Source organism: Cebidichthys violaceus, unplaced genomic scaffold (assembly GCF_023349555.1).
Source record: "Cebidichthys violaceus isolate CVI_PGR_0920_01 unplaced genomic scaffold, fCebVio1.0.p SCAF_43, whole genome shotgun sequence".
NCBI lineage: Eukaryota > Metazoa > Chordata > Actinopteri > Perciformes > Stichaeidae > Cebidichthys > Cebidichthys violaceus.
The window spans coordinates 1,815,391-1,959,569 of record NW_027176628.1 but is presented as its reverse complement, the minus strand read 5'-3'; the positions used below and the strand labels follow the sequence as shown (position 1 = coordinate 1,959,569).

Sequence of the window (144,179 nt, the reverse complement as noted above, 5' to 3'; positions counted from 1 at the left end):
AAAAGCATTTAATATAATAATAACATTTAATATAATAAAAACATTTAATTTAATAATAACATTTAATATAATAAAAACATTTAATATAATAAAAACATTTAATATAATACAAGCATTTAATATAATAATAACATTTAATATAATAAAACCATTTAATATAATAAAAACATTTACAATAATAAAAACATTTAACATCATACCACATCACTGCGACTCTGTTGTCCCACTAACATATTAATAACTCTATAATCAGTAATAACAGTAATAAGGTCTGGGGACAGGGACGAGCTCAGGAGAGTCCAGCGTGACCTGAAGGTGAAGATCAGGGAGTGCAAGGACACCTACAGGAGGAAGCTGGAGGCCAAACTCCAGCAGAACAATGTGAGGGAGGTGTGGACCGGGATGAAGCTGATTACTGGCTTCAAGGTTGGAGGGAGACAACCAGGGGGCTCCCTGGAGAGGGCCAACGAGCTAAACTCTTTCTTCAATAGATTTAGCTCACAGTCCTCATCTGTCTCCTCCACACACCTCACCTCACAAACACCTCGGCTGCCTCCTCCCCTCCCCCCTCTGTCCCCCCTGGTGAGCGGCACGGACAATGAGCCCTCTACTTCAAAGGGCTCTTCCACCACCGACACCATGACCACCCTCCCCCCCCTCTCTGTGACGACTGGCCAGGTTAGAAGACAGCTGGAGAGACTCCACCAAGGAAAGGCTGAGGGACCTGATGGCATCAGCCTCAGGGTCCTGAAGACCTGCGCCATCCAGTTGTCTGATGTCCTGCAACACCTCTACAACCTGAGCCTGAAGCAGGAGGAAGTCCCGGTGCTGTGGAAGACGTCGTGCCTGGTTCCTGTTCCTAAGAAGACGACACCATCTGGCCTCAATGACTACCGACCAGTTGCCCTCACATCCCATGTGATGAAGGTGCTGGAGAGGCTGTTCTTGGCCCACCTCCGACCGTAGGTGAAATCATCACTGGACCCTCTGCAATTTGCATACCAGCCTCATGTGTTAGTGGGCGACGCCATCATCTACCTGCTGCAACGAGCTCAGTCACACCTGGATGGAACCAGTGGCTCTGTGACTCTTTGACTTCTCCAGTGCATTCAACACCATCCAACCAGTGCTGCTGAGTGAGAAGCTGCGGGAGGTGGGGGTTAACAAGTCCACCGTCTCCTGGATCACTGACTACCTCACAATCAGACCACAGTTTGTCCGACTGGGCCGTGTACTGTCTGATACGGTGGTCAGTGGTACTGGAGCTCCACAGGGAACTGTTCTGTCTCCCTTCCTGTTCACCTGATACACCACTGACTTCCAGTACAACTCAGGGACATGTCATCTGCAGAAGTTCTCTGATGACTCTGCAGTGGTCGGGTGTATAAGGGACGGACGGGAGGAGGAGTACAGGGCAGTAGTGGAGGACTTTGTGGAGTGGGCCGGTAGAAATCACCTGCTTCTGAACGTGGCCAAGACCAGAGAGATGGTGGTCGACTTCGGGAGGAGGACGACGGCTCCACAGCCACTGAGAGTTCTGGGAGAGGACGTGGACATGGTGGAGGAGGACAAGGTCCTGGGTGTCTCCATCGACAGCAGACTGAGCTGGAAGGCCAACATCAACGCTGTGTACAAGAAGGGGATGAGTCGACTCTTTTTCTTGTGTGCAGCAAGATGTTGGAGATGTTCTACTGTTGTGGCCAGTGCACTGTACTTCTCCGTAGTCTGCTGGGGGAGCAGCATTGGAGCCGGAGACACCAACAGACTTAACAAACTGGTTAAGAAGGCCGGCTCCATCATCGGCTGTAAACAAGACTATCTGGAACAGGTGGTGCAGAGGAGGACACTGAAGAAACTATTATCCATATTGGATTACCCGGACCACCCTCTCCACCACCTACTGCAGGGACAGTGGAGCACTTTCTCCAACAGACTGATCCAGCTCCGCTGTCACAAGGACAGGTACAGGAGAACGTTCCTGCCTACCGCAATCAGACTGTATAACAAATCACCTCGGGCCAAATCATTCACTGTCTTTTAAACCTCTGCACTACTTATTTATTTAGTTGATTAATATTATTCTGTTATTCTATTCACTGTGTATATAGTGTGCATTTTTTATATAACATCTTTACTCTATTATAATTGTATATATTGTGTATTGTGACATGTGTATTTTTCTTTTTTTTTAATATATATAATATTAAGATTTTTATACCTGTAACCTATTGCTGCTCTGGAACCTATTGCTGCTTGTAACGAAATAATTTCCCCTCGTGGGATCAATAAAGTTACTATCTATCTATCTAACAGATATATATATATATATATATTCATACTAACGATAGTTGTTGTAATAAGTGACAGTGAACAGCAGGAGGCGCTGCTCCTCCACCATAGAGACACTGCATTTATGAATGATTAATAACTACAGCTTGTCTTTCAAAACATCTGAATATATTATGAAGTAATATCCTCCTCTGTGTCTGAGACAAACTTCAAATATATACACATACAGTATATATATATATATATATATATATATATATATATATATATATATATATATATACTATACAGATACAAACAGCTAACATGTTCAGTTGTGAGTCAACACATTTATATTAAAACATCAAATCTCTCTCTCTCTCCCTCTGTCTCTCTCTCTATCTGTCTCTGTCTCTCTGTCTCTCCATCTCTCCCTCTCTCTCTCTCTCTCTCTCTCTCTCTCTCTCTCTGTCTCTGTCTCGTCTCTCTCTGTTTCTGTCTCTCTCTCTGTCTCCCTGTCTGTCTCTCAGGTGGGAGCAGTTTGATAAGAACTACCTGAGTAAGCTGCTCTTGAGGAAGTCAGTGTACAGGAAGAGTGAACTGTGGGAGGCGTATCAGAAGATCAACATCAGGGACGCCATCAGTGTCATAGACCAGGTGAGACCACGTCCTCAGGGTCAGGGAATCCACATCCTCAGGGTCAGGTGAGGCCAGATCCTCAGGGTCAGGTGAAACCAAGTCTTCAGGGTCAGGTGAGACCACGTCCTCAGGGTCAGGTGAAACCAGGTCCTCAGGGTCAGGTGAAACAACGTTCTCAGGGTCAGGTGTAAACCAGGTCCTCAGGGTCAGGTGAAACCAGGTCCTCAGGGTCATTGAATTACAGCAGGTATTTATCTATAGGGCTTCTGGGTAATGTAGTCTAAATGACAGGAAGAGAAATCACCTGTGACCTGTGTGTCTGTTTCTGTGTGTGTGTGTGTGTGTGTGTGTGTGTGTGTGTGTGTGTGTGTGTGTGTGTGTGTGTGTGTGTGTGTGTAGGGTGGGAACGTCCTGACCTCAGCCAGACTGTCTCTGCCCTCAATGGCCAGCAGAGCCTCGTTCCCCGAAGTCACCAACGTCACCAACTACCTGTGAGTCTCATGACTGACTGTCTCCATGGCGCGTTGTTGAACTGTTGGTGACCTGTTGTTGACCTGTTGTTGACCTGTTGTTTGTGTTGTTGACTTGTTGACTTGTTGTTGACCTGTTGTTGACTTGTTGACTTGTTGTTGACCTGTTGTTTACGTGTTGACTTGCTGTTGACCTGTTGTTTGTGTTGTTGACTTGTTGACTTGCTGTTGACCTGTTGTTTGTGTTGTTGACTTGTTGACTTGTTGTTGACCTGTTGTGTTGTTGTTGGCATGTTGTCAACGTGTTTGCATGTTTGCACGTGTTGACTTGTTGTTGACCTGTTGTTGTTGTTGTGTTCCAGGCGTGAGAACGGCAGCGGTGTGTGTCTGGACCTCCAGGTGATCGATAACGTCCCCGGAGCCAAAGTGGAGGAAGAAACCGAGACGCATCACTTCCTCACAGGAAACCTGTACAAACCCAGGAGACGGGTAACACACACACACACACACACACACACACACACACACACGCACTAATACTCACAACAGTGACCTCATTCTTTAAGTAAAGATGTTATCGGAGTCTTTAAAGACATTTGATGGGTTCTATGGAGTTCCAAGGGTCCATGAGGACAGTCTTTGGGTCCTTGAATATGTTGTAGAGTCTTTAAAGAGGTCCAGGCTTCCTTCAAAAGAGTCCAGGGTTCCTTACAGAGAGTCTTTGATTACTTGAAGAGAGTCCAGGGTTCCTTGAAGATGTTTCAGGGGTCATTAAAGAGGTGTCAGGGTTTTTAAAAAGGGAACCTTCAGGAGGCTGTAACAAAGGAGGAGAGGCGTCTCTAATGGAAACATGAACATCAAGTACTGAATCCTTCAAAAACACGTTTTACTTTCTAATTGTGAAGTTTTCAAAGTTTAAACTGGTGATTTGAGGCTAAAAACGTATACACAATAAACATTGAACTGTGTTCTGACTGTTGTTGTTGTTGTGTGTTGTTGTTGTTGTGTGTGTCATGTGTGTTGTTGTTGTTGTTGTGTGTGTCCAGTATCAGTCCCACTACAGCAGACACTTCATGCCTCTGGGGGAGAAGGAGCGTCAGGACCGAGAGGTGTTCCAGAGGAACATGAAGAGCCGCATGGAGACGTTCAAGTCCACCCGACACAAACGACACAAGAAGGACCGGAGCCTCAAGAAGGTAAGAAACATACACTGGTTGTACTTCTAGTAGTAGTAGTAGTAATAGTAGTGGTAGTAGTAGTAGTAGTAGTAGTGGTAGTAGCAGCAGTAGTAGTAGCAGCAGTAGTAGCATTAGTGTTAGTAGTAGTAGTAGTAGTGGTAGTAGCAGTAGTAGTAGCATTAGTGTTAGTAGCAGTAGTAATAGTAATAGTAATAGTAGTAGTAGTAGTAGTAGTAGTAGTAGTAGTAGTAGTAGTAGTGGTAATAGTAGTGGTAGTAATAGTGGTAGCAGTAGTAGTAGTAGTAGTAGTAGTAACAGTAGCAGTAGTAATTATCGTAGTAGTAGTAGTGGTAGTAGTAGTAGTGTTAGCAGTAGTGGTAGTAGTAGTAGTAGTAGTAGCATTAGTGTTAGTAGCAGTAGTAATAGTAGTAGTAATAGTGGTAGCAGTAGTAGTAGTAGTAGTAAAAGTAGCAGTAGTAATAATCGTAGTGGTAGTAGTAGTAGTGTTAGTAGCAGTAGTAATAGTAGTAGTAGTAGTGTTAGTAGCAGTAGTAATAGTAATAGTAGTAGTAGTGGTAGTAGTAGTAGTGGTAGTAGTAGTGGTAGTAATAGTGGTAGCAGTAGTAGTAGTAGTAGTAGCATTAGTGTTAGTAGCAGTAGTAATAGTAGTAGTAGTGGTAGTAGCAGTAGTAATAGTAGTAGTAGTAGTAGTGGTAGTAGTAGTAATGGTAGTAGTAGTGGTAGTAATAGTGGTAGCAGTAGTAGTAGTAGTAGTAGTAACAGTAGCAGTAGTAATAATCGTAGTAGTAGTGGTAGTAGTAGTAGTGTTAGCAGTAGTGGTAGTAGTACTGACAGTAGTAGTGGTAGCAGTAGTAGCAGTAGTAGTAGTAGTAGTAGTAGCAGTAGTAATAATAGTAGTAGTAGTAGTAGTGATAGTAGTAGTGGTAGCAGTAATAGTAGTAGTAGTAGTAATAGTAGTAGTAGTAGTAGTAATAGTAGCAGTAGTAATAATAGTAGTAGTAGTAGTAGTGTTAGCAGTAGTAGTAGTAGTGGCAGTAGCAGTAGTAGTAGTAGTAATAGTAGTGGTAGTGGTAATAGTAGTAGTAGTGGTAGTAGTAGTAGTGGTTGTGGTGGTAGTAGTAGTGGTAGTAGTAGTGATAGTAGTAGTAGTAGCAGTAGTAGTAGTAGTAGTAACAGTAGCAGTAGTAATAATAGTAGTAGTAGTGGTAGTAGTAGTAGTGGTAGTAGTAGTAGTGTTAGCAGTAGTAGTAGTAGTGGCAATAGCAGTAGTGCAGTAGTAGTGTTAGCAGTAGTAGTAGTAGTGGTAGTAGCAGTAGTAGTAGTAGTAGTAATGGTAGTGGTAATAGTAGTAGTAGTGGTAGTAGTAGTAGTGGTTGTGGTGGTAGTAGTAGTGGTAGTAGTAGTGATAGTAGTAGTGGTAGCAGTAGTAGTAGTAGTAGTAACAGTAGCAGTAGTAATAATAGTAGTAGTAGTGGTAGTAGTAGTAGTGTTAGCAGTAGTAGTAGTAGTGGCAGTAGCAGTAGTGCAGTAGTAGTGGTAGTGGTAGTAGTATAGTAGTGGTAGCAGTAATGTTTGTTGTTTGTTGTGAGAGACCTTTAGTCCACAATCACTGGATCATGAATAACTCCTTTGATAAGTTTGTTTATGTTTAATAAATGCGTCTCTTAGATATTCATTTTTTAATAATTAACCAGTTGAAGTTGTTCCGTCACACAGAGTTCAGCCTCTGTGGACCAGTTCTCCCAGTACACTGCTGGTTCTACTGGTTCATTAGCAGCTGGTTCTACTGGTTCATTAGCAGCTGGTTCTACTAGTTCATTAGCAGCTGGTTCTTCTGGGTCATTAGCAGCTGGTTCTACTGGTTCATTAGCAGCTGGTTCTTCTGGGTCATTAGCAGCTGGTTCTGATTGGAGGAGCTGCTTCTTGTTTAATGCTTCATTCAGGTTCACTCTCGTGTTCATTGTTTCCTCTGCAGCGGCGAGGATCTGACTCCAGAGAGGATGGCAGCGACAAACCCAGACGCAACGTCAGCTGGCAGGACAAGAGTAAATAAAGACTCACCAACAGTTACATCTAAATACTTCTGTCACAATAAGAGACCATCTAAATACTTCTATCACAATTAGAAATGAACAAAAAGATCTTCAGCTGGTGATAAATAATACGACAGCTGAGGTCGTCTGTTCTGAATATGTTATATGAATAAAGTTTGAGCTCAGTATTCAATGTTTTTTTATTGATCAGGGCGAAAAACAACAAGAGTAAATCTGATTTATTATTTGAGTATATGCAACAATTTAGAAGTGTAGTTTTGGTTTGTAAACATAAAAATTATTTAAAATATATTTCATAAAAATGACCTTAAATCTTAAAATGGGGATGGATGAATAAAAAGACTAACTGAAGAAGGTATTTAAATAGAAAATGTTACAAAAGAAACCTCCATGTAAAGTGTGTGTGTGTGTGTGTGTGTGTGTGTGTGTGTGTGTGTGTGTGTGTGTGTGTGTGTGTGTGTGTGTGTGTGTGTGTGTGTGTGTGTGTGTGTGTGTGTGTTCAGACCCGGTGGTGGTTCCTGTGGAGTTTGAGGAGGAGAAAGCTGAACATTCAGATCCTGAAAAGGAGGAAGATGTTGGGATCACCTTCATAGCTCGTAAGGTGGACACTCCCAAACAAAGACCCAGATCAGGTGAGAACACACACATGCTACTACTGCTACTACTGCTATTACTGCTACTATTACTGCTACTACTGCTACTAACACTAATATTACTACTATTACTGCTACTACTACTACTACTACTGCTACAACTACTACTACTACTACGACTACTGCTAATACTACTAATATTACTACTACACACCAGTCAGTGACAGATCAGGTCTGAAGTCCTGTGATCATGATGATCAGGTCTAACTGTCCGGTGTGACCTCCATCAGTCCCAGTAGCTCTGGATGACAGCGGTCAGAGTTCACCACTGGCGGTGGACCCCCCCCCACACCTCCCATGGAAGGTGACCAGCATAGGCTCTCCTCCTCCATGTGTGTCCATGGAGGCCACTAAGATCATCCCAGTGGACCTCCAGCAGGCCTGGAACCAGAGCATCTCGTCCCTGGAGAGCATCTCCTCCCCCCCGGCCCACTCCGAGCCGGTCCACCCCCGAGTCATCGCCTTGTCCAGACTGGGGGGGTCCCGTCCGGCCTCCTACACGCCACCGGGCAGCACCTCCTCCATCGCCATCGGAGCTCAGGTGGTGCAGGGCTCCTTCTGTTTCCCGGAGAAAAAGAAGGAAGAGGCGGAAGAGGAGGAAGAGGAGGAAGAGGAGGGAGGAAGAGCGCTGCAGGAGATGCAGCCTCTCATGTCGTCTCCGAGGACAACCGGCGCCCTACTGGCTCCGCCCCCACCGCCGCTGCTGCCACAAGGCTCCGCCCCCCTTGGCTCGGGGAGGAGGAGGAACCCTTGTGTCTACCTGAGGAGTCTGGTGACGGCACCTCCTTCTCCTGGTAGTGAGACGCACAGCAGAGGACCCACCCAGCTGTGACCAGCCACACACACACACACACAGTAGATATATATATATACACACACACACACACACACACACACCTAAACACACACATATATACATACACACACACAGAGACGGCTCACCGTCCAATAGGAAATAATAGTAAATAGCTTACTATTATTATTATTATTATTGTAAATATTAATACTCTATAATCGATCATCATGCTTCTAATTGGTGGGTCTCATTTAAACATTTTACAAACAGGAAGTTGTTGTTGTTTGTGATTCCAGCTGATGAATATATATAAATATATATATAAATATACATAAATATGTATGGTGTAACAGCTGCTCATATCAAATATAAAAATGTATTTGGTAAAACTGCAAATATATCAGATGTAGTTTATTTTGAAGGACCAAAGTGTGTAAAAAGGAGCATAGAGAACATTTCTCCATGTGTGTGTGTGTGTGTGTGTTGTGTAGCTGTGTGTCTCCGTCCCATCAGACCGTCCACCAGCAGATTTTGTTTCTGTCTCTTGTTCTGCCAAAGAATGTGTTTGACTTCATGTCAGCAGCCTTTTACTGTCTGATACACAAACAACACAACAACGCAAACAACAACGCAAGCAACACAAACAACAACAACAACAACACAAACAACACCAACAACGCAAACAACAACCACGCCAACAACACCAACAAAAACAACAACGCCAACAACACACAAACAACACCAACAACAATGCAAACAACAACCATGCCAACAACACCAACAAAACCAACAACACAAAAACAACAATCCAAACAACACAAACAACACAAAAACACCAACAACACAAACACCACCAACAACAAAAAAATGCCAACAACACCAATACTACTAATGCTGCGTTCAGGTCATGTGGGAAGGAGGAGACCAACAGGAGAGATTCACATGTAATCAGACATCAGTGTAGAGTTCTGCAGGTTGACGTGTTTCTGTAGTCCAACAGGAAGTCGTGATCACTGGTTCCCTCCACAAACAGCCAATTAGATTATTCTATTGTATTCTGAATTATTAAAGAAAACAAACATTTCTGATTCTTCCAGGTTTAGTTCATCAAGATAGTCCTCACTAATAAACTCCACTTTTATGATGTTTGAAGTATAAAGTAAAAAGCTAACGTTACTCTATAAAGGAACTCCACCACGGTCACATGACTTCATGTTAGTCTGTAAAGGAACTCCACCACGGTCACATGACTTCACATTAGTCTATAAAGGAACTCCACCACGGTCACATGACTTCACGTTAGTCTGTAAAGGAACTCCACCACGGTCACATGACTTCACGTTAGTCTATAAAGGAACTCCACCACGGTCACGTGACTTCATGTTAGTCTGTAAAGGAACTCCACCACGGTCACGTGACTTCACGTTAGTCTGTAAAGGAACTCCACCACGGTCACATGACTTCACGTTAGTCTATAAAGGAACTCCACCACGGTCACGTGACTTCACGTTAGTCTGTAAAGGAACTCCACCACGGTCACGTGACTTCACGTTAGTCTGTAAAGGAACTCCACCACGGTCACGTGACTTCACGTTAGTCTGTAAAGGAACTCCACCACGGTCACGTGACTTCACGTTAGTCTATAAAGGAACTCCACCATGGTCACGTGACTTCACGTTAGTCTATAAAGGAACTCCACCACGGTCACGTGACTTCACGTTAGTCTATAAAGGAACTCCACCACGGTCACGTGACTTCACGTTAGTCTATAAAGGAACCCCACCACGGTCACGTGACTTCACGTTAGGCTATAAAGGAACTCCACCACGGTCACGTGACTTCACGTTAGTCTATAAAGGAACTCCACCACGGTCACATGACTTCACGTTAGTCTGTAAACTGCTGAGTCATGTCTGGTTTTAGTACTTATTCCTGCAAAGCTCTGTTACTGAATATTTTACATGTCTTACAGTCTGATTCTTTGATTTTCTGTTGTTTTGATACCAAAAACTTACCAAAAACAGAAAGAGACAAAAGTAAATTCTACCTCGTTAACATTTCAGTGTCAATAAAAACACGTGAGATTCACAGTCAGGGCTTCTAGGTCATAACTACAACGTGGATGATGAGTGTGAGAACTTCCCACGTGCTTGAACGCATCATAAAGCATCACCGACACATGAAGTAGTCCCAGTGTAACGAAGACAGAGAATGTGATGGTGTTTTAGCAGCAATAAGATATGTGTAATTCAAGATGTATATGGATGTGTATATATATATATATATATATATATATATATATATATACAGTATGTGTGTGTGTGTGTGTGTGTGTGTGTCTTGGTGTTCTTTAAACTGTGTCTCATGTCTCTGAACTCCTGCTGAACTTAGACTCTGGTTTCCTCCTGAAGAAGTAGATGTTAGTAATAACAGAAACGTGTTGCTGCTTGTATACCGAGGCCTTTCCTCTTGTCAGGAGAGCTGACACCAGACCAGTTTGTGAGGTGGGGTTACTGGTCTGGTTCCACCACAAAGACCAGAACCAGTTCCATCCAGCTGGTCAGTGTCACTATTTTAATCTCCATTCATCTGAATCAAAGACACAGGAATGTCTGTGATTCAAAAGAAACTAACCTGTCTGTGTGTCAAATGTAGAGAACTCTACGGTCAATAAAGGTGAGCTGTGTTTCTCAATGAGTCTGAGTCTTTCCTGAAGTTTAACAGGAAGTCTTTTACTTTGGTAAACTGGGAAATTACTATTTCAAACAACTAAATCATTTCAAGTGAAATGTACTTTGTGTATTCCAAACAACTAACTAATGTCAACTAAGAACACTTTACTTTAACGTAGTAACTGATGGTATAGAGACCAAACTCACGTATACAATATTAATTAAATACTTTAAAACGTGTTGCATTGATCCTCCATCATGTTCACAGTGGAACCGATCAGAACATTATCAGATCCGATCAGTAGAAAAATGTACAGAGGTGGAAAGTAACCAAGTACATTTACTCAATACAATTTTGAATTTACTTTCTAATCTACTACATGTCAGATTAAATATGGTTCTTTTTACTCAACTACATTTATCTGACAGCTTTAGTTACTTTACAGGTTCAGATTCATAATTTAAATAAATATAAATTATGATTATTAGATGATACTTGACTGCTACTAGGCAGTTTATAAAGTAAAAAATAAGCCCCACAGCTACACAGTTAACTGCTGCATCAAAGTGATGAACACATGAATGCATCAATAATACAATAATCAAATATGGATATTATTCTGCATAATGAGAGCTTTCATTTGCTTCTTTAAGTACATGTTGATAGTACTAGTTTGAACTGAAACAGAGTATTTCTACACTGTAGTATTACTACCTTTACTTCAACAGAATATGTGAACACTTGTTTCACTGATGCTCTTTTCACAGATTGTTAAACTAAACAAAGGAAAAGAAAACTGGACTAAAACTGACTGAAGGTTCTTCTGAGTTTCGTGTTTACAGTGTGATGAAATCTCTTCAACACATCTGTGAGTTTAAACCTTCTAATTTAACTGAAAGTCTGAGGTTTGTTAGCTTAACAACATGTACCTCTGAGATGTACTACAGTAAAAAGTACAATAAGTACCTCTGAGATGTAGTACAGTAAAAAGTACAATAAGTACCTCTGAGATGTAGTACAGTAAAAAGTACAATAAGTACCTCGAGATGTAGTACAGTAAAAAGTACAATAAGTACCTCTGAGATGTAGTACAGTAAAAAGTACAATAAGTACCTCGAGATGTAGTACAGTAAAAAGTACAATAAGTACCTCTGAGATGTAGTACAGTAAAAAGTACAATAAGTACCTCTGAGATGTAGTACAGTAAAAAGTACAATAAGTACCTCGAGATGTAGTACAGTAAAAAGTACAATAAGTACCTCGAGATGTAGTACAGTAAAAAGTACAATAAGTACCTCTGAGATGTAGTACAGTAAAAAGTACAATAAGTACCTCTGAGATGTAGTAGAATACAACCATACGGTAGCAGTACATGGAATTACTCAGAGATGACAGTACTTAGTAAATGTATTTAAGTTACATTCCAAACACTGTCTGAAGAGGAAGATAAGATAATCCTTTATTAGTCCTACAGCAGGGAAATGTACAGGGTTACAGCAGCATAGTGGAGTATATATATATATATATATATATATATATATATATATATATATATATATATATATATATATATATATATATATATATATATATATATATGGAGGATAATAGGGTGATAGCTTAGCCATCATCCTCCTGTCTCCCACCACCTCCACCGTCTCCAGTGGACGTCCAGCACACTGCTGTCTTCTTGATCAGTCTGTTCTGTGGAGATGCTGCCCCAGCAGACCACTCCATAGAAGATGGCTGATGAGTCTGATGAGTCAAAGAAGGTCCTCAGGAGAGCTCCCTGCACTCCTGAGGACCTGAGTCTCCTCAGCAGAGAGTCTGCTCTGACCCTTCTATAAAGTGCTTGTGTGTGATCAGTCCAGTTTATTGTTCAAGTGAACACCGGTACTTATAAGATCTCACCATCTCAATGTCCGTTCCCTGGATGTTCACTGGGACCGGAGGAGGTGAAGTCCACCACCAGCTCCTTGGTTTTACCAGAGTTGATCTGGAGGCGGTTCCGCTGGCACCACCCTATGAAGTCCTGGTTCAGTTCTCTGTATTCCCCGTCATCACCGGCGGACATGAGGCCGACGACTGCAGAGTCGTCAGAGAGCTTTTGCAGGTGGCAGAGTCGTGTTTGAAGTCCGAGGTGTAGATGTCACAGTTCAGCTCCACTCCCTCCTCACCTGTTCACTCACCTGCCTCTGATCACCAATCAAGCCCCTATACAGACTCCTGCCTCCCACACACTCATTGCCATTGTTTTACTTTCTTTCTTTGTTGTTGTTTTTTATTTTTGTATTGAATTGTTTGTTTTGTTTTGTTTTGGGGTAAACAGTGTAAGTCTGTTGTCTGGTCCACACTCCGGAGGTAATGCACCAATAAGATGGATGCCAACTGCCGTAAAACCAAAAGAAGAAGACACTCATTGACAGATTGTTCTTTGCTTTTCAATGCCAGACTCTGCAGCGCTTTATCCCGAACTGGTTTCCTGTTGTCGACCTTTCCTGCTCCTGATCTACCGTCTCGCCTGACTCCCGGTAAACTCCCCAGCCTTCTGTTCCTGACCTGGATTTATTCTGCTGCTGTTTCTGATGTCTCATTCTGTACCTGTTGAGTTTACAATAAAAGCCAACGGTTCCTGGAATCTTGTGTGCTGTAAATGGGTTCATATACAATCCGTTACAGTAGAGACCAGTGGTGGCCGTCAGGGCCAGCTAAGCCTTCTCTGCTGGCCTGAACAGAATCACAAAGTTATGGCTATTTTATCATTTTTCATAAATATACTACAAGTATTATTTTTTTCCAGTTATCTTATTTTCTCATTGCACAGCTCCTGTCTTCCTCTGTTGCTCTGCTTCCAGTGCAGCTTGTTTTAAGTAGAGCTCTTATCCAATCAGACTCAGCCTCTATGTCTCTATGTAAGGAGAGAGGCCCGAGGTCCTCTAGGTAGACTTTACAGATTAAAGTACATGAGGACGATATTGTTGATTGTCATCGTGTTCAACCAATCAGATCTTTAGTTTGACATGTTGGGCGTGTTCTTTGATGTGTCAGTATTCTAGGTAGTCTACAAGTACATCAGCATTAAGGTGTCGTGTGATTGGTCAGTGGGCCAGCATCACTGTTGTGAAGCTGAAGCAGCTAGCAGACGTTAGTAGTAGTAGTAGTAGTAGTAGTAGTAGTAGTAGTTGAGCTCGAGCCACCAGGGACGGAACACCGCAGGGGAGGCCGTGGTTAAATCATGTTATTATTTAAATTTAAATTTAATTAAGAAATATAAAATGAGAGGTTGTCAGTGCGGGATAGGAATTTGTGTATTTTTCTTAATTTATTTATTTTCTTTTTATAATAATAACAGTAATTATACTAATAGTGATAATAATTATAATATCTAATAACAGCAACATCACAACAGTAATACAACATTGTCAGAGATAAACAAAACAAAAAAATAGTTTAAAAAATAATTTAAAAAACCATCTTCTAGAGGACCAGAATAGATATGTCCCACCACGCAATGTGGCTCAACTGTAGGAGGACAGCACTGAAGGCCCAGGTATCAAACACATGGCCCAACACCACCGAGTCTCTTTCCATAAAGGTTCATGTGTGAATGAAGCTGTGAGGTCCATGTAAAAGTCTCCTCTGTCTGAATGACTACATGTCATCACTTTAACAAACACATGAAGACAGCAACGGTCCATATCTCTGTGCTTTAAATGGAGCAGAACCTCTGATGGACTTGATCTCTACCAGGTCTACAACATGAACCCTTCCTGCTGCTTCATTCACAGCTCTGGAGGTGAATCCATGTCCTCTTCTACAGCCAGTAACAGTGTTGAGTGTTGATGTTGTCAGTGAGGAGGAGCTTCATGTTCTCAGGTTTGTTCCAGTGTGAAGATGCTGTGGGTTAAACTTTAACACGTATCATATAAAGTCCTATAAACATGATGCAGCTGATCTTTGAACTGAGTGCTGCAGCTTCACACTGGTTTATTAAAGTGTTGGAGTGTGACAGCAGCCTGAAGACACTGAGGACTGATGAAGAAGAAGAAGAAGAAGAGGATTTCATCATCGTCACACTCGCTTCGACACAATACTCTTGTTCCACACAGACCCAGTCCAGAGTGTTGAAGTCCATGAGGAGAAACTGAGTAAGTGGAACTTGAATTGATGACAAGCGAGCTGCTCTTTGTTGGTTCGTGTGTTGACCTCCTGTCTTTGATCATGAGTCCACAGCACAGCGTTGATCTGACAACAGATCCTTGAAGCTACAGCTGGCTGTCTTTAAAGTCGACATGCAGAAACACATCTGATTTCCTGATGAGACACAAATCAAACGAGACTGAAGACTAACGATGAACCCGTCTGTTTGTCTTCATCAGGTGGCTGCAGCTGATCAGCAACATGAAAAGGTATCACACTCAACACTTCTCATGACATTTGATCCTGTTTTACCTTCAACATCTTCATTCTTACTAACGTGATGTTGTCTGCTCTTTCTCTTCAACATTGACTCATAATAAACCTATAAATCTATAAAACACATGCAGTCGTTAGACTGAGTTCTGATGCTGGACTAAAGTCTGGACTTTGATACTTCAGGTGTTTTATGAAGCTCATATTTCATGTTGATTGAGGCCTCTGTTGGTCAAAGTGCTCTCATAGATCAAAGGACCGTTTATACTGTTAATTAATAACAGGAACAACACAAAAACATAACTAGCTTCACAGGTTAAAAGCAGATTTAAATAGGTGAGTTTTAAGTGATTGAGAATGTCTGAGGTGCTGGAGGAGAGAGTTCCAGGGTGGGGGGGGTCAGCAATGGAGGAGACCCTGTCCCCCCAGGTCTAATGCTTGGACAGAGTGGGGGGGGGCAACGGAGGCTGGCGTCGGTGGATGTGAGGTTGCGGGTGGGAGCGTGTCGATGCAGGAGGTCTAAAGGTATGGAGGGGTTCAGGGTTGTGAAGGGCTGTTTTTGTGATGAGGACAACCTTGAACTGCATTATTTGTTGTAAACCAGTGGAGGTCTTGAAGGACTGGGGGATTACCTCTGCCTCTACTCTTAAGCCCTCGGATGCTGTTGATGATTCTGCTCTTAGGTTTATTACTGGTGGTGTTTATAGCATTCATCTACGCTTCCTGTATGAAAGGTTGGTAGGACTTCCCAGCAGAGAGAAGTAATAAACGTCAGTATTAGTTTGTCTCTCGTTGGTAAACCAGCTTACATCACGATGAATCTGGATCAGAACTTCGGATCTAATCAAACACGCTCCAATGCTTAAGGTCCCATGAACAACTTCTGCTCTTGTAAAGTCAGCTTTCCAGTCAGTGCTCCCATGTCATGGAAAGACCTCCAACACACCTTGAGGATCGGAACTCTTCCAACCTGGTCAGAGCCACGATCATGGGCCACTGTGGGTCAGTGTGTTCTGGTTCTAGCTGATTTTATTGTCCTTAAATCCTCAATGATCACTCTAAGGGACTAGTTACAGAGATCTGTTTCTCTGCTCTTATCACTAGAACATTGACTCATAATAAACCTATAAATCTTTAAAACAGATTCAGTGGTTAGACTTTGATACTTCAGGTGTTTTATGAAGCTCATATTTCATGTTGATTGAGGCCTCTGTTGGTCAAAGTGCTCTCATAGATCAAAGGTCCATTTATACTGTTAATAAATAACTTCATGAACTCAATGACAATGTGTTATTATGATGAACTGATCAGTCTATGAAGGAAGAACCAATGTGCGCAGAGAAGTCTAGAGACTAGTTCTAGAGGGCTAGAGACTAGTTCTAGAGGTCTAGGGACTAGTTCTAGAGATCTGGAGACTAGTTCTAGAGGTCTACAGACTAGTTCTAGAGGTCTAGGGACTAGTTCTAGAGATCTGGAGACTAGTTCTAGAGGTCTAGGGACTAGTTCTAGAGATCTGGAGACTAGTTCTAGAGGTCTAGGGATTAGTTCTAGAGGTCTAGGGACTATTTCTAGAGGTCTAGGTTCATGTTGTTCTCCAGAGCTAATGATACCGGGAGTAAAAAAACGTTCACTGTCTGAAGCAGCAGACTGAACATTTTAAATAAAGTTGTTGATTCAAATGCTGACTGGAGCTCTTTAGACAAACTGTGAGATGATCTCAGGTTCAACACGACACACGTCACGCTGTATCCACGACAACGACTGAAGTCCTCGCGTTCACCCTGTGGACCCAGCGGTGTGACGCTGTTATTAACAGAGAGCACTTGAACACACCACAGAGTGACAGGAGGAGGGCTCAGGGCTCAGGTCCAGAGGGTGGAGCTTTATGTTTCTACCTCAGCTGCTGAGCTCCCCCTGGTGGTCAGTGAGGTTTACACTCAGTCAACAGACTTCATGTTCAGCTGGATTCATTCACACTCATTACTTTGTTCACCTTGTTTTACAGATGAACGGCTTCAATCATTCACTCACACTTCAGACCTTGTTCAAGCAAACATTCATTCTTTCATCTCTTCAATGTGATGACTTCATCTTTCTACAATCAGCTGTTTCTCTTCTTTGAATCACTGTAAACTGAATATTTTTGGGTTTTGAACTGTTTCAAGACGACATCTTGAGCTCTGAGGAATCATCATGGATCATTGTAGTTCTTGTTGTACTTGTACATTAAAGTGTTGATCTACAGTAATATTGTTTGTTGTAGATGTGCATCTCTGTGTCTGGCATCAGCTTCTTGGTGCAGTGTGAACCTTGTTGATTAAACGTCATCGGTTCAAATCCCAGCGGTGCTAGAAGATGCTACGTGTCACATAATGACAGCTTCTTTATTCATAACCTTCACATTCACAGCACTCACACACGTTCTTATGAGGACATATATTTATCATAAAGCGTTGATGTATTGATCCTTCTCTTGTTGAGAGCTGATAGTTTTTACAACAGCTGCTGAGACTGAAGACTAAAAAGTGAATTAGCTTCCCTGCTGGTCTTCCTCTGTGTGCCAAGATCCATCAGAGACCAGAGTCCCTTGGACCTGAACCTGAACCCAGCTGTGTGTCCCCTGAGACTAACCAGTCACACCAACATGGCGTCGATTTTAAAGGAGGAGAAGTGTCTTCTGCAGAGTAAGTATACATTACATTTAACATGTAGCTGACAGCTTCCCAGTAGAACTGGTCTTCTACTGCTGATATTAAAGTACTCTGTGAAGAAGAGTGGACCGGTGATGATACTGCTATTTGTCCTGCTTTCTGAAAAGTAACGATTAGTAGTAAAACCAGAACTACGTCAGTGATCGGTCACTTCCTGGATGAAACAGGAAGTGGTTTATTACCTAATGTGTGTCCAGACTACAACCAGGACAGTGTGTTTGAGTTCAGACAACCAATGAGGGACAGAGTTCATTACAGTCCAGTGATTCACAATCAGAGCAGTCAAACTGAACCAGAACTTCAGGTACATGTCATGAGAACATGAAAGTACATCCTTCTCAAGTAAACAAGTGAAAGTGTGTTAGAGAGCTACGTTTTAATGTGTTAAAGACATGAGATGTACGTCAGCTGTGTGGAGGTGTCGTGTGACAGATGGCTCTCAGATGGTGGTGGAAGATGTTCAGTGACTCTGCTGTCCTGACTTCAGGTCTTCATTCCACCACTGTGGGACCAGAACAGAACAGTGTGAGGATGGAGATGAGACCACAGGGTCCTCTGAGGGACAGGACGGACAAACGTCCAGAGGTAGAGGAGGAATGTAGGGTTTGACCATGGCTCCTCAGTAGGAAGGACCAGTTCCCTTCACTTCCCTGTAGACCAGCACCAGAGTCTGGAGCTGATGTGAGCTGAGGCTGGGAGGCGGTTTAGAGAAGCCGTGTAGGAGAACATGGATGTTAGTTTATCAGACAGGAGAGGACCAAACCACATACATGAGTGATGTGACAGGTCAACAGTCTTAAGTCTTCAGACATCTGACCAACAACACACTGGTTCAAAAAAAGCTGCAGGAAATACAACAAGTATCCCATGTTGAATGAACACAAGCAAGACGTGTTCCAAAGACATACTTTAATTGAAATTAAATAACTTTTACCGTCCAATGAAAGCAGAGATATGAAGATTGTATGTTCAGTAAATGTCAGTGTTTCTATCAGTTCACAGCAGCAGAGAGAAAAGTCTCCTGAACCCAGCTGTGTGTCCATAAAGAGTGATCGCTCTAATGATCGTTGGATTAACTTCAAAGATGGACGCCGTTCTTATGACCCAGAGTAAGTAATTAAAACCTTATGAAACAATGAGCTAGCTGTTCTGATCCTCAGTTATGATACAGAACTGGTCGTGCATCAAGTACAGTGTTTTCATTGTAATCAATCACGACAAAACACAATATGAGGGTCAGAGTGTGAAAAAGTTGTATTAGACAAAGTCAACGAGACAGTACATTGACTATCAGTCCAGTACAACCAGTCATGTTGACTGTGTCTTCATGTTGACCTTGTCTTTATGTTGACCTTGTCTTCATGTTGACCTTGTCTTCACGTTGAGTGTGTCTTCATGTTGACCATGTCTTCACGTTGACTGTGTCTTCATGTTGACCTTGTCTTCATATTGACCATGTCTTCACGTTGACCTTGTCTTCATGTTGACCTTGTCTTCATGTTGACCTTGTCTTCACGTTGAGTGTGTCTTCATGTTGACCTTGTCTTCACGTTGACTGTGTCTTCATGTTGACCTTGTCTTCACATTGACCTTGTCTTCACGTTGACCTTGTCTTCACGTTGACCTTGTCTTCATGTTGACCTTGTCTTCACGTTGACCTTGTCCGTTCCATTTGTCTTCAAGTTGCTCCTGAAGAGAGATGTGTTGTTCAGTGTAAGCTCTGTGGTGTCATGATATCACAGTGTGTGATTGTGGAGAGTGCTTTGGCTTCCTGCATCACTGTGTTGCTGACAGAGTTGAGTGCAGAGTATTGGAGCTTCCTCTGATGAGCTCATATCAGACTCCACTTGTTGAACTTAACAAACCAGTTTGTTTTGAGGTGTGTGTGTGTGTGTGTGTGTGTGTGTGTGTGTGTGTGTGTGTGTGTGTGTGTGTGTGTGTGTGTGTGTCTGTGTGTGTGAACACGACCTCTGTACAGTAGGTTTATTAAATCACTGACAAGTTTTGTCTCAGTGCAGAATGTATCTGGTGTTTCTATCAGGAGGAAGCTGGAAGGACCTGAACCTGAACCCAGCTGTGTGTCCATGAAGAGTGACTGGTCTATGAGTCGTCCTATTATGTTCAAAGATGGACGAGACTCTGTTGATCAAAGGTGAGGATTTCAAACTGATGATGAAGATGTGTTTCTATCAGACTCTGTTGTCAGATCTCCAGGTTTTAAACATTTACTGACTCAGATGAAGTTCTCTGAGCACCAACACTCTTCTTCATTGAAACACACTCACACTGGGAGCTGCCCAGTACAACCAGTCTGACACTGAGACGCTCCACTGGAGCAGCTGGAGGTTCTGGATGCCTTGCTCCAGGGCACTTCAGCAGTGTACAGTGAGGGAGGGAGAGCTCCATGGAGGGCTTGGTGAGACCTGTTGGGACTAAAGCAAACTGACTGGTGAAGAAGACAGTGAGCTGAAAGACTGAGCTGTTGATTCTCAGTGGGATCAGCAGGACTAGTAAACCTTCACCACTACAGGGACTCACCTGATCCACATCCAGATATCACTTCATGGACCTTTACCTTGTGTTGGTCTCTGAGTGGACAGACACAATGTGAGCTGGTTCTTCATGATTCCTCCACAGAGAGGACCAGGAGAGCTCAGAGATTCCCAGAGGTCAGTCTGCCCAGCAGCATCAAAAACACCTGGACTCCATATTTATGGTCTGTACATGTACAACTACTGTTACATCTACTACATGTACATCTATTCTGTTCACAATCATCTCCATGCTGCACTTTGTAGACCATTTTGGTTCCATGGTTTTAGTTTGTGTAATTCATAGAATGTTTTGTTCCAGCTGCTGGAGGAGAACATCGTCACTTTTCTGAAGAACGAGCTGAAGAAGATCCAGAAGGTTGTGAGTTCAGATTACCCAGAATGCTTAGAGAGACAGAGGGAGGATGAGGAGGTGCTGGACGGTGAGGATGAAGAGCAGAGGAGGAGCAGCAGAGAGGCATTTGTGAAGATCACACTGAACTTCCTGAGGAGAATGAAGGAGGAGGAGCTGGCTGACCGTCTGCAGAGCAGTAAGAGGATTTCTCTAAAGATTTAACATGCTGGATAAATGTGACGTTTACTAAAGTCTCAAGAGATGGACCAACATATATTCATAGACTCATTCTTTGAGGACATGACATGTTGAAATCTATTCCTTGACTAACTGATCTTCTTTGTTGTGTGTTCATTCAGGACTTCTTGCTGAAGTTTGTCAGCGTGACCTCAAATCTAACCTGAAGAAGAAGTTCCAGTGTGTGTTTGAGGGGATCGCTAAAGCAGGAAACCCAACCCTTCTGAATCAGATCTACACGGAGCTCTACATCACAGAGGGAGGGACTGCAGAGGTCAATGATGAACATGAAGTCAGACACATTGAAGCAGCATCCAGGAAACCACACAGACCAGAAACAACCATCAGACAAGAAGACATCTTTAAATCCTCACCTGGAAGAGAGGAACCAATCAGAACAGTGATGACAAAGGGAGTGGCTGGCATTGGGAAAACAGTCTTAACACAGAAGTTCACTCTGGACTGGGCTGAAGACATAGCCAACCAGGACATACAGTTCACATTTCCATTCACTTTCAGAGAGCTGAATGTGCTGAAAGAGAAGAAGTACAGCTTGGTGGAACTTGTTCATCACTTCTTCAGTGAAACCAAAGAAGCAGGAATCTGCAGGTTTGAAGAGTTCCTGGTTCTGTTCATCTTTGACGGTCTGGATGAGTGTCGACTTCCTCTGGACTTCCACAACAATGAGGTCCTGACTGATGTTACAGAGTCCACCTCAGTGGATGTGCTGCTGACAAACCTCTTCAGGGGGAAACTGCTTCCCTCTGCTCGCCTCTGGATAACCACACGACCTGCAGCAGCCAATCAGATTCCTCCTGAGTGTGTTGACATGGTGACAGAGGTCAGAGGGTTCACTGACCCACAGAAGGAGGAGTACTTCAGGAAGAGATTCAGAGATAAGAAGCAGGCCAGCAGGATCATCTCCCACATCAAGACCTCACAAAGCCTCCACATCATGTGCCACATCCCAGTCTTCTGCTGGATCACTGCTACAGTTCTGGAGGATGTGATGAAGACCAGAGAGGGAGGAGAGCTGCCCAAGACCCTGACTGAGATGTACATCCACTTCCTGGTGGTTCAGTTCAAACTGAAGAAGGTCAAGTATGATGGAGGAGCTGAGACAGATCCACACTGGAGTCCAGAGAGCAGGAAGATGACTGAGTCTCTGGGAAAACTGGCTTTTGATCAGTTGCAGAAAGGCAACCTGATCTTCTATGAATCCGACCTGACAGAGTGTGGCATCGATATCAGAGCAGCCTCAGTGTACTCAGGAGTGTTCACACAGATCTTTAGAGAGGAGAGAGGACTGTACCAGGACAAGGTGTTCTGCTTTGTCCATCTGAGTGTTCAGGAGTTTCTGGCTGCTCTTCATGTCCATCTGACCTTCATCAAGTCTGGTGTCAATCTGCTGTCAGAAGAACAAACAACCTCCCGGTTGTCTAAAGTCTTTAGAGACAAACCTAAACCAAAACGTCTCTACCAGAGTGCTGTGGACAAGGCCTTACAGAATCCAAATGGACACCTGGACCTGTTCCTCCGCTTCCTCCTGGGTCTTTCACTGGAGACCAATCAGATTCTCCTACAAGGTCTGCTGACACAGACAGGAAGTAGCTCACAGACCAATCAGACAACAGTCCAGTACATCAAGGAGAAGATCAGTGAGGATGTGTCTCCAGAGAAAAGCATCAATCTGTTCCACTGTCTGAATGAACTGAATGATGGTTCTCTAGTGGAGGAGATCCAACAGTCCCTGAGTTCAGGACGTCTCTCCACAGATGAACTGTCTCCTGCTCAGTGGTCAGCTCTGGTCTTTATTTTACTGTCATCAGAAAAAGATCTGGACGTGTTTGACCTGAAGAAATACTCTGCTTCAGAGGAGGCTCTTCTGAGGCTGCTGCCAGTGGTCAAAGCCTCCAACAAAGGTCTGTAAGTATAGAGAGAGTTACATTAATATATCATAACTTAAATACGCTGCTATCTTTTCTACTTATTGTTTATTTTTTCTTCATCATTGTCTCTTCAGACTGAGTGGCTGTAACCTCTCAGAGAGAAGCTGTGAAGCTCTGTCCTCAGTTCTCAGCTCCCAGTCCTCTAGTTTGAGAGAGATGGACCTGAGTAACAACAACCTGCAGGATTCAGGAGTGAAGCTGCTGTCTGCTGGACTGGAGAGTCCACACTGTGAACTGGAAACTCTGAGGTCAGATCAAGTTAGTTTGTCTTCAATGATTTAAATGTGTCTCTAAACTATCAGCTCCGTGCAGTGTAAACAGCCTCTTTCTTTTTGAATCTTCGGATTTTTTTCCTCAGAATTTCAGATTTTATGAACGCTTTTTCACCAGGAAATTAACGAGAACTCTGGAACCAGAGGAACTAATGTCAGAGATTAAACTAGGGTCCAAAAGTAATTATTGTGAATTTCTGTTTCCATCACATCATAAGAACCCTGTAGAACAGACACATTTGAGCCACAGTGGATTAAAAACAATGACAGCATTTAAAACACAGTTTTCATTCACATTAAAACATCACAGAGTCATCCTGTTGTTCCTCTTATTTATGCTTTGTGATGTTATTTTTGAAATAATTAATGAATGAAAAGTAGAAAAGCAGAAGTGGAAAAGAGACTGAAAACTTGAATGTCTGGCTCTACAGTGATGATCTGCTGAGAGTTTGATGGTTGTTTATTTCTGCTTTAGAAGGTAACCGACATGAAATCAGAATATGAAGTTTAATTTCTCTTTATCACTCACTTTGTTCTCTCTCTCTCTCTTTCTCTCTCTCTCTCTCTCTCTCTCTCTCTCTCTCTCTCTTAAACGAGTCAGGAAGACAACAGAAAAGCCTAATTTAGTATTTAACAACAACATTAAATATCCACCCCTCATCCTGATAATGTAATTTTTCTTCTTGTTGATTGTTGTCTCTTCAGACTGAGTGTCTGTACCCTCTCAGAGAGAAGCTGTGAAGCTCTGTCCTCAGTTCTCAGCTCCCAGTCCTCTAGTTTGAGAGAGATGGACCTGAGTAACAACAACCTGCAGGATTCAGGAGTGAAGCTGCTGTCTGCTGGACTGGAGAGTCCACACTGTGAACTGGAAACTCTGAGGTCAGATCAAGTTAGTTTGTCTTCAATGATTTAAATGTGTCTCTAAACTATCAGCTCCATGCAGTGTAAACAGCCTCTTTCTTTCTGAATCTTTGGATTTTTTTCCTCAGAATTTCAGATTTTATGAACCCTTTTTCACCAGGAAATTAACGAGAACTCTGGAACCAGAGGAACTAATCTCAGAGATTAAACTAGGGTCCAAAAGTAATTATTGTGAATTTCTGTTTCCATCACATTATAAGAACCCTGTAGAACAGACACATTTGAGCCACAGTGGATTAAAAACAATGACAGCGTTTGAAACACAGTTTTCATTCACATTAAAACATCACAGAGTAATCCTGTTGTTCCTCTTATTTATGCTTTGTGAAGTTATGTTTGAAATAATTAATGAATGAAAAGTAGAAAAGCAGAAGTGGAAAAGAGACTGAAAACTTGAATGTCTGGCTCTGCAGTGATGATCTGCTGAGAGTTTGATGGTTGTTTATTTCTGCTTTAGAAGGTAACCGACATGAAATCAGAATATGAAGTTTAATTTCTCTTTATCACTCACTATGTCCTCTCTCTCTCTCTCTCTCTCTCTCTCTCTCTCTCTCTCTCTCTCTCTCTCTTTTAAACGAGTCAGGAAGACAACAGAAAAGCCTAATTTAGTATTTTACACCAAACAACAACATTAAATATCCATCCCTCATCCTGATGATGTAATTTTTCTTCTTGTTGATTGTTGTCTCTTCAGACTGAGTGACTGTAACCTCTCAGAGAGAAGCTGTGAAGCTCTGTCCTCAGTTCTCAGCTCCCAGTCCTCTTGTCTGAGAGAGATGGACCTGAGTAACAACAACCTGCAGGATTCAGGAGTGAAGCTGCTCTCTGCTGGACTGGAGAGTCCACACTGTGAACTGGAAACTCTCAGGTCAGGATTCATCAATATGTTCCACTGATGACCACATTTATCCTTATTTACATTAATGGATAATCTCTTAACCTGCATACAATTGTGTCTTTGCTTGAATGGTTTTAAATCAATTGTGTTTATTTTGTTTCCATTATTTAAAAAAATAATTTAAATATGTTTAATAGTCTTTTCTTTTTTCTCTCACTCTGCTGTTATATCAGTTATCAGTAATGTTATCAGTGTTTGGCTGTGACTAGAAAACAATCAGTAACAATGTTAATGTAACCCCACAGTAGCAGACAGTATCTCAGTGCTGCTGTAACCTTCCAGCCCTCACAGTTCCCTCAGATTAATTGACATAGATAGATAGTAACTTTATTGACCCCGCGAGGGGAAATTATTTTGTTGCAAGCAGCAATAGGTTACAGTAAATATAATATAAAAAATGCATATGTCAATACACAATATATACAATTATAACAACAGAGTAAAGATATTAGATAAAGAATGCACACTATATACACAATGAAATAGAATAACAGAATAATATTAAATCAACTAAACAAACAGTAGTGCAAAGATTTAACCAACAATAACCGACATGTGTGTTGTTTTGTGTGTTTGCAGCCTGTCAGGCTGTCTGATCACAGAGGAAGGCTGTGCTTCTCTGGCCTCAGCTCTGAGCTCCAACCCCTCCCATCTGAGAGAGCTGGACCTGAGCTACAATCATCCAGGAGACTCAGGAGTGAAGCTGCTGTCTGCTGGACGGGATGATCCACACTGGAGACTGGAAACTCTCAGGTATGAAGAGGCCTGCTGCAGCCACAGACAATCAGTCTGATAGAGGAGGTAGAGCTGGAGACGTTTTCTCTGTCACACTGTCAGCCTGGTTAATATGACCCTGACACACCAAGCTGACCTCAAACTACCAGAGACTCATCAAACTGTTTGTGCCCCACATCAGACCATCAATACAGACAGAAGTAATCAGGGAACAGTAGCCAGGATGAGCCACAACAGGGAGGGAAGGTGATGAAACTTGTTTCAACATTAGAAAATAGGACAGTGGTGTATCCTGACACGTTGGGTTGACATGCGTCCACGTCATCACTCTGCAGGTTTGTGGGCTCATATCAAACAATAGTTGATGTTTTGATGCTCGTCATCTGCCACCAGTGTGTGTTGCCCTTTAGTCCAGACATTATTGTGAAAAGACAAACAGACAAAGAAACAATCTGTTTCAAACGTCTTGATAAATCATCACAATAGGAATGTTTTTCTGTTTTAATTAAAGGAGTTCAGCTTTACCTGGTTGTGGTTTGTTTTGCACTGAGAGACAGTTCCCTGGCTGATAAGAGTCGACTTGTTGAAACTACAGGTGACAGTCGGCCACAGACGCTCAGTGAAGAACCAACAGCTGATTGTGGACATGGTGTGTCAGAGCCCAAAGAGGTTTATTTAGGACTGGACCGAAGTTCTAGGGGTACACAGTATGAAGGTATATTTATTACGCAAACAAAAGAAATCTCACACTGCAATCAAAAATCAAGTTTGTAAGTGAAAATATAAAAACTGAGAATAAATTATTTGTTAGTTTTGCTTATGAAACTAGAATGTTTGGCTGCAAATCAAAAACCTACATTTTCAAAACGAAAACCTATGAGTTGAGTTTGGATGTAGTGGGCGGGGCATACGCTGCTGAATGAACCAGGAGTTTCTATTGGTGGGTTCGACTTTGATCCCGGTATCTGCTTCCACTGTAAACACTGCATATGTCCCAATCCAGCGGCTGCATCCTTTGGTGGACCCAGTCCTCATGGTCCACGTCGGCCGCGTCCTTTGAGGACCACAAAGGCTGGACCGAGCGGCCTCTGAAATGAGACGGCCTATGCTACAGAGGACTTCCTGTTTGCGTCACTAGCTAACTTTATGCTGCCTATATGTTGATGAAACAATATAGGCTCCCGTGCCTATATGCCTGCTCAGAAGGATTATCCTGTATATACAGATATATATATTTATATTGTAAAGGTTTTAGTTTTAATCAGTTTTTCAATCATATATTCAATAATTAATTCATAGTTCTTTTTCATAATATAGTTTTTCTAAATTAATAATCAGTTAATAATTCAATCAGTTGCTATGTTAAATAACAAATTTTCAATAATTTATAGTTCTTGTAAATAAAATAATGTATTTATCAATAACTTTTTTATTTCATTCACATATATATATATATATATATATATATATTCATAAATGTATATATATATATATATATATATATTTATTTCTCAATTAATCTTTCTAGTAGAGAACAGAGTCTGGATACTTGCAATTCTTTAGGCAGAAGACAGTTAACAAAAACAACAGAAACAAATGTCAGCAAACGTGTTTATTAACTTGCAGTAACATATATGGACATACTTTACTTTTTTCTATAAATTGTCCCTTTTTTTGCTTGCAGGATTATTTTCTCCAAAATTGTCACATTGAGAAAACATTGAGAAATCAATAATGTTAACACAAGGATGCAAACTTAGAGGATTGACACATTTTACACAGCAGAATATACACAAATACACATAGAAATCATTTACATGGATGTCTTATTGTGGGATTAAATAAATAAAAGAAAAAGGTGACATCACAACTGTCATCTGTGTGACAACAACAATAACACATCAGAAGTGTATTGTCCTCTCCACTGTTTGTCCTATTAGTAAAGGCTTTGTATTGGATGAGAGCTAATGTACTTGTAACCTTAAGTACAGGATGGTCAAATGGAGATATTACAAATGGACTAATGTCTTCATTCAAAGCTACGGCTGCTGAATGTTTGTCCAGGTGAAGAGGCCGTCGTTCTCCCCTTCAGCTTGATGAACTGAGCCGTTTGCTCCTGGCTCCCTGTAACAAAACAAAATGTATAGTTAATTTTATTTCACAAAACAAAAGGAGCAAAATACTCAAGTTCAGTTTATCCGTGTAATTAATCTCAAAGTTTGTAACGTTACCAGATTTATAGTGATATTTCAGGTTCACAACCGGTCGACCTGAGCTCCTGTTGGTCCGTTTATGGACATAAAATGAAGCATAAATCATCTGTAAAATCGTCATAATCTCAGTAAGATATTAGTGAACCTCTGAAGTTTGAAAGTGAAGGCATTAAAAGTTACTTTCCAAGGTCAACTACGGTCGGATGCAGGCAGACGAGCTGCCGCTAACGTTAGTTAGCTTGTCAGCAAACGTTAGCTCGTTTGTCAACTACAAATGTCACGTAACTTAACCGATCATTTTAACAAACGTGTGATGTTATAAGCTCCAGGTAAGGGAGTAACGTACGCCTGAGGCATGACTATGTTAGCTCAGGTTAGCTACGCATGTATGACACAATTTAACTAAATCCTGAGCTTTGTGAGAAAGTGAGGCTTCATGTGAACACAGCAGTCCTCCATGTCGTTCTTTAACGACACGAACAACATGAGAACAAAGTGAAGTGCTGCTACATTTAAAATCATTGTGACCAAACAGCAATATAATGTCAACTTACCTCCATGTCGCTCATCACAGTGACCTCCCGTCAGTGTTTACAGTGATCCAAGTGAACCAATAGAAACTCCTGGCTCATTCAGCAGCATATGCCCCGCCCACTACGTCCAAACTCAACCATCCCCCCCGACCTCCTCCATCAGAGGGTTTGTGGCGCTGTAGTGATTTCAGGATCTTTCTCCTTTACTTCTGAGAGACAACAGTCATTATCACACAAACACAAGACAAAAACAAAACATCAACAATCAATACTTCTATATTGACAACGGATCAGCTGACTCTGTGTGATGGTGAAGAGTCGTGTGGTGCTGATGAACCCACAGAGAAGCGTCTCCATCTCTGCAGCTCTACAGAGCTTTTGAGCCTCTTTTAGCTCCTAGTTTTGGTTCTGCAGCACATTTCCTGTTTGGTTCAGTCTCAGTGTTTCCAGCAGCAGCTGTTTTCATCCAACAAGCTGTGATGAAGCCTCTGTTCACTACCTGCTCAGCAGCAAACAGCAGACAGACTCAGTCAGAGACTAGCTGGTGAACATAGTGGAGCATTCAGCAGCTAAAGAGACAGATGTTTCCCTCAGGAGGTGGTGGAGACCAAAAACAGAGCTGAAAAAGACACAAACACAAAGACTCCTGATGAGTCATCATGCTTAGCTTAATTAATTATTTATTTATTTTGCAACATTTAAACGATAAAATAAAAATAAACAAACATAACAGAGATAAATAATATCACAGTGCAGGAAGAGGCAGAAAGCCAACTGGGCTTATTTGAGGTCTCCGCATATTTAATATTAAAGTATCACAATATTACAGAGAACATAAAATGAATATGCATAAGACATGACCAAGTACAATATTATTGACAAGATATTTTTACAAGATATGAAATATGAAAACATATCAATACATTACAACCAACAAAAGAGAAATAAAATGTAATTGTGTCGAGTGTGTGTGAGTGAGAGTAAGTCTGGACTTGTGTTTGTTCAGGGATGTTGGTTTAGTCCATATGAGTGAATCAACTATAAATATAATATAACAGCTAAAACAAGACAGACGTGAACAATAATACATTAAAACAGCAATTACATTTTATTTGAAGCACTTTATGAAACATTTTATGAAGGAACATTTTTTTGTTAGGTGTGAAAAGTGATTCATAATTTGGTTCCTCTAAATCATATTGAAAATTGACCTCTGCTAGTCAGTAATTTAGGAGGATGAAGATGTGAAGATGACGAGTTGAGTTAGAGTGAACCTGTGAATTGACTTTAAAGTCTTGAAATGATCAGTAATATTCCTTCACTTGAAAGTATCTCATCAATAAAAACACAAGTTTGATAAATATTGATGTCATAAATAGTAAGAATCAGTTTCTGAATAGAGGAGCAGATGAGATGTGAGACTCTGATCGGGTTGCAATCCTAACAAAACCTTTCTGGAGGACCAACATGAGAAGGAAAAGTACTGATCCAAAGTACAGTACAATATGAAAGATAGTGATACATGATACTGTAATAAAGAATAAGGAGACAAGATGTCTACCCCTCCTTATTATTCCTGTAGGTTTATTTTCTACTACCAGTCAATATGTTGTAATGATGAAGTCAGCCTGTGTGTTCAGCACATTGTGGAACCTGTGGCTTGTTTCCCTTCACCTGTATAAAGTGCTGTACTTAGGACTGTTATCAGCTGCCTGTAGTTATTACACAGGATAGGATTAGGCTCTGTTATTGTTATTGTTATTATTAATGTTTGCCTGGCGTGTATAAATTGTGACGGGGGGGAAGTGACGCGAGAGAGACGGACGGAGAGTTTGGAGAAGTAGTATCAGCGGATTGTGCATAAAGTGATCTGTGACTAAGGATGGAGGGAATAGTGATGGAGAGGGTGGGAGTGAGGATATGGATTACAAGAACTGGACTGAAGTACGGAAAGATAGACGAGTCAGGAATCAGAGTAATGTATCTGGTAGTAGTTTGGATATGATATCAGGAAAGTTAGTCCGGTGGCGCCGACTCGCGGGTTGAAGGAGGAAGTCTGTGAAATGTTGATGGCGAAGGTGCTGGGTGACGGCGGCTTGTTGATCAAGTGTTAGGATGAGGAGCAGAGAGAGAAAGCAATGAAGCTGAAAACAGTGTGCAACATGGTGGTTGAGAACGCTAAGAAGACCAGTGATGGGCCCTTTGTGAGAGGAGTTATATTTGGTGTCCCAGTGGAGGAAAAGATGGAGAATATGAGATCAAGCATAAGAGGTGGAAACATGATAGAGATGAAACGTCTGCAAGCAGGAAGAGCAGGAGAGAGGGTTGATAGTTTGTCAGTGCTGCTGGATTTCCAAGAGAGGGCGTTGCCTGATGAAGTCACTGTGGGATATATAAGTTCCTCTGTAAGAGCTTCTGTCCCACCACCTGTGAGGTGTTTCAAATGACTAACATATGGACATATTGCTGCAGGGTGCAAAGGGAAACTAAAGTGTGGAAGATGTGGAGGGGAACATGAGTATGGGGAATGTGAGGACGGGACAGAGCTCAAATGTGCAGATTGCGGAGGTGCACATAGTGTGGCCTATGGTGGGTGTGAAGAGAGGAAGAAGGCAGTGGAAGTGCAGCAGATAAAAGTGAACATGAATATATCATATGAGCAGCAAAGATGGTCCAGAGGGAGAGTAGAGGGGAGAGGGGGGGAGATATATCAAGGAAGGAACCGACTCAACAGTCAAATGAACAACGTGTGACAAAGACGCAAAGGGGAGATGAGAATATATATGAATATATTATATATGGGAATATATTGATAATAAATAAGGAGAGCTTTGCGTATTTCATGGCTGAAGTAGTTAACTGCACATTCCAAGCAAAAGGGAGATCTGAGAAGATTGAAATAATAGTAAAGAGTGCAACAAGATATTTGAATATTCATGGGTGACTGGGACGGCTGTTCAGGAAGAGCTTCAAAAACAGGAACAGTTAAACAAAGAATGGTGTTCACAGGATCAGTCATCATGTTAATTCTCCAGTGGAATGCAAGGAGTCTGTTGGCAAATGGCCAAGAATGTAAAGCTTTTCTTAATGGGTTAGAAGATGAACCAGATATAATGTGTGTTGAAGAGACTTGGCTTCAGTCAAACTTAGATGTTGTGATTCAGGGATATGTGTGCATAAGAAGGGAGAGAGAAGGGGTAATGGGGGAGGAAGTGCTACCTTTGTTAGGCAAGGAATTTCTTATGGAGAGATAGAAAAAGGAAAAGACCTAGAAGATGTAGTTGTTGAAGTGTGGATAGGGGATGAAAGTTTGGTCGTGGTGAATTTCTACAATCAGTGTCAACGATTTGAATTAGAAGCATTGGAGGCAATAAAGGGACTAGACAGAAGAAGGGTCATGTGGTGTGGTGATTTGAATGCCCATAGTACTCCCTGAGGAGGAAAAGACTGATAGGAATGGATTGATAGTAGAGGATGTGATGGACTCCTTGGGACTGGTATGTTTCAATGATGGGAGTTCCACAAGGATTAAGTCAAGTTTAGACCTGACAATAGCATCACGGTCATTGGCAGGTATTTGTGTGTGGGAGTTATGGAAGCATTCTACTGTTGGAAGTGATCGTTACCCCATTTTCTGTAGAGTAGCTAGTGGAAGCAGGGTGGGTTCAGAAGATACAGCAGAAAGGCTCAGTGGGATCAGTTTAGAGAAACTAGTGAATCGAGTTTTAAAGATACAGATGGAGAACAGGATACAGAAATATTTCATGAAAATGTGAGAGATGCAATAATTGGAGCTGCCAATCAGACGATTATAAGAAGAAACAGTACAAAGAGGCGGAAGTTAGTTCCATGGTGGAATGATGAGTGCAGTGAGGTCATAAAGAAACGAAATAAGATGGAGAAAATGGTGGAGTGGTGGCTAACGATGATGAAGCAAAGGCAGAAATGTTAGCTGAAGCACTGGTTGAGCTCCATAGTTCTGGAAATATGTCAGAGGAGGGTTTAAGTGGAAGACACAGAACAAGTGAAGCAAATAAAGAATTGTTGGAAGCAGATAGAGAGACGGACGATGCAATTAATGCTCCTTCACTTTGGAAGACATAAAAAGGGCCATAAGTAAATCAGGTCTAACTGCTCCAGGTAAAGACCAGGTTTCTGATACATCATGTTGAACCATCTGTCTGATGTAGCATTAGAGGTGATTTTGCATTTGTATAACAAAGTTTGGCAGGAAGGAAAATTACCAGGACTTTGGAAACAAGCAGTTATAATACCGACCAGGAAACCAGGACAAGATCCCACCAATCCATCTAACTATAGACCAATAGCTTTGACTTCACACATGTGTAAAATCATGGAGCGAATGATCACAGAAAGACTGACATATTATCTGGAAACAAGGAATCTCAGGTCAAAACATCACAGTGGCTTTAGGAAAGGAAGGGAACAATGGATCCAGTAGCATGTCTAGAAGCAGAGGTGAGGAAGGCACAAGTGAATAAGGAGGTAGTGGTAGCAGTATTTTTTAATGTAGAAGAAGCGTATGATTTACTGTGGAAAGAGGGACTTTTAATCAAAATGAAAAGATTAGGAATATCAGGTAAAATGTTCAGATGGGTTCAAGATGTTTAGTTTGGTCGCTCTACAGAAGTGAGAGCGGGAAGGTGTTTGTCGGCCATTTGGTGGACAATGGAACACCACCAGGAAGTGTGATTAGTCCTTCATTGTTTTCAATCATGATTGAGATGTGTATGAAAATGTTGGACAACATATAGGAAGATCTTTATTTGCAGATGATGGGGCGCTCTGGAAAAGAGGTAGGAATGCAGGAAACAATCTAAAGAGTGGAACAGTGGTCATTGGAATGGGGAAGAAAGAAATACCCTTTTCTTTACAAGAAAGAACATTGGAACAGAGGTCAAGATGTATTTATATGGTAAAGAGCTGAAAAGGACTCGTACACATTTTTAGGAATGTGGTTTGATGCTCGGCTCACCTGGAATGTACATATTGATAAAATGGTAAATAAATGTAAAAAGCTTTTAAATGTAATGAGATGTTTGGTGGGAGCAGAGTGGGGAGCTGACAGGGCTGCTTTGAAAGCTGTATATATGGGTCTGATAAGATCAGCTCTAGACTATGGATGTGTGGCATATAGATCGCCGTCTAAAACCTTGTTGGGGAAACTGGATGTAATACAAGCATGAAGAATATGTAGTGGGGCCTTTAAAACAACATCGGTGCCGGCACTGCAGGTAGAAATGGGGGAGATGTATGAAGGCAAATCACTGTCAAAATCTGAGAACGCAAATGAGATCCACACAAATCAAACAGCCGCGCTCGTATTTTACTTTAACGAGCGCTTTTACATCACTCCACCAGCAAAACTCACTCTCTAGAAACGTTCCTTTACTCTGCGCCCTCGTGAGCCTTTTAGCTGCTCGCTCACAGTGTTTCTGTTTGACAGTAAGTGGGCGGAGCCAGTCTCCGTTGTATCTCTACATCTATTGGTTACAATCCTCGTCTTCGGACAGACCGGATATCACTGTGACACAGACCCTAGGTCTGTTAGAGGTGGTTCTCAATCCTCCACTAAACACTACTCCACTACTCACCATGTTCTACATTTGTCTGACAGGTTTTGTAAAGTGTTCAGACTGATGAAATACAAACGATGTTAATAGCGTTTTGAAATACAATAATTCAAAATGTGTTTCTCTTGTAAATGGAGTCAAGTTGCTCAGATTGATTTAAATTCACTCATCATTCTATTACAGACAATGTGTGTTTGATAGTCAAACAGCTCAAAGAAGCTCTTTGATCTGAATTGATTCAAACATGATGTGATCATATTTCATCATACTGGTGTGTTTACAGAAGAGATATCATGGAGTTGTTTATAATATGAGTAACAATTTGGACCCGCTCAAGGATCTGGATCCAGGGTTAGGAACCACTGTTTCTATATGAACTGTTTGCCCAACTTCAATCACTGACAAGTAATTAGTGGATGAAAAGGTATTCAGATCCTTCACTGCAGTAAACGTACTAATACTGATGAAACAATCCACTACCAGTAAATACCTGCATTCAAAACCTTAGTCAAGTATGTTATTATCAGCAAGATGTACTTTAAGTGCAGAAAGTAAAAGTACCCGTGCAGTAAGATGTACATTATTACTGCATTATTATTATTAGTGCAATCTGAAAATCTCTGAGAATCTGAGTCTGTGTCACAGTGATATCCGGTCTGTATGGCAAAGTATGGCAACAACACTGGAACCAGGAGAGGAGGGGGAGACGCCTACATTCAATTCAGAGTAAAGTGAGCAGTGTAGGATATAGGGGAGGAAACAGGAGAGAAGAAGTTACAACATCAAGATGAAGAACAGGACACAGCAATCTACGCAGCACACTACACATGATAGGGAAACATCCAACCGGTCTCTGTGAGCACTGCCAGGCACCAGAACCTGTGCAACATGTCATCACCTCCTGCAGTAGACACAGCTCACAAAGGAGGGGCATGCTGGGAGAAATGCAAAGACTAGGGCTGAGAGGAAGAGAGCTGAATGAGATCCTGGAGTGGGGATCCAGTAATCAGGGAAGAAGGTGCTTTACTCACTTTATGTGAGCAACGGGACTGATGGGGAAAGTTTAGTAGTTGTGAACATAGGAAGTGATTGAAACCGGAAGATGGCAGTAATGCAACAAAACGGATGCAAGCTGCCGTTAAACACCACAGAAGAAGAAGAAGAAGTATAACCCCGCCCCTTCCGCTAGCAGCGCACGAGGCACACGACGGCAGCGCCAGCTTTGAATCCACACAGAGCGGCGTCCGATGAACAGATAGACAGTAAACATCAGTGATGGGTAGATGAGGCCTCATGAAGCGTTGCGGCACATTACCCAAACTCTATTGATACTGTGTCACTGTGTTGCTCAATACTGACACCTGCTGGATCTTACAAATCATTACAGGCAACCTAGTTGACAGGCTCACCTGACATACTGACTTAATGACCTAGTATATACAAGAATATAATTTAAGTTATTGTATTATTTTATATCTTAATTTAAGTTTAAAACATATTTGATATCTTTAACATGTGAATGTGAGGATGCTGATGTACTTGTCTTTGAGGCAGGGAGGGGATTTATTTTTATATACATTTTTATTCAAAAAAAGAAGTTGTTCCAATGTCTTGGCATTCAGGCGATTACGTTTCTTTGACGCAAGTTCTCCAGCTTTAGAGAACACCCGCTCACATGGCACAGATGAGGCTGGTGTGCACAACAATTGTAGGGACAGCCGGAAGAGGTTTGGGGATGTGTTCTTTTGGTTGTCCCAATATTTCAAAGGATCCTGGGACCTTGAAATGTTGCCCTCTACCAGGTATTTCTGAACCTCAATGATTGCATCGGCTGTGACGTTGGTGGTCTGCCTGCCAACTTCCTCATCCAGGTGCTTCCACAGGTTATCTAAAAAACAAGAAATTTGCATTTTAGTACATGATTTGCAAGCAACTAAATGCACAAATAAGCTGATCAAACTGAAGAACATGCCTGAAGTGGGTGCCGATAGCTGTTGTGAAGAAGGTCCAGGCTGTGGCTCAGTGGATGTGCGCCCAATTACAGCCGCACATTCAGATTTCAGTCTACCGACCGCTTCACTGCATTTGGAGGAACTACGAAACCCGAGTGATTTAAATCTGGGGTCTAGAAGTGTTGATGGGGTCAACACACTTCATGACTCCAGATTGGAAGCGGTGTCTGTGACTCGTCGCCTCAGGTGTTCCTGGGGGTGTATCGCTGCCCGTGTGTGCAAATTTGAAGCGTTACGCTCAAGTGCATGATAGAGCATTTTCATCACGGGGATGACCTTTGACCCTGAAACTCTCTTCTCTTCAGACAACTCCACTGTAGCTCGATGGAAAGGAGCAAGCACAAGAAGTGTTTCTCCTATGATGGTAAACTCATCAGCCGTAAGTGGAGTTCTGTGTGTTTTTAGTGAGGCGAGGGAGACCCACACTGGTTCCTTCTCATCATGTAGCCTTGCCAGCATTTCATATGTGCTGTTCCAGCGTGTTGGCGCCTCATTGAGGAGTTTCAGGCTTGGCCGTCCCATCTGTTGCTGCACTTGAGCAAGCGTCTCTTTGGCCGTGGTGCTCGATCTGAAGTATGTTACAATTTGTGTCCGATTGATGTAAGTGTCGGGATTTGATCACGTGATTTTTTGCGCAATGCAAATTGAATGCCGAATTTGGAGAATTTTAGTGGATGAAATGATGTTCGGTGCTGCATCGGTCACCAGACCCTTTACTTTATGAGTTATGGCCCAGTCATCCATCATGCCCCTTGTGACTCGGGCCAAATTGTCAGCAGTGTGACTTTGTGGAAAGTATTGCACTCTCAACACAGATGTACACAACTGCATATTCTCATGAATGTAGTGACAGGTAAGAGCCAAGTCAGCCTCCATGTTCACAGATGTCCACATGTCAGCTGTTCTACTCACTGCCACAGCTTGCTGTACTTCCATTTTCACTCGTTCTCCTTCCTCCTCATATTTTTTGGCCACCATTTCTTTGACGGTCTGAAAATTAAACCAAAAGCAAATCAATATATTTAAATGAAATATTAAATGAATTGGATACATCAACTACTTCTCTAGACATTTTCGATACAAACCTTTCTGGTTGGCAAAACATCTGATGGCTCAAGGACCTGAAGCAGTTCCCTGAACCCCTCACTCTCAACAATGCTGAGGGGTTGGCAGTCCTTGAGAATGAACTTGAGAACTGCCTGGTCCAACGCATGCTTCCTGGAAGCTTGATGGTCCAAAATGAAGTCCTAAAGAAATAATATGAATGAATGATCAATAAAGTGACCATGAGGAAGTTGTAAAATGTCTGTATACCTGTGTTTATTCTTGGTGTATTTGTGACCTCCTCATTTTCATGCCTCGCTCTGTAATGCCTCAGCATTGACGAGGTGCTTTTATTAATGTAGGACAGTTCTGTCGAACAAATGCGACATTTAACCTGCAGAAAATAAAATGAATCATTTCAACTAAGAGTCACTTTGAAACGGATTTGAATTCTGATGGATCAAGCGGAAACTGAGAGGAACAGGATGAAACAATAAGGAAATCTAAAAAACAACCTTATTTGCCGACATAAGATCGAAACGGTCCCACACGACGGAAGCCTTTCTGTTTCTTTCGGGCTCCATGGCTTGAAGGGAAGAATTGCGCTTCTAAAGATCTGTGATTCTTTTGGCAGAGATGCATCCCGCTGACAGATGCGCTTCCTTAGAAACACAGTTTGGCGCCTCAGTGACACGCGAAACAGCAGCTGTATCGGTCACGTGACTTTCTTAAAGCGATACGCGCACCGACACGGGGTTTCGCTCTATGAGCTCGACGCATGCGCAGACGCATCGGTGTTGCCGGACCCATCGCTAGTAAACATGAACGGATTCATATGTAGTTTTGCTGCAGAACATCTCAAAGTAAGGAGCTGGTTTATGATGTGGTTTATGATTATGAGGCTTTGTTTAGGAAGTAAAACTGCGAGGCTGTGTCGTAGCGGAATGTGAACAACATGGCTGCCGTCTGGTCGCTAGCGATCTCCGGAGCTAACGGCTGTTAGCATTGAATGAGTTTTTCAAAACGTTCTTGTCATAAATGTGTGGAGTGGGACTGCCTAGGGGGCGCTGTGTGGATCGTGGTTCTCGGTATTAGACGTAGCTTTGTCACATGTTGTGTTTGGAGTTTGTACAAACAGCTGAGATGACTTTGTAGCGCAGGAGCTGCAGTTTGAGCAGCTATGACGTCACCCTACTCCTTACTGATGAGTGCACGTTATGAGTGGATGAACGTTTGGATGAATGCGTTGCCCCCACTAGTGGGGGCGCTCGGGCCCAAGAGGAGTATGATTTTATTCCACTGAAAATAATAAAAGTGGATGTTTTATATTGAAAGATGGTTTATTGAATGTGAAGCTTGTAGCATTAAAGCAGCATTAGCTTCCACAACCAGTGGATTGAATAGTGACATACTTTGAACCATTTGTTTGTCATGTCATTGAATCCATATTTGTTCAGCTTCTCCACTGAAATATGATGGTTTACTGTATCAAAGGCTTTGGAAAGGTCTGAAAATACTGCAAGTACATTGATTAGCATCAAGTGCAGAGATGACTTCATCAACAAGGTAGAGACTCAAGTTGACCGATGACAGAAAGCATTGATGTATAACAGCTGCTTGATATCATGTTAGACACGACTATGAATATAATAATATAACCCTGATAATAATCCATCATGAATAAGTGAACGGGATGAGCCGTCGTCATGGGCCCATCACAAGAAGCTCCTCTGAAGTCAAAGAACATGAGATCCTGATGAATCATAAGTGCTCCATGTGAACATGAAGAACAAAGCTCTGTGATGACAGGATGTAATGTCCATGTGTCCGTGCTGCTCTGACCCCCCTCCTCCTTTCAGGGCGGAGCCTGCTGGAGTCCGATGGCTCAGACCAGGAGGTCTGAGAAAGTGTGAGTGTGCTTTGAATTTGATTCATGAGAACAAAGCGTCTTCAAACTGTGACATCACTCATTCACATCTCTGATGTCATCATCAAACAGATGAATAAGTGCAGCTGTATTGTGTCTTGTTCTCTCCATCAGACTCCTGTGAACTCACACTCGACACAAACACAGTGAACAGAAAACTCAAACTGTCTGACAACAACAGGAAGGTGACATATGTGGAGAAGGAGGTTCAGTCATATCCTGATCATCCAGACAGGTTTGATGTCTATCAGCTGCTGTGTAGAACTGGTCTGACTGGTCGCTGTTACTATGAGGTCGAGTGGAGAGGAAACGTTTATATATCAGTGAGTTACAGAGGAATCAGAAGGAAAGGAATCAGTGATGACTGTGAGTTTGGATGGAATGATCAGTCCTGGTGTCTGAGGTGCTGTGGTGGTGGTCGTTACTCTGTCTATCACAATAAGACAAGAACAGACATCATCTCCTCCTCCTCCTCCTCCTCCTCCTCCTCCTCCTCTGGTAGAGTAGCAGTGTATGTGGACTGTCCTGCTGGCTCTCTGTCCTTCTACAGAGTCTCCTCTGACACACTGATCCACCTCCACACCTTCAACACCACATTCACTGAACCTCTTTATCCTGGGTTTGGGTTCTGGTTTGGTTCTGGTTCCTCAGTGTCTCTGTGTTCTCTGTAGGAGCAGAGTCTCCTCCTCTAGAGGAACGTTCTCTCTGACCACATAGTTCCGTGTGTTCAGGATCACACACAGCTGATGTCAGTCAGCAGAATGTGGGAGGAGTTTCTCCTCAGGGTTCTGTTTGTAGTGTTCTCTGTCCAGTCTGGCTAGAGGTTGATGAAACAATCCTCTGAACAGAGTGATGGACTTCAACAAGCTTCCTCTCATTCTTGAAGGTCCTACATCTTCTGTGTCCAAACAGAACATCATGTCTTCCTTGTCCCCGGAGAGAGCAGCTCTCACTACATTACAAGCCTCTCTTCTCTCCACATGAACATAGATGTGTTCTTATCAAGACTATCTCTGAAGTGGAATAAACACGTCTCCTCATGTTCAACTCAAAGTGTCCGTGAGTCTGTTCTTCTTCTACCAACAAGAAGAACACAAACTTCATGACACCTTTAATGTCTTCATGTTGTTCAAAGAGCTTTTTCATTTTCATCCAAACACATTTATTCAAGAGAACTTTAAGTGTTGAGAGGAGATAGAATGTTCAAATAGATACATGTGATATTTGACTTCATCACATCTAAATACGTCTTGAATCAAAGTCCTTTAAATGACCTTTACCAGAGCTTTCAACCTTATCTCATGAGCTTCTTCACTGGAGAGAGTTTGTTTGAAGTAGTTTACATTCAAAGTATTTCAGTAGATGTTGTTGTACATGTGTTGTCTTACACTTCACATGTGAAGAGATGAGTGACTTTTCACATGTGACGTGTTTTAAATGTGACGCTTTAAAAAGAAGAGAAGAAGAAGAAAAAGTAGTTGACAAGAAGAAGAAGAAAGATCAAAGATCAGTGTTCACATTACAGACCAATAGATGATGGACTTCAAACATCTGAAGTGATGGAAGTCATCAATAACAGACTTCATTCACATGTTTTGTTGGAGAAATGTATCATCCCGTTCTCTTAGTTATAACTTGTATGGCTTAAACCTGCATATATTCATTTTAACCCAAATAATAAATGTTATCATATCGAATGTATTTTCATGTCTAACCCTCTTCCCTCAATAACAACACCAAGGCTGAACTCGGTCTTGGTGGATGCATCGTCAGACAGAGGAGGAGGACGTCTGTGAAGGGGGGGGGGAGATAATGTGCATATTATACTTTGTTAAACTGTTCCTTGTTGTTAGAACTCCAAACCATCTGTGGGGAAAGAGCTCTATCCATTCAACTGAATTATTACAAACTGTCTGTTCATTAAATATGATTTAATACTTTAAGAAGTTCGTCATCTGATTTATTTCTCACATTGAGGTTAAAAACGATTTTTTTTCCACCACAAATGGAGACGAGGATGAGATTGGACGAGTAATCGGGACTCTGTTAGACGACAGAAGAGCCAATAATAGTTGATTCCTCCCTGAAGGTGAGAGGCTGTCGTCAGGCAGGGTTCCAGATTGCCGCTCCGATCCTGGAACCGGAAAAAGAATCTCACCAGTGAGAGATTATTCTGTGATGGAACAGACACTTTGAGGGTAAACTTGATTCTCACACCACAGGGTTCTGGACATTGGATGTCCTAGTATAACCTGCAGGTTTTATAGAGTATTTGGTGTATCCTTTCAAGTTCATTGATTGGACCAGATGGATTTATGGAATTCTGTTGACATTTAACTAGAGAGAAGTTGGCGCCATTAAAAGCCGGTATTCTCACACATAAGGGTGCTGAACAGACGTGTCCTAGTGAACTTGTAGTATTTAAAGAAGATCTGGTGTATCCTTACGAGTGAGAAAGGGTCTTCGTTTAAGATACGAGAATCAACAGTAACTAGAGAAAAAGGGTAAGAGTCACAGTAAGTCTGAGCCTGAGCAGCCTGGTGCCAAAGTCTTACCTCCAATAATAAAATACATGTGGGACAAAGATAATCAGACGGCCGAACAATTGGAAGAATGTATAAAATTGGGGTTCCCTGGAAAAGGCAACTTTAGCCTACGACAAAAATGTGATCAACTCAACCCGTGTCTGGAGCAGAGAGGAAAAGGAGAAGCAGAAACAGATGAAGTGATGTCCAAGAGGTAAAGAAAGAAACAGATGTATTTGAATAAGACACATACAACTGATAGAAAAGTAAAATATACTGCTGAACTGTGTTTTTGTTTTGTATTTGTTTTACATGTTCGAGTGGATCCTGATCTGGTCTCCAACGCCGCTGCTGTTTGCTCCCCAGACACAAACAACATTACAGTCAAACCCACCACTCAACACTCCAAGGATGAAGAAGAAGGAGACTCATCAAAACCTACAGGCACCATGTCAACGCTCACAGCTACAAGCCCGTCAATGAACACTGGTGACAATATGAACCTGATGATCTGAACGCGAGACAGAGGACATTACTACAGAGACAGAAGACGTGAAGAAGAAGAAGAAGCCATGACTCATGTGGAGAGGTCAAAGAGCAACTTCACAGAATTCAAGAGAACTATGACCTCCTTTGTGCGTTATCATAAAAGATGTGCGGCATTCACACCAGCCGTAATCAACCTGGAATATGTGATATACCACAGAACTTTGTAAGAAGGCTTTCCTGCCATCTATGAATCTGAAAAACATCACACTAAAGAGAGTTGTGTGATATGGAAGACTGCAACCATATTACAAGATGCTGAACACGCTGAGGAGCAGATCAACGACAGAGAACAAGCAAAGACTTTCATCAGCTCAAACTGGAGGAGGCCCAGCTGACGATGGAATCAGATCATGACAGGAGAGGAGCAAAACTGACTTTGGAAAACAGACACCGGCTGAAAACTTTGTGTGCCATAAAAGTGGACACTTGGACATTGTCTAAGGGACGGCCCACAATCTCCATGGAGACAGGACTGGTGGGAGGGCTCAACATCAGCAGTCAAGAGGGGAGGAGCAGGCGGAGGGGCGGACCTCAGTGATGGACCATTCGACGCACAAACATTACAACACAGAGGGTGAGTCAACTTTAGATTCTAACTATGACAACCTTGTACATCAATACACACATTAGAAACCAGACAAACACCACTCACACCCACATACCATGTGTATTCAAATGAAAATGAAGGTTTTAGAAAGTTACCACCAATTCTGTTAACTGTTAAAGGTACAAATTTTACTTTTGGAGGAGAGCTTGAGATAGAGAAGTTATGTATGATGGACATTTATTGGACAGAAAATACTGCGGCCTCTGCTTCTCTGTCTCCCACACAATCTGAGTTGTTACAGGGTGTGTCCACATGTATCATTGATGGGGTCCAGGAATGGAGGAGGAGGACATGTCTGACTGGCTGGACAGACTGAACTCACTGACTCGAGGCCCACAGAGGATCCTGATACACTGTACAGTATAAAGGGCGACGTATACAAAACAAGATGTACGTCATTACCAACAGTAAAAGAGTCACTCATCTGATGTTTGATAAGAAAACACACCATGGTTTCAAATGTCCCATCTGTCAACATGGCTGAGCTGTCCGAGGTGTCCTCCTCTCTGTGGTCTGACGTAGGACCGGTGAGGGGGGGCGACTCCTCTGGTGGTTCACCCAGAATCTGATCTCTGTTCATGCATGAAGCAATATCCCCTCAAACAAGAGGCTATTGATGGTATTACACCCGTTCTTGAGTCTCTATTGAAGGCTGGTGTAATAGTCCAGTGTGATGATTTACCGGTGAGCACACCAATTTTTCCGGTAAAGAAAATTCGAGACCTGGGGGAACCGACTGAGTGACGATTTGTTTAAGATTTACAATCAGTTAAAGCTTCGGTGCACCGCGAGCGCCTCAAGCTTCTCGTCCACACACCATTGTGTCACTCATCCCTCCAGACACCACACATTTTTCCGTCGTCGATTTGTTCAATGCATTATTTTTTCCTGTACTTGTGCACAAAGACAGTAAATTCTGATTCTCATTTAAAGGAAGAAGCTCTACCTGAACCCGGTGTCCTCAGGGACATTCAGAAAGTCCTGGTGTATTTCACAGTGTCTTGAGAGACAATCTGGCTCATTCATAGTGACCAAATGGTTCTGCCTTGTTACAACATGTTGATGACATCATGATTTGAGCCCCACAGAAGAAGCATGCAGATAGAGTAACTTAAATGTTGTCTGCAAATGGTCACAAGGAAATCTGTCAAAATGAAATTCATTCTGGATAAAGTTTCATATCTGGGACATGTGATCACAGCAGAGGACAAAACCCTCTCTCCCAAGAGAATACAGGCAATTCAAAATGTGCCTAAAACACAACTAAGAAACAGATGATGAGCTTTATATGAATGACGTCATATTAGATCAGTGGATCCTAAACTTCTCACAAAGAGAGGCATTCCTCTCTCCCATGATTCATGGTGAACATCTTTCTGCTCAGAACAAAGTGACCTGGACTGACTCCTCGACTGCTGCTTTAATGACATGAAGAGCTTTACTGTCAGCTCTGACACTTGGACTACTTAAACTACACACCGTTCACACAGTACGTTGACCAAAGAGACGGTTACATGACATCACTTTAGACTCAGGACCATGGGGGGACAGAGACCTGCTGCATATGTCTCTACTAGACTAGACCCTGCAGCAGCTGACCTTCCTCTGTCAAAGTGTCTGCTGCTGTGACACGTGACATTGTTGGTTATAGTGAGCTCACACTCAAGGTTCCTGATGCTGTATCACACACTAGATTAGATGAATACATTAGATGAGCCTAACATTACTGTGAAACAATGTACTATCCTTAATGCTGCTGCTCTTGTTCCTACTGCAGCAGATGGAGAACCAAATAACTGTGTTGATTTCTCCTGAACAGATCTGCACACAGAGACCTCACAGACACGCCCACCCAATGCTGATTTAGAACCGTTAGAGGACGGTTTGTGTCCCGCTCGCCGGACACGTGAGACGGGTTGTTGGGTTTGCTGTAGTCTCATCACATGACACTCTGTGCAGCGGTAAGTTGGCATCACACTTCTCTGCTCAAGCTGCAGAACCTGTGGCTCTTACAGAAGTCTGGAAGCTCGCTGCAACACAACAGTTACCATTGACACTGACTCTGGCTACGCCTTTGGTGTAGAGCACGACTTTACTGCCCTGTGGAAACACAGAGGCTTTCTGACATCATCCGGCAAACCCAGTTCTCACCGCCGTCTGGTGGCCGACCTGCTAGAAGCCAAACCGCTCCCTAAAACTGTCTGTGTTATGTGATGAAATGTGATGCTCACACTAACGCTTCTGATTTTTCAGGTCATTTTGATGTATGATATTCAAGAATTGCAGACATTGGCTATCCCTAAAGAGCAAAAGTATTGGGCCTCATCTGATCCAGTTTACACAGTGATGTATGGATGGACCCAGACAATTGCCAAGTGATCTCTTTTAGCTCACAGCAGAGATAACTTGGAAAAAGGGGGAATATGTCATTTTATTATTCATATTTTATTACGAATATTTATTTAGATTAAATCTACATACTTTTACATTGGAAACTGTCCCATGCAGAGTGTAATCCTTTTCTTCAACTGTCTCATCAAAGTGAATAAGAACACCACTTAGGTCCAGCTCGTATAAATGTTGAAGAACATTTGACCTCTTTTCTACTATATCTTCTCATGAAAACACATGATGACGTGATGAGCTGGCCCTCTATATTAAATAATATCAATATCACTGTGTTCAAATGAGTTGGTAACTGACATTAGGGAATGTAAAAGAACTGCAACAATAAATGTTCATCTGTTATTTATTTAGAAATTACAATACGATGTGTTTTCTCTGAAACAGTTGGCCTAATACGGTACAGCAGGGGTCACCAATAGGTGGACCCTGGACCTGGAACCGATAGATAATTGAGAATTATTACATTTTTGATGGAGCGCTTTTATTTCAACCGGCGCAGCTTTTCCAGCCTTTACGGCACTCGTTCAGTGGCACGGTAAACACAGCGACCAATTGCATGCGTTCTAAGTCACACCATGTGATGCAGCCAATCACATATATTCTGACAAGGTTCACGACTCAAGAGACGAGGAAAGAGAACAAAGAGTAGAAGAACAACGTGAGTCAGAAGTTATTTCACATGACGTTCTTCAAAGAGAGAGAAGTGGTCAGAGAGACCAGAGAGACCAGAGTCCAGAGAGACCAGAGAGTCCAGAGAGACCAGAGACCAGTGAGACCAGTGAGACCAGTGAGACCAGAGAGTCCAGAGAGACCAGAGAGACCAGAGAGTCCAGAGTGTCCAGAGAGTCCAGAGAGACCAGAGAGACCAGAGTCCAGAGAGACCAGAGTCCAGAAACCAGAGAGACCAGAGAGTCCAGAGAGACCAGAGAGACCAGCGAGACCAGAGACCAGAGTCCAGAGTCCAGAGAGACCAGAGTCCAGAGACCAGAGAGACCAGAGAGACCAGAGAGACCAGAGAGTCCAGGGAGACCAGAGACCAGAGAGACCAGAGAGACCAGAGAGACCAGAGACCAGAGTCCAGAGTCCAGAGAGACCAGAGTCCAGAGAGACCAGAGTCTTTAACCAACGATGAACAGACTCTTATAGGTTCATTCTTCCTCCGGACAGTTTAAAACCAGTAGGTTTCATATGTTCAGAGACCATGACTATAATTAAAGCGGTAATGTGAAGCGCCACTACGAGACAAAGCACAACTCTTTTTCATGAACGTACCATCTCACATCTGAACTGAATTAAAGCTGCAGGACGATTCAGTTCAATACATTTTTCTAAAATGAAGTCATTTATTTTAAGGGCCACATTTTTCTAAAGCTTTCTGTCATGTAATGTTTTTGATCCAACTCTTATTTTACTTGAAATGAGAGAACATTTATTTATTATTAGAGTATGTATTATTTATAATTCATCCAGTTCAATTTGAAAGTGGACAATAAATATTGTTGAGATATTATTCAATTTAACTTTCTTTATTTGATTTGACAGTCAGTTGCTACGTACAGACGTTAGTACAACTGTCATAGCGTGAGTCATTATTGTGTGTTGTATTGTAACCCTTTGATTGGACCTAGTTGAACTTTGACATACTATACTTCAGGGTATTTAATTCAGAGAATAACTAAGTAGCATCATGTATCTGTAGACCTCAGGTTTGTTATAGCTTTCTACTTTAGAAATATAATCTCACAAAACAGCTAATGTTTTCTTTTATTTGATGAAGGAATCATTTTAATTGACAGGTGATTCTGGATGTTTGTTACATACTTGAATGGTAGAATTTCTTACAAATTGATTATTGTTTATTATAAACTCACTGACATGTTGTCTCATTATACAGTTTAACAGAGATGGAGGTCTGATGTCTGTGTTTCACCTCATCTCAGGAGATTTATTCTAACATGTTGATGTTAACGTTCTCTAGCTGCTACAACATGGAGATGCTTAGAACTCACAAAAACAGCTGATGTTTTTAACCTTATTGATTAATGATGAGCATATGTAAACATTCTGGGTGATATGTGTTGATGTTTTGATAAATTGTAAATACTGTAATGGCCATAGGAATGGCCAAAGGGGAAATTGTTGTTGAAATGTATCATCCCGTTCTCTTAGTTATAACTTGTATGGCTTAAACCTGCATATATTCATTTTAACCCAAATAATAAATGTTATCATATCGAATGTATTTTCATGTCTAACCCTCTTCCCTCAATAACAACACCAAGGCTGGGAACTCGGTCTTGGTGGATGCATCATCAGACAGAGGAGGAGGACATCTGTGAAGGGGGGGGGGAGATAATGTGCATATTATACTTTGTTAAACTGTTCCTTGTTGTTAGAACTCCGAACCATCTGTGGGGAAAGAGCTCTATCCATTCAGCTGAATTATTACAAACTGTCTGTTCATTAAATATGATTTAATACTTTAAGAAGTTCGTCACCTGATTTATTTCTCACAGGGAGGTTAAAAAGATTTTTTTTTTCACGACATGTGGTCGTTCTGCTCCCTGAATGTAACGTCAAGGTCAGCTATGACCAGGAGAACATATTATTCTAGAGGGCAATGACCAGCGGTGAAGCTGTGAAGCAATAAACTCCACCACCAGTGAAGTAAAGAGAATCTAAGCAAAGCAGATTGACGGAGCGAGCACTTTCAGTAGCATTTGAAAGGTTGATGAAGACCGCTAACTGTGGGATGCTATCGCTAGAATGGTGAAGAGGAATGCACACCTTAAGAAAGTCTAGCGACTGATTTACTCATGAGTGAGACATTAGTGTTCCTGGTGCGTGGCCCTGACAGGACTTTCTGGTGAAAACATCTTACATGATGCAGATATCTGAGAACTACTCACGGAGAAATCCTTAAATAGCCCGCCGATGGACACGAGTTGTGAGAATACACCAGTACGCATGAAGAGAGTTGCCGTTATGCCAGCTGACCATGCTTATAGTGATGAGGTCAGCGATAGCCAGGCATTTGTTTAAATGAGGCCGGCTTGATCTTTAAGGACTTCATGATTGCGCTGCTAAGGAAAACTGAGCATGACCTGAATGATCATTCCTTTTGCATGAAGTATTTAATTTGCTCGATTGAAAATTAAACCATGAAACAACCATAATGATCTCCCCGACAACTGTACTTGTAGTTTCGTAACATGAGAGCCTCAGAATGGGGACGGCTACACTAAGGTACTGATGAGAACCTTGCAAGTTCCATCTAAGTGAGCCTGCAACACTGCAGACGCTGCATATCTAATACTCTTAGAACAGAGGGTGAAATACGTCCTAACTGCGAGTGTCTCCAATATCCCAGCTTAAAATGAGCCATATAGATACCGTAGTAACGGTAGGTTCATTGAGGCCCGCCTCTATTACCGAATTTACGGTAATAGTACTTCCATTGAACAGGGAACGCCAAGAAAACACGCATCGTTACGGGTTTGACACGACCCAAAACTACCGACGACCAGCCGGACCGCATTTATCAGATTGAGAAGACGGTCTGGTTCCAACACGTGGATTCATGTCTTCACCTTGATTGTTGAGCGACTTGAAGTGAACGAATGCGGAGCGCATGAAGCTGCAGCCACGAGGAGCCGGCGCTGAGGGACGGTAGAGAGACGGTCATATTTAAAGACAGACAGCGGCAAGATGATAGGCTAATGATGTCCTCGTGTCCCTGTGCTATTGGCTAGAGACCAGCTGATCTTAGACAGCTGATATCATGATTGACAGCCCCAAACAATAACAACAAGGAAACAATGTGTGCATGCATGAGGAGTGACGGCAGATGTATGGTAAATCAGCTATGGGCTCAGGCATGCATGAGTAGAGTCTTCCTGTCTGAACTTACGCTAGAGCTTCACTTCAAACTGTCACATGACTGTAGTTGTTTTCTTCTCTTGGCTTCATAGCTGAAGATCAGGGGCATGACGAGGACCAAGACGGCCCACAATCCATCACACCCGCAAGGTTTGTGCTGTGGATCGCGGGCCGAGGTCACGTCCCACTTCTTCCACCGGAGAAGAAGGATTCTGCTGTGATGCTCAACTTCAACACGACTGCAGTGCAGACTTTGATCGTCACAGTGTGCGTCACCCTGTTGCATCAGCATGTGCAAAGACTATTGTCCTACCTGTAGGACACACGAGGTCCTAGGTCCACTTCAGAAAGGTTCTGATGGAGGCTTTTCATCTGGGCCCAGAGTTGAACAATGTGTAGACCGTGCTGTTAACTGCCTCTGTTCTTAAAGCTTCAATGTACACTTGATCAACGTCGAGCACAAACTGCTGCTGTTCTAATACTCTGTGTTCTGACAAAAGAAACACATCTCATTGTAATACTTCAACATGAATACATGAGTTCCATAAACACTAAAACAGTGTTGAACGTTCATGAAAGACAATCAAAAGTTACGCTTTGGAATGAAATCTTTCAACGAGACTTTATAGGATTTATTCATTCATTCATTTGACATGTGGCTTCACTGTTGTCAGTCACAACAAATACACATTTAAAACACCTTCTTTGTATACTTGTTGGTGTTAACAAGTACACAGTGGAGGTATTTCATGTTGTTCATGTGAATACAGAAACACAAGCCCTGATCAGCGTTTCAACACTTTAGAATAACATGTGTTCTGTTATCTCTTTCATTCATTTGATGCTGGTGATTAAAAACACTTTGACACATCTGTTATTAAGACATTAAATACAAACTAAACATTACATTTTCTGAGCCCACATTATAATTGGTAGTGTAACCTAAAGTGAAGACCATGCAGTTGTACCTCGATGTTTTTCATGGTAGAAGTTGTGAGGGCTTCCTTTACAGTGTTGAAAAGCTGTTTCATGCTCAATGCTTGTGTCTGAAACAAATCAAGGAAATGGTGTGAGCTTTGCTGTTCTATGAAGTAGAAACACGGGTCAAAAGTATGAATATATAATACTATGTTTGCTTCAAGATAACCTCTGCCAGGTCTGGAGCAGTAACAGGACTCTGGAGGAGTCCGATGGTCCACAGTTGTTGTGGGGACAGATGTTGCTCTGTCCTTAAAGGATGATTGTCCCAACCCACCCTGAAGACATCAAGATCCCTCTGCAGACGTGGAAGAAATGCATGCTGGGCACAGAACAGGTGGATGCTATCAGAAGGATCTAGAACACCTTCATCCTCAAGGCTGTGAAGAATTTCTTGGTGCACGTTTGAAGCAACCATCCAAACATCTCGCCACAGACGCTCTATTCTGGTGAAAACACATCAACTTACCTTCAAGTGTGTACAGTATACTGCAACAGCTGACATGATTCACTCTACTGGATATCATCAGAGAGAGATAGACCTTTGATTGTCCTCACTCTTTGCTGACAGGAAGCGTCCCCTTCACAGCCTCTGATAGTGAACATGCATGGTGCTGTGAGACATGTTCCCCTCCTTGGTCACCTCTTCCTCTAAAGAGAATGTATCACACAGTTAACGACGTTCGTTAAGGTTCTAAATGTAAAAACAGAAGATATCGGCTACAATAACTGAACGTCTTCATTTTGTGACGATTCCAAATCCATAGACTTTGGACAAATACCTCATAGTGTCATCAACTCTTTGTCATAATTGATGAGCAGCACAGATAGAAGGTGAAGTGATGAAGTATTGTATTCTATACATTTCATCACCAACAGGTCTTTAGACAGATACATAGTGATTTGATTCACTTTGATGTATCTTGACCAGTAATGAAGTACAGCATGTGTTTAACTCCTCAACAACTCAGCGTAGTAATTGAATTACTGTCAGTAAAGAATGGCTCCTAGTTCCCTCATGTCTTAGTTGTGCATGAAGCTCTCTGGTGATCTCACTGCTCAAAACGTTCAAACAAGAATACATGTTGAACTGACAGCTGATGCACCAATCAGTGAGGAGTGAGGACCACGGTGAGCCACACCTCTGTGTTGGTCTGACCTTAATGGAGAGACAGACTTCTGCACCGCCTCCAAGAAGAACTCCAGTGCAGCAGATGCTTTATTACTGGTCGCAGCACCAGGTCCATGATCTGGAACAGAGAATATCACTCAGTGGAAATAAATGAAAGCATTTTTTCACACCCGTAAATGTAAATACAAGCTGGTTCACATCAAACATGTTTGCTCCGTGCTATAAGATGGATCCTGACAGAAATATAGATCCTTTAAATGATCTCCAGGGTGGAGGATCCACTGATTGTCTCCATCACTGTGGAAGCATCAGTGTGATTCCTGTAAACATGTAAATACTACAGTGACACTCGTTATGTGTGACGCTGCACGATGGAAGCTCTGGAACTGTTAGGACCACATGAGTAGAAGAAAGGAGGGAACTAGTGTTCAGGGACCACCTCACCCACAAGAAGCTTCATTTAAAACTCCTTTTCTTGGTCCCTGATTCACTGTAAAGACTCATTGATCAGCAGCTCATTTCTATACATCAACGTTCATAAGGTGCTTTGCTTTCACCATTGATGGTTGAATGTGGGCGTGTAGAGGGAGGGGTGTGAGGCTGAACCAGCTGCTCACATTTACAGCTGGAGTTGAGATTTAAAACAGGAAGTAGCTCACTAACAGCAGAACACAAGGTTTTATGAATCACAATATGTTTCATGTGCGTTTCCTCATTTCAACGTAAACAAACATTTAGTGAGGATCCTACACTCTGGTTCATAAATGAGACCTTTGGTCTTCATCGAGCGTCTCCTCACCTGCAGCTCATCCTCTCATTAGTCCCTCAGTATTGTTACAAGTCTACTTTCACTCAGTCCTTGTCACATTCACTTGTATGTTTCTGTCAAACTCTCCAGTGTTTCCTAGTCCGTGTTCTCTGATCTGCCTGTTCTGAAGCTGCTTGTCTGCTTCTTGGACTTTGGATTTTCTACCTGAACCTTTTCACATTTGGTATCCTGAGTGACTGATCTCCTGGTTTGGATCTCGCCCGACCTGATAAGTAAACTGAACTTTCCTTCAATTGTCTCATTGACAGGCTTTTTGATTCAAGTCTGAACCAGTGAAAGTTACACAAAACAACTACAAAGAGACTCAAAATGACTACAAAGAGACTCAAAACAACGACAAAGAGACTCAAAATGATTACAAAGAGATAAAACAACTACAAAGAGACTCAAAACAACTACAAAGAGACTCAAAATGACTACAAAGAGACTCAAAACAACTACAAAGAGACTCAAAATGACTACAAAGAGACTCAAAACAACGACAAGAGACTCAAAATGATTACAAAGAGATAAAACAACTACAAAGAGACTCAAAATGACTACAAAGGGATGAAACAACATAAAGAGACTCAACAACTATACAGTGTGAGTCTTGCTCCTATGAAGGAGAGCTGGTGAGGTGTTTTAGGGGCTGATTGTCTCATAATCCACCATATTGTAAAAAGAAGCTCCTCCTATATTATGTGTAAAGTTAGTTTTGTTCACTCTGACTGATTTCACAGCTGATGGAGAATATGTAGAGACAAATGAAGAATGTGTGAATCTAACGGGGCCAAGTTTGTTGAAATCTTCTGAATGATTTTGTGAGGAAAGACCTCTGCTGCCCTCTAGTGACCAAAGCTGAGGACATTGTTGTGAGTTGTGATTGTTGTGAGTCTAGATTGTGTGAAACCTTACTAACTGACACGTTACCAACGCAGCATGTTTCAGCTGATGACTGGTTTTATAAAGCAGAGAGTCTGTCTCCTTAGAAACACTTTGATATCAGTGTTGGAGCCATAATGTGGTTTTGTTGTTTATTTTGTCTTTGAGGGAAACATGGGGTGGGTTTACACATAGCAGTTCTGACACTGAACACAGGGTGGCGCATTGAGCTAAAGGTGCATATAGGTAAGTGCCTGGTGATGAGAATCAGGTGTGTGTGGACAGGAAGCCAACAGCTTTTGACCGTGTCAATGTGGTGAGTCAGCCAGCGTGTCAGCGTGGCGTCTCCAGGTGTTGTAGTATCCTGTCATGCAGTATCCTGTGTTGTTCTGCTATGGTGTCAATGTTCAAACTGAATTAACGGATCATACGGATCGAAAGAAAGACAGCGCTCTGGACAGTGAAATGTTTGTGGCATGAACAAGTTCTCCCGTTCGCCCCCCAGTGGCTTTATGAATAAAATGGATATTTGTTAAAGCCACTACAATCAGGTTCATTAGTATTATGGAAATGTGTTCCCTTATGAAAACATGAAAACAAAATAGCTTTCTATCTCAAACATTTGTGTTTCATTTTGATTATATTATTTATAAAATGTGAATTTTCCTGAATGGAAATCTTAAGCTTCAAAGTTCACAAAATATCAGTAAATATAAAATTAAATTTAACATTGAAACACAATTTATAACAAATATGTTTCAATAATATGTTCTGCATTTGTGATATATAATATAATATAATATATATTCAGAAAGTGAAAAATACAAGACCTCAAATATCAAAATATATATGAAAGTGAAACATGAAAAAAATAAATGTATTCAATAAAATTCCAGAACTGAATCAAAATTATATTCCACCCAAAAAAACATTCATTTCATTCACTTATTGTTATTTTGAATACATTACTGTATTTTTCAATGTTCACGACCATAACTTGAACTTTCAGGTTCAAATTATTTTTTCAAATGATCAAAAGTTTTGACCTGGATTTAACTCCATAGAGAAGCTGCTGTTAGTTTGAATGTTGAAGTCCAGATGAAGTGTTGCTTTGAATGAAGAAGAGGAGTTCAGGGGTCTGGGGTCTGTCAGGACTGTTACTGTGGTGGAGCACTAGGACCCAGCAGGGACCAGAGCGCTCACCTGGGCCTTTGTTCCTGCACTGAAACACACCTGAGAGACTCTCTGTTTGCTCTCACCTGATGCTTTCAATCCTTTAAGTCCACAAAGCTTCATGTTCATGTCTTCATCTGCTTCTCAACACATTTAGTCCATTTCTGACAGTGTTTGAATGTGTTTGTGTTTCCTTCAGTGTTCACTTGTTCTCTCATTGATCACCAGGTTGTAGTTGACCTTTTACTAACTGATCAAATGGTGAAGTGAACAATCCATCAAATGAAAGCTTCCACATGTTCCCATAGTGAGCTCAATGTTTTCTATGAGGACAGTTACATGTCACTTTACTGTTCTGTGTTTTACTGACTTTGCGACATCTTGGTGAGATGGTACTCCTGGGGTGCGTCCCTCATTACGTCCAGGTTTTCTCGGGCCGCACCCTGGCAGGTCTGGGCGGGACATCGAGGAAGCCAGGGTGGTAGGCACATCACCAAACTCTTCCCTTCACATCAACCTGTTGGAGCTTGTTGCCGTAGAGAAGGTGCTGCACCATTTCACTCCACAACTGAGGGGGAAGCATGTTGAGGTGGGACAACACCACTGTGGAGGTGAACCTCAACAGACAGGAGGTTCTCAGACCCCCTATCCTTCACAGGGCAGTGGTGTCCGTCCTGACGTGGGAAGATCGTCAACTTTTCTGTATTATTCAAAATGAGAGAAAACACCCAGTGTCCCCCTTTGGGCGTAGATGCACTAGCCCTTTCCGACCAGGCCCTCTGGCCTGCTGAATGCCTTCCCCCCCTTTGCACCTGATGATGCAACTTCGACAGGGTTCAAAGCCGCACCTGTCCATCTTACTGGTAGCTCCAGAGAGTCCAGGCACCAGGTTGTTCCTGCGCTTTGCATCACTAGCGGTGGCAGACCCGTGTCCGTTACCTCACCTGCCCACTGCTCTGTGTGAAGCGGAGGTGTTTCATCCTCTCACCACCAATTTTGGGTCAGCACCTCATGGTCTGGAGGTTTAAGGGGGAGACTGAGCAACCTGGGTCTACCGGTCCCTGTTGTCTACACGTATCAAAATGCACATGTCTCCTTTCAATAGAGGGATTACTTGACTTGTTTGTGGTTGTTTGTGGACTGATGCAGATGAAGGGCCTCGCTCCTCCTTCCTGCTCTCTTGAGGACATCTTGTCTTTCCTGCAGGTTGTTGTTGACAGTGGTCGTGTTGTTTCCACCTTGGGGATGTTTGCTGCAGGAATTACAGTTTGTGTTCTACATTTGGTCAAATTTTGCAGTATTTAAGCCAGCATGCTTTCCTGGCTATTCTGACCCACAAGCCTTTGCACAGCAGATATATGAGCGAGAGGGTCAAAGTTCAAGGTGTCATGTGATGAGGAAGCAGAATGTCCCAGTTGAATGCAGACAGCATGCATCAGTATGTAGTTTGTAAGGAAGCTGCAGTATGTCCTAAAAGTAAAAATAAAAAGTAAATGATTCAGAACTCAGCTTCAGTCTCATACGTGGGTAAGTTGTCTCGCCCCAACAGGTTCAACCAGATCCACAAAGTGGAGTGAAGAATACAAACACTCTCAGGTCAGACTCTGTTGTCTTAGTGAAGGTATTCATTCAAGATAAACTCTACACAACATTTGCTGCAAAGGTTTCTGCTTGATCATCTGTTCCCTACTAGTCTACATATACAAGAAGACAAGGAGACAAAGAGGGGCGTCATGGATCCTCTAGACTATCTGGTCTAAACAACACAATCCAGTCTGTTGTCAAAGCAACTCTTTACAAGTTGAAATGATTTCTCCACAGACGCTGAGTTTGATCCTAAAGACTCTTGTTTGAGCTGTGAGAAGCTTTGTGTTCACGATGACATTTGATCCTGTGAACGCAGCTCAGACTGAGACTCAGTCCAACCAGTCAGGCTGCATACTGTGATGGTGACGTGAGGACACGCCCTCTCTCTGATGAAGGGTAAGAAGCTGCATCGCTTCACTTCGTCTGATGCACTGTAAAAAAAGTCAGTGAATTTTACAGTGAAAAACTGTTAAATCACAACAGTAAGAGACCGTAAATTGTAAATAGGTTATATTCAGTTTATCTGACAGTGAAACACCGTAAATATATATATCAGCCGAAACAATAATTTGTGCATGTATTTCTTGTAAAAAATACATTTTGTCACTGTTAAATGCATTAAAAATTGTACTGATAACGGAAATACACCGTTATATGAAAAAAAATCGATACCGTGATTTTTGCATTCATTACTTCTAAAAAATACATTTGGTTACTGTTAAATGTACGGACCACTGTACTACCAATGGAAATATAACGCATTATATATTTAACAGCCAGCCTTGCATGTTTTGCATTTATTAGTCGTAGAAAATTCAGTCTGTCACTGTTAAATGTACTGAACATTGTACTGATAACGGAAATACAACGTAGTACGAACAAAAATCAATACCGTGAATTTTGCATTCATTACTTTTAAAAAATACATTTGGTTACTGTTAAACGTACGGACCATTGCGCTGCCAATGGTGGTAAAACGCATTATAAATTCAACAGCCAGCCGCGTATTTTCTGCATGTATTATTCGTAAAAAATTCAGTTTGTCACTGTTAAATTTACTCAACATTGTACTGATAACGGAAATACAACGTTGTACGAACAAAAATCAATACCGTGAATTTTGTATTAATTACTTTTAAAAAATACATTTGGTTACTGTTAAACATACGGACCATTGCGCTGCCAATGGTGGTAAAACGCATTATAAATTTAACAGCCAGCCCCGTATTTTCTGCATGTATTATTCGTAAAAAATTCAGTTTGTCACTGTTAAATTTACTCAACATTGTACTGATAACGGAAATACAACGTAGTATGAACAAAAATCAATACCGTGAATTTTGCATTCATTACTTTTAAAAAATACATTTGGTTACTGTTAAACGTACGGACCATTGCGCTGCCAATGGTGGTAAAATGCATTATAAATTCAACAGCCAGCCCCCTATTTTTTGCATGTATTATTTGTAAAAAAATCATGGATCAGTGGCCATTGACTGGCAGACCGGGGTGGTGGTTCCCATTTTCCCCTCGCAAGACTACTGGAGGGGTCCTGGGAGTTTGCCCAACCAGTCTACATGTGCTTTGTGGACTTAGAGAAGGCTTTTGACTGGGTCCCTCTGGGGTTTTTGTGGGGGGTGCTGCGGGAGTATGGGGTGCCGGACCCATTGCAACGGGCCATCCGGTCTCTTTACGACTGCAGTAGGAGCTGTGTTCGTATTCTCGGCAATAAGTCAGACACGTTCCCGGTGAGTATTTGCCTCTGCCAGGGCTGCCCTTTGTCACCGGTCCTGTTCTTGACTTTCAGGGACAGGATATCTAGGCGCAGCTGGGGGGTAGAGAACGTCAGGTTTGAGGGTCTCGGGATCGCCTCTCTGCTGTTTGCAGATGATGTGGTCCTGTTGGCCTCCTCGAATCGTGACCTCCAGCACCACTGGGGGAGGTTCGCAGCCGAGTGTGAAGTGGCGGGGATGAGAGTTAGCACCTCCAAATCAGCCATGGTGCTCTGCTGGAAACCGGTGGATTGCTCCCTCCAGGTGAGGACGGAGTGCCTACCGCAAGCGAAGGAGTTCAAGTATCTCAGGGTCTTGTAGGAGACTCCGGGAAAGACCCAGAACACGCCTCGGGATTACATCTCCCAGCTGGCCTGTCTTCGTGGCGACAAAAAACATCCAACCGCCATGAAACAGGAAGTTGTTGTACTTGTTGTTTGTACTATGTCAGAAGTGTTCCAAACTTGACTTGCTTGATGAGTCATGTCTTGAGAACTTCTGCATGCCAGTATTAACTTATAGTCATAGCGCCACCTACTGGCAACCATGGCCGTAAGCAGGATGTTTGGAGAGCAAAAATTGGATAACAATAGTTTCAAATCAATGTGAAGTTTATTCAATAAAATCAACCTGCACACAACCTAATTCATGTTATAGATTAGACCAGATTAGGTTTAATTTCTTTTTTTTTTTTCTCCATATGGAACTATAAATTCTGCCATTTCTCCTCGACTCTTCCAGCTTTGAGTCACTCAGCAGTGACTGTCAGAGCTACCTGCACCACAAACAAACAGTCGGTTTGGACAACTGTATTTACTTTGACAGTCTTTTATGTTACTAACACTGAAGCGCATTCAAAAAACATTTGTTTTTCTGTCGATCGTTACGGGCTTACATTTATGATTGTATTCGGAGCTAAACTCAAAACATTCAAGGCTTAAGACCTGGCAAAATTATCTTGCTACGCCACTGGTACACGCAGGAAATACTGTCTAACTCGTGCACGCAATGTCTGATGATCACAGAAATGCACGGCCGCGTCAACTAGAGTCCTGCTAGTACCATCGACGTGCGTGAAGGTGTGAGGGCCCGATCAATACTGCTTGCATTCATTATTTGTAAAAAAAAAAAATACATTTTGTTAAGGTTAAATGCACTAACCATTGTGCTGTTAATGGAAATACACTATAATATATAAAAGTTAACACTGCAGTTTTTGTAGTTACTATTAGTAAAAAGAAATACATTTTGTCACGGCTAAATGTACGAACCATTGTGCTAATAATGGAAAGCCAACACTGTCATTTTTTTAAAGACATTTTGTCACTGTTTCAACAGTCAACATGAACTAATATTTAACCAACAAACAAAACAAAACAATGAGTGCTAGTTGCAAACTATTTTGCTTATTCAAAGCAGTGGAGAGTAACCTTCCATAAGTTCTCCTTGTTTTGTAGTCCTTTTTTTGCAGAGCATAAGTTGCATCTCACCCCTCACCCCATCCCCCCACCCCTCTTTTGATCTGTGTTGGTTAGTATTTTGTAACATTGTAGGTGCTTGCAGGTGCAGATCTCGACAGTTTCAAGGTAAAGAGAGAGAAAGACAGACAGACAGACAGACAGACAGACAGACAGACAGACAGACAGAGAGAGAGAGAGAGAGAGAGAGAGAGAGAGAGAGAGAGAGAGAGAGAGAGAGAGAGAGAGAGAGAGAGAGAGAGAGAGAGAGACACATAGAGAGAGACAGACAGACGTTGGCGGCAGTGAGCAGACCTACACAGTAATTAAAAAAAAGCAACGGTCGGAGGCTGAACTTTTGAACCCATTTCAGCGCCTTTTCTCCGCGCTCAGCACTGCGCTGCTCTTCTATGGAGATTAACCTGGACTTTATTGATGAACAACGGCCTGACTCCTGGTAACACAACACTTCTTCTGAAGGTAAGCATGCTACATTGGTTTATTACAGTCGCAGAGGGGAGTAAAAGCGTTCTTGAACGGTCAACGTTAAGGTTACGTTAAGTTGTTTAAATGAGGTTATGGCAATCTCTACGGTAAGCAGTTGAGTTAGCTTCACGTCAGCTAGCTAACGTCAAATTTGAATTTGAGGCTTTGTTTTCTGCAGTTTTGTGTCGCCGTTAAGAGTAAGTTAATTTGGTTATCTAATTACTTGAGAGAGTTTACTTTTCGTCGATGTAACGTGGGTTATGTGTTTCTGTGTTGAACATTAGCTAGCTTACTTACCAAAGGTATGCTAAGAACATGTTTAGTTGTAATTTCTGTAGCAAGTCGGTTAAAACATCGAGGGGTTATGTGCTTCATTGCAAACTTCATCGAAATGAATGACGTTGTTTATTTAAGTGCATTGAAGCCGGTTGCTAGCAGACCTTTGTTATATATGGAGCGTTTAAGGCTCATTTCTACCAGAGGCATAACGGTAACGTATCAGCTACAGCTAAGGTTACTGATGGGACGGCTGTTAACGCTACCCCTTATAAATGTGCTATGTCTGTTAACGTTACCGCTCATAAATGTGCTATGTCTATTAACGTTACCGCTCATAAATGTGCTATGTCTGTTAACGTTACCGCTCATAAATGTGCTATGGCGTTAGGTGTCCAGACACAAAGCTAAAGCTAATTATTAAAGTGAGTGGATGGTAAAATGTTTTCAGATCTTCATTTACTGCCCACATGTCACGGAGACACAAAGATTTAGCAGACAGCAGTATTAGTGACATGTACAGAGAATCTGCCGTTCCAAATGAATCACATGACTGTGGCCCTTACATGCATGACTCAGAAAATGTTACAGAGACCAGCACAGATGAAGGTGATATTTCTGAAAACTTAAGTGATTTTTTTTTTTCTTCTGTTTATTATACTTGAAATTGCAGGGACAGTTTCTACTACCTGCTTGGACCAAACTCTCATTGCATTGGTGGCTTCACTGAAAATTTCAGTCACTCCCAATATTTCTGTAGGTACTCCCTAATAACCCGATCTGAATTTCAGGGTGACGATCCAAATCTGTGCGGACCAGAGCACACCATTGACAGCTTCAACTCTGCTGTTGATCGCCTCCAGACCCAAGATAAACCAGATGTGGAAGGGGTAAAGTTCAAGTCAGTATTCAATTCTTTGAAATACTTTAATGTCTGTCTGGGGATGATCTGCAGCAAAGCGCTCAACGGGAATCAAACCTTTGTTGCTGCGATAACAATATGTGGTACGGGCTAAACCAGATGAGGCACTGTTTGTATTTTTGAGTATGAATTTAGCCATTTAATTTTAATTTGCAACCTTTGCATTGAAAAGAGTAAAAGTTGATGCTTGAGATGATTTCATCTTTCACGTAAGAGGATGTATGTCCACCCCTTGTCTTTTTTCTCTTTATTCTTTCTTTCAGGTGTGATTACGACTACCAGCGGTTGTACTTCAGATGGATCTCATCACCCTTTTTGCTGTCTAACCTTATGATCGGATACATACAAGTTTTGTCAAGGATGAACAGTGGTAAGTTGTTGTAAAGTTCAGTGTATGTTCATTACAACAAGAGAAGGCTTTAGGGTCTTCTATTTTTGTAAGCACTGTGTAGCCATTTCCTGTTCAAACAGTGTATGCATGTATTGTTGATGTTAAGCACTGTATAAACCTAGGCATTGCATAATCCAATGTGATTTTAACTTATTGCTAGAATAACCTTTTTTGACATTTATTGACATACCATACGTATTATGGCTATTTCTAATTCATGAATCATATTTGTAGTTTGACCTTTCATGAAATCTTTAACCCATCTCTTTTTTTACCCTTTTGTAAGTTTGTTCTGTTTTACCCTCTTTAATGTTTTGCGTTTTTATAGTTTGATTGTTTTTTGTGTGAAGTATGTAAGAACCATTCTGCAACTGTGTAAGTGCTATATAAAGTTATATTATTAGTGTTGTTACTGTTGTTATTATTATTGTTAGTATTGTTAATGTTTTCTATGTTGTCTTTTTTCTGGCTGTAGAGAGGATCATGCTAGCCCACAGCGAACACCAGATTGACTTGTGAGTCTTCAAGCAGAAATTATGACAACACCTGCCTAAAGTTACAGTTTCCTGAACATCAAACCCTGTTCTGTATGAGACACTGTCCCACCTGTCTTCAGTCAAGTCTGGACCTAATGACCAGTCTTGTCAAGGCTAATTAGAGGTAAGCGGTCAATCAATCATCCTCAGGTGCACGGTCCGAGCCAACCGCTTTAAGCAAACATAGATGAAAACACTGGAATATAGTTTTGTATTAGTACTATTTGTTTTTTAGTGCTCTGAACTGATATCCCCTTACATTACATTTCACATAGCAGTAAAATGGCATTAATTCTAGGGCATATCCTCATGTGTACTATCTTTCCAAAATCCACCCAAAAGGGGTTTGCACCTGTGTCTTTGCACCCAAGTGGGCCCTACAATGCACTCTTATGTTTATTTGATGGTAAATGCTGGGGGTCATTGTTTCCTATTGAACTGGGTGTCCGCCATACAGTTTGATTTTTGTTAATGAGAAGGCAGTTATATTAGCTATTGTACACTGAGTTATTCAAATGCAATACAACTCAACAACAGGATACAGCTTACTGTGTTCTAGTTTCTCAATTTATTTTGTAACAGTAATGTAATTGCTTTTAGAGATATTTAAAAGCTCTTAAAAGTCATTGAATTTAAAAAATAAATACAAAAAATTTAGAATTTATGGAATTAATAAGATGTGCAGATACCCTGGTTGTATCGAACATGATGATTGTCTTTACACTGTGCACAATTAGTAGGCAAGTTGTATTTTTGAGGATTAATTTATTATTGAACAATTACAGTGCTCTCGGTCAATCCAAAATGTTAATAAACCTCAAACCTGAATATTTAAGAAAGTAAAATTGAGGTTTTGGCTTTCTTAGGAAAATATCTGTGTGCACAATTATTGGACAACTATTATTGTGCACAATTATTAGGCAGCTTCTTTTCCTCAGGCAAAATGGGACAAAAAAGAAATTTAACTGACTCTGACAAGTCAAAAATTGGAAGAAAAAAAGGGGATGCAGCACTCTTGAAATTGCTAAGATATTGAGGCTTGATCACAGAACCATCAAAAGTTTTGTTGCAAATAGTCAACAGGGTCGCAAGAAACGTGTTGAGAAAAAATATGCAAATTAACTGCCAAAGATTTGAGAAGAATCAAACGTGAAGCTACCAGGAACCCGTTATCTTCCAGTAGTCATATTCCAGAACTGCACCCTACCTGGAGTGCCCAGAAGTACAAGGTGTTCAGTGCTCAGAGACATGGCCAAGGTAAGGACGGCTGAAACCCGACCACCACTGAACAAGACACATCAAGACTGCGCCAAGAAATATCGGAAGACAGATTTTTCAAAGGTTTTATGGACTGATGAGATGAGAGTGACTCTTGATGGTCCAGATGGATGAACCCGTGGCTGGATCAGTAACGGGCACAGAGCTCCACTTCGACTCAGACGCCAGCAAGGTGGAGGTGGGGTACTGGTATGGGCTAGTATTATTAAAGATGAGCTAGTTGGACCTTTTCAGGTTGAAGATGGACTCAAAATCAACTCCCAAACCTACTGCCAGTTTTTAGAAGACACTTTCTTCAAGCAGTGGTACAAGAAAAGGTCTGCATCTTTCAAGAAGACCATGACTGTTATGCAGGACAATGCTCCTCTGCATGCATCCAAGTACTCCACTGCGTGGCTAGCCAGTAAAGGCCTTAAAGATGAAAGAATAATGACATGGCCCCCTTCCTCACCTGACCTAAACCCTATTGAGAACTTGTGGGCCCTTCTTAAACTGGAGATTTACGGTGAAGGAAAACAGTCCACAGTGTCTGGGAGGCTGTGGTTGATCGTCAACAGATCAAGAAAGTGACAGAATCCACGAATGGAAGGCTTATTACTGTTATTGAAAAGAAGGGGGGGCTATATTGGTCACAGATTTATTTTTTTTTTTTTTAAATATCAATAACGTTTATTTGTAAATTTGTAGTTGTTTGTTTATTATTCTCACTTTAACAGATGGAAATAAACAAGTGAGATGGGAACATTTTTCATTTAGTTGCATAATAATTGTGCACACTAATAGTTGCCCAATAATTGTGCACACATAGATATTCTCCTAAGAAAGCCAAAACCTCACTTTTACTTTCTTAAATATTCAGGTTTGAGGTTTATTAACATTTTGGATTGACCAAGAGCACTGTAGTTCAATAATAAAATGAATGCTCAAAAATACAACTTGCCTAATAATTGTGCACACAGTGTATTGCTTGAAGGCATCTGTATTTAGGCTGCCTGTCGACAGAAATTAAACACATGCTGATGATGCCTTAGTGCTGAAATGTGTAATTGTTTACCATTCCACCTGATAGTTATTATTTTTTATTAACTATAAAGGTGACTTACAAAATTATTTTCCAAAGTGCTGGTTTCTTCTAGGTCATTGGAGCTCAGTTTAACAGCAGAAGGCAGTGAATGTTTCTCTGTAGGCATCATGCTGAAGCACTGCATCAATCTAACTTTGCCTTTGTTTCTGTTTTTGGGTGCAGAGAGGATCATTCCAGTCCACAGTGAATACCTGATGGTCAACATACGAGTCCTCAAGCAGAACTGGTGAAAATACACACTTCAAGTTCCAGCTTCCTGAACTTCATGTCCATGTGAGACTATACCATGTTGAAAGCCCTCTTCAGTCAAGTCTGGACTCAGTGACTCATTACTCTTGATCAACTCAGGGCAAGTGGCTAATCTTTTCATGTGTATTCATGGATATCCTTCATATATGGACACATGCTGTTTCTTCAAGATCTCAACACTGCTTTGTGAGTATATTTTACAAGATATTGTATCAGTTCAACCTGTTTTTCACAGAGAATGTTAGTTTCTTAAGGTTTATCATTGATGGTTTGTACCTTGATTTACAATATGCTTTATTTGATATTTCCTTTGTAATTTACAATAATCAAAAGTTGACTGAAATCTATGCCAACCAATTGTAATACGTTTTACGTCGTACCTTATTTTTGTACCGTGATGTCTTACACAGTGTCACTATTTTTTACGGTAAAGTTCTGGCAACCACAGCTGCCGGTAATTTACCGTTAAGTTGCACTTTTCAATAAAGTGCCGTAATAGATCGTACAGTTGTACTGTGTTTTTTACTGAGAAAAATGGTAATTAGCTTCAAGGTATAGTTGCTGTTTAAAAGTTATTTACCGTAAACATGTTTATAACATGGCTGTTATTTCTAAAGCAAATTACCGTAAACAGGTTTATGATAGCTCTGTTTTTTATAGTAATTTACCGGAAACAAAAAACAGTTCTCAACTGTGAAATCTACGGTTGCAAAAAAAACATACCGTGATGTATTATACATTGTCACTATATTTCTTACGGTGAATTTCTGGCAACCACAGCTGCCGGAAATTTACCGTTAAATTGCTTTTTTCAATAAAGTGCCGTAATGTATCATACAGTTGTACTGTGTTTTTTACTGAGAAAAACTGTAATTAAGTTCACAGTATAGTTGCTGTTTTTAAAGTTATTTACCGCAAAACGCTTTTATAACATGACTGTTATTTCTTAAGCAAATTACCGTAAACAGGTTTATGATATCTCTGTTTTTTATAGTAATTTACCGTAAACAAAAAACAGTTCTCAACTGTGAAATCTACGGTTGCAAAAAAACATACCGTGATGTATTATACATACTCACTTTATTTTTTACGGTGAAGTTCTGGCAACCACAGCTGCCAGTAATTTACCGTTAAGTTGCATATTACCGTAAACAGGTTTATGAAATCTCTGTTTTTTTATAGTAATTTACCGTAAACAAAATACAGTTCTCAACTGTGAAATCTACGGTTGCAAAAAAACATACCGTGATGTATTATACATACTCACTTTATTTTTTACGGTGAAGTTCTGGCAACCACAGCTGCCAGTAATTTACCGTTAAGTTGCATATTACCGTAAACAGGTTTATGAAATCTCTGTTTTTTTATAGTAATTTACCGTAAACAAAATACAGTTCTCAACTGTGAAATCTACGGTTGCAAAAAAACATACCGTGATGTATTATACATTCTCACTTTATTTTTTACGGTGAAGTTCTGGCAACCACAGCTGCCAGTATTTTACCGTATATTACACAGAATTTTTTTTACAGTGTGGAAGTTGAAGTTGAAGTGAAGCACGAAGCTCCTTTTCTACACAGACCTGCTGAGGACAGAAGAGAGCTGCTCACTGATGAAGTTCATGCTACACGTTCAGTAAGTGAGCTGTGATTGGTTGAAATGACGTCATTGATCGTTGCGAACGTGTGATTGTTTAAAGCTGCTTTCAAACACAAACGTCAGCTGGAAAACAAGATGGCCGCCTGTGTGAGCAGGCAGAGAGAAGCTGCTGTTAGTGTGAATGTTGAAGTCCAGATGAAGTGTTGCTTTGAATGAAGAAGAGGAGTTCAGTCTGATCTGGGGTCTGTCAGGACTGTTACTGGGGTGGAGCACTAGGACCCAGCAGGGACCAGAGAGCTCACCTGGGCCTTTGTTCCTGCACTGAAACACACCTGAGAGACTCTCTGTTTGCTCTCACCTGCGTCCCTCATTACGTCCAGGTTTTTGAATAGTAACAAAGTCAAAAATTTAAATATGAAGTATAAAAAAATGCACAATATATACAATAAAATAACAGATTGGAACATATTAAATATAATATGTTTTTATGTTTATTATTATGATCATGAATATTATTCTAAGTATTCTGATTATTATTATGATGTTCATCATTATTATGATCGTTATTATTTGTTTCCTCTGTTGCTCTGCTTCCAGCCCAGCTCGTTTTAAGGAGAGCTTTTATCCAATCAGATTCCTGCTCTCTGTCTCTAGGTAGAAGAGAGGCCCGAGGCCTTCAGGAAACACTCTACAGTTGAACAAAGACAGGAGGATGGACTTTGTCTCTAAATGGTGAACAGCAGCTTTGGTGAGTGAACTGCAGTAGCTTTACCTGCCATACATATTATGTATGTCATTATTTAATATGCTTGTTTCTTTATTATTATTTGTACAACTTGTTTTTATGAATATGGATTCATGTGATAGGAACTATTGTTGCGTCCTATGTTGTGCTGGGACACATTTAGTCGTGGCACAGCAACAAGAAGACGCGTGAAGCGGCAGAAGTCTAAACACTCTTTAGCTTTCAGTGTTGAAGTGTTAAGTTCAGTTGAACTCTGTGTTTCTGTGGAGTTGTCTTCATGATGTGCTTCATGTTGTTCCTCTGATGTGAATCATATCTGAATGCTGATCTTCAGTGTGAGGATGAATTCCTGTTTTAGCGTCTCAGTGTTGCCGGATTGGTTCTGACTCTGTTCATCGTCCGTTAATGACGCAGCATCCCGTCACGTATTCATGGATCTGCACTCTGCACTTAGTGTATTTGTACGTGTTGAGCTTCATTTGTACAGCAAACAAATGCTACCGTAGCTGTGGCGTCATGATGAGGTCATTAGGAGGAGGTTCAGCTGTAGGAGGACAGCACTGAAGGCCCAGGTATCAAACACACGGCCCAACACCACCGAGTCTCTTTCCATAAAGGTTCATGTGTGAATGAAGCTGTGAGGTCCATGTAAAAGTCTCCTCTGTCTGAATGACTACATGTCATCACTTTAACAAACACATGAAGACAGCAACGGTCCATATCTCTGTGCTTTAAATGGAGCAGAACCTCTGATGGACTTGATCTCTACCAGGTCTACAACATGAACCCTTCCTGCTGCTTCATTCACAGCTCTGGAGGTGAATCCATGTCCTCTTCTACAGCCAGTAACAGTGTTGAGTGTTGATGTTGTCAGTGAGGAGGAGCTTCATGTTCTCAGGTTTGTTCCAGTGTGAAGATGCTGTGGGTTAAACTTTAACACGTATCATATAAAGTCCTATAAACATGATGCAGCTGATCTTTGAACTGAGTGCTGCAGCTTCACACTGGTTTATTAAAGTGTTGGAGTGTGACAGCAGCCTGAAGACACTGAGGACTGATGAAGAAGAAGAAGAGGATTTCATCATCGTCACACTCGCATCAACACAAAACTCTTGTTCCACACAGACCCGGTCCAGAGTGTTGAAGTCCATGAGGAGAAACTGAGTAAGTGGAACTTGAATTGATGACAAGCGAGCTGCTCTTTGTTGGTTTGTGTGTTGACCTCCTGTCTTTGATCATGAGTCCACAGCACAGCGCTGATCTGACAACAGATCCTTGAAGCTACAGCTGGCTGTCTTTAAAGTCGACATGCAGAAACACATCTGATTTCCTGATGAGACACAAATCAAACGAGACTGAAGACTAACGATGAACCCGTCTGTCTGTCTTCATCAGGTGGCTGCAGCTGATCAGCAACATGAAAAGGTATCACACTCAACACTTCTCATGATCCTGTTTTACCTTCAACATCTTCATTCTTACTAACGTGATGTTTGCTGTTTCTCTGCTCTTTCTCTTCAACATTGACTCATAATAAACCTATAAATCTATAAAACACATGCAGTCGTTAGACTGAGTTCTGATGCTGGACTAAAGTCTGGACTTTGATACTTCAGGTGTTTTATGAAGCTCATATTTCATGTTGATTGAGGCCTCTGTTGGTCAAAGTGCTCTCATAGATCAAAGGACCGTTTATACTGTTAATTAATAACAGGAACAACACAAAAACATAACTAGCTTCACAGGTTAAAAGCAGATTTAAATAGGTGAGTTTTAAGTGACTGAGAATGTCTGAGGTGCTGGAGGAGAGAGTTCCAGGGTGGGGGGGTTCAGCAATGGAGGAGACCCTGTCCCCCCAGGTCTGATGCTTGGACAGAGTGGGGGGGGGGGATGCAGGAGGTCTAAAGGTATGAAGGGGTTCAGGGTTGTGAAGGGCTGTTTTTGTGATGAGGACAACCTTGAACTGGATTATTTGCTGTATGGGGAACCAGTGGAGGTCTTGAAGGACTGGGGGATTACCTCTGCCTCTACTCTTAAGCCCTCGGATGCTGTTGATGATTCTGCTCTTAGGTTTATTACTGGTGGTGTTTATAGCACTCATCTCCGCTTCCTGTATGAAAGGTTGGTAGGACTTCCCTGCAGAGAGAAGTAATAAACGTTAGTATTAGTTTGTCTCTCGTTGGTAAACCAGCTTACATCACGATGAATCTGGATCAGAACTTCGGATCTAATCTAACACGCTCCAATGCTTAAGGTCCCATGAACAACTTCTGCTCTTGTAAAGTCAGCTTTCCAGTCAGTGCTCCCATGTCATGGAAAGACCTCCAACACACCTTGAGGATCGGTACTCTTCCAACCTGGTCAGAGCCACGATCATGGGCCACTGTGGGTCAGTGTGTTCTGGTTCTAGCTGATTTTATTGTCCTTAAATCCTCAATGATCACTCTAAGGGACTAGTTACAGAGATCTGTTTCTCTGCTCTTATCACTAGAACATTGACTCATAATAAACCTATAAATCTATAAAACAGATTCAGTGGTTAGACTTTGATACTTCAGGTGTTTTATGAAGCTCATATTTCATGTTTATTGAGGCCTCTGTTGGTCAAAGTGCTCTCATAGATCAAAGGTCCATTTATACTGTTAATAAATAACTTCATGAACTCAGTGACAATGTGTTATTATGATGAACTGATCAGTCTATGAAGGAAGAACCAATGTCCGCAGAGAAGTCTAGAGACTAGTTCTAGAGGGCTAGAGACTAGTTCTAGAGGTCTGGGGACTAGTTCTAGAGATCTGGAGACTAGTTCTAGAGGTCTACAGACTAGTTCTAGAGGTCTAGGGACTAGTTCTAGAGATCTGGAGACTAGTTCTAGAGATCTGGAGACTAGTTCTAGAGGTCTAGGGACTAGTTCTAGAGATCTGGAGACTAGTTCTAGAGGTCTAGGGACTATTTCTAGAGGTCTAGGTTCATGTTGTTCTCCAGAGCTAATGATACCGGGAGTAAAAAAACGTTCACTGTCTGAAGCAGCAGACTGAACATTTTAAATAAAGTTGATGATTCAAATGCTGACTGGAGCTCTTTAGACAAACTGTGAGATGATCTCAGGTTCAACACGACACACGTCACGCTGTATCCACGACAACGACTGAAGTCCTCGCGTTCACCCTGTGGACCCAGCGGTGTGACGGTGTTATTAACAGAGAGCACTTGAACACACCACAGAGTGACAGGAGGAGGGCTCAGGGCTCAGGTCCAGAGGGTGGAGCTTTATGTTTCTACCTCAGCTGCTGAGCTCCCCCTGGTGGTCAGTGAGGTTTACACTCAGTCAACAGACTTCATGTTCAGCTGGATTCATTCACACTCATTACTTTGTTCACCTTGTTTTACAGATGAACGGCTTCAATCATTCACTCACACTTCAAACATTGTTCAAGCAATTCATTCATTCATTCATCTCTTCAATGTGATGACTTCATCTTTCTACAATCAGCTGTTTCTCTTCTTTGAATCACTGCAAACTGAATATTTTTGGGTTTTGAACCGTTTCAAGACGACATCTTGAGCTCTGAGGAATCATCATGGATCATTGTAGTTCTTGTTGTACTTGTACATTAAAGTGTTGATCTACAGTAATATCATAGTTGGTTGTAGATGTGCATCTCTGTGTCTGGCATCAGCTTCTTGGTGCAGTGTGAACCTTGTTGATTAAACGTCATCGGTTCAAATCCCAGCGGTGCTAGAAGATGCTACGTGTCACATAATGACAGCTTCTTTATTCATAACCTTCACATTCACAGCACTCACACACGTTCTTATGAGGACATATATTTATCATAAAGCGTTGATGTATTGATCCTTCTCTTGTTGAGAGCTGCTAGTTTTTACAACAGCTGCTGAGACTGAAGACTAAAAAGTGAATTAGCTTCCCTGCTGGTCTTCCTCTGTGTGCCAGGATCCATCAGAGACCAGAGTCCCTTGGACCTGAACCTGAACCCAGCTGTGTGTCCCCTGAGACTAACCAGTCACACCAACATGGCGTCGATTTTAAAGGAGGAGAAGTCTCTTCTGCAGAGTAAGTATACATTACATTTAACATGTAGCTGACAGCTTCCCAGTAGAACTGATCTTCTACTGCTGATATTAAAGTACTCTGTGAAGAAGAGTGGACCGGTGATGATACTGCTATTTGTCCTGCTTTCTGAAAAGTAACGATTAGTAGTAAAACCAGAACTACGTCAGTGATCGTCACTTCCTGGATGAAACAGGAAGTGGTTTATTACCTATTGTGTGTCCAGACTACAACCAGGACTGTGTGTTTGAGTTCAGACAACCAATGAGGGACAGAGTTCATTACAGTCCAGTGATTCACAATCAGAGCAGTCAAACTGAACCAGATCTTCAGGTACATGTCATGAGAACATGAAAGTACATCCTTCTCAAGTAAACAAGTGAAAGTGTGTTAGAGAGCTACGTTTTAATGTGTTAAAGACATGAGATGTACGTCAGCTGTGTGGAGGTGTCGTGTGACAGATGGCTCTCAGATGGTGGTGGAAGATGTTCAGTGACTCTGCTGTCCTGACTTCAGTACTTCATTCCACCACTGTGGGACCAGAACAGAACAGAGTGAGGATGGAGATCAGAGACCACAGGGTCCTCTGAGGGACAGGACGGACAAACGTCCAGAGGTAGAGGAGGAGTGTAGGGTTTGACCATGGCTCCTCAGTAGGAAGGACCAGTTCCCTTCACTTCCCTGTAGACCAGCACCAGAGTCTGGAGCTGATGTGAGCTGAGGCTGGGAGGCGGTTTAGAGAAGCCGTGTAGGAGAACATGGATGTTAGTTTATCAGACAGGAGAGGACCAAACCACATACATGAGTGATGTGACAGGTCAACAGTCTTAAGTCTTCAGACATCTGACCAACAACACACTGGTTCAAAAAAAGCTGCAGGAAATACAACAAGTATCCCATGTTGAATGAACATAAGCAAGACGTGTTCCAAAGACATACTTTAATTGAAATGAAATAACTTTTACCGTCCAATGAAAGCAGAGATATGAAGATTGTATGTTCAGTAAATGTCAGTGTTTCTATCAGTTCACAGCAGCAGAGAGAAAAGTCTCCTGAACCCAGCTGTGTGTCCATGAAGAGTGATCGCTCTAAAGGTGCTCTGATTAACTTCAAAGATGGACGCCGTTCTTATGACCCAGAGTAAGTAATTTAAACCTTATGAAACAATGAGCTAGCTGTTCTGATCCTCAGTTATGATACAGAACTGGTCGTGCATCAAGTACAGTGTTTTCATTATAATCAATCACGACAAAACACAATATGAGTGTGAAAAAGTTGTATTAGACAAAGTCAACGAGACAGTACATTGACTATCAGTCCAGTACAACCAGTCATGTTGAGTGTGTCTTCATGTTGACCTTGTCTTCACGTTGAGTGTGTCTTCATGTTGACCTTGTCTTCACGTTGACTGTGTCTTCATGTTGACCTTGTCTTCACGTTGACCTTGTCTTCATGTTGACCATGTCTTCATGTTGACCTTGTCTTCATGTTGACCTTGTCCGTTCCATTTGTCTTCAAGTTGTCCGTCTGCTCCTGAAGAGAGATGTGTCGTTCAGTGTAAGCTCTGTGGTGTCATGATATCACAGTGTGTGATTGTGGAGAGTGCTTTGGCTTCCTGCATCACTGTGTTGCTGACAGAGTTGAGTGCAGAGTATTGGAGCTTCCTCTGATGAGCTCATATCAGAGTGTGTGTGTGTGTGTGTGTGTGTGTGTGAACACGACCTCTGTACAGTAGGTTTATTAAATCACTGACAAGTTTTGTCTCAGTGCAGAATGTATCTGGTGTTTCTATCAGGAGGAAGCTGGAAGAACCTGAACCTGAACCCAGCTGTGTGTCCATGAAGAGTGACTGGTCTATGGATCGTCCTATAGTCTTCAAAGATGGACGCCACTCTGTTGATCAAAGGTGAGGATTTCAAAGTGATGATGAAGATGATGAAGATGTGTTTCTATCAGACTCTCTGTTGTCAGATCTCCAGGTTTTAAACATTTACTGACTCAGATGAAGTTCTCTGAGCACCAACACTCTTCTTCATTGAAACACACTCACACTGGGAGCTGCCCAGTACAACCAGTCTGACACTGAGACGCTCCACTGGAGCAGCTGGAGGTTCTGGGTGCCTTGCTCCAGGGCACTTCAGCAGTGTACAGTGAGGGAGGGAGAGCTCCATGGAGGGCTTGGTGAGACCTGTTGGGACTAAACCAAAGTGACTGGTGAAGAAGACAGTGAGCTGAAAGACTAAGCTGTTGATTCTCAGCGGGATCAGCAGGACTAGTAAACCTTCACCACTACAGGGACTCACCTGATCCACATCCAGATATCACTTCATGGACCTTTACCTTGTGTTGGTCTCTGAGTGGACAGACACAATGTGAGCTGATTCTTCATGATTCCTCCACAGAGAGGACCAGGAGAGCTCAGAGGTTCCCAGAGGTCAGTCTGCCCAGCAGCATCAAAAACACCTGGACTCCATATTTATGGTCTGTACATGTACAACTACTGTACATCTACTACATGTACATCTATTCTGTTCACAATCATCTCCATGCTGCACTTTGTAGACCAGTTTGGTTCCATGGTTTTAGTTTGTGTAATTCATAGAATGTTTTGTTCCAGCTGCTGGAGGAGAACATTGTCACTTTTCTGAAGAACGAGCTGAAGAAGATCCAGAAGGTTGTGAGTTCAGATTACCCAGAATGCTTAGAGAGTCAGAGGGAGGATGAGGAGGTGCTGGACGGTGAGGATGAAGAGCAGAGGAGGAGCAGCAGAGAGGCATTTCTGAAGATCACACTGCACTTCCTGAGGAGAATGAAGCAGGAGGAGCTGGCTGACCGTCTGCAGAGCAGTAAGAGGATTTCTCTAAAGATTTAACATGCCGGATAAATGTGATGTTTACTAATGTCTCAAGAGATGGACCAACATTTATTCATAGACTCATTCTTTGACGACATGACATGTTGAAATCTATTCATTGACTCATTGATCTTCTTTGTTGTGTGTTCATTCAGGACTTCCTGCTGCAGTTTGTCGGCGTGAACTCAAATCTAACCTGAAGAAGAAGTTCCAGTGTGTGTTTGAGGGGATCGCTAAAGCAGGAAACCCAACCCTTCTGAATCAGATCTACACAGAGCTCTACATCACAGAGGGAGGGACTGCAGAGGTCAATGATGAACATGAGGTCAGACACATTGAAGCAGCATCCAGGAAACCACACAGACCAGAAACAACCATCAGACAAGAAGACATCTTTAAATCCTCACCTGGAAGAGAGGAACCAATCAGAACAGTGATGACAAAGGGAGTGGCTGGCATTGGGAAAACAGTCTTAACACAGAAGTTCACTCTGGACTGGGCTGAAGACAAAGACCACCAGGACATACAGTTCACATTTCCATTCACTTTCAGAGAGCTGAATGTGCTGAAAGAGAAGAAGTACAGCTTGGTGGAACTTGTTCATCACTTCTTCAGTGAAACCAAAGAAGCAGGAATCTGCAGGTTTGAAGAGTTCCTGGTTCTGTTCATCTTTGACGGTCTGGATGAGTATCGACTTCCTCTGGACTTCCACAACAATGAGGTCCTGACTGATGTTACAGAGTCCACCTCAGTGGATGTGCTGCTGACAAACCTCTTCAGGGGGAAACTGCTTCCCTCTGCTCGCCTCTGGATAACCACACGACCTGCAGCAGCCAATCAGATCCCTCCTGAGTGTGTCGGCATGGTGACAGAGGTCAGAGGGTTCACTGACCCACAGAAGGAGGAGTACTTTAGGAAGAGATTCAGAGATAAGAAGCAGGCCAGCAGGATCATCTCCCACATCAAGACCTCACGAAGCCTCCACATCATGTGCCACATCCCAGTCTTCTGCTGGATCACTGCTACAGTTCTGGAGGATGTGATGAAGACCAGAAAGGGAGGAGAGCTGCCCAAGACCCTGACTGAGATGTACATCCACTTCCTGGTGGTTCAGTCCAAACTGAAGAAGGTCAAGTATGAAGGAGGAGCTGAGACAGATCCACACTGGAGTCCAGAGAGCAGGAAGATGACTGAGTCTCTGGGAAAACTGGCTTTTGATCAGCTGCAGAAAGGCAACCTGATCTTCTATGAATCCGACCTGAAGGAGTGTGACATCGATATCAGAGCAGCCTCAGTGTACTCAGGAGTGTTCACACAGATCTTTAGAGAGGAGAGAGGACTGCACCAGGACAAGGTCTTCTGCTTTGTCCATCTGAGTGTTCAGGAGTTTCTGGCTGCTCTTCATGTCCATCTGACCTTCATCAAGTCTGGAGTCAATCTGCTGTCAGAAGAACAAACAACCTCCCGGTTGTCTAAAGTCTTTAGAGACAAACCTAAACCAAAACGTCTCTACCAGAGTGCTGTGGACAAGGCCTTACAGAGTCCAAATGGACACCTGGACCTGTTCCTCCGCTTCCTCCTGGGTCTTTCACTGGAGACCAATCAGACTCTCCTACAAGGTCTGCTGACACAGACAGGAAGTAGCTCACAGACCAGTCAGAGAACAGTCCAGTACATCAAGGAGAAGATCAGTGAGGATGTGTCTCCAGAGAAAAGCATCAATCTGTTCCACTGTCTGAATGAACTGAATGATGGTTCTCTAGAGGAGGAGATCCAACAGTCCCTGAGTTCAGGACGTCTCTCCACAGATAAACTGTCTCCTGCTCAGTGGTCAGCTCTGGTCTTCATCTTACTGTCATCAGAAAAAGATCTGGACGTGTTTGACCTGAAGAAATACTCTGCTTCAGAGGAGGCTCTTCTGAGGCTGCTGCCAGTGGTCAAAGCCTCCAACAAAGCTCTGTAAGTATAGAGAGAGTTTGATGGTTGTTTATTTCTGCTTTAGAACGTAACCGACATGAAATCAGAATATGAAGTTTAATTTCTCTTTATCACTCACTTTGTCCTCTCTCTCTCTCTCTCTCTCTCTCTCTCTCTCTCTTTTTCTCGCTCTCTTATAAACGAGTCAGGAAGACAACAGAAAAGCCTAATTTAGTATTTTACACCAAACAACAACATTAAATATCCACCCCTCATCCTGATAATGTAATTTTTCTTCTTGTTGATTGTTGTCTCTTCAGACTGAGTGTCTGTAACCTCTCAGAGAGAAGCTGTGAAGCTCTGTCCTCAGTTCTCAGCTCCCAGTCCTCTAGTCTGAGAGAGATGGACCTGAGTAACAACAACCTGCAGGATTCAGGAGCGAAGCTGCTGTCTGCTGGACTGGAGAGTCCACACTGTGAACTGGAAACTCTGAGGTCAGATCAAGTTAGTTTGTCTTCAATGATTTAAATGTGTTTCTAAACTACTTTTATGAACCATTTTTTTACCAGGAAATTAACCAGAACTCTGGAACCAGAGGAACTAATTTCAGAGATTAAACTAGGGTCCAAAAGTATTTTTTGTGAATATCTGTTTGTGTTTCCATCACATCATTAAAACCTTGTAGAGCAGACACATTTGAGCCACAGTGGATTAAAAACAATGACAGCGTTTGAAACACAGTTTTCATTCACATTAAAACATCACAGAGTCATCCTGTTGTTCCTCTTATTTATGCTTTGTGATGTTATGTTTGAAATAATTAATAATAAAGAGCAGAAGTGGAAAAGAGACTGAAAACTTGAATGTCTGGCTGTACAGTGACGATCTGCTGAGAGTTTGATGGTTGTTTATTTCTGCTTTCGAACACAACCAACATGAAATCAGAATATAAAGTTTAATTTCTCTCTCTCTCTCTCTCTCTCTCTCTCTCTCTCTTTTAAACGAGTCAGGAAGACAACAGAAAAGCCTAATTTAGTATTTAACAACAACATTAAATATCCACCCCTCATCCTGATAATGTAATTTTTCTTCTTGTTGATTGTTGTCTCTTCAGACTGAGTGTCTGTACCCTCTCAGAGAGAAGCTGTGAAGCTCTGTCCTCAGTTCTCAGCTCCCAGTCCTCTAGTTTGAGAGAGATGGACCTGAGTAACAACAACCTGCAGGATTCAGGAGTGAAGCTGCTGTCTGCTGGACTGGAGAGTCCACACTGTGAACTGGAAACCCTGAGGTCAGATCAAGTTAGTTTGTCTTCAATGATTTAAATGTCTCTAAACTATCAGCTCTATGCAGTGTAAACAGCCTCTTTCTTTCTGAATCTTTGAATTTGTTCATCAGGATTTTAGATTTTATGAACCCTTTTTCACCAGGAAATTAACGAGAACTATGGAACTAGAGGAAATAATCTCAGAGATTAAACTAGAGTCCAAAAGTAATTATTGTGAATTTCTGTTTCCATCACATCATAAGAACCTTGTAGAACAGACACATTTGATCCACAGTGGATTAAAAACAATGACAGCGTTTGAAACACAGTTTTCATTCACATTAAAACATCACAGAGTCATCCTGTTGTTCCTCTTATTTATGCTTCGTGGTGTTATATTTGAAATAATTAATGAATGAAAAAAAGTAGAAAAGCAGAAGTGGAAAAGAGAATGAAAACTTGAATGTCTGTCTTTACAGTGACGATCTGCTGAGAGTTTGATGGTTGTTTATTTCTGCTTTAGAACGTAACCGACATGAAATCAGAATATGAAGTTTAATTTCTCTTTATCACTCACTTTGTCCTCTCTCTCTCTCTCTCTCTCTCTCTCTCTCTCTCTCTCTCTCTCTCTCTCTCTCTCTTTTTCTCGCTCTCTTATAAACGAGTCAGGAAGACAACAAAAAAGCCTAATTTAGTATTTTACACCAAACAACAACATTAAATATCCACCCCTCATCCTGATAATGTAATTTTTCTTCTTGTTGATTGTTGTCTCTTCAGACTGAGTGTCTGTAACCTCTCAGAGAGAAGCTGTGAAGCTCTGTCCTCAGTTCTCAGCTCCCAGTCCTCTAGTCTGAGAGAGATGGACCTGAGTAACAACAACCTGCAGGATTCAGGAGTGAAGCTGCTGTCTGCTGGACTGGAGAGTCCACACTGTGAACTGGAAACTCTGAGGTCAGATCAAGTTAGTTTGTCTTCAATGATTTAAATGTGTTTCTAAACTACTTTTATGAACCATTTTTTTACCAGGAAATTAACCAGAACTCTGGAACCAGAGGAACTAATTTCAGAGATTAAACTAGGGTCCAAAAGTATTTTTTGTGAATATCTGTTTGTGTTTCCATCACATCATTAAAACCTTGTAGAACAGACACATTTGATCCACAGTGGATTAAAAACAATGACAGCGTTTGAAACACAGTTTTCATTCACATTAAAACATCACAGAGTCATCCTGTTGTTCCTCTTATTTATGCTTTGTGATGTTATGTTTGAAATAATTAATGAATGAAGAGCAGAAGTGGAAAAGAGACTGAAAACTTGAATGTCTGTCTCTACAGTGATGATCTGCTGAGAGTTTGATGGTTGTTTATTTCTGCTTTGGAAGGTAACCGACATGAAATCAGAATATGAAGTTTAATTTCTCTTTATCACTCACTTTGTCTTCTCTCTCTCTCTCTCTCTCTCTCTTTTAAACAAGTCAGGAAGACAACAGAAAAGCCTAATTTAGTATTTTACACCAAACAACAACATTAAATATCCACCCCTCATCCTGATGATGTAATTTTTCTTCTTGTTGATTGTTGTCTCTTCAGACTGAGTGACTGTAACCTCTCAGAGAGAAGCTGTGAAGCTCTGTCCTCAGTTCTCAGCTCCCAGTCCTCTTGTCTGAGAGAGATGGACCTGAGTAACAACAACCTGCAGGATTCAGGAGTGAAGCTGCTCTCTGCTGGACTGGAGAGTCCACACTGTGAACTGGAAACTCTCAGGTCAGGATTCATCAATATGTTCCACTGATGACCACATTTATCCTTATTTACATTAATGGATAATCTCTTAACCTGCATACAATTGTGTCTTTGCTTGAATGGTTTTAAATCAATTGTGTTTATTTTGTTTCCATTATTTAAAAAAATAATTTAAACATGTTTAATAGTCTTTTCTTTTTTTCTCACTCTGCTGTTATATCAGTTATCAGTAATGTTATCAGTGTTTGGCTGTGACTAGAAAACAATCAGTAACAATGTTAATGTAACCACACAGTAGCAGACAGTATCTCAGTAGTGCTGTAACCTTCCAGCACTCACAGTTCCCTCAGATTAATTGACATAGATAGATAGATAGATAGATAGATAGATAGATAGATAGATAGATAGATAGATAGATAGTAACTTTATTGATCCCGCAAGAGGAAATTATTTTGTTGCAAGCAGCAATAGGTTACAGTAAATATAATATAAAAAATGCACATGTCAATACACAATATATACAATTATAACAACAGAGTAAAGATATTAGATAAAGAATGCACACTATATACACAATGAAATAGAATAACAGAATAATATTAAATCAACTAAATAAACAGTAGTGCAAAGATTTAACCAACAATAACCGACATGTGTGTTGTTTTGTGTGTTTGCAGCCTGTCAGGCTGTCTGATCACAGAGGAAGGCTGTGCTTCTCTGGCCTCAGCTCTGAGCTCCAACCCCTCCCATCTAAGAGAGCTGGACCTGAGCTACAATCATCCAGGAGACTCAGGAGTGAAGCTGCTGTCTGCTGGACGGGATGATCCACACTGGAGACTGGAAACTCTCAGGTATGAAGAGGCCTGCTGTAGCCACAGACAATCAGTCTGATAGAGGAGGTAGAGCTGGAGACTTGTTCTCTGTCACACTGTCAGCCTGGTTAATATGACCCTGACACACCAAGTTGACCTCAAACTACCAGAGACTCATCAAACTGTTTGTGCCCCACATCAGACCATCAATACAGACAGAAGTAGTCAGGGAACAGTAGCCAGGATGAGCCCAAACAGGGAGGGAAATGATGAAACTTGTTTCAACATTAGAAAATAGGACAGTGGTGTATCCTGACACGTTGGGTTGACATGCGTCCACGTCATCACTCTGCAGGTTTGTGGACTCATATCAAACAATAGTTGATGTTTTGATGCTCGTCATCTGCCACCAGTGTGTGTTGCCCTTTAGTCCAGACATTATTGTGAAAAGACAAACAGACAAACAAACAATCTGTTTAAAGCGTCTTGATGAATCATCACAATAGGAATGTTTTTCTGTTTTAAAGGAGTTCAGCTTTACCTGGTTGTGGTTTGTTTTGCACTGAGAGACAGTTCCCTGGCTGATAAGAATCGACTTGTTGAAACTACAGGTGACAGTCGGCCACAGACGCTCAGTGAAGAACCAACAGCTGATTGTGGACATGGTGTGTCAGAGCCCAAAGAGGTTTATTTAGGACTGGACCGAAGTTCTAGGGGTACACAGTATGAAGGTATATTTATTACGCAAACAAAAGAAATCTCACACTGCAATCAAAAATCAAGTTTGTAAGTGAAAATATAAAAACTGAGAATAAATTATTTGTTAGTTTTGCTTATGAAACTAGAATGTTTGGCTGCAAATCAAAAACCTACGTTTTCAAAACGAAAACCTATGAGTTGAGTTTGGATGTAGTGGGCGGGGCATACGCTGCTGAATGAACCAGGAGTTTCTAGTGGTGGGTTTGACTTGGATCCCGGTATCTGCTTCCACTGTAAACACTGCATATGTCCCAATCCAGCGGCTGCATCTTTCAGTGGACCCAGTCCTCGCGGTCCATGTCGGCCGCGTCCTTTGAGGACCACAAAGGCTGGACCGAGCGGCCTCTGAAATGAGACGGCCTATGCTACAGAGGACTTCCTGTTTGCGTCACTAGCTAACTTTATGCTGCCTATATGTTGATGAAACAATATAGGCTCCCGGGCCTAGAATGCCTGCTCAGAAGGATTATCCTATATATACAGATATATATATTTATATTGTAAAGGTTTTAGTTTTAATCAGTTTTTCAATCATATATTCAATAATTAATTCATAGTTCTTTTTCATAGTTTTTCTAAATTAATAATCAGTTAATAATTCAATCAGTTGCTATGTTAAATAACTAATTTTCAATAATTTGCAGTTCTTGTAAATAAAATAATGTATTTATCAATAACTTTTTTATTTCATTCACATATATATATATATATATATATATATATATATATATATATATATATATATATATATATATATATATATATATATATTCATAAATGTATATATATATTTATTTCTCAATGAATCTTTCTAGTAGAGAACAGAGTCTGGATACTTGCAATCCTTTAGGCAGAAGACAGTTAACAAAAACAACAGAAACAAATGTCAGCAAACGTGTTTATTAACTTGCAGTAACACATATGGACATACTTTCCTTTTTTTCAATAAATTGTCCCTTTTTTTGCTTGCAGGATTATTTTCTCCACAATTGTCACATTGAGAAATCAATAATGTCAACACAACGATGCGAACTTAGAAGATTGACACATTTTACACAGCAGAATATACACAAATACACATAGAAATCATTTACATGGATGTCTTATTGTGGGATTAAATAAATAAAAGAAAAAGGTGACATCACAACTGTCATCTGTGTGACAACAACAACAACACATCAGAAGCGTATTGTCCTCTCCACTGTTTGTCCTATTAGTAAAGGCTTTGTATTGGATGAGAGCTAATGTACTTGTAACCTTAAGTACAGGATGGTCAAATGGAGATATTACAAATGGACTAATGTCTTCATTCAAAGCTACGGCTGCTGAATGTTTGTCCAGGTGAAGAGGTCGTCGTTCTCCCCTTCAGCTTGATGAACTGAGCTGTTTGCTCCTGGCTCCCTGTAACAAAACAAAATGTACAGTTAGTTTTATTTCACAAAACAAAAAGAGCAAAATACTCAAATTCAGTTTATCCGTGTAATTAATCTCAAAGTTTGTAACGTTACTGGATTTAAAGTGATATTTCAGGTTCACAACCGGTCGACCTGAGCTCCTGTTGGTCCGTTTATGGACATCAAATGAAGCATAAATCATCTGTAAAATCGTTATAATCTCAGTAAGATATTAGTGAACCTCTGAAGTTTGAAAGTGAAGGCATTAAAAGTTACTTTCCAAGGTCAACTACGGTCGGATGCAGGCAGACGAGCTGCCGCTAACGTTAGTTAGCTTGTCAGCTAACGTTAGCTTGTTTGTCAGCAAACGTTAGCTCGTTTGTCAACTACAAATGTCACGTAACTTAACTGATCATTTTAACAAACGTGTGATGTTATAAGCTCCTGGTAAGGGAGTAACGTACGCCTGAGGCATGACTATGTTAGATAGATAGATAGATAGATAGATAGATAGATAGATAGATACTAACTTTATTGATTCCGCGAGGGGAAATTATTTTGTTACAGAGCAGCAATAGGTCACAGGTAAAAAAATCTTAATATTATATAAAAAGAAAAATACAAGAAAGATACACATGTCACAATATATACAGTTATAATATAGTAAAGATGTTATATAAAAAATGCACACTATATACACAGTGAATAGAACAGAATAATATTAAATCAACTAAATAAACAGTAGTGCAGAGGTTTAACGATTTGATTTGGCCCGAGGTGATTTATTGTACAGTCTTACAGCAGTAGGCAGGAATGTTCTCCTGTACCTGTCCTTATGACAGCGGAGCTGGATCATTCTGTTGGAGAAAGTGCTCCGCTGTCCCTGCAGTAGGTGGTGGAGAGGGTGGTCCTGGTTATCCAATATGGATGATAGTTTCTTCAGTGTCCTCCTCTCCACCACCTGTTCCAGACAGTCCAGGTTACAGCCGATGATGGAGCCGGCCTTCTTAACCAGTTTGTTAAGTCTGTTGGTGTCTCCGGCTCCAATGCTGCTCCCCCAGCAGACTACGGCGAAGTACAGTGCACTGGCCACAACAGACTGGTAGAACATCTCCAACATCTTGCTGCACACGTTGAAGGATCGAAGTTTCCTCAAGAAAAAGAGTCGACTCATCCCCTTCTTGTACACAGCGTTGATGTTGGCCTTCCAGCTCAGTCTGCTGTCGATGGAGACACCCAGGTACTTGTACTCCATCACCATGTCCACGTCCTCTCCCAGAACTCTCAGTGGCTGTGGAGCCGTCGTCCTCCTCCTGAAGTCGACCACCATCTCTCTGGTCTTGGCCACGTTCAGAAGCAGGTGATTTCTACCGGCCCACTCCACAAAGTCATCCACTACTGCCCTGTACTCCTCCTCCCGTCCGTCCCTTATACACCCGACCACTGCAGAGTCATCAGAGAACTTCTGCAGATGGCATGACCCTGAGTTGTACTGGAAGTCAGTGGTGTACAGGGTGAACAGGAAGGGAGACAGAACAGTTCCCTGTGGGGCTCCAGTATCACTGACCACCGTATCAGACAGCACACGGCCCAGTCGGACAAACTGTGGTCTGCCTGTGAGGTAGTCAGTGATCCAGGAGACAGTGGACGCGTTAACCCCCACCTCCCGCAGCTTCTCACTCAGTAGCACTGGTTGGATGGTGTTAAATGCACTGGAGAAGTCAAAGAAAGTGATTCTCACAGAGCCACCGATTCCATCCAGGTGCGACTGAGCTCGTTGCAGCAGGTAGATGATGGCGTCGTCCACTCCCACATGAGGCTGGTATGCAAATTGCAGAGGGTCCAGTGATGATTTTACCTGCGGTCGGAGGTGGGCCAAGACCAGCCTCTCCAGCACCTTCATCACATGGGATGTGAGGGCAACTGGTCGGTAGTCATTGAGGCCAGATGGTGTCGTCTTCTTAGGAACAGGAACCAGGCACGACGTCTTCCACAGCACCGGGACTTCCTCCTGCTTCAGGCTCAGGTTGTAGAGGTGTTGTAGGACATCAGACAGCTGGATGGCGCAGGTCTTCAGGACCCTGGGGCTGATGCCATCAGGTCCCTCAGCCTTTGCTTGGTGGAGTCTCTCCAGCTGTCTTCTAACCTGGCCAGTCGTCACAGAGAGGGGGGGGAGGGTGGTCATGGTGTCGGTGGTGGAAGAGCCCTTTGAAGTAGAGGGCTCATTGTCCGTGCCGCTCACCAGGGGGGACAGAGGGGGGAGGGGAGGAGGCAGCCGAGGTGTTTGTGAGGTGAGGTGTGTTGAGGAGACAGATGAGGGCTGTGAGCTAAATCTATTGAAGAAAGAGTTTAGCTTGTTGGCCCTCTCCAGGGAGCCCCCTGGTTGTCTCCCTCCAACCTTGAAGCCAGTAATCAGCTTCATCCCGGTCCACACCTCCCTCACATTGTTCTGCTGGAGTTTGGCCTCCAGCTTCCTCCTGTAGGTGTCCTTGCACTCCCTGATCTTCACCTTCAGGTCACGCTGGACTCTCCTGAGCTCGTCCCTGTCCCCAGACCTGAAAGCAGCTTTCTTCTTATTAAGAAGTGCTTTCAGGTCGCTGGTGATCCATGGCTTGTTGTTAGGGAAGCAGTGTACAGTCCGGGATGGAATGATAGTGTGTTCACAGAATTTTATGTATTCTGTGATACAGTCCGTCATGCTGTTGATGTCCACCCCATGTGGTCCACACAGCACATCCCAATCCGTTGACTCAAAGCAGTCCTGCAGGGCGTCCTTAGCCTCCTGAGACCACCTCCTCACAGTCCTAGTGGTCACAGGCTGTCTCTGTACCAGAGGAACATACCTGGGTGTCAACAGGATCAGGTTGTGATCGGACCTGCCAAGCGGGGGGAGGGCAGTGGTACTGTATGCATCAATGGCATTTGCATACAGTAGGTCCAGAGTTTTATTGTTCCGTGTGGGGCAGTCAACATATTGGTGAAAAGTTGGCAGTACTTTATCCAGGGTGGTGTGATTAAAGTCTCCAGTAATTGCCAAAAATGCACCAGGATGTTGACTCATCAGTCCAGATATAGTGGAGTGGATGGTGTCCACTGCTCTCTCAGCGTCAGCTGATGGAGGTATGTACACAGCCACAACAATGGCGGATGAGAACTCCCTCGGCAAATAGTAAGGACGCATTCCCACGGCTAACAGTTCAATATCCGGGCTACAGAAACGTTCCTTCACACACAGGTGGTCGGGATTGCACCACCTCTCGTTCACATACACTGCAATCCCGCCACCTCTTTTCTTACCGCTCTGTATAACGTCTCTGTCCGCCCGAAAAGTCCTGAAGCCGGGCACCGACGCACTGTGGTCGGGGAAATCCGCGTGCAGCCATGTCTCCGTGAAACACATGACGCTACACTCACGGAAGACCCTCCCGGTCTTTACCAGCGCGCCGAGCTCGTCCGTCTTATTTGCTAAAGACCTCACGTTCCCCATTATAATCGCCGGTACCGAGGGTTTGAATATCCTCCTCGAAGCCCTCCGCTTAGCGCCAGACCTACAGCCCCGACGTTTTCTCCGCAGTTCCTTCGGGATCTCAGGCCTGGCGCCGGGCGTCATGTCATGCCGGGCGTCATGTCATGTTAGCTCAGGTTAGCTACGCATGTATGACACAATTTAACTAAATCCTGAGCTTTGTGAGAAAGTGAGGCTTCATGTGAACACAGTCCTCCATGTTGTTCTTTAACGACACTAACAACATGAGAACAAAGTGAAGTGCTGCTACATTTAAAATCATTGTGACAAAACAGCAATATAATGTCAACTTACCTCCATGTCGCTCATCACAGTGACCTCCCGTCAGTGTTTACAGTGAACCAATAGAAACTCCTGGCTCATTCAGCAGCGTATGCCCCGCCCACTACGTCCAAATTCAACCATCCCCCCCGACCTCCTCCATCAGAGGGTTTATGGCTCTGTAGTGATTTCAGGATACTTTCTCCTTTACTTCTGAGAGACAACAGTCATTATCACACAAACACAAGACAAAAACAAAACATCCAACAATCAATACTTCTATATTGACAACGGATCAGCTGACTCTGTGTGATGGTGAAGAGTGGTGTGGTGCTGATGAACCCACAGAGAAGCGTCTCCATCTCTGCAGCTCTACAGAGCTTTTGAGCCTCTTTTAGCTCCTAGTTTTGGTTCTGCAGTACATTTCCTGTTTGGTTCAGTCTCAGTGTTTCCAGCAGCAGCTGTTTTCATCCAACAAGCTGTGATGAAGCCTCTGTTCACTACCTGCTCAGCAGCAAACAGCAGACAGACTCAGTCAGAGACTAGCTGGTGAACATAGTGGAGCATTCAGCAGCTAAAGAGACAGATGTTTCCCTCAGGAGGTGGTGGAGACCAAAAACAGAGCTAGAAGAGAGAGAACAGTGGACTTCATTCATCAGGTGACATAAACACAAAGACTCCTGATGAGTCATCATGTTTAGTTTAATTTATTTATTTATTTTGCAACATTTAAACAATAAAATAAAAATAAACAAACATAACAGAGATAAATAATATCACAGTGTAGGAAGAGGCAGAAAGCCAACTGGGCTTATTTGAAGTCTCCACATATTTAATATTAAAATTAACAATATTACAGAGAACATAAAATGAATATGCATAAGATATGACCAAGTACAATATTATTGACAAGATACTTTTAAAAGATATGAAATATGATAACATATCAATACATTACAACCAACAAAAGAGAAATAAAATGTAATTGTGTCAAGTGTGTGTGAGTGAGAGTAAGTCTGGACTTGTGTTTGTTCAGGGATGTTGGTTTAGTCCATATGAGTGAACAACCAATCAATATGTTGTAATGATGAAGTCAGCCTGTGTGTTCAGCACATTGTGGAACCTGTGGCTTGTTTCCCTTCACCTGTATAAAGTGCTGTACTTAGGACTGTTATTAGCTGCCTGAAGTTATTACACAGGATAGGATTAGGCTCTGTTATTTTTATTGTTGTTATTAATGTTTACCTGGCGTGTATAAATTGTGACGGGGGGGAAGTGATGCGAGAGAGACGGACGGAGAGTTTGGAGAAGTAGTATCAGCGGATTGTGCATAAAGTGATCTGTGACTAAGGATGGAGGGAATAGTGATGGAGAGGGTGGGAGAGAGGATATGGATTACAAGAACTGGACTGAAGTACGGAAAGATAGACGAGTCAGGAATCAGAGTCGTGTATCTGGTATTAGTTTGGATGTGATATCAGGAAAGTTAGTCCGGTGGCGCCGACTCGCGGGTTGAAGGAGGAAGTCTGTGAAATGTTGATGGCGAAGGTGCTGGGTGACGGCGGCTTGTTGATCAAGTGTTAGGATGAGGAGCAGAGAGAGAAAGCAATGAAGCTGAAAACAGTGTGCAACATGGTGGTTGAGAACGCTAAGAAGACCAGTGATGGGCCCTTTGTGAGAGGAGTTATATTTGGTGTCCCAGTGGAGGAAAAGATGGAGAATATGAGATCAAGCATAAGAGGTGGAAACATGATAGAGATGAAACGTCTGCAAGCAGGAAGAGGAGGAGAGAGGGTTGATAGTTTGTCAGTGCTGCTGGATTTCCAAGAGAGGGCGTTGCCTGATGAAGTCACTGTGGGATATATAAGTTCCTCTGTAAGAGCTTCTGTCCCACCACCTGTGAGGTGTTTCAAATGACAAACATATGGACATATTGCTGCAGGGTGCAAAGGGAAACTAAAGTGTGGAAGATGTGGAGGGGAACATGAGTATGGGGAATGTGAGGACGGGACAGAGCTCAAATGTGCAGATTGCGGAAGTGCACATAGTGTGGCCTATGGTGGGTGTGAAGAGAGGAAGAAGGCAGTGGAAGTGCAGCAGATAAAAGTGAACATGAATATATCATATGAGCAGCAAATATGGTCCAGAGGGAGAGTAGAGGGGAGAGGGGGGGAGATATATCAAGGAAGGAACCGACTCAACAGTCAAATGAACAACGTGTGACAAAGACGCAAAGGGGAGATGAGAATATATATGAATATATTATTTATGGGAATATATTGATAATAAATAAGGAGAGCTTTGTGTATTTCATGGCTGAAGTAGTTAACTGCACATTCCAAGCAAAAGGGAGATCTGAGAAGATTGAAATAATAGTAAAGAGTGCAGCAAGATATTTAAATATTCATGGGTGACTGGGACGGCTGTTCAGGAAGAGCTTCAAAAACAGGAACAGTTAAACAAAGAATGGTGTTCACAGGATCAGTCATCATGTTAATTCTCCAGTGGAATGCAAGGAGTCTGTTGGCAAATGGCCAAGAATGTAAAGCTTTTCTTAATGGGTTAGAAGATGAACCAGATATAATGTGTGTTGAAGAGACTTGGCTTCAGTCAAACTTAGATGTTGTGATTCAGGGATATGTGAGCATAAGAAGGGAGAGAGAAGGGGTAATGGGGGAGGAAGTGCTACCTTTGTTAGGCAAGGAATTTCTTATGGAGAGATAGAAAAAGGAAAAGACCTAGAAGATGTAGTTGTTGAAGTGTGGATAGGGGATGAAAGTTTGGTCGTGGTGAATTTCTACAATCAGTGTCAACGATTTGAATCAGAAGCATTGGAGGCAATAAAGGGACTAGACAGAAGAAGGGTCATGTGGTGCGGTGATTTGAATGCCCATAGTACTCCCTGGGGAGGAAAAGACTGATGGGAATGGATTGATAGTAGAGGATGTGATGGACTCCTTGGGACTGGTATGTTTCAATGATGGGAGTTCCACAAGGATTAAGTCAAGTTTAGACCTGACAATAGCATCACGGTCATTGGCAGGTATTTGTGTGTGGGAGTTATGGAAGCATTCTACTGTTGGAAGTGATCGTTACCCCATTTTCTGTAGAGTAGCTAGTGGAAGCAGGGTGGGTTCAGAAGATACAGCAGAAAGGCTCAGTGGGATCAGTTTAGAGAAACTAGTGAATCGAGTTTTAAAGATATAGATGGAGAACAGGATACAGAAATATTTAATGAAAATGTGAGAGATGCAATAATTGGAGCTGCCAATCAGACGATTATAAGAAGAAACGGTACAAAGAGGCAGAAGTTAGTTCCATGGTGGAATTATGAGTGCAGTGAGGTCATAAAGAAACGAAATAAGACTTTTGAGCTTTTAAAAAACACCCATCACTTCAAAAATGTAATCGAGTACAAGAGAATGCAAGCAGTAGTACGGAAAACTATCACAGAAAGTCAAAGGAAGTATTGGAGATCATTTTGTGACACAATAGGGAGAAGCACTTCAATTAACCAAGTTTGGGGAATGATAAAGAAATGAGTGAGTAAAACGGGAGTGAGGGTATCCAGTATTGGAAAATGGTGGAGTGGTGGCTAACGATGATGAAGCAAAGGCAGAAATGTTAGCTGAAGCACTGGTTGAGCTCCATAGTTCTGGAAATATGTCAGAGGAGGGTTTAAGTGGAAGACACAGAACAAGTGAAGCAAATAAAGAATTGTTGGAAGCAGATGGAGAGAGGGACGATGCAATTAATGCTCCTTCACTTTGGAAGACATAAAAAGGGCCATAAGTAAATCAGGTCTAACAGCTCCAGGTAAAGACCAGGTTTCTGATACATCATGTTGAACCGTCTGTCTGATGTAGCATTAGAGGTGATTTTGCATTTGTATAACAAAGTTTGGCAGGAAGGAAAATTACCAGGACTTTGGAAACAAGCAGTTATAATACCGACCAGGAAACCAGGACAAGATCCCACCAATCCATCTAACTATAGACCAATAGCTTTGACTTTACACATGTGTAAAATCATGGAGCGAATGATCACAGAAAGACTGACATATTATCTGGAAACAAGGAATCTCAGGTCAAAACATCACAGTGGCTTTAGGAAAGGAAGGGAACAATGGATCCAGTAGCATGTCTAGAAGCAGAGGTGAGGAAGGCACAAGTGAATAAGGAGGTAGTGGTAGCAGTATTTTTTGATGTGGAGAAAGTGTATGATTTACTGTGGAAAGAGGGACTTTTAATCAAAATGAAAAGATTAGGAATATCGGGTAAAATGTTCAGATGGGTTCAAGATGTTTAGTTTGGTCGCTCTACAGAAGTGAGAGCGGGAAGGTGTTTGTCGGCCATTTGGTGGACAATGGAACATCACAAGGAAGTGTGATTAGTCCTTCATTGTTTTCAATCATGATTGAGATGTGTATGAAAATGTTGGACAACATATAGGGAGATCTTTATTTGCAGATGATGGGGCGCTGTGGAAAAGAAGTAGGAATGTGGAATATGTTGAGAAACAGATGCAGGAAACAATCTAAAGAGTGGAACAGTGGTCATTGGAATGGGGAAGAAAGAAATACCCTTTTCTTTACAAGAAAGAACATTGGAACAGAGGTCAAGATGTATTTATATGGTAAAGAGCTGAAAAGGACTCGTACACATTTTTAGGAATGTGGTTTGATGCTCGGCTCACCTGGAATGTACATATTGATAAAATGGTAAATAAATGTAAAAAGCTTTTAAATGTAATGAGATGTTTGGTGGGAGCAGAGTGGGGAGCTGACAGGGCTGCTTTGAAAGCTGTATATATGGGTCTGATAAGATCAGCTCTAGACTATGGATGTGTGGCATATAGGTCGCCGTCTAAAACCTTGTTGTGGAAACTGGATGTAATACAAGCATGAAGAATATGTAGTGGGGCCTTTAAAACAACATCGGTGCCGGCATTGCAGGTAGAAATGGGGGAGATGTATGAAAGCAAATCACTGTCAAAATCTGAGAACGCAAATGAGATCCACACAAATCAAACAGCCGCGCTCGTATTTTACTTTAACGAGCGCTTTTACATCACTCCACCAGCAAAACTCACTCTCTAGAAACGTTCCTTTGCTCTGCTCCCTCGTGAGCCTTTTAGCTGCTCGCTCACAGTGTTTCTGTTTGACAGTAAGTGGGCGGAGCCAGTCTCCGTTGTATCTCTACATCTATTGGTTACAGTCGTCGTCTTCGGACAGACCGGATATCACTGTGACACAGACCCTAGGTCTGTTAGAGGTGGTTCTCAATCCTCCACTAAACACTACTCCACTACTCACCATGTTCTACATTTGTCTGACAGGTTTTGTAAAGTGTTCAGACTGTAGAGGCTGATGAAATACAAACGATGTTAATAGAGTTTTGAAATACAATAATTCAAAATGTGTTTCTCTTGTAAATGGAGTCAAGTTGCTCAGATTGATTTAAATTCACTCATCATTCTATTACAGACAATGTGTGTTTGATAGTCAAACAGCTCAAAGAAGCTCTTTGATCTGAATTGATTCAAACATGATGTGATCATATTTAATCATACTGGTGTGTTTACAGAAGAGATATCATGGAGTTGTTTATAATATGAGCAACAATTTGGACCCGCTCAAGGATCTGGATCCAGGGTTAGGAACCACTGTTTCTATATGAACTGTTTGCCCAACTTCAATCACTGACAAGTAATTAGTGGATGAAAAGGTATTCAGATCCTTCACTGCAGTAAACGTACTAATACTGATGAAACAATCCACTACCAGTAAATACCTGCATTCAAAACCTTAGTCAAGTATGTTATGATCAGCAAGATGTACTTTAAGTGCAGAAAGTAAAAGTACCCGTGCAGTAAGATGTACATTATTACTGCATTATTATTATTAGTGCAATCTGAAAATCTCTGAGAATCTGAGTCTGTGTCACAGTGATATCCGGTCTGTATGGCAAAGTATGGCAACAACACTGGAACCAGGAGACGAGGGGGAGACGCCTACATTCAATTCAGAGTAAAGTGAGCAGTGTAGGATATAGGGGAGGAAACAGGAGAGAAGAAGTTACAACATCAAGATGAAGAACAGGACACAGCAATCTACGCAGCACACTACACATGATAGGGAAACATCCAACCGGTCTCTGTGAGCACTGCCAGGCACCAGAACCTGTGCAACATGTCATCACCTCCTGCAGTAGACACAGCTCACAAAGGAGGGGCATGCTGGGAGAAATGCAAAGACTAGGGCTGAGAGGAAGAGAGCTGAATGAGATCCTGGAGTGGGGATCCAGTAATCAGGGAAGAAGGTGCTTTACTCACTTTATGTGAGCAACGGGACTGATGGGGAAAGTTTAGTAGTTGTGAACATAGGAAGTGATTGAAACCGGAAGATGGCAGTAATGCAACAAAACGGATGCAAGCTGCCGTTAAACACCACAGAAGAAGAAGAAGAAGACGAAGACGACACGGGGTTTCGTATGTAGTTTTGCTGCAGAACATCTCAAAGTAAGGAGCTGGTTTATGATGTGGTTTATGATTATGAGGCTTTGTTTAGGAAGTAAAACTGCGAGGCTGTGTCGTAGCGGAATGTGAACAACATGGCTGCCGTCTGGTCGCTAGCGATCTCCGGAGCTAACGGCTGTTAGCATTGAATGAGTTTTTCAAAACGTTCTTGTCATAAATGTGTGGAGTGGGACTGCCTAGGGGGCGCTGTGTGGATCGTGGTTCTTGGTTTTAGACGTAGCTTTGTCACATGTTGTGTTTGGAGTTTGTACAAACAGCTGAGATGACTTTGTAGCGCAGGAGCTGCAGTTTGAGCAGCTATGACGTCATCCTACTCCTTACTGATGAGTGCACGTTATGAGTGGATGAACGTTTGGATGAATGCGTTGCCCCCACTAGTGGGGGCGCTCGGGCCCAAGAGGAGTATGATTTTATTCCACTGAAAATAATAAAAGTGGATGTTTTATATTGAAAGATGGTTTATTGAATGTGAAGCTTGTAGCATTAAAGCAGCATTAGCTTCCACAACCAGTGGATTGAATAGTGACATACTTTGAACCATTTGTTTGTCATGTCATTGAATCCATATTTGTTCAGCTTCTCCACTGAAATATGATGGTTTACTGTATCAAAGGCTTTGGAAAGGTCTGAAAATACTGCAAGTACATTGATTAGCATCAAGTGCAGAGATGACTTCATCAACAAGGTAGAGACTCAAGTTGACCGATGACAGAAAGCATTGATGTATAACAGCTGCTTGATATCATGTTAGACACGACTATGAATATAATAATATAACCCTGATAATAATCCATCATGAATAAGTGAACGGGATGAGCCGTCGTCATGGGCCCATCACAAGAAGCTCCTCTGAAGTCAAAGAACATGAGATCCTGATGAATCATAAGTGCTTCATGTGAACATGAAGAACAAAGCTCTGTGATGACAGGATGTAATGTCCATGTGTCCGTGCTGCTCTGACCCCCCTCCTCCTTTCAGGGCGGAGCCTGCTGGAGTCCGATGGCTCAGACCGGGTCTGAGGAAGTGTGAGTGTGCTTTGAATTTGATTCATGAGAACAAAGCGTCTTCAAACTGTGACATCACTCATTCACATCTCTGATGTCATCATCAAACAGATGAATAACTGCAGCTGTATTGTGTCTTGTTCTCTCCATCAGACTCCTGTGAACTCACACTCAACACAAACACAGTGAACAAACACCTCAAACTGTCTGACAACAACAGGAAGGTGACACATGTGAAGAAGGATCAGTCATATCCTGATCATCCAGACAGGTTTGACTACTGGTATCAGCTGCTGTGTAGAACTGGTCTGACTGGTCGCTGTTACTATGAGGTCGAGTGGAGAAGAGACGTTATTATATCAGTGAGTTACAGAAGAATCAGAAGGAAAGGAAAGAGTACAGACTGTTTGTTTGGAATGAATGATCAGTCCTGGAGTCTGAGGTGCTATGATGGTCGTTACTCTGTCCTTCACAATAAGACAAGAACACACATCACCTCCTCCTCCTCCTCCTCCTCCTCCTCCTCCTCCTCTGGTAGAGTAGCAGTGTATGTGGACTGTCCTGCTGGCTCTCTGTCCTTCTTCAGAGTCTCCTCTGACACACTGATCCACCTCCACACCTTCAACACCACATTCACTGAACCTCTTTATCCTGGGTTCTGGCTTGGTTCTGGTTCCTCAGTGTCTCTGTGTTCTCTGGGTACCAGAGTCTCCTCCTCTAGAGGAACGTTCTGTCTGACCACATAGTTCCGTGTGTTCAGGATCACACACAGCTGATGTCAGTCAGCAGAATGTGGGAGGAGTTTCTCCTCAGGGTTCTGTTTGTAGTGTTCTCTGTCCAGTCTGGCTAGAGGTTGATGAAACAATCCTCTGAACAGAGTGATGGACTTCAACAAGCTTCCTCTCATTCTTGAAGGTCCTACATCTTCTGTGTCCAAACAGAACATCATGTCTTCCTTGTCCCCGGAGAGAGCAGCTCTCACTACATTACAAGCCTCTCTTCTCTCAACATGAACATAGATGTGTTCTTATCAAGACTATCTCTGAAGTGGAATAAACACGTCTCCTCATGTTCAACTCAAAGTGTCCGTGAGTCTGTTCTTCTTCTACCAGCAAGAAGAACGCAAACTTCATGACACCTTTAATGTCTTCATGTTGTTCAAAGAGCTTTTTCATTTTCATCCAAACACATTTATTCAAGAGAATTTTAAGTGTTGAGAGGAGATAGAATGTTCAAATAGATACATGTGATATTTGACTTCATCACATCTAAATACGTCTTGAATCAAAGTCCTTTAAATGACCTTTACCAGAGCTTTCAACCGCATCTCATGAGCTTCTTCACTGGAGAGAGTTTGTTTGAAGTAGTTTACATTCAAAGTATTTCAGTAGATGTTGTTGTACATGTGTTGTCTTACACTTCACATGTGAAGAGATGAGTGACTTTTCACATGTGACGTGTTTTAAATGTGACGCTTTTAAAAGAAGAGAAGAAGAAGAAAAAGTAGTTGACAAGAAGAAGAAGAAAGATCAAAGATCAGTGTTCACATTACAGACAAATAGATGATGGATTTCAAACATCTGAAGTGATGGAAGTCATCAATAACAGACTTCATTCACATGTTTTGTTGGAGAAATGTATCATCCCGTTCTCTTAGTTATAACTTGTTTGGCTTAAACCTGCATATATTCATTTGAACCCAAATAATAAATGTTATCATATCGAATGTATTTTCATGTCTAACCCTCTTCCCTCAATAACAACACCAAGGCTGAACTCGGTCTTGGTGGATGCATCGTCAGACAGAGGAGGACGACGTCTGTGAAGGGGGGGGGGAGATAATGTGCATATTATACTTTGTTAAACTGTTCCTTGTTGTTAGAACTCCAAACCATCTGTGGGGAAAGAGCTCTATCCATTCAGCTGAATTATTACAAACTGTCTGTTCATTAAATATGATTTAATACTTTAAGAAGTTCGTCACCTGATTTATTTCTCACATTGAGGTTAAAAAGATTTTTTTCCACCACAAATGGAGACGAGGATGAGATCGGACGAGTAATCGGGACTCTGTTAGACGACAGAAGAGCAAATAATAGTTGATTCCTCCCTGAAGGTGAGAGGCTGTCGTCAGGCAGGGTTCCAGATTGCCGCTCCGATCCTGGAACCGGAAAAAGAATCTCACCAGTGAGAGATTATTCTGTGATGGAACAGACACTTTGAGGGTAAACTTGATTCTCACACCACAGGGTGCTGGACATTGGATCAGTGATGGAATTCCGGCTCTTTTTAGAGAACCGGCTCTTTTGGCTCCCAAATGGCTCTTCAGATTTTTTGGTGCTTAAATTAATTTATTACCAACAATAATGTAAAATTATGCGCAATATGAATTACTAATGTAAAAAAGACATGCACTATATCAAATGTTTGTTATGTAAATACACTTATTTATACACTCTACAGAGTGATACAAAAAATAAATTAAAGTGCAAAAACAAACGTTTAACTATTTACAAATGAACTTAACTAACTTTGAACTATTTTAAACTTTTAGCTTTTTAATACTTAACACATTTAAAGTGAAACAACATACAGAAGCTGACAGAATCACACAACAAAATATAAATTAAAATGTGTAAAACAAAAAGAAAAAAATCAGCATCCAGAGTTTTGTCCTTCAGTGAAGATTTACATTGAGAAAGACCAAGTGCCTCAGCTTTGAGGGGCTGATCCTGTTTCTTCTCTCCGTAATGATCTGCCCTGTTTTGGAGAAGATTGTCTCTGAGGGGACTGAAGTTGCTACAATGCACAGTCTCCGTGCCGTCACATGAGTAAGGCGTGGGTACGCTGAAGCCTTGGTCTCCCACCAGCTCAGTGGGTCTGCACTTCTCTGGAAAAGGGGCTCCTCAAGGTAGGATCTCACTTCCACAATCGAATCTGCTGAAGGATTCCTTCTTGTAGTGTCTCCACTTGCTCGTTCTTCAAAGAACCTCCAAACAGCAGATGCTTGTGGCTCCTCTTGTTGGTGCTCTGCTGCCTCTTCTCCCTCTCGGCCCTCTGGCAGTGAAGTTGTCTGGCTGGATCTCGCTGCTGCTGCTGCGGTTACTCTCCGAAGAGCTTCATCAACCGCTCTGTTGTCATTAAAGGCCGGCTTCTTGAATCTTGGGTCAAGAATGGTGGATTCTGAGAGAACGGTGTTGTATTCAATTCTGTGGAACTTTCTGTCCATGGATGCACAGAGAGCAGCCACTAACTCTGTCACTTTCCCTGTGGTCACTCTGGTCTGGTGCTCAGCTGTCACTCTCTGCAGACTAATAATAACAATAATAATCATAATAATGTGATAACATTTGTACACTACACCTGTCTGCACTGGTCTCCACAGTGACCTGCTGGAATGGCTCCAGAACAGTGCATGCCTCCTGCAGTACCTCCCATTCCTCTCGGCTCAGAGGATCAACTGATGCATTCATAACAGCCAGGGTAGAGATGACTGCATCCTTGGACTCCAGAATCCGTTTTATCATATGAAAGGTGGAGCTCCACCTCGTGACACAGTCTCGTTTGAGCTTCAGCTCAGGCGTGCCCATCTGTAGTTGGGTAGATTTGAGCTCGTGTGTGGCTGTTGTGCTCCTGTGGAAAAACTCCACTATCGCCTTCACTTTGTTCACAGTGGGCTTCATCGCCTTCAGAGCATCTCTTACAAACAGGTTGATTGTGTGTGCAAGACATGGGTGGTGGGTCCATTTCAGGGTTGTAATTGCTTTGGTGATGTTAGCTGCATTGTCACTAACACAGAAAACCACTTTGTTGTCCACGCCCCACTCTTTAGCCACTTTGAGCAGCTCCTCTGCTAAGTTGTCAGAAGTGTGTCTGTCACTGAACTCAAAACAATCCAGAAGACAGGACACCATTTTGTAACGTTCAACAAAGTGACATGTGACTGACGAGTAGGATGTGGTGGTACGGGATGTCCAGGTGTCAGTTGTTGGACAAACTGCTGTGTCTTTTTTAACCCTCTCTTGCAGTGAAGCACGTTCTCTGTCATGCAGGCCTGGGATGATTCCTAGGGAGAGTGTTTTCCTACTTGGAGTTGCATCCATTGGATTGAGTGCATGAATAAACCTTCTGAATCCTTTGTCATCCACAACTGAAAATGGTTGGAAATCACACGCCATCATTTTGGCCAGTTCTTCATCAATGGTCTTCCGTCTTGCTGCGGTCATAGACTTTTGCAAAAATTGGCTCACAGACCTCTGGGTTGTACTTTCAGGTGGTTGTGGTGGTGTACCGGACGATGCTGTAGACACTGCAGTTGCGGCAACAGTTGCAGTAGACATAGTGGCACCTTCATTAATATCAGGTTCACTTGCTTGTCTTTTTTCTTCCAATTGCACTGATGGATGAACAGTTGTCGTGTGTCTGTGCAGGTTGTTTGTGGAGCCAGCTCGATGTGAGATTTTAGTCTTGCAGACTCTACATTCTGCCTTAGTTTGGTCAATGTCATTGAAATGTGTCCAGATTTTGCTGCGTTTCCTGTTGACTCTCATTTTCTCAACTTTTGAGGGTTTTTTTTTACCTTTCCAGTCCGTTGCTCTCTTTCTCTCTCGTGACTTGTCTCCCTCCCTCCTGTTCGTGTGCTTGCTGTGTGCTGTGCTGTGTGTGTAACTCCCGCCCCTCCCCCCTCTGCTCAGCGCAGGCGCAGAGACGACACCACACATATTGACCAATCAAATGCAGAGAGAGAGAGAGAGAGAGAGAGAGAGAGAGAGAGAGAGAGAGAGAGAGAGAGGCTCCCAATCAGGAGTCGGCTCCCGTCGTTCACGTCAAAGAGCTCTCAGAGCCGTTTCGTTCGCGACCAACACGTCACTACATTGGATGTCCTCGTATAACTTGCAGGTTTTATAGAGTATTTGGTGTATCCTTTCAAGTTGATTGATTGGACCAGATGGGTTAATGGAATTCTGTTGACAGTTGACTAGAGAGAAGTTGGCGCTGTTAAAAGCCGGTATTCTCACACATAAGGGTGTCGGACAGACGTGTCCTAGTGAACTTGTAGTATTTAAAGAAGATCTGGTGTATCCTTACGAGTGAGAAAGGGTCTTCGTTTAAGATACGAGAATCAACAGTAACTAGAGAAAAAGGGTAAGAGTCACAGTAAGTCTGAGCCTGAGCAGCCTGGTGCCAAAGTCTTACCTCCAATAATAAAATACATGTGGGACAAAGATAATCAGACGGCCGAACAATTGGAAGAATGTATAAAATTGGGGTTCCCTGGAAAAGGCAACTTTAGCCTACGACAAAAATGTGATCAACTCAACCCGTGTCTGGAGCAGAGAGGAAAAGGAGAAGCAGAAACAGATGAAGTGATGTCCAAGAGGTAAAGAAAGAAACAGATGTGTTTGAATGAGACACATACAACTGATAGAAAAGGAAAATATACTGCTGAACTGTGTTTTTGTTTTGTATTTGTTTTACATAGTCGAGTGGATCCTGATCTGGTCTCCAACACCGCTGCTGTTTGCTCCCCAGACAAACAACATTACAGCCAAACCCACCACTCAACACTCCAAGGATGAAGAAGAAGAAGGAGACTCATCAAAACCTACAGGCACCATGTCAACGCTCACAGCTACAAGCCCGTCAATGAACACTGGTGACAATATGAACCTGATGATCTGAACGCGAGACAGAGGACATTACTACAGAGACAGAAGACGTGAAGAAGAAGAAGAAGCCATGACTCATGTGGAGAGTTCAAAGAGCAACTTCACAGAATTCAAGAGAACTATGACCTCCTTTGTGCGTTATCATAAAAGATGTGCGGCATTCACACCAGCCGTAATCAACCTGGAATATGTGATATACCACAGAACTTTGTAAGAAGGCTTTCCTGCCATCTATGAATCTGAAAAACATCACACTAAAGAGAGTTGTGTGATATGGAAGACTGCAACCATATTACAAGATGCTGAACACGCTGAGGAGCAGATCAACGACAGAGAACAAGCAAAGACTTTCATCAGCTCAAACTGGAGGAGGCCCAGCTGACGATGGAATCAGATCATGACAGGAGAGGAGCAAAACTGACTTTGGAAAACAGACACCGGCTGAAAACTTTGTGTGCCATAAAAGTGGACACTTGGACATTGTCTAAGGGACGGCCCACAATCTCCATGGAGACAGGACTGGTGGGAGGGCTCAACATCAGCAGTCAAGAGGGGAGGAGCAGGCGGAGGGGCGGACCTCAGTGATGGACCATTCGACGCACAAACATTACAACACAGAGGGTGAGTCAACTTTAGATTCTAACTATGACAACCTTGTACATCAATACACACATTAGAAACCAGACAAACACCACTCACACCCACATACCATGTGTATTCAAATGAAAATGAAGGTTTTAGAAAGTTACCACCAACTATGTTAACTGTTAAAGGTAAAGATGTTACATTTTAGTTGACTCAACTTTACCTGTCCCTTCCAAAAAGAGTGGAAGGTATTGCGGGACCATTGGCTCAGGGGACATACCAATTAGTGATCCATACACAAAACCTTGTCCTGTACACTAGATTATATCACAGTTAAACACTCATTTCTGCTGTCTGATCGCTGCCCTATAAATGTGTTATGAAGAGATTTGATGTGTGTATTTGGAATAATCCTTACATCAGGCCCTGATGGCCTGATATTGAGCAGAGAAGAATACAAACAAATGATGAAACATGACCCAACAGATCTGTAGAACATCTACGAGTGGTTTTTAGAACCATCTGTAAGCGATTCAACAGCATCACACTTTACTGATTCTGCCTCACAACATTCACCACATGCAGAACGTTACATGGAGGCTGGTTCACTACATTGCACAGCACACGTGTCAAGAGAAGATGAGAGGTTTGAGGAAGTATGGTTTGGAGGAGAGAGTGAGATAGAGGAGTTATGTATGATGGACATTTATTGGACAGAAAATACTGCGGCCTCTGCTTCTCTGTCTCCCACACAATCTGAGTTGTTACAGGGTGTGTCCACATGTATCATTGATGGGCCCCAGGAATGGAGGAGGAGGACATGTCTGACTGGCTGGACAGACTGAACTCACTGACTCGAGGCCCACAGAGGATCCTGATACACTGTACAGTATAAAGGGCGACGTATACAAAACAAGATGTACGTCATTACCAACAGTAAAAGAGTCACTCATCTGATGTTTGATAAGAAAACACACCATGGTTTCAAATGTCCCATCTGTCGACATGGCTGAGCTGTCCGAGGTGTCCTCCTCTCTGTGGTCTGACGTAGGACCGGTGAGGGGGGGCGACTCCTCTGGTGGTTCACCCAGAATCTGATCTCTGTTCATGCATGAAGCAATATCCCCTCAAACAAGAGGCCATTGATGGTATTACACCCGTTCTTGAGTCTTTATTGAAGGCTGGTGTAATAGTCCAGTGTGATGATTTACCGGTGAGCACACCAATTTTTCCGGTAAAGAAAATTCGAGACCTGGGGGAACCGACTGAGTGACGATTTGTTTAAGATTTACAATCAGTTAAAGCTTCGGTGCACCGCGAGCGCCTCAAGCTTCTCGTCCACACACCATTGTGTCACTCATCCCTCCAGACACCACACATTTTTCCGTCGTCGATTTGTTCAATGCATTATTTTTTCCTGTACTTGTGCACAAAGACAGTAAATTCTGATTCTCATTTAAAGGAAGAAGCTCTACCTGGACCCGGTGTCCTCAGGGACATTCAGAAAGTCCTGGTGTATTTCACAGTGTCTTGAGAGACAATCTGGCTCATTCATAGTGACCAAATGGTTCTGCCTTGTTACAACATGTTGATGACATCATGATTTGAGCCCCACAGAAGAAGCATGCAGATAGAGTAACTTAAATGTTGTCTGCAAATGGTCACAAGGAAATCTGTCAAAATGAAATTCACTCTGGATAAAGTTTCATATCTGGGACATGTGATCACAGCAGAGGACAAAACCCTCTCTCCCAAGAGAATACAGGCAATTCAAAATGTGCCTAAAACACAACTAAGAAACAGATGATGAGCTTTATATGAATGACGTCATATTAGATCAGTGGATCCTAAACTTCTCACAAAGAGAGGCATTCCTCTCTTCCATGATTCATGGTGAACATCTTTCTGCTCAGAACAAAGTGACCTGGTGATGAAATGTGATGCTCACACTAACGCTTCTGATTTTTCAGGTCATTTTGATGTATGATATTCAAGAATTGCAGACATTGGCTATCCCTAAAGAGCAAAAGTATTGGGCCTCATCTGATCCAGTTTACACAATGATGTATGGATGGACCCAGACAATTGCCAAGTGAAATTGGCAACACCAAGGCTGGGAACTCGGTCTTGGTGGATGCATCGTCAGACAGAGGAGGAGGACATCTGTGAAGGGCGGGGGGAGATAATGTGCATATTATACTTTGTTAAACTGTTCCTTGTTGTTAGAACTCCGAACCATCTGTGGGGAAAGAGCTCTATCCATTCAGCTGAATTATTACAAACTGTCTGTTCATTAAATATGATTTAATACTTTAAGAAGTTCGTCACCTGATTTATTTCTCACAGGGAGGTTAAAAAGATTTTTTTCCACGACATGTGGTCGTTCTGCTCCCTGAATGTAACGTCAAGGTCAGCTATGACCAGGAGAACATATTATTCTCGAGGGCAATGACCAGCGGTGAAGCTGTGAAGCAATAAACTCCACCACCAGTGAAGTAAAGAGAATCTAAGCAAAGCAGATTGACGGAGCGAGCACTTTCAGTAGCATTTGAAAGGTTGATGAAGACCGCTAACTGTGGGATGCTATCGCTAGAATGGTGAAGAGGAATGCACACCTTAAGAAAGTCTAGCGACTGATTTACTCATGAGTGAGACATTAGTGTTCCTGGTGCGTGGCCCTGACAGGACTTTCTGGTGAAAACATCTTACATGATGCAGATATCTGACAACTACTCACGGAGAAATCCTTAAATAGCCCGCCGATGGACATGAGTTGTGAGAATACACCAGTACGCATGAAGAGAGTTGCCGTTATGCCAGCTGACCATGCTTATAGTGATGAGGTCAGCGATAACCAGGCATTTGTTTAAATGAGGCCGGCTTGATCTTTCTTCATGAACAGACAGTTTGTAATAATTCAGCTGAATGGATAGAGCTCTTTCCCCACAGATGGTTCGGAGTTCTAACAACAATAAATAGACACAACAGAGTATATATACACATTATCTCGTCTCCCTTCACCCCCCTTGGCAGATGTCGTCCTCCTCTGTCTGCTGATGAACCCACCAAGACCAGATTCAGCCTTCTGGTGTGAAGAGGGTTAGGTGGTGAGATCAGGATGACACTACTGAGAGAAAGAAATACTAAAATACCTTTAACATGAGATCATTTAAATGAGTCTGGTTGGCCTCGTCTGCATTTCTGCAGGTTTTGAGCAAAACAAGTTAACTAAGAGAACGGGATGATCAATTTCTCCAACAACCTGACATGATGTGTTGTCTGAGAGAAGCTGTGAAACATCTTTGACTTTGTGTAGAAAACTGAACTTTGTTGTCTTGAAACATTTGTTTGTGTGAAGAAAAACCTCCGAATGTCAAACAAGAGTCTTTGTGGATCAAATTAACCTTTAATCTTTTTATTGTATAAACAAATAAAACTGGTTTGTATTTTGTACATTCCAACCAAAGTCCAGTGTTGCTGGTCTCTGAGGGTCTCTGAGGGTGTCTGTAGTCTCCATGAGGTCAGAGAGCTCTTCTCCTGGGACTGAATGATGGATATGAAGATGAATAACAGACCTGCTACAAGCTGAGCTTAAACGCTGTTCTTCAGTCTGATGATTTACTACCTCGGTGGCTCCGATAGTGTTGGAGCTCTGCTGGTTCTCATGCTTGGTGTTCATGTGATTACAGGACTCAGACATTAGCTGTTGTGTTTGTGGTGAAGCAGTAGGGCTCAGATTATCATCTAATTATCATCATGTAGGCTGATAGGGTCCTGAAGGTCCTGAAGGTCCTGACCACACGGGGTTCCTCCTCCAGTGGTGGTCCTTTAAACAGGTCCATCCTGGAGTACTTCAGTCCTCCACCTGTTGAACACAATCTGTTGATATCCGGCTGTCAGGGGGCCGACTTCTTATCCTGAAATAAGTGATACGATGACAGCTAGATTTCAATAATCTGCAGCTTTTCACTCTGAACTAAATAAATCTTTTGTTTTCTGCTCAACTGTTTCTTCTTCTTCTTCTTCTTTTTCTTCGTTTTAGTGTAAACTTTTAGTTTCACTGCATTCTCCAAAGTGTTCCTCCAGTGGTCAGAGTGAGTAACTGCAGGTCCCTCATGTGATCCCGTCAGAGAGGAGGAGGGTCTTACCTCCATGTAGACGCCATCAACGTCTCATCAACCACATGAAATAACAACTATTACTGCTTTGTTTCTCTTCTGGAAGTCACAGATACGTCAGAAAACCAAACTCCGTCCTGTCTGTGTTCATAACTTCGTCCGGAGACGAACGCAGCTGCTTTCACTGAATCTATCAAGTCACACGTGGGCTGAGTTCATCTGGTTTACTGCAGCGCACAACACTAAATATACATTTGCTGTGATTTAATCTGTGAAAACGGATCAAAATGAAGCTGAAACCACTTCATCGAGATGCCGATTTGTAAAAAGTCTGAATTCATGGTTCATCAGGTCTGTTCTCATTAAAACAAGCATCTTTTAAAATGCTTGTTTTCTGAATGGAGGTTGGATTGATCAGTGCTAGGCTATGCTAACAGTGTAGCTGCTCCATCAACACTCAGAATAGCATCACAGAGGCTGACACACAGACAGTCTATGGCAGCGCTAGCTAACCTCAGACATTTCATTGTAGTTTAACCAATACGTATTTACAGGAGTTTGACTTTTTCTTTCCCAACACCATTCCACCAAGACACGCCCCCGGCCTCTGATTGGCTGGTACTCGTTGCCTTCTACCAATAATTGAAGTAAGATCTGAGATTTGTGAGAGAAGACATGACACATGTTTGATTGTAGAGTTAGACTGATCAACTGTTTTTTTGGGCGGGTCTGAAATCACAGCTCGATGAGTCACTGGAGCCTCCGTCAGCATAACTCCTCCCATAAAACTTGATCACAACTAGAGCACATAGCATCAGTGGTTCTGCTGCTCAGTCACCAGTTACAACAGCAGACAGTTTGCTAGCCCACTGGCATTTTGGGACAAATCCCACGGTGGGTTTCAGGTTCTTCAGCAGAGTCGGAGCAGAGAACACTGATCATTTTTTCACCGTTTTCAATTCTTATTTCATAGACCTGCTTTTCTTTTAATCATTCACATGTGTCTGTGTGGTAGTAATAATTCTACAGATCACATTTATTTTAGCTTCAGCCGGACTTTAAGTTCACGGCTGATGAACTAGCTCGTTGGTGTTTACGTCGTTCTGGATCCATCCAGCAGGCTCATCCTGGTCCGCCGGTGGGCCGTCAGGAGCCGTCCCTAAAGGGGGCGTCGCTGTCACTACTTCCACCTCTTCTGAGTTTGTTTTCATCTGCTTCTGTATTTTCACTAAGTCTCCTGTTTCAGGCCCTGCTACTTTCTCAGGCCTTGTAATCAAATCCCCTCATTTATAACCTCAATAACCGCTTTAAAAGTTCCCTGAAAACGGGTCCTGAACGAGGCGTAGGCCACTTCCCACGCAAACGCTGTGATCTATGAAACCAAAGCCGACGGGGGTCCATCCCCCGCTACCAGAACCTGACACTCTGACCATGAGTACCAACATGTTGGAGACACACATGGGGACCTGAAGTCAGACTGGAGAAGGTAAATGAGAGCATCACTTCAGGTAGAATGAGGCCTCTCATATGTAGTTTCACTTCATATCACACGTTACTTTAATTCTATCTTCTTTGTATCATAAACATTCAAACCAGCAGTGTTATTTGTGCTACAGATCCATAACTATAAGCACATTTTATTGTTAAAGATATAAACCAACTCAAAGTCAATATTTCATCAGCGCCGTCCGCTCTCCTCAGAGGAGAGATCGAACTACCGGCTCTCGTGGTGATCTGATGAAATCAAGGTCATCTATAAGAGAACGTTAACTAGTGTTAAAGAAGTGCACAACAGAGCATCAGTAGTTTCAATAATCTTCTAATACTGTTCATCAATCACCAAGTATGACCTCAGTTTTAGTGTCTGTGAGTAGAATGTGTGCAGTGAACACCATGTTATTGATTCATTGATGCTTTATTCCATAGTGACAGATACAGCATACTGTACACAGACAGAATAAAGCTCTCTGATGTATCACAGCTCACTGGAGTCACCATGCTAACGTCACACACCTCACCTTCACCTTCATCTTCATCACCTGAACATAAGGATTGTGTAAGTTATCAAAGTGTGGACATGAAGCCAGTAACAGTCTCCATATCCTCACTATGAGTCATCATCATAATGCAGGACAAGTTCACCATGAGAGAACTTAAAGTAATAACTAGTGTTCACCTCTCATACTTCCTTTGTTAAATGATCTCCAGGGTGGAGGATCCACTGATTGTCTCCATCACTGTGGAAGCATCAGTGTGATTCCTGTAAACATGTAAATACTACAGTGACACTCGTTATGTGTGACGCTGCACGATGGAAGCTCTGGAACTGTTAGGACCACATGAGTAGAAGAAAGGAGGGAACTAGTGTTCAGGGACCACCTCACCCACAAGAAGCTTCATTTAAAACTCCTTTTCTTGGTCCTCCTCTTGGTCCCTGATTCACTGTAAAGACTCATTGATCAGCAGCTCATTTCTATACATCAACGTTCATAAGGTGCTTTGCTTTCACCATTGATGGTTGAATGTGGGCGTGTAGAGGGAGGGGTGTGAGGCTGAACCAGCTGCTCACATTTACAGCTGGAGTTGAGATTTAAAACAGGAAGTAGCTCACTAACAGGAGAACACAAGGTTTTATGAATCACAATATGTTTCATGTGCGTTTCCTCATTTCAACGTAAACAAACATTCAGTGAGGATCCTACACTCTGGTTCATAGCTTCACAGCTGATGGAGAATATGTAGTGACAAATGAAGAATGTGTGAATCTAACGGGGCCAAGTTTGTTGAAATCTTCTGAATGATTTTGTGAGGAAAGACCTCTGCTGCCCTCTAGTGACCAAAGCTGAGAACATTGTTGTGAGTTGTGATTGTTGTGAGTCTAGATTGTGTGAAACCTTACTAACTGACACGTTACCAACGCAGCATGTTTGAGCTGATGACTGGTTTTATAAAGCAGAGAGTCTGTCTCCTTAGAAACACTTTGATATCAGTGTTGGAGCCATAATGTGGTTTTGTTGTTTTCTTTAGTCTTTGAGGGAAACATGGGGTGGGTTTACACATAGCAGTTCTGACACTGAACACAGGGTGGCGCATTGAGCTAAAGGTGCATATAGCTAAGTGCCTGGTGATGAGAATCAGGTGTGTGTGGACAGGAAGCCAACAGCTTTTGACCGTGTCAATGTGGTGAGTCAGCCAGCGTGTCAGCCAGCGTCTCCAGGTGTTGTAGTATCCTGTCATGCAGTATCCTGTGTTGTTCTGCTATGGTGTCAATGTTCAAACTGAATTAACAGATCATACGGATCGAAAGAAAGACAGCGCTCTGGACAGTGAAATGTTTGTGACATGAACAAGTTCTCCCGTTCGCCCCCCAGTGGCTTTAAGAATAAAATGGATATTTGTTAAAGTCACTACAATCAGGTTCATTAGTATTATGGAAATGTGTTCCCTTATGAAAACATGAAAACAAAATAGCTTTCTATCTCAAACATTTGTGTTTCATTTTGATTATATTATATATAAAATGTGAATTTTCCTGAATGGAAATCTTAAGCTTCAAAGTTCACAAAATATCAGTAAATATAAAGTTAAATTTAACATTGAAACACAATTTGTGACAAATATGTTTCAATAATATGTTCTGCATTTGTGATATATAATATAATATAATATATATATATGTATATATATATATATATATATATATATATAATATGTATATAATATATATAATATGTATATAATATATATATATATATATATATATATATATATATATATTCATGTGTCTGTGTTTTTGAGAAATTTCATTAAGAAACTAACTCTACAAAACTAGCAGTGTTTGGCTGCTTCACCCTAACCAGTATAACCACTACTCGACGATCCCCTGCTGATTTTTCCTGGGTTCTTGCACCCAGTTACCATGAGCTGCCATGTGGAGGCACAGCAGAAGTCTTGATGATGTAGAGGCACTTCAATCAAAAGGGAATGTCTTCAAAATATTGCAAGGTTAATTTCTACTTTGCATTTGACCTGAAGTGCCTCCCATCACCCTGTGGCATCCGTGTGGAGTGCTTCCCCTGTAGGCCACAACATGTGATGGGACACATGTGTAGTGACCAGGGAACAGAAGTGATGGAGATGTGTTGAAAGTGTAGATTTGGAAATGTTGAATCTGTCTGCTCACCCCTACATGACTCCTGGTTAGACAGAGTCCACAGACAGAACACTGTTACAGACAGGTAGTTTAGTTTGCTGTCTGTTCACATAGTGTGGTCCCAGCGAGGTCATAAGGTCCTAGTTAGAAAAGAAGAGTCAAACTGACATGCAAATATGAGTGATTATATTCAGCCTTGAAACGTTGTAGGTAAGCCTACCTCCTCTTGAGAGCCTGAAATGACTTCTGAAGTCAGTGGCTCTGTCCAGAGGAACAACCTCCTCAACTAATGTGGTATTTTTGGAACCAACCTAGAAGAAGAAGAATGAAGCTGATTCTTTATAGAATTCTAAAGAATTCTAACCATATAGGGAACAGTTATTGAATTATGAAAACCATGTTTCACCACAATGACATCCTTTTTATTAAATAATAAAACATACAAATTGTTTTAAATTACATTCCTTGATTATTCTACTGTTTTTAGTTGTATAATTTGCCTAACATTGGAGAATCATTAAACATAAGGATACGATGCTAAATTTACTTTCTTAAACGTGGCCCTATGTTCTGGTTCATTTTAAATATTTACATAAAACAAATCACCTTCTCCGTCCAAGTCCAACTTCATGGAAAAGTAGAGGGATCTCTTCTGCCTGAACTTCATCGGCGATCAAGAAAGCAAACGCTATTTCTTCAGCCATAGTTTTCCAAACGTGGTCCGAAGACTACAGGTAGCCTACAGATGTAACGAACAGGATGTAAACTATCCAAGGACTTCCTGTGTATTCCGTGAAGGCGGCTGAAGAAAACAGTCCGACTTTAACGCAGTTTTTTGTCACCGCCCCCTTCTTTTCCGCCTGCTCTTGTCGGCTTTCCAGGCGAGGCGCAGTTCATCTCGAACGAACCTATTGTTTTGTTTTAAAGCACTCTGAGAAGCCAGGGCTGGACTCCTCCCATCACATCAACCTGCTGGAGCTTGTTGCTGTGGAGAAGGTGCTGAACCATCTCACTCCACAACTGTCATGTTGAGGTGGGACAACACCACTGTGGAGGTGAACCTCAACAGACAGGAGGTTGTCAGATCCCCAGCCCTGCACAGGACAGCAGTGTCTGTTCTGATGTGGACAGATCATCACCTCTTCTCTCTTATTCACTAATAGAGAAAACACCCAGTGTCCCCCTTTAGGAGTGGACACACTAGTCCTGCAGACCTGGTCCTCTGACCTGCTGAATACCTTCCCCCCCTTTGTGACTGATGGTGCAACTTCAACAGGGTTCAAAGCAGCACCTGCTCATGTTACTGGTAGCTCTGGAGAGTCCAGTCACCAGGTGGTCTGGACTCATCACTAGCGGTCCTAGTGGTTACCTGCCCACTGCTCTTTGTCAAGCAGAGGGCTCCATTCTGGGTCAGCACCTCATGGTCTGGAGGTTTAAGGATGAGACTGAGTAACCTGGGTCTCCTGGTCCCTGTTGTCTAAACTTATGAGAATGCACATCTCCTCCCCTTAGAGGGATTACTTGACTTGTTTGTGGACTGATGTAGATGAAGGGCCTCGCTCCTCCTTCCTGCTCTCTTGAGGACATCTTGTCTTTCCTGCAGGTACTTGTTGACAGTGGTCATGTTGTTTCCACCTTGGGGCTGTTTGCTGCAGGAATTACAGTTTGTGTTCTACATTTGGTCAAATTGTGCAGTATTTAAGCCAGCATGCTTTCCTGGCTATTCTGACCCACAATCCTTTGCACAGCAAATATATGAGCGAGAGGGTCAAAGTTCAAGGTGTCATGTGATGAGGAAGCAGAATGTCTCAGTTGAATGCAGACTGCATGCATCAGTATGTAGTTTGTAAGGAAGCTGCAGTATGTCCTAAAAGTAAAAATAAAAAGTAAATGATTCAGAGCGCAGCTTCAGACTGATACGTGCAAATCGGTCGTCCGACCTGGGTATAGGAGCGAAAGACTGATCGAACCAGTAGCTGGTTCTCTCTGAAGTTTCCTTCAGGATAGCTGACACTCACAGTTTTTCCCCTCTGCATTCACTGAATATGGTGTATAGAAAGTGTTCAATCATGATTCTATTGGTGCCCACGTTACCTGAAGGCAACGTTGTTGAGGAAGGTCCTCAGCTTCTTTGTGATGCTGTCACTCATGATGACACGCCTCTCTCGGTTGAAGCCACGCCCCCACGCTAGATCAGGGTCAAAAGTCTGAACTGAAAAAAACGATCTGAAAGTGAAAAAAAGATTTGAAACAACAAAAAACAAACTTGAATCTGAAAATATAAAATCTGAAACTGAAAAATAGAAGACCTCAAATGTCAAAATATATATGAAAGTGAAACATGAAAAAAATAAATGTATTCAATAAAATTCCAGAACTGAATCAAAATTATATTCCACCCAAAAAAACCTTTCATTCACTTATTTTTATTTTGAATACATTGCTGTATTTTTCAATGTTCAGGACCATAACTTGAACTTTCAGGTTCAAATTATTTTTTCAAATGATCAAAACTTTTGACCTGGATTTAGCTCCATAGAGACGCTGCTGTTAGTTTGAATGTTGAAGTCCAGATGAAGTGTTGCTTTGAATGAAGAAGAGGAGTTCAGTCTGATCTGGGGTCTGTCAGGACTGTTACTGTGGTGGAGCACTAGGACCCAGCAGGGACCAGAGAGCTCACCTGGGCCTTTGTTCCTGCACTGAAACACACCTGAGAGACTCTCTGTTTGCTCTCACCTGCTGCTTTCATTCCTTTAAGTCCACAAAGCTTCATGTTCATGTCTTCATCTGCTTCTCAACACATTTAGTCCATTTCTGACAGTGTTTGAATGTGTTTGTGTTTCCTTCAGTGTTCACTTGTTCTCTCATTGATCACCAGGTTGTAGTCGACCTTTTACTAACTGATCAAATGGTGAAGTGAACAATCCATCAAATGAAAGCTTCCACATGTTCCCATAGTGAGCTCAGTGTTTTCTATGAGGACAGTTACATGTCACTTTACTGTTCTGTGTTTTACTGACTTTGTGACATCTTGGTGAGATGGTACTCCTGGGGTGCTTCCCTCATTACGTCCAGGTTTTCTCGGGCCGCACCCTGGCAGGTCTGGGCGGGACATCGAGGAAGCCAGGGTGGTAGGCACATCGCCAAACTCCTCCCTTCACATCAACCTGTTGGAGCTTGTTGCCGTAGAGAAGGTGCTGCACCATTTCACTCCACAACTGAGGGGGAAGCATGTTGAGGTCAGACAACACCACTGTGGAGGTGAACCTCAACAGACAGGAGGTTCTCAGACCCCCTATCCTTCACAGAGCAGTGGTGTCCGTCCTGACGTGGGAAGATCGTCAACTTTTCTGTATTATTCAAATGGAGAGAAAACACCCAGTGTCCCCCTTTGGGCGTAGATGCACTAGTCCTTTCCGACCAGGCCCTCTGGCCTGCTGAATGCCTTCCCCCCCTTTGCACCTGATGATGCAACTTCGACAGGGTTCAAAGCCGCACCTGTCCATCTTACTGGTAGCTCCAGAGAGTCCAGGCACCAGGTTGTTCCTGCGCTTTGCATCACTAGCGGTGGCAGACCCGTGTCCGTTACCTCACCTGCCCACTGCTCTGTGTGAAGCGGAGGTGTTTCATCCTCTCACCAGCAATTTTGGGTCAGCACCTCATGGTCTGGAGGTTTAAGGGGGAGACTGAGCAACCTGGGTCTACCGGTCCCTGTTGTCTACACGTATCAAAATGCACATGTCTCCTTTCAATAGAGGGATTACTTGACTTGTTTGTGGTTGTTGGTGGACTGATGCAGATGAAGGGCCTCGCTCCTCCTTCCTGCTCTGTTGAGGACATCTTGTCTTTCCTGCAGGTTGTTGTTGACAGTGGTCGTGTTGTTTCCACCTTGGGGCTGTTTGATGTAGGAATTACAGTTTGTGTTCTACATTTGGTCAAATTTTGCAGTATTTAAGTCAGCATGCTTTCCTGGCTATTCTGACCCACAATCCTTTGCACAGCAGATATATGAGCGAGAGAGTCAAAGTTCAAGGTGTCATGTGATGAGGAAGCAGTACGTCCCAGTTGAATGCAGACTGCATGCATCAGTATGTAGTTTGTAAGGAAGCTGCAGTGTGTCCTAAAAGTAAAAATAAAAAGTAAATGATTCAGAACTCAGCTTCAGACTGATACGTGGGTAAGTTGTTCTGCCCCAACAGGTTCAACCAGATCCACAAAGTGGAGTGAAGAATACAAACACTCTCAGGTCAGACTCTGTTGTCTTAGTGAAGGTATTCATTCAAGATAAACTCTACACAACATTTGCTGCAAAGGTTTCTGCTTGATCATCTGTTCCCTACTAGTCTACATATACAAGAAGACCAGGAGACAAAGAGGGACGTCATGGATCCTCTAGACTATCTGGTCTAAACAACACAATCCAGTCTGTTGTCAAAGCAACTCTTTACAAGTTGAAATGATTTCTCCACAGACGCTGAGTTTGATCCTAAAGACTCTTGTTTGAGCTGTGAGGAGGTTTGTGTTCACGATGACATTTGATCCTGTGAACGCAGCTCAGACTGAGACTCAGTCTAACCAGTCAGACTGCATACTGTGATGGTGACGTGAGGACACGCCCTCTCTCTGATGAAGGGTAAGAAGCTGTGTCGCTTCATTTTGTCTGATGGAAGTTGAAGTTGAAGTGAAGCACGAAGCTCCTTTTCTACACAGACCTGCTGAGGACAGAAGAGAGCTGCTCACTGATGAAGTTCATGCTACACGTTCAGTAAGTGAGCTGTGATTGGTTGAAATGACGTCATTGATCGTTGTGAACGTGTGATTGTTTAAAGCTGCTTTCAAACACAAACGTCAGCTGGGAAACAAGATGGCTGCCTGTGTGAGCAGGCAGAGAGAAGCTGCTGTTAGTGTGAATGTTGAAGTCCAGATGAAGTGTTGCTTTGAATGAAGAAGAGGAGTTCAGTCTGATCTGGGGTCTGTCAGGACTGTTACTGGGTGGAGCACTAGGACCCAGCAGGGACCAGAGAGCTCACCTGGGCCTTTGTTCCTGCACTGAAACACACCTGAGAGACTCTCTGTTTGCTCTCACCTGCGTCCCTCATTACGTCCAGGTTTTTGAATAGTAACAAAGTCAAAAATTAAAATATGAAGTATAAAAAATGCACAATATATACAATAAAATAACAGAGTGGAACATATTAAATATAATATGTTTTTATGTTTATTATTATGATCATGAATATTATTCTAAGTATTCTGATTATTATTATGATGTTCATCATTATTATGATCGTTATTATTTGTTTCCTCTGTTGCTCTGATTCCAGCCCAGCTCGTTTTAAGGAGAGCTTTTATCCAATCAGATTCCTGCTCTCTGTCTCTAGGTAGAAGAGAGGCCCGAGGCCTTCAGGAAACACTCTACAGTTGAACAAAGACAGGAGGATGGACTTTGTCTCTAAATGGTGAACAGCAGCTTTGGTGAGTGAACTGCAGTAGCTTTACCTGCCATACATATTATGTATGTCATTATTTAATATGCTTGTTTCTTTATTATTATTTGTACAACTTGTTTTTATGAATATGGATTCATGTGATAGGAACTATTGTTGCGTCCTATGTTGCGCTGGGACACATTTAGTCGTGGCACAGCAACAAGAAGACGCGTGAAGCGGCAGAAGTCTAAACACTCTTTAGCTTTCAGTGTTGAAGTGTTAAGTTCAGTTGAACTCGGTGTTTCTGTGGAGTTGTCTTCATGATGTGCTTCATGTTGTTCCTCTGATGTGAATCATATCTGAATGCTGATCTTCAGTGTGAGGATGAATTCCTGTTTTAGCGTCTCAGTGTTGCCGGATTGGTTCTGACTCTGTTCATCGTCCGTTAATGACGCAGCATCCCGTCACGTATTCATGGATCTGCACTCTGCACTTAGTGTATTTGTACGTGTTGAGCTTCATTTGTACAGCAAACAAATGCTACCGTAGCTGCCCAGGTGAAAAATAAATATGCTCAATATATTTAATCTTAGCATACTTGAGTATACTGGAGTATACTTGAAGCCCTACTAATCATCAGTATACTTAAAGAGTGCTATTTTGGAACAACTTATTTTGTACTTAGTAGATTTTAGTTGTGATTAAATACTAGTTATGGACAATTTGAAGTGTATTTAGTATATTTTGTTGTGCTAAATTGGAACAACTTAAAGTATACTTGGTACAATTTAAGTATATGACTGTGTATGTATTGATATACATGCTGATAGCCAACTTAAATTATACTTTTTTTGAGTTTTAAGTATATTTGAAATATATTAGGAGTATTTTACAAATATGTAATTATTACAATATTAATATATTTATATTGTGGTAATAGTATACCAAAAGTTATACTTTTGGCTTATTCCAATTACTAAGAAATCACACTTTCTTATTACTATGCTATATTACTTTGTACACTACATACTTATACATCACAATATTAGAAATGTATTACCAGTATCCTAAATGCTGAATGAACTTCCCAGATAGTAATCAAACACTTTATTGAAATTCAAATATATTCTTAATATATTATATTTATAATAGTACATTGCAAATACACTGCCAAGAATTGTACTATTTGCAAATATATAAAATGTAACAACATCGTAAATCTAACAATTTGCAAATTAAAACTTTAAACTCTTTCAAATAATTGTAATATAATGTATTTGAGAAATATAAGAAAAATATACTTAAGAGAGAAAAACATGTTCTGATTTAAGTTTACATGGTACATGTATTACTAAACAACAGAATGTTTCAGATTAAAACACAGAAGAACACTGAACCATCAACAAGAATTGCACCGCTGCAGACTCTCACTCACTAAATAGAAACACACACATGATCCACGTTATGTTCCCTAAACAGAAACACAAACATGATACACGTCATGTTCCCTAAATAGAAACACAAACATGATCCACGTTATGTTCCCTAAATAGAAACACACACATGATCCACGTTATGTTCCCTAAATAGAAACACAAACATGATCCACGTTATGTTCCCTAAATGGAAACACAAACATGCTCCATGTTATGTTCCCTAAATAGAAACACACACATGATCCACGTTATGTTCCCTAAATAGAAACATGATCCACGTTATGTTCCCTAAATAGAAACACAAACATGATCCACGTTATGTTCCCTAAATAGAAACATGATCCACATTATGTTCCCTAAATAGAAACATGATTCACGTTATGTTCCCTAAATAGAAACATGATCCATGTTATGTTCCCTAAATAGAAACACAAACATGATCCACGTTATGTTCTCTTAATAGAAACACAAACATGATCCACGTCATGTTTCCTGAATAGAAACACAAACATGATTCACGTCATGTTCCCTAAATAGAAACACAAACATGATCCACGTCATGTTCCCCAAATAGAAACATGATCCACATTATGTTCCCTAAATAGAAACATGATTCACGTTATGTTCCCTAAATAGAAACATGATCCATGTTATGTTCCCTAAATAGAAACACAAACATGATCCACGTTATGTTCTCTTAATAGAAACACAAACATGATCCACGTTATGTTCCCTAAATAGAAACATAAACATGATCCACGTCATGTTCCCTAAATAGAAACACAAACATGATCCACGTCATGTTCCCTAAATAGAAACACAAACATGATCCACGTCATGTTCCCTAAATAGAAACACAAACATGATCCACGTCATGTTCCCTAAATAGAAACACAAACATGATCCACGTTATGTTCCCTAAATAGAAACACAAACATGATCCACTTTATGTTCTCTAAATAGAAACACAAACATGATCCATGTTATGTTCCCTAAATAGAAACACACATGATCCACGTTATGTTCCCTAAATAGAAACACAAACATGATCCACGTTATGTTCCCTAAATAGAAACATGATCCACGTTATGTTCCCTAAATAGAAACACAAACATGATCCACGTCATGTTCCCTAAATAGAAATACAAACATGATCCACGTTATGTTCCCTAAATAGAAACACAAACATGATCCACGTTATGTTCCCTTAATGGAAACACAAACATGCTCCATGTTATGTTCCCTAAATAGAAACACACACATGATCCACGTTATGTTCCCTAAATAGAAACATGATCCACGTTATGTTCCCTAAATAGAAACACAAACATGATCCACGTTATGTTCCCTAAATAGAAACATGATCCACATTATGTTCCCTAAATAGAAACATGATTCACGTTATGTTCCCTAAATAGAAACATGATCCATGTTATGTTCCCTAAATAGAAACACAAACATGATCCACGTTATGTTCTCTTAATAGAAACACAAACATGATCCACGTCATGTTTCCTGAATAGAAACACAAACATGATTCACGTCATGTTCCCTAAATAGAAACACAAACATGATCCACGTCATGTTCCCCAAATAGAAACATGATCCACATTATGTTCCCTAAATAGAAACATGATTCACGTTATGTTCCCTAAATAGAAACATGATCCATGTTATGTTCCCTAAATAGAAACACAAACATGATCCACGTTATGTTCTCTTAATAGAAACACAAACATGATCCACGTTATGTTCCCTAAATAGAAACATAAACATGATCCACGTCATGTTCCCTAAATAGAAACACAAACATGATCCACGTCATGTTCCCTAAATAGAAACACAAACATGATCCACGTCATGTTCCCTAAATAGAAACACAAACATGATCCACGTCATGTTCCCTAAATAGAAACACAAACATGATCCACGTTATGTTCCCTAAATAGAAACACAAACATGATCCACTTTATGTTCTCTAAATAGAAACACAAACATGATCCATGTTATGTTCCCTAAATAGAAACACACATGATCCACGTTATGTTCCCTAAATAGAAACACAAACATGATCCACGTTATGTTCCCTAAATAGAAACATGATCCACGTTATGTTCCCTAAATAGAAACACAAACATGATCCACGTCATGTTCCCTAAATAGAAATACAAACATGATCCACGTTATGTTCCCTAAATAGAAACACAAACATGATCCACGTTATGTTCCCTTAATAGAAACACAAACATGATCCACGTCATGTTCCCTAAATAGAAACACAAAGATGATCCACGTCATGTACCCTTAATAGAAACACAAACATGATCCACGTCATGTTCCCTAAATAGAAACACAAACATGATCCACGTTATGTTCCCTAAATAGAAACACAAACATGATCCACGTTATGTTCCCTAAATAGAAACACAAACATGATCCACTTTATGTTCTCTAAACAGAAACACAAACATGATCCACGTTATGTTCCCTAAACAGAAACACAAACATGATCCACGTCATGTACCCTTAATAGAAACACAAACATGATCCACGTCATGTTCCCTAAATAGAAACACAAACATGATCCACGTCATGTACCCTTAATAGAAACACAAACATGATCCACGTCATGTTCCCTAAATAGAAACACAAACATGATCCACGTTATGTTCCCTAAATAGAAACACAAACATGATCCACGTTATGTTCCCTAAATAGAAACACAAACATGATCCACGTTATGTTCCCTAAATAGAAACACAAACATGATCCACTTTATGTTCTCTAAATAGAAACACAAACATGATCCGTTATGTTCCCTAAATAGAAACATGATCCACGTTATGTTCCCTCAATAGAAACACAAACATGATCCACGTTATGTTCCCTAAATAGAAACATGATCCACGTTATGTTCCCTCAATAGAAACACAAACATGATCCACGTTATGTTCCCTCAATAGAAACACAAACATGATCCACGTTATGTTCCCTAAATAGAAACACAAACATGATCCACTTTATGTTCTCTAAATAGAAACACAAACATGATCCGTTATGTTCCCTAAATAGAAACATGATCCACTTTATGTTCCCTCAATAGAAACACAAACATGATCCACGTTATGTTCCCTAAATAGAAACATGATCCACGTTATGTTCCCTCAATAGAAACACAAACATGATCCACGTTATGTTCCCTCAATAGAAACACAAACATGATCCACGTTATGTTCCCTAAATAGAAACACAAACATGGTCCACGTTATGTTCCTTTCTTTTGGTTGAACTGCTCGTTGTTACACTTCTGTCTGATGAGGCTCTCGTCTGCAGAGACTCTTGAATAACAGCGTCTGTTAAGAGAAGAGAGATGATGTCACAGCTTATTCATACATCATTTTCTTCTATTTTGACTACACAGGAAATCCTGTTGAACCAATATTATTTTTTGAACAGTAAATCAGGATTAACTTGAGGAAATATATCAATATGATGCTAATATTCCTACCAGTGCAGGTCAAACATATTTCATCACTGGTGGTGTGTTTACCACCAACATGTGATCCTGCTGCTTTATAAATCACAGAAGCCTTAAATTGTCTACATACAACTCAACTTACCGACCTGTTTTGGCAACGTCCAGCTGTCTTTTAGGAGGTCCCACTTTCCCAGACTTCCCAGTCAGGGTGGACAGGGTGGACAAATGTCAGTATATTTTAAATACAAAAAAGTACTCTCTTTTTTTTCCGCCTGGGTGATTTCCTGATGAGACACAAATCAAACGAGACTGAAGACTAACGATGAACCCGTCTGTCTGTCTTCATCAGGTGGCTGCAGCTGATCAGCAACATGAAAAGGTATCACACTCAACACTTCTCATGACATTTGATCCTGTTTTACCTTCAACATCTTCATTCTTACTAACGTGATGTTTGCTGTTTCTCAGCTCTTTCTCTTCAACATTGACTCATAATAAACCTATAAATCTATAAAACACATGCAGTCGTTAGACTGAGTTCTGATGCTGGACTAAAGTCTGGACTTTGATACTTCAGGTGTTTTATGAAACTCATATTTCATGTTTATTGAGGCCTCTGTTGGTCAAAGTGCTCTCATAGATCAAATGTCCATTTATACTGTTAATTAATAACTTCATGAACTCGGTGACAATGCGTTATTATGTTGAACTGATCAGTCTATGAAGGAAGAACCAATGTATGCAGAGAGGTCTGTGGACTAGTTCTAGAGGTCTAGAGACTAGTTCTAGAGGTCTAGGGACTAGTTGCAGAGATCAAGGGACTAGTTGCAGAGGTCTATGGACTAGTTGCTGAGGTCTAGGGACTAGTTGCTGATGTCTAGGGGCTAGTTGCAGAGATCTGGAAACTAGTTGCAGAGATCTGTGGACTAGTTGCAGAGATCTGTGGACTAGTTTCAGAGATCTGGAGACTAGTTGCAGAGATCTGGAGACTAGTTGCAGAGATCTGGGGACTAGTTGCAGAGGTCTGGAGACTAGTTGCAGAGGTCTGGAGACTAGTTGCAGAGATCTTGAGACTAGCTGCAGAGATCTGGAGACTAGTTGCAGAGATCTGGGGACTAGTTGCAGAGATCTAGAGACTAGTTGCAGAGATCTGGAGACTAGTTGCAGAGATCTGGGGACTAGTTGCAGAGATCTAGAGACTAGTTGCAGAGATCTGGAGACTAGTTGCAGAGATCTGTTTCTCGGCTCCTTCACTTGAACATTGACTCATAATAATCTCATAAATCAGTTTCAGTCGTTAGATTAAATCCTGAGACTGAACTTCAGTTCAGACTTCGATACTTCACTGATGTTAGAACCAAGAACTAATAATTATGAGTTATTAAAGTGATTGCTTGTGATGTTGCTGTGTTGATACATTGAGCTTCATCATGTAGATTTCTATGTTATCTGCAGTCACAGTTCTTCTTCACATTGAACAGAAACAAATGGGAGCATCTGTGAGTGTGAAGAGGATCAGTTGAGGGCTTCAAGTCACGATAATATGAGCTGTGTGAAGAGGTTATTCATTGATATTCTATATTTACTGTGAATGACATCATGTGTCTGTTTCACTGTCTGAAGCAGCAGACTGAACATTTTAAATAAAGTTGTTGATTCAAATGCTGACTGGAGCTCTTTAGACAAACTGTGAGATGATCTCAGGTTCAACACGACACACCTCACGCTGTATCCACGACAACGACTGAAGTCCTCGCGTTCACCCTGTGGACCCAGCGGTGTGACGGTGTTATTAACAGAGAGCACTTGAACACACCACAGAGTGACAGGAGGAGGGCTCAGGGTTCAGGTCCAGAGGGTGGAGCTTTATGTTTCTACCTCAGCTGCTGAGCTCCCCCTGGTGGTCAGTGAGGTTTACACTCAGTCAACAGACTTCATGTTCAGCTGGATTCATTCACACTCATTACTTTGTTCACCTTGTTTTACAGATGAACGGCTTCAATCATTCACTCACACTTCAAACATTGTTCAAGCAATTCATTCATTCATTCATCTCTTCAATGTGATGACTTCATCTTTCTACAATCAGCTGTTTCTCTTCTTTGAATCACTGCAAACTGAATATTTTTGGGTTTTGAACCGTTTCAAGACGACATCTTGAGCTCTGAGGAATCATCATGGATCATTGTAGTTCTTGTTGTACTTGTACATTAAAGTGTTGATCTACAGTAATATCATAGTTGGTTGTAGATGTGCATCTCTGTGTCTGGCATCAGCTTCTTGGTGCAGTGTGAACCTTGTTGATTAAACGTCATCGGTTCAAATCCCAGCGGTGCTAGAAGATGCTACGTGTCACATAATGACAGCTTCTTTATTCATAACCTTCACATTCACAGCACTCACACACGTTCTTATGAGGACATATATTTATCATAAAGCGTTGATGTATTGATTCTTCTCTTGTTGAGAGCTGCTAGTTTTTACTACAGCTGCTGAGACTGAAGACTAAAAAGTGAATTAGCTTCCCTGCTGGTCTTCCTCTGTGTGCCAGGATCCATCAGAGACCAGAGTCCCCTCGACCTGAACCTGAACCCAGCTGTGTGTCCCGTGAGACTAACCAGTCACACCAACATGGCGTCGATTTTAAAGGAGGAGAAGTCTCTTCTGCAGAGTAAGTATACATTACATTTAACATGTAGCTGACAGCTTCCCAGTAGAACTGGTCTTCTACTGCTGATATTAAAGTACTCTGTGAAGAAGAGTGGACCGGTGATGATACTGCTATTTGTCCTGCTTTCTGAAAAGTAACGAGAAGTAGTAAAACCAGAACTACGTCAGTGATCGTCACTTCCTGGATGAAACAGGAAGTGGTTTATTCCCTAATGTGTGTCCAGACTACAACCAGGACAGTGTGTTTGAGTTCAGACAACCATTGAGGGACAGAGTTCATTACAGTCCAGTGATTCACAATCAGAGCAGTCAAACTGAACCAGAACTTCAGGTACATGTCATGAGAACATGAAAGTACATCCTTCTCAAGTAAACAAGTGAAAGTGTGTTAGAGAGCTACATTTTAATGTGTTAAAGACATGAGATGTACGTCAGCTGTGTGGAGGTGTCATGTGACAGATGGCTCCTCAGTAGGAAGGACCAGTTCCCTTCACTTCCCTGTAGACCAGCACCAGAGTCTGGAGCTGATGTGAGCTGAGGCTGGGAGCCGGTTTAGAGAAGCCGTGTAGGAGAAAATGGATGTTAGTTTATCAGACAGGAGAGGACCAAACCACATACATGAGTGATGTGACAGGTCAACAGTCTTAAGTCTTCAGACATCTGACCAACAACACACTGGTTCAAAAAAAGCTGCAGGAAATACAACAAGTATCCCATGTTGAATGAACATAAGCAAGACGTGTTCCAAAGACATACTTTAATTGAAATGAAATAACTTTTACCGTCCAATGAAAGCAGAGATATGAAGATTGCATGTTCAGTAAATGTCAGTGTTTCTATCAGTTCACAGCAGCAGAGAGAAAAGTCTCCTGAACCCAGCTGTGTGTCCATGAAGAGTGATCACTCTAAAGGTCGTCTGATTACCTTCAAAGATGGACGCCGTTCTTATGACCCAGAGTAAGTAATTAAAACCTTATGAAACAATGAGCTAGCTGTTCTGATCCTCAGTTATGATACAGAACTGGTCGTGCATCAAGTACAGTGTTTTCATTATAATCAATCACGACAAAACACAATATGAGTGTGAAAAAGTTGTATTAGACAAAGTCAACGAGACAGTACATTGACTATCAGTCCAGTACAACCAGTCATGTTGAGTGTGTCTTCATGTTGACCTTGTCTTCACGTTGAGTGTGTCTTCATGTTGACCGTGTCTTCACGTTGACTGTGTCTTCATGTTGACCTTGTCTTCACATTGACCTTGTCTTCACGTTGACCATGTCTTCATGTTGAGTGTGTCTTCATGTTGACCTTGTCTTCATGTTGACCATGTCTTCACGTTGACCTTGTCTTCATGTTGACCTTGTCTTCACGTTGAGTGTGTCTTCATGTTGACCTTGTCTTCACGTTGACCTTGTCTTCACGTTGACCTTGTCTTCATGTTGACCTTGTCTTCATGTTGACCATGTCTTCATGTTGAGTGTGTCTTCATGTTGACCTTGTCTTCATGTTGACCATGTCTTCACGTTGACCTTGTCTTCATGTTGACCTTGTCTTCACGTTGAGTGTGTCTTCATGTTGACCTTGTCTTCACGTTGACCTTGTCTTCACGTTGACCTTGTCTTCATGTTGACCTTGTCTTCATGTTGACCTTGTCTTCACGTTGAGTGTGTCTTCATGTTAACCTTGTCTTCACGTTGACTGTGTCTTCATGTTGACCTTGACTTCACGTTGACTGTGTCTTCATGTTGACCTTGTCTTCATGTTGACCTTGTCTGTTCCATTTGTCTTCAAGTTGTCCGTCTGCTCCTGAAGAGAGATGTGTCGTTCAGTGTAAGCTCTGTGGTGTCATGATATCACAGTGTGTGATTGTGGAGAGTGCTTTGGCTTCCTGCATCACTGTGTTGCTGACAGAGTTGAGTGCAGAGTATTGGAGCTTCCTCTGATGAGCTCATATCAGACTCCACTTGTTGAACTTAACAAACCAGTTTGTTTTGAGAAGTGTGTGTGTGTGTGTGTGTGTGTGTGTGTGTGTGTGTGTGTGTGTGTGTGTGTGTGTGTGTGTGTGTGTGTGTGTGTGTGAACACGACCTCTGTACAGTAGGTTTATTAAATCACTGACAAGTTTTGTCTCAGTGCAGAATGTATCTGGTGTTTCTATCAGGAGGAAGCTGGAAGGAGCTGAACCTGAACCCAGCTGTGTGTCCATGAAGAGTGACTGGTCTATGGATCGTCCTATAGACTTCAAAGATGGACGCCACTCTGTTGATCAAAGGTGAGGATTTCAAAGTGATGATGAAGATGATGAAGATGTGTTTCTATCAGACTCTCTGTTGTCAGATCTCCAGGTTTTAAACATTTACTGACTCAGATGAAGTTCTCTGAGCACCAACACTCTTCTTCATTGAAACACACTCACACTGGGAGCTGCCCAGTACAACCAGTTTGACACTGAGACGCTCCACTGGAGCAGCTGCAGGTTCTGGATGCCTTGCTCCAGGGCACTTCAGCAGTGTACAGTGAGGGAGGGAGAGCTCCATGGAGGGCTTGGTGAGACCTGTTGGGACTAAAGCAAACTGACTGGTGAAGAAGACAGTGAGCTGAAAGACTGAGCTGTTGATTCTCAGTGGGATCAGCAGGACTAGTAAACGTTCACCACTACAGGGACTCACCTGATCCACATCCAGATATCACTTCATGGACCTTTACCTTGTGTTGGTCTCTGAGTGGACAGACACAATGTGAGCTGATTCTTCATGATTCCTCCACAGAGAGGACCAGGAGAGCTCAGAGGTTCCCAGAGGTCAGTCTGCCCAGCAGCATCAAACACTGGACTCCATATTCATGGTCTGTACATGTACAACTACTGTTACATCTATTCTGTTCACAATCATCTCCATGCTGCACTTTGTAGACCAGTGGATCATCAGTCTGTCCAACATGGATCTGATGTTTGGTTCCATGGTTTTAGTTTGTGTCATTCATAGAATGTTCTGTTCCAGCTGCTGGAGGAGAACATCATCACTTTTGTGAAGAACGAGCTGAAGAAGATCCAGAAGGGACTGAGTTCAGATTACTCAGAATGCTTAGAGAGTCAGAGGAAGGATGAGGAGGTGCTGGATGGTAAGGATGAAGAGCAGAGGAGGAGCAGCAGAGAGGCATTTCTGAAGATCACACTGCACTTCCTGAGGAGAATGAAGCAGGAGGAGCTGGCTGACCGTCTGCAGAGCAGTAAGAGGATTTCTCTAAAGATTTAACATGCTGGATAAATGTGACGTTTACTAAAGTCTCAAGAGATGGACCAACATATATTCATAGACTCATTCTTTGAGGACATGACATGTTAAAAGCTATTCTTTGACTCACTGATCGTCTTTGTTGTGTGTTCATTCAGGACTTCTTGCTGCAGTTTGTCAGCGTGAACTCAAATCTAACCTGAAGAAGAAGTTCCAGTGTGTGTTTGAGGGGATCGCTAAAGCAGGAAACCCAACCCTTCTGAATCAGATCTACACAGAGCTCTACATCACAGAGGGAGGGACTGCAGAGGTCAATGATGAACATGAGGTCAGACACATTGAAGCAGCATCCAGGAAACCACACAGACCAGAAACAACCATCAGACAAGAAGACCTCTTTAAAGCCTCACCTGGAAGAGAGGAACCAATCAGAACCGTGATGACAAAGGGAGTGGCTGGCATTGGGAAAACAGTCTTAACACAGAAGTTCACTCTGGACTGGGCTGAAGACAAAGACCACCAGGACATACAGTTCACATTTCCATTCACTTTCAGAGAGCTGAATGTGCTGAAAGAGAAGAAGTACAGCTTGGTGGAACTTGTTCATCACTTCTTCACTGAAACCAAAGAAGCAGGAATCTGCAGCTTTGAAGAGTTCCTGGTTTTGTTCATCTTTGACGGTCTGGATGAGTGTCGACTTCCTCTGGACTTCCACAACAATGAGGTCCTGACTGATGTTACAGAGTCCACCTCAGTAGATGTGCTGCTGACAAACCTCTTCAGGGGGAAACTGCTTCCCTCTGCTCGCCTCTGGATAACCACACGACCTGCAGCAGCCAATCAGATCCCTCCTGAGTGTGTCGACATGGTGACAGAGGTCAGAGGGTTCACTGACCCACAGAAGGAGGAGTACTTCAGGAAGAGATTCAGAGATGAGGAGCAGGCCAGCAGGATCATCTCCCACATCAAGACCTCACAAAGCATCCACATCATGTGCCACATCCCAGTTTTCTGCTGGATCACTGCTGGAGTTCTGGAGGAGGTGTTGAAGACCAAAGAGGGAGGAGAGCTGCCCAAGACCCTGACTGAGATGTACATCCACTTCCTGGTGGTTCAGTCCAAACTGAAGAAGGTCAAGTATGATGGAGGAGCTGAGACAGATCCACACTGGAGTCCAGAGAGCAGGAAGATGACTGAGTCTCTGGGAAAACTGGCTTTTGATCAGCTGCAGAAAGGCAACCTGATCTTCTATGAATCCGACCTGACAGAGTGTGGCATCGATATCAGAGCAGCCTCAGTGTACTCAGGAGTGTTCACACAGATCTTTAGAGAGGAGAGAGGACTGTACCAGGACAAGGTGTTCTGCTTTGTCCATCTGAGTGTTCAGGAGTTTCTGGCTGCTCTTCATGTCCATCTGACCTTCATCAAGTCTGGAGTCGATCTGCTGTCAGAAGAACAAACAACCTCCCGGTGGTCTGAAGTGTTCAGTGGCAAATCAACACGTCTCTACCAAAGTGCTGTGGACAAGGCCTTACAGAGTCCAAATGGACACCTGGACTTGTTCCTGCGCTTCCTCCTGGGTCTTTCACTGGAGACCAATCAGACTCTCCTACGAGGTCTGCTGACACGGACAGGAAGTAGCTCACAGACCAATCAGAGAACAGTCCACTACATCAAGGAGAAGATCAGTGAGAATATGTCTCCAGAGAAAAGCATCAATCTGTTCCACTGTCTGAATGAACTGAATGATCGTTCTCTAGTGGCGGAGATCCAACAGTCCCTGAGTTCAGGACGTCTCTCCACAGATAAACTGTCTCCTGCTCAGTGGTCAGCTCTGGTCTTCATCTTACTGTCATCAGAAAAAGATCTGGACTTGTTTGACCTGAAGAAATACTCTGCTTCAGAGGAGGCTCTTCTGAGGCTGCTGCCAGTGGTCAAAGCCTCCAACAAAGCTCTGTAAGTACAGAGAGAGTTAGATTCATATATCATAACTTAAACATGCTGTTATCTTTTCTACCTTTTGCTTATTTTTCCTCATCATTGTCTCTTCAGACTGAGTGACTGTAACCTCTCAGAGAGAAGCTGTGAAGCTTTGTCCTCAGTTCTCAGCTCCCAGTCCTCTAGTCTGAGAGAGCTGGACCTGAGTAACAACCACCTGAAGGATTCAGGAGTGAAGCTGCTGTCTGCTGGACTGGAGAATTCACACTGTGAACTGGAAACTCTCAGGTCAGGATTTATCAATATGTTCCACTGATGACCACATTAATCCTGATTTACATTATTGGATAAACTCTTAACCTGCATACGATTGTGTTTTTGCTTGCATGGTTTTAAATCAATTGTGTTTATTTTGTTTCCATTATTTCAAAAAATATATCTATATTTATGTGACTTGTGTGTTTGCAGCCTGTCAGGCTGTCTGATCACTGAGGAAGGCTGTGATTCACTGGTCTCAGCTCTGAGCTCCAACCCTTCCCATCTGAGAGAGCTGGACCTGAGCTACAATCATCCAGGAGACTCAGGAGTGACGCTGCTGTCTGCTGGAGTGAAGGATCCACACTGGAGACTGGAAACTCTCAGGTATGAAGAGGTCTGCTGCAGCCACAGACAATCAGTCTGATAGAGGAGGTAGAGCTGGAGACATGTTCTCTCTCACATTGTCAGCGTGGTTAATATGACCCTGACACACCAAGCTGACCTCAAACTACCAGAGACTCATCAAACTGTTTGTGCCCCACATCAGACCATCAATACAGACAGAAGTAGTCAGGGAACAGTAGCCAGGATGAGCCACAACAGGGAGGGAAGGTGATGAAACTGTTGTTTTTCTGGAGCGTTGTCTTGTTTCAACATTATAAAATAGGACAGTGGTGTATCCTGACACGTTGACGGCATCATGGTGGGTTGACATGTGTCCACGTCGTCACGCTGCAGGTTTGTGGACTCATATCAAACAATAGATTGATGTTTTGATGCTCATCATCTTTAGTCCAGACATTATTGTGAAAAGACAAACAGATAGATAGATAGATAGATAGATAGATAGATAGATAGATAGATAGATAGATAGATAGATAGATAGATAGATAGATAGATAGATAGATAGATAGATAGATAGATAGTAACTTTATTGATCCCGCGAGGGGAAATTATTTCGTTACAAGCAGCAATAGGTTCCAGAGCAGCAATAGGTTCCAGGTATAAAAATCTTAATATTATATGTAAAGAAAAAAGAAAAAGAAAAATACAAGAAAAATACACATGTCACAATACATAATATATACAGACAAAGAAACAATCTGTTTCAAACGTCTTGATGCATCATCTCAATAGGAATGTTTTTCTGTTTTAAAGGAGTTCAGCTTTACCTGGTTCTGGTTTGTTTTGCACTGAGAGACAGTTCCCTGGCTGATAAGAGTCGAGTTGTTGAAACTACAGGTGACAGTCGGCCACAGACGCTCAGTGAAGAACCAACAGCTGATTGTGGACATGGTGTGTCGGAGCCCAAAGAGGTTTATTTAGGACTGGACCAAAGTTCTAGGGGGACACAGGCAGTGCTCTGTGGCTGCAGACGGACTTGAACTGTAATATTTTCACCCCAGATTACAGATGATAGAAACCAGTGTTGACTGTTGCTAGGAGACGGGATGTGAACAGCTTTGTACATCCAACCATCCCCCCCGACCTCCTCCATCAGAGGGTTTGTGGCGCTGTAGTGATTTCAGGATACTTTCTCCTTTACTTCTGAGAGACAACAGTCATTATTACACAAACACAAGAGGTTGCTTGTCAGGACCAAAACATCCAACAATCAACACTTCTATATTGACAACGGATCAGCTGACTCTGTGTGATGGTGAAGAGTCGTGTGGTGGTGATGAACCCACAGAGAACCGTCTCCATCTCTGCAGCTCTACAGAGCTTTTGAGCCTCTTTTAGCTCCTAGTTTTGGTTCTGCAGCACATTTCCTGTTTGGTTCAGTCTCAGTGTTTCCAGCAGCAGCTGTTTTCATCCAACAAGCTGTGATGAAGCCTCTGTTCACTACCTGCTCAGCAGCAAACAGCAGACAGACTCAGTCAGAGACTAGCTGGTGAACATAGTGGAGCATTCAGCAGCTAAAGAGACAGATGTTTCCCTCAGGAGGTGGTGGAGACCAAAAACAGAGCTAGAAGAGCGAGAACAGTGGACTTCATTCATCAGGTGACACAAACACAAAGACTCCTGATGAGTCATCATGTTTAGTTTAATTTATTTATTTATTTTGCACCATTTAAACAATAAAATAAAAATAAACAAACATAACAGAGATAAATAATATCACAGTGCAGGAAGAGGCAGAAGGCCAACTGGGCTTATTTGAAGTCTCCACATATTTAATATTAAAATTAACAATATTACAGAGAACATAAAATGAATATGCATAAGATATGACCAAGTACAATATTATTGACAAGATATTTTTTACAAGATATGAAATATGAAAACATATCAATACATTACAACCAACAAAAGAGAAATAAAATGTAATTGTGTCGAGTGTGTGTGAGTGAGAGTAAGTCTGGACTTGTGTTTGTTCAGGGATGTTGGTTTAGTCCATATGAGTGAATCAACTATAAATATAATATGAGTGATGACGAGTTGAGTTAGAGTGAACCTGTGAATTGACTTTAAAGTCTTGAAATGATCAGGAATATTCCTTCACCTGAAAGTATCTCATCAATAGAAACACAAGTTTGATAAATGTTGATGTCATAAATAGTAAGAATCAGTTTCTGAATAGAGGAGCAGATGAGATGTGAGACTCTGATCGGGTTGCAATCCTAACAAAACCTTTCTGGAGGACCAACATGAGAAGAAAAAGTACTGATCCAAAGTACAGTACAATATGACAGATAGTGATAAATGATACTGTAATAAAGAATAAGGAGACAAGATGTCTACCCCTCCTTATTATTCCTGTAGGTTTATTTTCTACTACCAGTCAATATGTTGTAATGATGAAGTCAGCCTGTGTGTTCAGCACATTGTGGAACCTGTGGCTTGTTTCCCTTCACCTGTATAAAGTGCTGTACTTAGGACTGTTATTAGCTGCCTGTAGTTATTACACAGGATAGGATTAGGCTCTGTTATTGTTATTGTTGTTATTAATGTTTACCTGGCGTGTATAAATTGTGACGGGGGGGAAGTGACGCGAGAGAGACGGACGGAGAGTTTGGAGAAGTAGTGTCAGCGGATTGTGCATAAAGTGATCTGTGACTAAGGATGGAGGGAATAGTGATGGAGAGGGTGGGAGTGAGGATATGGATTACAAGAACTGGACTGAAGTACGGAAAGATAGACGAGTCAGGAATCAGAGTAATGTATCTGGTAGTAGTTTGGATATGATATCAGGAAAGTTAGTCCGGTGGCGCCGACTCTCGGGTTGAAGGAGGAAGTCTGTGAAATGTTGATGGCGAAGGTGCTGGGTGACGGCGGCTTGTTGATCAAGTGTTAGGATGAGGAGCAGAGAGAGAAAGCAATGAAGCTGAAAACAGTGTGCAACATGGTGGTTGAGAAGGCTAAGAAGACCAGTGATGGGCCCTTTGTGAGAGGAGTTATATTTGGTGTCCCAGTGGAGGAAAAGATGGAGAATATGAGATCAAGCATAAGAGGTGGAAACATGATAGAGATGAAACGTCTGCAAGCAGGAAGAGGAGGAGAGAGGGTTGATAGTTTGTCAGTGCTGCTGGATTTCCAAGAGAGGGCGTTGCCTGATGAAGTCACTGTGGGATATATAAGTTCCTCTGTAAGAGCTTCTGTCCCACCACCTGTGAGGTGTTTCAAATGACTAACATATGGACATATTGCTGCAGGGTGCAAAGGGAAACTAAAGTGTGGAAGATGTGGAGGGGAACATGAGTATGGGGAATGTGAGGACGGGACAGAGCTCAAATGTGCAGATTGCGGAGGTGCACATAGTGTGGCCTATGGTGGGTGTGAAGAGAGGAAGAAGGCAGTGGAAGAGCAGCAGATAAAAGTGAACATGAATATATCATATGAGCAGCAAAGATGGTCCAGAGGGAGAGTAGAGGGGAGAGGGGGGGGAGATATATCAAGGAAGGAACCAACTCAACAGTCAAATGAACAACGTGTGACAAAGACGCAAAGGGGAGATGAGAATATATATGAATATATTATATATGGGAATATATTAATCATAAATAAGGAGAGCTTTGTGTATTTCATGGCTGAAGTAGTTAACTGCACATTCCAAGCAAAAGGGAGATCTGAGAAGATTGAAATAATAGTAAAGAGTGCAGCAAGATATTTAAATATTCATGGGTGACTGGGACGGCTGTTCAGGAAGAGCTTCAAAAACAGGAACAGTTAAACAAAGAATGGTGTTCACAGGATCAGTCATCATGTTAATTCTCCAGTGGAATGCAAGGAGTCTGTTGGCAAATGGCCAAGAATGTAAAGCTTTTCTTAATGGGTTAGAAGATGAACCAGATATAATGTGTGTTGAAGAGACTTGGCTTCAGTCAAACTTAGATGTTGTGATTCAGGGATATGTGTGCATAAGAAGGGAGAGAGAAGGGGTAATGGGGGAGGAAGTGCTACCTTTGTTAGGCAAGGAATTTCTTATGGAGAGATAGAAAAAGGAAAAGACCTAGAAGATGTAGTTGTTGAAGTGTGGATAGGGGATGAAAGTTTGGTCGTGGTGAATTTCTACAATCCGTGTCAACGATTGGAATCAGAAGCATTGGAGGCAATAAAGGGACTAGACAGAAGAAGGGTCATGTGGTGTGGTGATTTGAATGCCCATAGTACTCCCTGGGGAGGAAAAGACTGATAGGAATGGATTGATAGTAGAGGATGTGATGGACTCCTTGGGACTGGTATGTTTCAATGATGGGAGTTCCACAAGGATTAAGTCAAGTTTAGACCTGACAATAGCATCACGGTCATTGGCAGGTATTTGTGTGTGGGAGTTATGGAAGCATTCTACTGTTGGAAGTGATCGTTACCCCATTTTCTGTAGAGTAGCTAGTGGAAGCAGGGTGGGTTCAGAAGATACAGCAGAAAGGCTCAGTGGGATCAGTTTAGAGAAACTAGTGAATCGAGTTTTAAAGATATAGATGGAGAACAGGATACAGAAATATTTCATGAAAATGTGAGAGATGCAATAATTGGAGCTGCCAATCAGACGATTATAAGAAGAAACAGTACAAAGAGGCGGAAGTTAGTTCCATGGTGGAATGATGAGTGCAGTGAGGTCATAAAGAAACAAAATAAGACTTTTGAGCTTTTAAAAAACACCCATCACTTCAAAAATGTAATAGAGTACATTACATCATTACATTACAGTCATTTAGCAGACGCTTTTATCCAAAGCGACTTACAATAAGTGCATTCAACATTGGTAATCAAAAGAACTACTAGTCACCAGAAGTCATAAGTACATTTCCTTTTCCAAACAAGCATCTAAGAGCCTGAAGCAGAGCATAACTCAGAGCCAAAGTACAGGGCAGAAACAAGAAAAACAGTTAGTGCTATAAGTAATACGAATACAATAAGTGCAACAAGCTAGTATGAAAACAATAAGCGCTAAGTGGAAGGCTCAGGGTAGCACTTCCTGAAGAGGTGGGTTTTCAGCCTGCGCCGAAAGATGGGCAGCGACTCTGCTGTCCTGACGTCAGTGGGAAGTTCATTCCACCACTGTGGGGCCAGGACAGAAAACAGACGTGACCGGGTCGATCGGCCGCCAGGACCTCTGAGCGACGGGGCAACCGATCGCCCCGAGGCGGCAGAGCGAAGTGGTCGGGCGGGGGTGTAAGGCTTGACCATGGCCTTGAGATAGGAAGGAGCTGTTCCTTTCACTGCCCTGTAGGCTAGTACCAGAGTCTTAAACTGGATGAGCTCTTACAGGTAGCCAGTGTAGAGAACGGAGAAAGGAAGTTGTGTGGGAGAACTTGGGGCGATTGAACACCAGGCGAGCTGCGGCTTTCTGGACAAGCTCCAGAGGTCTGATGGCCGACGCCTGGGCTCCCGCGAGTAGAGAGTTGCAGTTGTCCAGGCGGGAGATGACAAGAGCCTGGATGAGAACCTGCGCCGTCTCGTCAGTCAGGAAGGGACGAATCCTCCTGATGTTGTAGAGCAGGAATCTGCAGGAGCGTGTAACGGATGAAATGTTTGCCGAGAATGACAGTTGGTCATCCAGGGTCACACCCAGGTTCCTCGCGGTCCGAGTTGGCGTCACCACGGTATCATCAATGGTGATGGACAGGTCCCGGTGCGGGCAACCCTTCCCCAGGAGGAACAGTAGCTCAGTTTTGTCTAGGTTGAGCTTGAGGTGGTGTGTCGTCATCCACTTCGAGATGTCAGCCAAACACGCAGCGATGCGCGTCTCCACTTGGGTGTCACCGGGGGGAAATGACAAGACCAGCTGGGTGTCATCGGCATAACAATGGTAGGAGAAGTCATGCGAGCGAATAACAGAACCCAGAGATGTTGTGTAGAGCGAGAAGAGAAGGGGGCCCAGAACTGACCCTTGCAGAACCCCCGTAGTCAGCGTGCGTGGTTCCGACACGGCCCCCCTCCAGGTCACCTGGTAGGATCGACCCGTCAGGTAGGATGCAAACAGGGAGAGTGCAGAGCCTGAGACGCCCATCCCCTCGAGGGATGAGAGGAGGATTTGATGGTTCACAGTGTCAAACGCCGCAGACAAGTCCAGGAGAATCAGGACAGAGGAGAGAGAGTTAGCTCTCGCGGCGTGAAGCGACTCTGTCACCGCAAGGAGGGCCGTCTCTGTCGAGTGACCCACTTTGAACCCGGACTGGTGAGGGTCCAAAAAGCTGTTTTGGTGGAGATAGGAAGACAGTTGGTTAAAAACAGCACGTTCAAGTGTTTTGGATAGAAAGGGTAGAAGAGAAACCAGTCTGAAGTTCTTGACATCAGAGGGGTCAAGTGATGGTTTCTTCAGAAGGGGGGTGACTCTGGCGGCCTTGAAGGCCGTGGGAAAGCATCCTGAAACGAGATGTGTTGATGAGGTGGGTGAGGAAAGGAAGGAGTTCAGTCGCAATAGACTGAAGAAGAGGGGAAGGGATCGGGTCAAGGGAGCACGTGGTGGGGCGGTTAGATGTAACAAGGTTGAGGACCTCGTTAGGGGTGAGAGGAGCCAGAAAGGGTAAGATGGGGCGTGGAGATGGGAGGGAGAGCTGTGGGGGCAGGATTGGACAGGGAGAGAGGGGCTGAGAGAAGGAGGATCTGATATCGTTTACCTTCTTGTCAAAGAAGTTGGCGAAATCATCAGGGAGAAGGGAGGAAGTAGGAGGAGGGGGTGGGGGTTGGAGGAGTGAAGTGAAAGTTTCAAAGAGTTTTTTAGGATTGGAAGCAGAGGTTAGGATTTTAGAGCGGAAGAACGCAGCTTTAGCAGTAGATAGAGAGGAGGAAAAAGTGGAAAGAAGAGCTTGGAAGTTAAGAAGGTCCTCCGGGAGTTTGCCTTTTCTCTATTTACGCTCAGCCTCTCTTAGGCTCCGTCTATCAGTACACACTGAGTCCGACAGCCACGGGGCAGGTGGAGTTGGGCGTGCAGGCCTGGAGGTGAAGGGACAGAGTTTGTCCAAAGTAGAAGTTAGGGTGGAGAGGAGAAGATCAGTAGCAGTATCAGGGGATAGGAGAGAGAAGGATTCAGGGTCAGGGAGAGCAGAGGTGACAGAAGCGGAAAGATCAGCAGGGGAGAGGGAGCGGAGATGAATCCGGGTAGAAACCATGTGGGTAGGTGGAGGAAGTGATGGAGCAGAGGATAGGGAGAGGGAGTAGGACATGAAATAGTGGTCGGAGAGCTGGAGGGGAGTGACAGAGAGGTTAGCAGTAGAACAGTGCCGAGTGAAGATAAGGTCCAGCTGGTTGCCGGCCTTGTGGATAGGAGGAGAAGAAGAGTGGTAAAGGTCAAAGGAGGAGAGGAATGAAAGAAGAGGTTCAAGCTTATCGGTCTGGATGTTGAAGTCACCGAGCAGGATGAGCGCCGAGCCATCATCATGGAAGTGCGAGACTAATGTGTCGAGCTCCTCCAGGAACTCACCAAGAGGCCCTGGTGGGCGATACACAACAGCAATGGTGAGCTTGACTGGATGAGTGACAGTAACAGCATTAAATTCGAAAGAGGACGGGGAGAACTGAGGACCAGAGACAAGAGAGTATTTCCATTTTGGGGAAATTAGCAGGCCAGTACCACCACCCCGCCTCGCAGCTCTGGGAGTGTGAGAGAAAGAGTACACATCTGACAGAGCTGCGGGTGTGGTGGTGTTTTCTGGTGTGATCCAGGTCTCAGTTAGAGCAAGAAAGTTAAGGGAGAGCAAGGAAGCGTAACCCGAGATGAACTCAGCTTTCGGCACTGCCGACTGGCAGTTCCATCGCCCCCCCGCCACCACTTGCTCGCCCCGAGCTGAGAGAGTAGGATAGATGAGGTTAGTGGGGTCGCGGCTCCTGAAAGCTGCCCAATGTCTACGTGACCGCCGGGCAGAGGACCGGACAGAAATAGGATGCAAACACATGGTAGTACACGCTCGAGAAGTCTTAGCTTGACGAAGTCGGGCTTGAAAAAGTCGGCCTGTTGCCTTTGTTTGCCAGACGCTTCCAGCAGTGGTTAAGTACAGCTATCTACTGATTGCTCATTGTCTGCCAGGAGTGGAAGCTCCTCCTTTGCAATCAGTGAACCAGGCTTGATCAAACAAGCCGTTTCAAACAAGCAGAAACTCAGACAGCACTTCACAACTGAGGCCACTGAGACAGGCCTAAGTACAGCTATCGAGACAGTTCAAAGCAGGTTACTTTAAAACAGGCCTAAGTACAGTTTAAAGAGCAAGAACAAGATACTTATCAAATGCAGGTGAGTTTAGAAGTTCAGCTGGTCCACCGGGAGATGGATACAAGAGTACAAGAGAATGCAAGCAGTAGTACGGAAAACTATCACAGAAACTCAAAGGAAGTATTGGAGATCATTTTGTGACACAATAGGGAGAAGCACTTCAATTAACCAAGTTTGGGGAATGATAAAGAAATGAGTGAGTAAAACGGGAGTGAGGGTATCCAGTATTGGAAAATGGTGGAGCGGTGGCTAACGGTGATGAAGCAAAGGCAGAAATGTTAGCTGAAGCACTGGTTGAGCGCCATAGTTCTGGAAATATGTCAGAGGAGGGTTTAAGTGGAAGACACAGAACAAGTGAAGCAAATAAAGAATTGTTGGAAGCAGATGGAGAGAGGGACGATGCAATTAATGCTCCTTCACTTTGGAAGACATAAAAAGGGCCATAAGTAAATCAGGTCCAACTGCTCCAGGTAAAGACCAGGTTTCTGATACATCATGTTGAACCATCTGTCTGATGTAGCATTAGAGGTGATTTTGCATTTGTATAACAAAGTTTGGCAGGAAGGAAAATTACCAGGACTTTGGAAACGAGCAGTTATAATACCGACCAGGAAACCAGGACAAGATCCCACCAATCCATCTAACTATCGACCAATAGCTTTGACTTCACACATGTGTAAAATCATGGAGCGAATGATCAAAGAAAGACTTACATATTATCTGGAAACAAGGAATCTTAGGTCAAAACATCACAGTGGCTTTAGGAAAGGAAGGGAACAATGGATCCAGTAGCATTTCTAGAAGCAGAGGTGAGGAAGGCACAAGTGAATAAGGAGGTAGTGGTAGCATTTTTTTTTTATGTGGAAAAAGCGTATGATTTACTGTGGAAAGAGGGACTTTTAATCAAAATGAAAAGATTAGGAGTATCGGGTAAAATGTTCAGATGGGTTCAAGATGTTTAGTTTGGTCGCTCTACAGAAGTGAGAGCGGGAAGGTGTTTGTCGGCCATTTGGTGGACAATGGAACACCACAAGGAAGTGTGATTAGTCCTTCATTGTTTTCAATCATGATTGAGATGTGTATGAAAATGTTGGACAACATATAGGGAGATCTTTATTTGCAGATGATGGGGCGCTGTGGAAAAGAGGTAGGAATGCAGGAAACAATCTAAAGAGTGGAACAGTGGTCATTGGAATGGGGAAGAAAGAAATACCCTTTTCTTTACAAGAAAGAACATTGGAACAGAGGTCAAGATGTATTTATATGGTAAAGAGCTGAAAAGGACTCGTACACATTTTTAGGAATGTGGTTTGATGCTCGGCTCACCTGGAATGTACATATTGATTAAATAGTAAATAAATGTAAAAAGCTTTTAAATGTAATGAGATGTTTGGTGGGAGCAGAGTGGGGAGCTGACAGGGCTGCTTTGAAAGCTGTATATATGGGTCTGATAAGATCAGCTCTAGACTATGGATGTGTGGCATATAGGTCGCCGTCTAAAACCTTGTTGGGGAAACTGGATGTAATACAAGCATGAAGAATATGTAGTGGGGCCTTTAAAACAACATCGGTGCCGGCATTGCAGGTAGAAATGGGGGAGATGTATGAAGGCAAATCACTGTCAAAATCCGAGAACGCAAATGAGATCCACACAAATCAAACAGCCGCTCTCGTATTTTACTTTAACGAGCGCTTTTACATCACTCCACCAGCAAAACTCACTCTCTAGAAACGTTCCTTTACTCTGCGCCCTCGTGAGCCTTTTAGCTGCTCGCTCACAGTGTTTCTGTTTGACAGTAAGTGGGCGGAGCCAGTCTCCGTTGTATCTCTACATCTATTGGTTACAGTCCTCGTCTTCGGACAGACGGATATCACTGTGACACAGACCCTAGGTCTGTTAGAGGTGGTTCTCAATCCTCCACTAAACACTACTCCACTACTCACCATGTTCTACATTTGTCTGACAGGTTTTGTAAAGTGTTCAGACTGTAGAGGCTGATGAAATACAAACGATGTTAATAGGGTTTTGAAATACAATAATTCAAAATGTGTTTCTCTTGTAAATGGAGTCAAGTTGCTCAGATTGATTTAAATTCACTCATCATTCTATTACAGACAATGTGTGTTTGATAGTCAAACGGCTCAAAGAAGCTCTTTGATCTGAATTGATTCAAACATGATGTGATCATATTTAATCATACTGGTGTGTTTACAGAAGAGATATCATGGAGTTGTATATAATATGAGCAACAATTTGGACCCGCTCAAGGATCTGGATCCAGGGTTAGGAACCACTGTTTCTATATGAACTGTTTGCCCAACTTCAATCACTGACAAGTAATTAGTGGATGAAAAGGTATTCAGATCCTTCACTGCAGTAAACGTACTAATACTGATGAAACAATCCACTACCAGTAAATACCTGCATTCAAAACCTTAGTCAAGTATGTTATGATCAGCAAGATGTACTTTAAGTGCAGAAAGTAAAAGTACCCGTCCAGTAAGATGTACATTATTACTGCATTATTATTATTATTAGTGCAATCTGAAAATCTCTGAGAATCTGAGTCTGTGTCACAGTGATATCCGGTCTGTATGGCAAAGTATGGCAACAACACTGGAACCAGGAGACGAGGGGGAGACGCCTACATTCAATTCAGAGTAAAGTGAGCAGTGTAGGATATAGGGGAGGAAACAGGAGAGAAGAAGTTACAACATCAAGATGAAGAACAGGACACAGCAATCTACGCAGCACACTACACATGATAGGGAAACATCCAACCGGTCTCTGTGAGCACTGCCAGGCACCAGAACCTGTGCAACATGTCATCACCTCCTGCAGTAGACACAGCTCACAAAGGAGGGGCATGCTGGGAGAAATGCAAAGACTAGGGCTGAGAGGAAGAGAGCTGAATGAGATCCTGGAGTGGGGATCCAGTAATCAGGGAAGAAGGTGCTTTACTCACTTTATGTGAGCAACGGGACTGATGGGGAAAGTTTAGTAGTTGTGAACATAGGAAGTGATTGAAACCGGAAGATGGCAGTAATGCAACAAAACGGATGCAAGCTGCCGTTAAACAAAGAAGAAGAAGAAGAAGAAGACATGGGGTTTCACTATGAGCTCGACGCATGCGCAGACGCATCGGTGTTGCCGGACCCATCGCTAGTAAACATGAACGGATTCATATGTAGTTTTGCTGCAGAACATCTCAAAGTAAGGAGCTGGTTTATGATGTGGTTTATGATTATGAGGCTTTGTTTAGGAAGTAAAACTGCGAGGCTGTGTCGTAGCGGAATGTGAACAACATGGCTGCCGTCTGGTCGCTAGCGATCTCCGGAGCTAACGGCTGTTAGCATTGAATGAGTTTTTCAAAACGTTCTTGTCATAAATGTGTGGAGTGGGACTGCCTAGGGGGCGCTGTGTGGATCGTGGTTCTTGGTTTTAGACGTAGCTTTGTCACATGTTGTGTTTGGAGTTTGTACAAACAGCTGAGATGACTTTGTAGCGCAGGAGCTGCAGTTTGAGCAGCTATGACGTCATCCTACTCCTTACTGATGAGTGCACGTTATGAGTGGATGAACGTTTGGATGAATGCGTTGCCCCCACTAGTGGGGGCGCTCGGGCCCAAGAGGAGTATGATTTTATTCCACTGAAAATAATAAAAGTGGATGTTTTATATTGAAAGATGGTTTATTGAATGTGAAGCTTGTAGCATTAAAGCAGCATTAGCTTCCACAACCAATGGATTGAATAGTGACATACTTTGAACCATTTGTTTGTCATGTCATTGAATCCATATTTGTTCAGCTTCTCCACTGAAATATGATGGTTTACTGTATCAAAGGCTTTGGAAAGGTCTGAAAATACTGCAAGTACATTGATTAGCATCAAGTGCAGAGATGACTTCATCAACAAGGTAGAGACTCAAGTTGACAGATGACAGAAAGCATTGATGTGTAACAGCTGCTTGATATCATGTTAGACACGACTATGAATATAATAATATAACCCTGATAATAATCCATCATGAATAAGTGAACGAGATGAGCCGTCGTCATGGGCCCATCACAAGAAGCTCCTCTGAAGTCAAAGAACATGAGATCCTGATGAATCATAAGTGCTCCATGTGAACATGAAGAACAAAGCTCTGTGATGACAGGATGTAATGTCCATGTGTCCGTGCTGCTCTGACCCCCCTCCTCCTTTCAGGGCGGAGCCTGCTGGAGTCCGATGGGTCAGACCGGGTCTGAGGAAGTGTGAGTGTGCTTTGAATTTGATTCATGAGAACAAAGCGTCTTCAAACTGTGACATCACTCATTCACATCTCTGATGTCATCATCAAACAGATGAATAACTGCAGCTGTATTGTGTCTTGTTCTCTCCATCAGACTCCTGTGAACTCACACTCGACACAAACACAGTGAACAGACACCTCAAACTGTCTGACAACAACAGGGAGGTGACATGGGTGATGAAGGATCAGTCATATCCTGATCATCCAGACAGGTTTGATGACTATCGTCAGCTGCTGTGTAGAACTGGTCTGACTGGTCGCTGTTACTATGAGGTCAAGTGGAGAGGAAACGTTATTATATCAGTGAGTTACAGAGGAATCAGAAGGAAAGGAAACAGTAGAGAGTGTAGGTTTGGAGAGAATGATCAGTCCTGGAGTCTGTGGTGCTTTGATGATGGTCGTTACTCTGTCTGTCACAATAAGACAGTAACAGACATCACCTCCTCCTCCTCCTCCTCCTCCTCCTCCTCCTCTGGTAGAGTAGCAGTGTATGTGGACTGTCCTGCTGGCTCTCTGTCCTTCTACAGAGTCTCCTCTGACACACTGATCCACCTCCACACCTTCAACACCACATTCACTGAACCTCTGTATCCTGGGTTTGGGGTCTGGTTCAGTTCTGGTTCTGTTTCCTCAGTGTCTCTGTGTTCTCTGGAGGAGCAGAGTCTCCTCCTCTAGAGGAACGTTCTCTCTGACCACATAGTTCCGTGTGTTCAGGATCACACACAGCTGATGTCAGTCAGCAGAATGTGGGAGGAATTTCTCCTCAGGGTTCTGTTTGTAGTGTTCTCTGTCCAGTCTGGCTAGAGGTTGATGAAACAATCCTCTGAACAGAGTGATGGACTTCAACAAGCTTCCTCTCATTCTTGAAGGTGGTACATCTTATGTGTCCAAACAGAACATCATGTCTTCCTTGTCCCCGGAGAGAGCAGCTCTCACTACATTACAAGCCTCTCTTCTCTCCACATGAACATAGATGTGTTCTTATCAAGACTATCTCTGAAGTGGAATAAACACGTCTCCTCATGTTCAACTCAAAGTGTCCGTGAGTCTGTTCTTCTTCTACCAACGAGAAGAACACAAACTTCATGACACCTTTAATGTCTTCATGTTGTTCAAAGAGCTTTTTCATTTTCATCCAAACACATTTATTCAAGAGAACTTTAAGTGTTGAGAGGAGATAGAATGTTCAAATAGATACATGTGATGTTTGACTTCATCACATCTAAATACGTCTTGAATCAAAGTCCTTTAAATGACCTTTACCAGAGCTTTCAACCTTATCTCATGAGCTTCTTCACTGGAGAGAGTTTGTTTGAAGTAGTTTACATTCAAAGTATTTCAGTAGATGTTGTTGTACATGTGTTGTCTTACACTTCACATGTGAAGAGATGAGTGACTTTTCACATGTGACGTGTTTTAAATGTGACGCTTTTAAAAGAAGAGAAGAAGAAGAAAGATCAAAGATCAGTGTTCACATTACAGACAAATAGATGATGGACTTCAAACATCTGAAGTGATGAAGTCATCAATAACAGACTTCATTCACATTTTAACTTCATCTCATCAACTTGATCTTTAATGTTGTTCTATTGATATTTCATGTTAAACGTGTTTAGTTTCATATTGTTTCAAACATGTCGTCACTTCAGTGACTTTGATTTGTAAACTTGTCAAATAAAAACCTTCATATAAGAGATTTCCTACAGCACCTGAAGGCACCACAAGAGCCCGCCCCCAAGGAATTGTGATTGGTGGAGGAGTGGAGCGGTACTACAGTGTACTGCAGTACGAGAGAAAGTACTACAGTGTACCGCAGTACGAGAGAAAGTACTACAGTGTACCGCAGTACTAGAGAAAGTACTACAGTGTACCGCAGTATGAGAGAAAGTACTACAGTGTACCGCAGTACTAGAGAAAGTACTACGGTGTACTGCAGTACTAGAGAAAGTACTACAGTGTACCGCAGTTCTAGAGAAAGTTCTACGGTGTACCGCAGTACTAGAGAAAGTTCTACGGTGTACCGCAGTACTAGAGAGTACTACAGTGTACCGCAGTACTAGAGAAAGTACTACAGTGTACCGCAGTACGAGAGAAAGTACTACAGTGTACCGCAGTACTAGAGAAAGTACTACAGTCTACCGCAGTACGAGAGAAAGTACTACAGTCTACTGCAGTACGAGAGAAAGTACTACAGTGTACTGCAGTACGAGAGAAAGTACTACAGTGTACCGCAGTACTAGAGAAAGTACTACAGTGTACCGCAGTACCAGAGAAAGTACTACAGTGTACCGCAGTACTAGAGAAAGTACTACGGTGTACTGCAGTACTAGAGAAAGTACTACAGTGTACCGCAGTACTAGAGAAAGTACTACGGTGTACAGCAGTACTAGAGAAAGTACTACAGCTAATGTGAATGGGGAACCTGTGGGTTACGTTCCTTCACCTATATAAAGTACTGTCATCTTATTAGTTGCCAGTATTTTTAACACAGGATATAAATAGGATCTGTTATTGTTATTGTTGTAGTTGTGTTGACCGGTGTTTTGTATAAATTGTGTCGGGGGGAAGTGACGCGAGGGAAGATTGTGAACGCACACTGGAGGAAGCGAGCTCCGTTCAGTGGACTCAGGAGAGCACCGTTTGCCGGCGATTGCTCAGCCACGGATCCGAATCAAGACTTTAAGGGATTATCAGGCTGGAGTCTTCCCTGGGAACGGCACAGAGGGCCACCATCGGGACGAGCTGTGGTGAGGTAGCGCGGGTTCGGTGGATACAGGGACCGCGGCGTCTCGCCACGCATCCGCCGGTTATTGACTTTGCCTCGGCGGATTGTTTTTTTTGTCATCGGACTATTTTTCGTTACTTAAAGGAACTTTCTGAACTAATGGGATTCGGGCTTTGTGGTGATCGTTTGTAAATGTTTACTTTATTGTGCCGAAGTACGGCGGGAGCCTCACGGTTATTTTAGTTTTGTTGTTTGTATGCCGAGTGAATTTTGAGTTATATTAATATATTGTTTTACATTTACCTCGCAGTGTGGTTTCTTTGGTGTCTGGTGTGGTCTATCCTTATAGGGAATACTAGGGAGATCATAGTCAGCGTGTTTTTCTACCCTCCACCAGGTTATTCAGGCAGATATAGACTCTGTAAACCAACCAATTCAGATCCGCCCGTGCCCTTAATTTTAGCCTTTGTACTTTTCCCTTTTTAGGTTTATATAATGAGGTGAATTGTTACAAAAGTATTACAGTGTACTGCAGTACGAGAGAAAGTACTACAGTGTGCTGATCAATTTAGTTAATTTTTCATTTATTTAATTTATTAAACTTTTACTTTGATTTCTCTGATAATAAATAAATATATAAATATATATACATATATATATATATATATATATATATAGTTGTGTGTGTGTGTGTATATATATATATATATATATATATATATATATATATATAGTTGTATATATTATTATTATTATTTTTTAACACTTTATTTTTACTTTTTATTTTATATTAATTCTATTTAATCTTTGAGTGGTTTCATGTTTTATTTATTTTATAATTAGTTCTACGTTTAGTTTATTTTGCTCATTAATATTCATTATTTTAAACACTTCCTGTATTTGTTTAGTTTCATTCAGAAATGTTTTATTATTGTATTAAAGGACTCATGTTCCAGCTGTTCTTCTTCAAACTGTTGGGACGTTTCATTCATAACTAAACATCATACTTCTAATAACAATAACATTCCTCTAATATAAATGTGGAGCAGAAGTAATTGGCATGAAAAGAAAAGACGAGAGTGAAGTACAAGTACCTTGAATGTGTACTTAAGTACTTAAGTGTTGTACTCTGGTGCTTGTCAGTGGAGTGGTTTGAAGTGGAGGCCACTAGAGGGCAGTGTGTGTTCATGTGTCCATCAACACGGATCAGAGTGAGACGTCTCAGCATGAAATGCTCCGAGGACGTCGATGTAAAGCCGCTTCCTGCAGCGCCACCTTCAGGACGCACGAGACATGGCGTCTACAGAGCGGGTTCCTCATCGACGAACGTCTCATTTCAGCCTCCGATCACAATCGGGTAATCCATCGCCGTATCGATCGGCGGTCTGTTCCCGTCGACGGCCGGCCGTCTGGCCGATAACGGAGCTCTGAAGGTGAACGATCACCTGCAGGTTCCAGGTTTCTCCAACGTCTTCGCTGTCGACGACTGAGCCGACGTCAACGAGCCCAAGATGGCGTACCACGCCGCCGTCGTGGGCGACATCGGCAACAGTCTGAGCGGGAAGGAGCTGACCTCATATCACACAGGTACACACTCACCTGTCTGTAGGTTGGTTGCTCGTCTGTGGTTTAGTTGCTTGTCTGTGGTTTAGTTTCTAGTCTGTGGGTTAGTTGCTCGTCTGTGGTTTAGTTGCATGTCTGTGGTTTAGTTGCATGTCTGTGGGTTAGTTGCTCGTCTGTGGTTTAGTTGCTCGTCTGTAGTTTAGTTGCATGTCTGTGGGTTAATTGCTCGTCTGTGGGTTAATTGCTTGTCTGTGGTTTAGTAGCATGTCTGTGGTTTAGTTGCATGTCTGTGGTTTAGTTGCTCGTCTGTGGTTTAGTTGCTCGTCTGTGGTTTAGTTGCTCGTCTGTAGTTTAGTTGCATGTCTGTGGGTTAGTTGCTCGTCTGTGGGTTAATTGCTTGTCTGTGGTTTAGTAGCATGTCTGTGGTTTAGTTGCATGTCTGTGGTTTAGTTGCTCGTCTGTGGTTTAGTTGCTCGTCTGTGGTTTAGTTGCATGTCTGTGGTTTAATTGCTTGTCTGTTGTTTAGTTGCTCGTCTGTGCTTTAGTTGCTCGTCTGTGGTTTAGTTGCTCTTCTGTGGTTTAGTTGCATGTCTGTGGTTTAGTTGCTCGTCTGTGATTTAGTTGCTCGTCTGTGGTTTAGTTGCTTGTCTGTGGGTTAGTTGCTCGTCTGTGGTTTAGTTGCTCGTCTGTGGGTTAGTTGCTCGTCTGTGGTTTAGTTGCTCGTCTGTGGGTTAGTTGCATGTCTGTGGTTTAGTTGCATGTCTGTGGGTTAGTTGCTCGTCTGTGGTTTAGTTGCTCGTCTGTGGTTTAGTTGCTCGTCTGTGGTTTAGTTGCTCGTCTGTGGGTTAGTTGCATGTCTGTGGTTTAGTTGCTCGTCTGTGGGTTAGTTGCTCGTCTGTGGTTTAGTTGCCTGAAATTAGCAGAAATGTAGTGATGTCACTGAAGTGATCGCTCATTCTGATAGATAGTTTTCATATGTTTGATCCAGATTAGAGTTCAGTTCTTCCAGTGAGGACAGGTCTGTGTGTTTGCTGGAGGTTCCACTAACAGACTCCATGTCTGACTCAGAGTCATCCTCCATGTCCTCTCCACAGGACACCTGGCTGTTAGACCCACTGGGTTCATCACGTGTGGAGGCTGCTTCCTCCACGCTTCCAACTGTTTATTAATCCTTATCTTTTCCTCATGTTATGAAATAGTCTATTCTTGTATAAGGAGTGGGGGGGTCATAATAATCTGTGTAATCTGGTCTGTTGGGGAAAAGGTCTCCACACGTCAACTAAACCAACCTCCTCAAAACGTGTGTTGACTTTCTCATGTATGGACTTCCTTTCATGAGTCGTCCTACTGGAGGAGTCTAACTTTGGCTGTCGGTGTATATTTAAGTCCCCCCCACACATCAAGA

General features: G+C 42.3%; 3 protein-coding genes and 1 long non-coding RNA gene across 18 annotated transcripts in view; all 4 read left to right on the top strand.

Moving 5' to 3' along the window:
* Positions 1-13,284, top strand: part of slc9a5 (solute carrier family 9 member A5) — a 25,741-nt gene extending 12,457 nt beyond the window's left edge. The window contains exons 10-16 of one of the 2 annotated variants that reach the window (XM_068728747.1): positions 2,799-2,925; positions 3,307-3,398; positions 3,740-3,866; positions 4,424-4,573; positions 6,552-6,621; positions 7,134-7,262; positions 13,204-13,284. In XM_068728747.1, the coding sequence (XP_068584848.1) occupies positions 2,799-2,925; positions 3,307-3,398; positions 3,740-3,866; positions 4,424-4,573; positions 6,552-6,621; positions 7,134-7,262; positions 13,204-13,277 (769 nt within the window). In that variant the 3' untranslated portion in view covers positions 13,278-13,284. Of the gene's footprint in view, positions 1-2,798; positions 2,926-3,306; positions 3,399-3,739; positions 3,867-4,423; positions 4,574-6,551; positions 6,622-7,133; positions 7,263-7,513; positions 10,774-13,203 lie in introns of those variants that run through there. The other variant, XM_068728746.1, reaches the window with a different exon arrangement.
* Positions 13,285-14,256: 972 nt separating this feature from the next.
* On the top strand, positions 14,257-17,788 carry LOC137886394 (uncharacterized). Its single transcript, XR_011104966.1, has 3 exons — positions 14,257-14,900; positions 15,132-15,161; positions 17,731-17,788. It is a non-coding gene; the product is annotated as an uncharacterized lncRNA (long non-coding RNA).
* Positions 17,789-18,922: 1,134 nt separating this feature from the next.
* On the top strand, positions 18,923-40,144 carry LOC137886371 (NLR family CARD domain-containing protein 3-like). Of its 2 annotated transcripts, XM_068728827.1 has the most exons (11): positions 18,923-18,985; positions 19,890-20,028; positions 20,514-20,592; positions 20,730-20,958; positions 21,122-22,925; positions 23,023-23,196; positions 23,926-24,099; positions 24,836-25,009; positions 25,619-25,792; positions 39,030-39,079; positions 39,212-40,144. In XM_068728827.1, exons 1-11 carry the CDS (start codon positions 18,937-18,939, stop codon positions 39,766-39,768), a joined length of 3,603 nt encoding a protein of 1,200 aa, XP_068584928.1. In that variant the 5' UTR covers positions 18,923-18,936; the 3' UTR covers positions 39,769-40,144. The 2 variants fall into 2 exon arrangements, with proteins under 2 accessions (XP_068584928.1, XP_068584929.1); XM_068728828.1 differs by lacking the exons at positions 23,023-23,196; positions 23,926-24,099.
* Positions 40,145-65,618: 25,474 nt separating this feature from the next.
* LOC137886368 (NACHT, LRR and PYD domains-containing protein 3-like) lies at positions 65,619-140,178 on the top strand. Of its 13 annotated transcripts, none has more exons than XM_068728814.1 (18): positions 65,619-65,712; positions 66,331-66,424; positions 67,232-67,319; positions 67,459-67,585; positions 67,817-67,846; positions 70,377-70,496; positions 71,520-71,633; positions 72,289-72,399; positions 72,896-72,974; positions 73,111-73,339; positions 73,503-75,306; positions 75,585-75,758; positions 76,379-76,552; positions 77,309-77,482; positions 78,124-78,297; positions 78,954-79,127; positions 92,544-92,590; positions 92,723-93,645. In XM_068728814.1, exons 5-18 carry the CDS (start codon positions 67,839-67,841, stop codon positions 93,313-93,315), a joined length of 3,975 nt encoding a protein of 1,324 aa, XP_068584915.1. In that variant the 5' UTR covers positions 65,619-65,712; positions 66,331-66,424; positions 67,232-67,319; positions 67,459-67,585; positions 67,817-67,838; the 3' UTR covers positions 93,316-93,645. The 13 variants fall into 13 exon arrangements, with proteins under 13 accessions (XP_068584915.1, XP_068584914.1, XP_068584916.1 ...); XM_068728813.1 differs by having other exon boundaries at positions 67,440-67,585; XM_068728815.1 differs by lacking the exon at positions 67,232-67,319 and having other exon boundaries at positions 67,547-67,585.
* The last annotated feature ends 4,001 nt before the right edge of the window (positions 140,179-144,179 follow it).

What these genes read in the sequence shown, in the direction of transcription:
- LOC137886371 (XM_068728827.1), top strand. Translation starts at nt 18,937, where the DNA reads ATGATCGTTGGATTAACTTCAAAGATGGACGCCGTTCTTATGACCCAG. An exon ending in CGAGACTCTGTTGATCAAAG is followed by an intron (nt 20,029 to 20,513) that starts GTGAGGATTTCA and finishes ATTCCTCCACAG; the next exon opens with AGAGGACCAGGAGAGCTCAG. An exon ending in AAAGCCTCCAACAAAGGTCT is followed by an intron (nt 22,926 to 23,022) that starts GTAAGTATAGAG and finishes TTGTCTCTTCAG; the next exon opens with ACTGAGTGGCTGTAACCTCT.
- LOC137886368 (XM_068728816.1), top strand. An exon ending in ACCTGGACTCCATATTTATG is followed by an intron (nt 72,975 to 73,110) that starts GTCTGTACATGT and finishes GTTTTGTTCCAG; the next exon opens with CTGCTGGAGGAGAACATTGT. An exon ending in TGTGAACTGGAAACTCTCAG is followed by an intron (nt 78,298 to 78,953) that starts GTCAGGATTCAT and finishes GTGTGTTTGCAG; the next exon opens with CCTGTCAGGCTGTCTGATCA.